General features: G+C 34.8%; 2 protein-coding genes across 7 annotated transcripts; both read left to right on the forward strand.

Annotated features, from left to right (window-relative positions):
- Positions 1-3,467: 3,467 nt before the first annotated feature.
- LOC149567130 (Tetratricopeptide repeat (TPR)-like superfamily protein) lies at positions 3,468-97,348 on the forward strand. 6 transcript variants are annotated; one of them, XM_089820324.1, is made up of 6 exons: positions 3,468-4,478; positions 20,025-20,247; positions 20,386-20,865; positions 78,227-78,433; positions 96,624-96,761; positions 96,872-97,348. In XM_089820324.1, the coding sequence occupies exons 1-6, from the start codon at positions 3,904-3,906 to the stop codon at positions 97,079-97,081; spliced, it is 1,833 nt and encodes a 610-aa protein (XP_089676450.1). In that variant the 5' UTR covers positions 3,468-3,903; the 3' UTR covers positions 97,082-97,348. The 6 variants fall into 6 exon arrangements, 4 of the variants coding, with proteins under 4 accessions (XP_089676450.1, XP_089676454.1, XP_089676452.1 ...); XR_016362347.1 differs by lacking the exon at positions 96,872-97,348 and adding an exon at positions 80,368-80,447 and having other exon boundaries at positions 3,478-4,478; positions 96,624-96,750; XR_016362348.1 differs by lacking the exons at positions 96,624-96,761; positions 96,872-97,348 and adding exons at positions 80,368-80,447; positions 84,934-85,004 and having other exon boundaries at positions 3,478-4,478.
- On the forward strand, positions 72,202-74,903 carry LOC149567131 (uncharacterized). Its single transcript, XM_089817455.1, has 3 exons — positions 72,202-73,486; positions 73,644-73,808; positions 73,931-74,903. The coding sequence occupies exons 1-3, from the start codon at positions 72,648-72,650 to the stop codon at positions 74,604-74,606; spliced, it is 1,680 nt and encodes a 559-aa protein (XP_089673581.1). The 5' UTR covers positions 72,202-72,647; the 3' UTR covers positions 74,607-74,903.
- Positions 97,349-144,179: the final 46,831 nt, after the last annotated feature.

Consider the following 144,179-nt stretch of genomic DNA (forward strand, 5'->3'; position numbering starts at 1 on the left):
AAATTTGAATACAAAATAGTGCAAGAATAAACCATTCATATATTAGGTTTCTAGATTGCTCCAAAACTAGATTACAATCAAGTGGAGGTTAAGATTATATTTGTTGGTCCCAATTGATACCGAGACAGGGGTGAATCAATACAAATTCTTCTACTAATATGTTGAACTATTATTCTAAGTAAACTAAACAACAACCACTCAATTAATACAACATTGAATAAAGGTAGTAAGGTAAGATCATATAATCTCACACAATGCATACATCAAGTGACACATAGATCTATACATGAAAACCCTTTATGAGAGGATGAAAACCACCATGGGGATAATATACCCACTAGTCTTTTACTATAGATAAAAGGTTGCTTGGTTACAGGCTATAGTTGTTTCTTTTGAGAATACATCCAGTTATGAATGTTAGTAATCTATTAGGATTACACAAGCTTGTCAAGTTTACCTTGTTAAAGAATTTAAACTCTCCTTCTCGGAGGTACTTTGTTAGAGTATTTACAATATGCTTGCTCATGAAGCATGCTTAGTCAAGAGCTTACAAATGATTACAATGGTAAGAAAACAATCAAAGATTGATCTAAAGTATGCAACACACCTTGCCTTGTAGATCTCTATTATATACCTTGAAGGTGTTTAGATCTTCACCTGTTGTGTTGGCTTCCTTCATGATATTTGTTGTATTACCTCTTTACTTCTCTATTATGCCTTGTCTGTAGTTCACCAGTTTACATTAGCTCATATGTTCTTGTTTTGTTATACTTCCACACAACACTTCTCTCAATTCCAACCTCTCTCTATTTTTCACACCCGCTCACTATAAATAGTTATGTCTCCAAACTATGTATATGATTTCAACTCTCTAGATGTCAAAACCCAGTCGATGCATTGAATATTTGAATCACATGTCTGAGATATTCATGGAAAACCTATGAAACCTACTTTGTAAGGTTTACATTGGTAGCCCTCCCAATCCTATGCTAGGATTAGGTATAGCTTCTTTGTCCTTTCTTCTTTCCACCATTCCATCTAAACTTCTATCATATCATGGTACATAGCACGCATCCCATTGTAGTGTCACATCAATGACAACTCATTATGCTAACTATAATTTGATATTATGCCTTTTCCTCATCTTCAAAGTCAATTTGTACGGTGTAGAGGTCTACCAATGGTTATGAGATGGTATGCACATTACTTCTTCCTCTATACTAGTTTCTAATAAATGACAACACCTTAGTCATGTTTCTTTATGCCATTGAGACTTTTAGGTTCAACAATATTCTCATTTTATGAGAAACAAGTACTCTTGAAAACATAGCTTGCCTTTGGGAAGAATGTAATTTTATACCAAACAAAATGATTAGTCAACTATTGGCAAGTAGATATGATTATACTGTTGGAATAATTGGTGAATTGGTTATGGAAAATAATATTACCTTTCAATATGTAATTAGGAAAAAAGATGAAGATTCAGAGATGGACAAATCACATGTACAAATATCTCCTTAACACTTTCTTTTTAGCTACTTTAATACAATGTCTCTTTTCTTTGCATTGTTTTAGCTTAATAAGGCAAATACTGACTTGCTAATAGCAAACATTTGATACAACATGTAAGTTCAACACACCATTTTACAACAATGGAGGAATAAGTACACAGAAATGAATCTCTAGTAATTAAAAAAGAAAAGAAAAGAAATAAACAAAAGTCAAACTAATATGCTTTTTATGTGGCAATCAACATTCATCTGCAAATTGACAAAAAAGACAGTATTGCAAAAAAATGAGAGACTACTATAATCAATATTTGATTTAATGGTCCAAAAAGCATCAAGTCTCAAACTTTAAAATGAGATAAAAAAATAACTTGACAATATAATAATATGCTGACAAATTTTGCAGGTTGATGAAACTCTAAGGTTTGCCAATGTGTTGTTTGATCCCTTCCATATATTTAGTCTATCTGCGAAGCTCTCCTACCTCAACTTGCTTACCTGACAACTTAGTGACTTTCCCATCTCGTCCAATATTCACCATTGATTCAGACATACACTGAATTTTAAATAAAAGAAGTTATATTATCAAAACCACCATTAGTAAAAGATTATCAACACTCATTTTTTGATGAAGGCAAGTGGGGAAAGTAACTAGGCCACATCAACCAATCCAACATGTCAGATGTCGTAAAACTAAATTTGCAATTCAAAACTAGGTAAATGGTGGTCTCAACAATGAGATAGGTTTTACATCTGCCATATGTGAGCAACCTCACAAGTAAAGCCTATCAGTTAATAAAGTATGAAAGTAGAGTTGGATCTAGTTTGATTGGTCAATTTTTTTTGGTAGGCATAAGATCAGTTCTGTTTAAAGAGAGTTTGTCATGTTAACTACACCATGTTAAAAAAATCTAACAATACAATAGAATATAATTTAGGAATTTTAACATTGGAAAATTAAAGATATCATTGCATTCTTACACTCTTTCATCCTGATGTTGGATCATGAAGTATGATCCAAAATGTTGATGTCAAAAATTTGCACACAATCTTTCTAGAAACACAAATGCACAAAATTAAAGATATTCTATATCATAATACAATAATTTTTTAACTTTTAGAAAATGAAGTTAGATAAATTGATGGCAAGATCTCCAATATTCTCATTCTTATCTTCATCCTCATCCTCTTCCAACATATGTGATATTAAAACACCACTAAAATGTCTATATATTCAATCCAAATTTCATAACTAGCTTTAGCCCAAATAAAAAAAGGTACAAAGATGTCACATTAAATGTTATCTAGTTTGTTGGAGGATGGAAGGAGTGAAATGTATGTATGGATTGGAAAACATGAATTGTGTTTTTAGTATTATAGTTTTTGTAGTAATGGAATGACAAATGAATTTGTGCAACATCAACTGCATTAGTTGCCATCTCAAATGTTATTCATACGATTTTAGCAATTATCTTCAAAATATGTTATTAGGCTAATTATACAATCAATAGAATGATTACTTATTCAACATTAGTTCATTTTCTATTGTTATAACACTTGGCATACTCTATATGTGTATTCCTACAACTATTTGCTATCATTACTACCAATTTATTAGATTTAGATAACGATTTGCATCTGACAAACATAATTATAAATTTTATATACAATGATTAAATGACTTTGTATTTTGCATGTACAAAATATATCAATATTATATTAAGACAAGATTAATCAAGTATTTGAAAAACTGTTCTTCATGTACTTATACTTTTGTTAGTTATCATTACTATAGATTTCTTACATCTAGACATTACAATAGATAAATTGTATATGAAACAATAACACGAACAATAATGACATCACCCCTACAAACATCCCTATATTTAAGTTGGTTCAGAAATAATAGAAAATAGAGACATGAAGGGTAATAAAAATAAATAAAGAGGCAATCCAAATATGAACCTATAGGGAGAAATGTTTGATCAACAATATCCTTAGCTCCTTTGTTCATGAAGACCTCGATTATACACCATTTCATTTGCTTATGCAGAGGCAAAAACAAAAACCTTTCACAACTTTTCAAGATGCGATCAGCCTTAATTTCGATCAGCCTTAATTTTTCATTTGCTGGACTTCTGATTTCCTAGAATTTTTATATTTCATGAGGAAGGTAAGTCGGGGGAGGAATTCAGCTTGAGATTGTAAGCTCACATTAATCCACGCAAAAGCAAAACCCTAGTATCTGCGTCCTTTCAATCTCATTCGGTCAGAAAGTTAGTCATGATGGGCTTTGCCATGGGTAGATAGCCATTTTTAGTTCTACAGGGGTACAGCTTGTATGGCAATTGTACATTTCTTTGCACATTTTTATCAGCGAGTGTGAATGTGAAGAATGAGAAGGATAACAAGGCAAGCAGTATTGATAGGAGCAAGGCAATGCCGTTCAATCGGCACAACATGCTGCAGGGCGCAGCAGGAGCAGGTGGAAGATGTGGAAGGCGTTTCGTCAATTCAATCTTCATCTCTTTCCTCCCCGCCACAATCGCTGATTCCTATAGGCATGCAGCGGCAGCAACAGCGCATGGTTCGAAGCGAAGTGCCATATGACCCGCGCTCGGCCAGCAAAATTCAGGTTTTTTCCCAGTCACTTAGTCTGTCCAACTTACTCGATGTTTTCGCGGACTGGACGGCGTCGCAGAGGTGGAATGAGATTAAAGATCTGTTTGAGGAGTGGCTGAGAACACTGAACGAGGTGGGGAAGCCTAATAAGCCTGATATTAATGCGTACAATCACTACCTGCGGGCGCATTTGATGACGGGCACCTCCACTGCGGAGTTGCTGGACTTGGTTGCACAAATGGAAGTGGTCTACAATGGTCTCGTCCCTAATACTGCCTCCTTCAACTTGGTGCTCAAGGCCATGTACCAGTCCCGTGAGCCTCTGGCTGCTGTCAAGTTGATCGATCGGTATGTATTTCTTGCAAGCGTTGGTCTATTTCACCCCTGCTGTGCTAAGTCCCATTGCTTCTGCTCAGAGAGAGCGGAAAGTTTCTAGTAAAGAACTGTGTGCATTGGGATTTCTGTACGTGCATCTATATACTTTTTGATAATATTCTGGTGAGAATTATGAACATTTGATTTAAATCACTAATATTTCTGATCACACACTGTGATAAGCATTTAATCTAGCTAACTTTGAAGGAGAGTTTATTTTAAGATCAACGAGGCTAAAGATAGCCTACGGGATAGACTGCCTGCAAATTGATTTCTGCTTTTTTGGCACTTTTCTTATGTAACTTGATGATGAGTGCTCCTAACTGTTCAACTGTCCTCTCACTAATAAATCAATCCAAGAATCAGCTATCAAGATATTTACATAACTGACCAAACTGTCCTTGAAGATGTCCCACTAAAGTAAAATGCTATGTTTCCATTTATAATTAAGGAACTAATTTTTAGTTTGAAATAAAAATAGCAGGAATATAAAAAAGGAACTAATTTTTAGTTTTGAAATAAAAATAAAGATTAGTATTTAGATGACAGCAGTTTAGGAAGGGCTGCGATTTGTGAAGGACTATGTACAGTTTTGAACGGACAGCAACTTCCGAACGACATCCTCCTTCATGAGGTGATTTAAGACATATAGAAAGGGCTTTGATTGGGAGAAATATGGAAGAACATCGGCAACTTCAGAACAGCAATCAGGACCAGCACTGTTAATAATCAACAAAATATAACATTTCTGTTTATTGTGGTATGAAGTACATATATTTTTAAATTTATGCCTGATGCATGCAGTGATATAATTCTTTACGTACTAATGTAGAATAATGTATAATTGGCATATAACATTATATATATTGACATATGTAATAAAAGGAATTTCAAGATAGCAACAATTGATCATGACAAGGTAAGGAGGGGAGTACAACGAGGGAAAACGGCTATAGGATACCTTACTAGGCACCACCACCATCATATGAGATGGTGAAAGGCCACATGAGGTCAAGAGGCATAGTGTATCTGCTCTTGGTCCTATTGTAGAGGGTCGCTTGGGCAACTTATTATAATTTCTCCCTTTACCTCTACATTGACCGACTGTTGGGATGTATTTAAAGGAGTCTCAAGCATTTAAGAGTGAATAAGGGTGATATGACGAAGGAGAAATGTTAGAGGATTCCTCACTATGTACACTAGTTCATATGAGATGGTGGAAGGCTACACGAGGCCAAGAGGAATGGTATATCTGCTCTTGGGCCTAGGGTAGAGGATCTCTTGGGCACCCTATCATGTCTCTTTATCCAAACTTTGTTAGGGTTGAACCCTAGTAACGAATTAGATATGTTATATGTTTAAAGTGATTATGAGTATATGTTCTTAAACCCTAAAATGACTGATCTTATGAATTGCACCTTCAATAATTGGGCTAACATGATTGAAGGATCTCAAAAAAGGTTCTATTCTGCTTCACATTCTTTGGTAAAGTTATCTAGCTACATAATATTTCATGTTTATTGAATTTATTATTCTAGGGTAAAATGTAGGGTAATCTCAAAAGGGGACATTATAATGATGATATTCATTGCAACGTGATTAAATTACCAACATAAAACAAGTGGCAAATATATAAGATTGAAATGACATTTATAGAATTGCGAAGGCATTTGCCAAGTTTAGAATGATAACACCTGTAAATCTAGCTGTAAAAGCAAACCAAAGAAGGGTCTGAGATGTTGCTTGTGATGGGGGCCCAGAAGTTTGCAATGCTTGCTTCCCACTTAAGGTATTTTTGAGGTTTGTTATGATCAATTGGAAATGTTCATTGTAGTATTGTTAAGCTACTAATAGAGAACAAGCTGCAAAATATAAAAGATCAATCTACATAAACCAAAAAGAGGAACAACCTACATATCAAAGATTTGTTCCACCTGGCATAGGAAAACGAGAAAGCTAGTGGATACACCATCGAGGAATTTCCCTCGTGCTGCACTCAATAGATAGAAACCCCAATAAACCCATGAAACCCCAAGTAACCAAAGAATAGCATAACTCAACAATAATCTTAATACTAGGGACCTATGGACAAAATACCATATTTTAAGAATTTGGATCGAGCTCTGATGCAATGTAAGTGTTTGCCCAAGGCAATGAGAATATGCTATGATCTAGACGCTTGTTAGATAACACAAAAGATAGAGGTAAATGATATGATCAAAAATTGTTTGGATTCAACAACGATCAATAATACATCATAAAGCCCATTTTCCATTAAGTACAATATAGATATGGCTGAATATATAGGCGATACATGATAACTAAGAGATATACAATGGATCATCCTCCATTATAATGAATTATGTTCAAGAATAAAAGGATGATACCGAAACTTTCATAATAAAAAGAAGGATGCTTGCTTCGCCTAAAGAAACGACAGGCCCCTTAGATTAGAATAGTAGGGCAAACAAACGAACAAACTCGATCCCAGGTTGGCCAACTATAGTTCAGCCTATCGGGCAAAAATTGGAGAAGTAGTATGGCCCCGCCTCTAAATTGGGAGATGGTAATGTGATAAGAACACTAAAAGTGAATTTTGTATATAAAGTGGAAATGAGATAACAACTATTATGACCTAGAATGGAATTTCTCTTACACTATGTATTCAAATAAGATGCAAACTGTTAATTCTGTAACTTGTAAACATATTGATCTGATAACAGATCAGTCTGATCTGATATGGCATGATAAATATTGATCTAAGTCTTTGCATTGTTCTCTTAAGGATATCAACACCAATCCTTGTGTGTTAGTTTAAAACTAACACACAAGGATTAGGCATAATAGACTTTGGAGGAGGCATGTCCTTTCTAAAGACATGTCCCTTGATTTCTATATTTATTAAGGGTATGGTTGAAGTCTAAGAGCATACAAGAACACAAAATAGTCCACTCCTTAGTCAATACTGCCAATATACAACTTGCAGAAGAAAAGATTGTTTTCAGAATTATATTTCCAATTTAATTCAAGACAATATTTGAAGTTATTCACAACAAGCTACAAGGAGAGGAAGAAGGTAGAATCTAATCTCTGATTCAGTCATAGAATTTGCAAAAACTTTACATGGTATTAGAGCTCTGGTAGTCAAACCTAGGCTCTGCAAAATTCAGTAATCAGACTTTATATATATCTAGCATCTATCTCCTATCTTCAATGGCATACACAATCAGACTCGAGGACAAGTTTGATGGGAAAGAACACTCTGATGCCTAGAAATTCAAAATCATGATGATTCTTGAAGAAAATGATGTAAAACAATTTGTTGATAAAGCATCCAAATGACCTAGTATTGAACCTCGTAAAACTATATGGAGTAAAGGAAATAGAAAAGCCATTCAGATCATATTAGATGGAGTAAAGAATGATATTGTACCTATGCTAACAAAACATCAGACAACATTTGATATGATGAATGCATTACTAAATGCATATGAGGTCAACAATTCAACTAGAGTTCTCGCATTGAAAATACAACTAAATCACATACAAATAAAGAAAGGAGAATCAATGAATTCTTACTTCCTAAGGGTTGCTAGCATTAGAGATGAACTGTCAAGTATAGAAAACATTATTAGTGACACGAAACTAACACTGATGGCTATAGATGGATTACCAGATTCGCGGGAAACTTTTGCACAAGTAATAAGTGCCAGAGATAAACTTCCTGACTTCAACATACTTAAGAGGGATTGTCTTCAAGAAGAATCCAAAAAATTAAAGAAAGGAGGGAAACTGAAAACAGAAGATGAAGAACTTCATGTTCTTAATACAAACTCCTATAAGGGCAAAAAGAAGCATTTCAAGAAGAAAAAGGGAAATCAAAAGAATGGCAAACCCAAGAAAGATCTATCCAAAATAAAGTTGTTTCAGATGTGAAAAATTCGGACACTACACATCTAATTTTTCTAAGAATTCTAAACAAGAAGTGAATTGTACAAATGTTACTAGGGAAGAAGATAACTATGATCCTGAGAATCATGTATTGTTTTCATTACTATCAAATGAAATCTCAAGTAAAGCATGGGTAGTGCTAGTGGATCTTCTAGACATATAATAGGATACAAAGAAGCACTAGACTCTATATCAGAAAAGGTTAATGGCGAAGTTACCATTGGTGATAATTCAACACATTCCGTCGAAGGAATTGGAAACTGCACCTTGAAACTAAATTCAGGAAATTCTCTTCTCCTCAAAGGAGTACTTTACGTACCAAGAATTAAAAAAAATCTAATCTCGGTTACAACACTTGAAGATGATGGGCATAATGTTGCATTCATGGACGGTAAAGTAATAACTTGGGCAAAGAACTCCTCAATTAAGAAAACAAAGTTGATTGGTCAGAGAAAGGGATATTTGTATGAATTAAATTCAGAATCTAGTCGACCTATTCAAGCCTTAATTCATGAAGCTGCAGACATAAATGAAATATGACATAGAAGATTGGGGCATTTAAATTTCAAAACCTTATCAACTATGGAGAAGATGGTTACTGGTTTACCTAAACTAAATAAAGACCACTCAAGCATATGTAAAGGGTGCGCTCTGAGTAAGAACACCAAAAGTCCATTTTGTGATAGCACTAGAAAAACAAATAATTTTTTGGAATTAATTCATTCAAATTTATGCGGACCTATGTCTGTTCCTTCTCTTTGAGGATTCTGGTACTATATTTTGTTCATAGATAACTTCTTTAGGAAAGCATGGATTTACTTATTAAAATGCAAAGAATCAGAAGAGAGCCTAAAGAGATTTAAAGAATTCAAAACATTAACTGAAAACTTATCAGGACATAAAATTAAAACTCTTAGAACTGATAATGGAGGGGAATACACCTCAGATTTGTTTAAAAGGTTTTGGAAAGAAACATGAATTAAGAGGGAGTACACTGTTCTTTATAATCTAGAACAAAATGGGGTAGCAGAAAGAAAGAATAGAACAATTATAGAAGCTGCTAGAGCTATGATATTTGATAAAAATCTAGAATATTATCTTTGGGCGGAAGCCTCTTTTACTGCTGTCTATATTCAAAATATAAACCCTCACTCTTACCTTAGAGATAAAACTCCTGAAGAAGTATTTACTAAGGTTAAACCCAATATAAATCATCTTAGGATTTTTTGGTGCCCCATATATATCCATGTTCCAAAAGAAAAGAGAACTAAGTTAGAACTCTCTGGGAGGAAAGGTATTTTTGTAGGGTATAGTGAAACATCTAAGGCATATAGGATTTTCATACCTGGATAGAAAAATATTGAACTTAGTAGGGATGTAATTTTTGAAAAAGATCTAGCATTCAAAAGAGCCCTATGTTCTGAAGAATCTTCTCCTTTACCTAGTTCTGAAAGAAATATTGAGTCTGAGTCTCAGAGGGAGAACATAGAAGAAATTGAAGATGAAATTCAAAATCTAAATCTTGGAGAAATTAAAAATTTAAAGAAAAGACCACTGTGGGCCATTAAAATAGTCGAGGAGGCACAAGACTTTGCTGCACCGTCTGGAACAGTCAGAGAAAGCAAAAGACCTAAAAGATTTTCTAGTTATACAACAAATGTGAATGATTTGTCCAAAATAGAACCAACCAATCCTTCATATGCTATTGAACGAACAACTTGGAAAGAAGTTATGACAAAAGAATACCAATCTATTATGAAGAATGATGTTTGGAAAATTGTTCCAAAACCTAAAGGAAAATCTGTCGTTTCTTCCAAACGGATATTTAAAATAAAGCATGTTGCTGACGGTAGTATTGAGAAATATGAAAAGCTATATTTGTAGCTAGAGGATTCTCTTAGAAAGAAGGGATTGATTATGAAGAAACTTTTGCTCCTGTTGCCAGATATACCTCTGTAAGAGCAGTCCTAGCAATTGCAGAATCAAAGGGATGGAAAGTACGTTAGATGGATGTAAAAACAACATTCTTAAATGGAAAGATTACAAAAGGGCTATATTTGGAGGAACGTGAAGGATTTGAAACTCATGATCCTAACATTTTTGTTTGTAGGGTCAAGAAAGCTCTTTATGGGCTTAAGCAGGCTCTAAGGGCTTGGTATGAAAGAATTGATAAGTATCTCACCGGCTTAGGATTCTCCAAAAATGAAGCCAATCCAAATTTATATTATAAAAGAGATAAAGAGGATATGGTAATTGCGATACTGTATGTTGATGATTTACTAATAATAGGTGATGATCATCTCATAGATAAATGCAAGAAAGATCTAATTAGAGAATTCGAGATGAAAGACTTGGGACTCCTTCATTACTTCCTAGGACTGGAAGTACGGCAAAATTCTGACAATATCATACTTAATCAAGGGAAGTATACATCAGACATTTTGAAGAGATTTGGAATGTGGAATTGCAAGTCTATGTCTTCTCCAATGGAGAGTAATTTACATAAACTTAAAGAAGTAGCAATAGAATCTCCTTCCATAGATTCTACTCTCTACAGACAGATGATTGGGTCCCTTATGTACTTAGTAATTACAAGATTTGATATTTGCTATGCTGTTAATGTCTTAAGCCAATTTATGTGTGAGCCAAAGGAGATTCACCTAGTTGCAGTTATACACATTATGAGATACTTACAAGGCACGCTTAATCTTGGACTCAAATATGAGAAAGTTGACTTAGATTTACATGGATTCATTGATTAAGATTGGGGTGAAAGTGTTAAAGACAGGAAAAATACTTTAGGATGCTGTTTCAGTTTAGGATCAGCAATGATATCTTGGATATGCAAAAAACAGTCTTCAGTAGTTCAAAGCTCCATAGCAGCCGAATACATTGCAACAACAATGGCCTCTCAAGAAACAATTTGGCTAAGGAAGTTACTTGTGGGATTATTTGGGCAAGCCATGAATCCTACGATTATTCATTGTGATAATCAAAGTTCCATCAAGCTTTCGGTGAATCCAGTTTTTCATGACAGGTCCAAGCATATTGAAATTCCTTACCATTATGTAAGAGATATGGTAGACAGGAATACTGTAAAATTAGAATACATTTGCATTGTAGATCAGATAGCAGACATACTCACCAAACCTCTATCTAGAGTGAAGATAGACCGCTTCAGGAGAAGACGTGGTATGGTTGAATTGTAATCCATTTGTATTCTTTAAATTATTAATAAAATAATTTTATTGTCAGGCTATTGACTATTATGGGCTCCACCATTTGTATTCATTATTTAAGAGGTGACGATCTTTGAGATAATGAACACTTGTATAAAAGACATTATGAAAGATAACAACCTCTTAGATAATGTGCTAAACAATAGAGTTCTACTGAAAAATCTAGATTAGTTCAAGATCATATTGTGATGTAGACATTGCTATGTCTATAAGTTACAATTTGGATAAAGGAAGAATTTTTTTATTCTCCGGGGTTTATCATGTGTTCTGGTTGATGTTAACTCAGGATCATGTTGTGATATAGGAAAACTAGTGTCTATGAGTCACAACTTGGATAAATGAAAAACTTAAATTATTCTTTAGATTTATCTTGTATATTGTATTCTTTGCAATACTGTTATCACTAGTAGCAGTGATTTGTCATATCACAGGTTTACTAATATGACATTGTATCATGTGTTCTATGATACCACATGCTAAGAAGATTCAGATAGATATAGAGTATCAATTCTTGCTTGTTCATCTTTATTGATGTTGCTAGATATGATATCTCTCAGTATGATTATTAAGATAAAAGAGAGTGTTAATTCTGTAACTTGTAAACATACTGATCTAATAACAAATCGGTCTGATCTAATATGGCATGATAAATATTGATCTAAGTCTTTGCATTGTTCTCTTAAGGATATTGGCACCAATCCTTGTGTGTTAGTTTAAAGCTAACTTAAACTCCTTTGTTTTGGTTTGTGTTTAAACTTACTAATTTAATGAAAAGTTGCCGACTTCTAGAGATTAGGCAGAATAGACTTTGGAAGAGACATGTCCTTTCTAAGGACATGTCCCTTGATTTCTATATTTATTAAGGGTATGGTTGAAGTCTAAGGGCACACAAGAACACAAGATAGTCTACTCCTTAGTCAATATTGCCCATATACAACTTGCAGAAGAAAAGACAGTTTTCAGAATTATATTTTCAATTTAATTCAAGACAATATTTGAAGTTATTCACAACAAGCTACAAGGAGAGGAAGAAGGTAGAATCTAATCTCTGATACAGTCATAGAATTTGCAGAAACTTTACACAAACTCCTAGTTGCCTACAATCTAAACTACTAGCAATGCATTATCCAAAGTAAGCTTAAGTAAAGTGTAATCAGAAATATTTAATTAACACCCCCCCTTAATTGCAACTTAGTGGAATGCACTTAAACTCATAATGCTAGATGACAAAGCAAGATGGGTCCTGACTACTAGGTCATGTTAGTCTACTAGGCCATGGTAGGTACTCATGTACAGTAGGTAAAAGCGAAAGTAGTGCATGAAATTTCTCATAAAGCAAAGAAAGTGATAAAACCTCATGAAAAGCTTCACCTCAAAAAGAGAGATAAAAATAAACTAGATTCATGGAAACTAGATCCATGGATGGATGAAGTACTCATGACCCCCTAAGACTACATACATTTGTATATACTATATACAATAAAAAATCCTCCCAAAGTAAGGAAACAAGGAGACATGATATCTCCCCCATAATGAACAATGTCCTCAAAAGATGGTGAGTGCTTGAAGGCAAAACATAGGTCAATGCCTCAAAATGTATGACATCTCTGGAATTTGAATTGGAATTTCCAACACATAGTCATGATCAACACGAATGAAACTCACAATGCTTGATGACAAAGAAAGATAGGTCCCAACTACTAGGCCATGTTCGGTACCCATGTATAATAGGCAAAAAGTCAATGCAATGCAATGCAATCTCTCATAAAGTAGAGAAGATGAGAAAACCTCATGGGAAACATTCCCCCCTCAAAAAGAGAGATAAAAATAAACTAGATGCATGGATGGATGGAGTACACAACTGAAGATATAATTTCATGAATGCCAATCGCCAAAGACTCAAATGCTTCCTTTGAAGATAACGAGGCTCCTCCAAATGTTGTATCAAAGGATCCACAATCATGTCAATCTTGAAAGAAGGATCAAGTGGAGAATGAAGATAGGATTCAAAGTGTTCCCTTGCAACATTTGAAGAAGGATCATCCTCATCAAAGAGAAGATGAATGTCATCAATGATTTCTCCCAAATCTTCAATGTAGGACTCCACAAAAATACCTGCAATGTTTGTCAACAAGTCATTCCATGAAATTGTGTTTGGAAGACAAGGAGTATCCGGTTGTATTGAATCACAAGAATCCGTGGTTGTAGGAATACAAACATCATAAAGAGCAACAATAAGAGTGATCTCAACTAGAGAAGTAGGAGGTTCAAGTTGAGCCAATAAATCATCATAGCTGTCAAGTTGTGCAAGATGTTCAATCTCCCTTGAGGTATGCTCATCATAGGGAATGTTATTTGCGTCATCATGTGGAATGAGACAATCTGCAAGTGGATCTTCTGGGAATAAGGAACATGTGGAACTCCAAAATGCTGCCAAATAATGGTCGAATATGTGGGTGGGAACCTTATTTCTTCAAGCTTGGGTTTGACTCTAGGAAAGGAAGATGAATTGATGCTGTAAGAAAGCGAGTCTATGATATCCAAATTCCTTTCATGCTAAACTAATTTACTCAACTCGGAAATTGACTTGGGCATGAGTCCATAAAGCTGAAACAAGAGATTTAGCCATCTAAAATATGTGATAATGCCTTTCACCCATAGCTCATAATAATCTCTAGTAGAATGTACGACAATAGGATGAATTTTATATTCCATGATTGCAGCCTTGATGCACTTCTCACATGACAAAATGAGATCGACAAACAAATAATTGCACCCTGCCCACAATGTAATAAATCAAAGAACCCTGCCAAAATAAATGATTTTCGTACTTTATATGTAGTGCATGTACAATTGCCACTTGCAAAACAAGGCAAAGTGACTTCTGATTTTGATGATTACAACTAGAAATATGAAACTATAATAGACTCAAACATGTAAGGCACATGATCACTCAAGGATCCAATTAGTTACAAGTGCCAAAAATAGGCCAAAATTGACCAAATGTTGAAAGTGTTATGTCTACTCACAGTGATTACAGACTGATAGCAATTCTGGAAAGTAGACGAAAAATCATGCACTTTACAATTAAAGGCTCCTAAAAATGTATCCATATGAGCCCGAATGGATGCCTTTGAAGTTGGGTAAAATCACCAAAAATAGAAATTTCTGTAAAATTTGTCCACCAAAACCAGAAACTAACACCAGCACTGAAAAGTTCATGGGATTCTACCCAAAAATCAAAAAAACAAATGACACTTACAAAAGAGTTTGTATAACCAAGTTATGACCCTCCAAAGTTGGTCTGCGAACAGTGATGCGTCCAAATTTTCAAACCTTGTTGATGTCAGTAGAAACAACAGATTAAATTTGACTTCCAAACCATAGGTTAAATCAATGAAGCAAAAATCATGATTAATCTTGAATTGGGGTTACTCCCGATTTTTTCCCCCCAAAATTGCCTGAAACATAGTCAATGATATTTAGGCCCAAAATATTGTTTTAATCACGATAAAATTGTGTTTAATCATAACAGGACTGCAATTAATCGTTTCAAGGTGTGCGAAAATTTGCTGTCAGGAAAACCTAAATGGCGCCAAATGAAAGTCTTCTTTTTCTATTAAATGCTACCGCAAGACCTCTGAATGACATATCTGTAGTTGTCTAATGGGTCTATTGTAGAGAAGGATTAATAATTTGTTTTCCATGGGAGCTGTTGTTTGCCAAGGATTAAATCATTTGTTTGCCGTAGGAGCCATAGAGGGATAATATCGTTTGTTCACGGTTTACGTGAGAGTCCAGTTGCTTTCAACTTCTTGTTTGCATTTGTGGTGAGAGACGAGTCCATCGACTCCAGACTCCAATTAAAGTTTTGCCAAATTGGAAATTCATTTTTTCGATTAGTTTTTTGTGTTTATTAGAGTTAATCTATAGTATATATTAGCTTAAAAAATGGCAGTTGTTGGTAGTAAATTATTTGTTTCCATTATATATATTTTGTATTTGTTTTTGTTATTATATTTTATTATGCTTTGTTTATTTTGTAAATACTCATGCCTTATGCAGTAAGCATTTATACTTTGAGTTAATAGTTTTGCAAACATCATGCGGAGTCAGTCATGATCATTTATGATTTTACACATCAACATTAAAAATATGCTAATTATAATAAATTGTAAGTTTTGTAACTATAGTTAACAAAAAGAAGATAATATTGATTATGTTAAAGCCTTTTGCCTATTGGAGTTGTAGAAATGCATTAAGCTTCTAGAAGATAATTGTAGGATAAGAGTGGATTGTTTATTGGCCAACTTAAGCTCTCATACTTCTCTTGGAATGGGCCCGAGTTAGCACGCCTAATGTTTGATGAAATCTACAAATCTTTATTTTAATTTTGCCAAAACTAGAGGTGTTAAATATCCTATTATGTGTTTGAACTTTTCTTCAAACCATTTAAGGACGTGCTTTTAGTAAGATCTCAAGAAATGCAATTAGCAAACTCGAGAAATTTGAACTTTCTACTTATAATTTTGAAGATGTGAAAGTCTCTTCTCATGTTTCCATTAGAGCTTGTGTTCCTGGATAAAATTGACTGGTTTATCACTAAGAAGTGCCAACTTTTTTCAATTTAATCAACAGGGCCTAGCATGCCATTGCCTACTTTCGAGTTTTTGGAACTTTGTACTTAGTTTATAGGTTGACTTTGTACAAAGTCACAAACTATATTGTAATTGACATTTGACAATTGTCTCCATCTAGTTATCTTCTATGCTATTGTGGTATGTTTTGTGCAATGAAATCAGTGATATTGTAATAAAATTATAAATGATGAAAATCTATTCTGTACAAACTACTAGTTGAACTCTATACTTTATTTACTCTCAATATATCTATGATGTGGAAATGCCCCTTTTAAATTTTTTTTACTAGTTTTACTTCAAGTTTTTACATTTTTTGCAAATTTGATTTTTTTCCGATTTAATCCCAAAATTTCCTGATTTTTTCAAAAAATCCTACTCTATTGGTTTGCTTATATTTTCCCAACATGATTTTCGCTTCTATGGGTTAAATTATCACAGATATATTCGAGACGAGGAACTTATTGCAAAAACTTTTGCTTGTTGAGAAACTGCGTTATTTTCATGGCAATAAAATATTGCAGAACAGTTTCATAATGTTGCAGATATTTGATGAACTTATTGGCAATAAATCGAAGTTTTATGCGATAAGTTGGAAATACACGGACTTTCAATTCAATTATGTTCTTGTTAAAACACATCAATTGTCCTGCTTGACGGTATGTAGGTGTGAAACTAGGAAATGGCAGGAAATAGGTGTCATAGAGCAAATGAGGAAAGAACGTTGGAGATAAGAATGACATGACAAGAAGATAGGGCTCCTCCTCTGCAGTAGATTAGACAATCTACAATGTGAGTAATGGTGTAGAGACAACCTACACTTTCAGATGAGCAAGCAAATCACATCCATTATTTTCTCTGTCTTTGTCCTTATGTTCTTTTTTGTTACAAGATTTCAATATGATTTATATGTTATCAGCTATAAATTAAGTTTTATTAAAAAGTTGAAAGTAAAACTACTATATTTATTAATATATTAAAATTTTCAATGATATAAATTTTACAATATAATATTTAATTAAGTAATATAGTTTTATAGTAAAAAATTGTTCAATTTTAAAACTTTAATGATATAATTTTTAAAATATAATATTTAAAGTATATTCTATATTATTATAATAGAAAATTATTTTGTCAAATTATATCATATTATTGTAATAAGTTTTTTCTTTTTTGAATTTTGTAAAAAGAATAATGCATTTCTAGTTAAATTTAAGCGATTGTTGAGTTCCTAATAACTTTTGACTTATCTCCGACATTTGTCGATAGTGTTTTTTTGCCCTTGGTGATAAGTTGCTAACAACAATATTTTGAAATATGATCCAAACACCAGTTGCAACAGAGACAAAATAGAGAGGCACAACAATCAAATAACTATCAAATTTATGCTCATGAAATGACACAAAAAATGGGTTAAAATTGATACCTAAATGGCCGTCATGACAAAATGAATAAAAAAAGATCTGATGGCCAAATGATTGTCAAATTTGGTGCCTTGAAATTTGCATTTGGAAAAAAATGCTTTCTAAGTTTTCTCGGACGAATGATAAATTGCCCACATGTCCTTGTGAGTTGGGTGTGTTTGAGGCGGTATGCCATGTTCACAGTTGTGTTGGATCCTTGGAAATGCTGTGTGCACCAATGGCAAGGCACCACATGGCACAAATATGTTTGTATGCAATGAGTTGATTGTCGTGTGGGCTATCTTTAACTCGCTTGCCTGGAGGGTTGGTTGTTGGGCTGTCAATCCCATGTGGAGTTGTACATCTTGCTCTTGAGCTGTCACTTTGGGTTGGCATGATGGTTGCATTGTGGCAACATGTGTTTGAAGCACGAGTTCTTTTCTCATATTTTTGTTCGACATTGGCAAGAACATAAAACTGCGCATCTTTTTTGTGTGTGCATCACGAATGATAAAGAAGTTAGTTATGACTGCAGTTTGGTTGGACTTGGTCTACAGATTGTGCGAAGTTAGTGCTAGAAGTTGTTTGGTAGGCGACGATTGGGGGGGGGGGTGGGTGTCCGATCCTTTGCCGCGTACAGATCTTATCTGTGTCAGCTGCCTGTGACAGCTATCACAACACAGAGATGCTAAAACCCCAATTTTTAGTTGCTGCCTACTTGAAGTTGTTTGGTAGGCAGCGACAGAGGGGGGGGAGGCAGGGGATGGGTGCCTGGTCTTCTATTGCATACGGATCTGATCTGTGTCAAGTGCTTATGATATCTATCACAACATAGAGGGGCTAAAAACCCAGCATAATAATGACAATAAAATAATGAGGTAATTGCTATTGCAAAATTTCAAATTAATTGCATATTAAAATCTTCTTTTCCCAAAATTTCTGTACCACTTGCAGATTGGGCCTTACAAGCCCCATTTGCAATTTTTTTTGCCTCAGATTTGACTTTTGTTCAAGGTAGGCAAATTTATAGTCAATTTGTCAAAAACGGCCACTTGGACGCAATGGTGAAGTTGAATGTTGCCCTAGACGCTCCCACAAGATGCTGGCACCCTGGATCTGAATCATAGCCCTCCAACACATGTACCATAAAACTCTCCAAATGCTATTCAATGAACGCTACGATGGCTTTGATACCATGTAAGGATTTGGATCAAAGACTGATACCATGTGATAATTTGCCTAAGGCAATGAGAATATGCCAAGATCTAGAAGCTCATTGAACAACACAAAAGAAACAGGCAACCGATATGATCAATTAATTAATTGGATTAATTGATGATCAGTATAAAGCCCATTATCCATTAAGTGCAATGTAGATATGCTTGGATATATATGCAATACATGATAACTAGGAGATATGCAATGGATAGCCTAACAACCACCTATAAACAATGAGAAGATGATAATGTGATAAGAGCAGGAAAGGTGGACCTCACACAAAATGGAAATGAGATAACAACTATTACTATCGAAAGTGGGATTATCCTACACCATGTGCTAAAATAAGATGCAAATTCCTAGGTGTCTACAATGCAAACTACTATGTAATGCACTATCCTAAGTAAATTTAAATAAAGTGTAATTAGGAATATTTAATTACACCAACACACGTAAATTGTCAAGGTCTAGTAAATGACATTTTCAAGAAAAGGTGTGAGTTTTCAGGAAAAAATTACTCTAGGATTTGCTTAATTGATATCTTGTAATTTTTTCCGAACAATTCGTTACTATGAATATTAAGAGCTGAGTACTGAAGTATATTTATGTTCCATGCAAATATTTTGACAATTAAATACTGATGTAGGGTCAAGCCTGCATGCACCACATGGTTTGTCCAGTTTAGTCATAAATATTTAAATAGTGAGGGAAACAATTATGATAGTGTCAGACGAAACACTGTGTCTTTATACTTTGAATGTGATGGAGTGAATAGCCCAAATACCAGAAGTGGGTATCACACAAGTAGAAGTTTGCTTCTAAATTGCTTTTCATTTTTCATTTAGTTGTAACAATTTATTCGATCAAGGATCACATACAAATTAAACTTTGATTTTAAACAATTTTATCTCATGAGCCAAAAATAGGGAAAATGTTCAAAACTTCCTTTTCTTTCTTGTGGGGATAGTTATGTACAATGTCAATCTTTAATGCTTGGAAAAGTCTTCTACTGTTGTTCAAGTCTACTGCATGTCATTTACTAAGTTTCATTTTTTGATTCAATGATATCAGGATGATTCAGACAGGACAAGATGCTGCACCCGATGAAGAATCATATGACCTTGTTATTGAGCTGCTGCTGCTGGAGAGACAAATGGATCTGGCACTAAAATACGTAGATTTATCACTGAAATCTGGTTATATGCTATCCACGAAAACATTTAGTGATTCTGTTCGAGCTTTTTTAAATTTAAGCAAACCGGACACTGTGCTGTCCATTATAGAGAGATGTAAGGTACAGGGTTATTTTTTTGTACTGTTGCTGCAGCTTGATTTGGCATTTATAATATTAATTTTTGTTCCTATCACTGTATTATTTGGCTTTAATATTTTGACTAATGCATGCTTTATTTTAACTTGTATGTTTATCCAGGCAAAGGATCAGAACAAGACTCTGTGTCCTCCTTGGAATTTGTGTACATACATTGCAGATATTGCAATTCAAGCAGACAATAGTAAATTAGCATGTTGTGGATTGGAATTCCTTGCTCGATGGATTTCTCAAGTAAGGGCTTCTGGACCACCAGTTCAACTAACAGTTGAGGAAGGCTTGGTAATTGGTGCACTTGGAACAGCTGCCAGGACTTGTAGTGCTCCTCTTTTAAAGATTTCTTGGGAGTTGCTAATGCGGTCTTTACAACAGAAAAGACCACCATGTGCTCAATCATACATTTGCAAGATACATGCATTTGCAGCATTAGGAGAACTGAAATGGGCATTTCGTGCTTTATATGAACTTGAATCTGCATATGGAAATGCTGAAAAAAAAGATTTGGAGCTATTTTCTCCATTTTCATCATTGAATCCTCTTGTTCGGGCATGTTCTAATGGTGGGTTTGCTTCATTGGATGCGGTATGTTTCTATTTTGGGCAGCAAAACCCTTGTCTCTCTCTTTTTTTTGAAGTATTGACAACTAGTCTAAGCATTTTGATTTCCATGGCTTTTTCGTACCTGTTGAACTGGTTCTGGACATTTTTGTTTGTTGATTACAAAAATATTTTATTGGTTGATAAAAAATAATTCCTTCCTTCTACTGTGTAGCCATTAATTGTTAGAGGGTGGTGTACTTTTATGTTTTTATGCTGATTGTGGCATCAAATATTAGACTTGTGAAGGTTTATGTGTGCCCTTGCTTTGTAAACATTTAAATGTGAATCTTGATAATGAGGGCGAATCGAAAATATAAAAGGAATTACTGATTGTTTATTTTAATTTTATTATAAAAGGTTGTTGAAAACTTGGCACAAGTCAGATCTGTGGGAATAAGTGAATTTGGCAAGTAATCAATGAATCACGTGTTATTAATGCGTTTTTGGTTCTATAAATCAAACACCTAAAATACTTGTAGCTGCATTCATAATTGGAAGACTTTGACTCAGCATAGACTTGGGAAAAATTTTGCAGCATAAAACATTGCTTAAATTTCTTAAGGACGTTTTTCTTTGGAAAAGTCAATGAGAAAATATATTCGATGAAATCATAAATGACAACTTTTGGCAATTAAAAATTTGATCACCACAATAGAATCAATTACTGAAATAAGCATTATGCACATGAACACAATGACTCAATATTTACGTGGAAACCTAATGCGGGAGAAAATTGCAACAAAATAATTGCTGTGATTTTGCTATCAGGATTTAACTTTGTAGTTTTTGAGGCAAACTCGAATGACCCATGAATCATGAGTAGTGATTCACACATGAATCCATCTCTCATGAGAATAAATGGAACACCTGGCACTCATTGGAACTAGGTGATGCTTACAGAGGTGAAAGCACTAGGACTTCCTGGGAAGCAAAACTACACAGTTAAATCCTGATAGCAATATCACAATTTGACTTGCTGTGGAAAATATCTCCTACTTATCAAAATAATTGCTTTATACATAAACTTATTCTTTTATAATACTTCGTAGGCATCGACCTACTAGAGGCTGCAACCTCTATGTTTATGAGAACCAACTCACTGGAAGCACCGACTCCCACTCTTCACAGGCACTAACCTACTAGAAGCACCGACTCCCCCACTTCACAGGCACTAACCTACTAGAAGCACTAACTCCTGCTGCCGTCTCCGTAAGCACCAACCCACTGCACACAAACTGTTTTTCCACCTTGTCAATATTGCTTGCTCAACTGATGATGGATACTTTTATTGCATATTTTCTCACCTTATATCTGTATGAATATATATATGCTTCTCTTTCTTTTTGAATTCAGCTTTCTTTAAAAATAAATACTATCTCTTTACTTCTTTTATACTTCACTTAGTCCAACTTCTAATCCGCTAGACACACATCTTCTATACTGTTTCTGATAAATATATAAATCAGATTATATATTTCTTTGTTTTACTCTTCTTTCTTTCTTCTTATTCCACTTACTGACCTTTTTTCGCAAAATGGTTCACTCTTTGATTGTAGAAGATATTGTGAGTTTTCAAGTCAAGAGTCATGTCTCAATGAAATTATTAATATATCCTATAGTCTCCATTGCACGTTTTGTTGTTTGCTAACAAATGCATTATTTAATCATGGCTTATTTAAATGAGCTGCTGACTTCCTTTAAAATTGCTCTCTCTTAAACAAATTAACTTTGATCGCAGCCTTTGTATTATGCTAATTAATTCTGATCACTCAAACTTCTAGTTAGGTTGATGTGGCAAGTTGGCTCACATTCCCTTTGTTCACATGGCACTTTTTAAAACAACTCATGTCTATTTTAAAATCTTCAACTCATGGATTATTGGGTTTATGTTAATTATGGTATTGTTTCCGTGACATGCTGTATGTCGACTATGTCTTCTTTAATACATTGAACACTATCTTTCCTGCATTTTACATGTCTTACTTGGTAGGATATAGGGTCAGCCTTCTTGATTGCACATTTTGACTGAAATGAATTGCATATGCACATGACTTTTGGCTGCGTAGGTGATTTTTGTTATGTCTTGAACACCTAGACTATTACGCATCTATATCCATGGTCTGCGATAAATGTTTTCCAGAACTGTACTCTTTCTATGCTACTCACATGCCTTTATGTGTTTGGTGACTGCTCAAACTGTGGTATCCTCCGCCAGAGCTGATGGTCCTCTGATTACAATCATTCTTCATTGTCGTGGACTTCTTCAGTATGTAACTTCTTTTCACATTGCTCTCATTCAACTCATTTGTAGCAACCATGTTATTTGGAGGCTCTAGTTTGTACATCTATTGCTGATGACATATATCTCAAGGTCTGCTATCATATCATTATTATATAGATACTTTTATAAATGCACCATTTAATTCAATGTTACTATCCTATGGTCAAACCCTTTATTTGCTGCGAATGGTATTCATATCTATAAGTAATACAGTGCTTGCCAAATCACATCTTTATCGAACTTTTGTTGTTATCAACCTTCTCAATTATTTTGCTGTTTTAAATACTTTATTTGCTGTTATTTTCTTCATACATCATCTTCTCCTGTATTTGTCTGTGCTTCTTTCAAATTGTTTTTCTGCAGTACATTTTCATCAGTGCAACTTTGCAAGTGTTGAGTCTATAATATATTTGCGTTAACTCATTATAGGAACTCATGATGACTTGTTGGGTTCTTGTGTCTCTCAACTAAATAGATACATCCATATTATCTTCACAGTTTGATAACACATCCTTCCGTTTGATGTTTATAATCAATCTTATATATATTCTTCATGATCTTGTGTCCCACATAGTTGAATTCTCTTGACATCAATGACAACTTTCTCATATGTACCTTTGACATCAATGACAATAATTCCATCAATTTGTCCCTTTGTAGTGATGGCAATACTTTTTCATCTTTTCTGGTTTTCTCCCTTTCAATATCTCTCCCACTTTGACATCAATGGCAAAGGGATGACTTTTAACATTCCATCTGCAAACGATTTGTCAAATGCTCCCTCTATGAAAGTTCTCTTGTACTACCCCTAAGAAGGATTTTTCAAAACTAGTGCTGCCCTTAATGCATATTTCTTATTGAATATTCCTCTTTGACATCAATTTAATCAACTTTTCAATCTTCTGAATTTAATCTTCAAAACATTACCATGTATTAATCATTTTACTCTTTTTCTCAAAGGGTTTAATGAATAGTCTCATTTTTAATCCCCCCAGAGCTCATGATCCTTCTCAAACTAGAAGGTGTATGAACTGCAAGTAGCACTTGCATTGGTTTCTCCTTCTCCTTTAGCGATCTTCTTTCTCCAAACTTTTATAGTTCTTCGTTTGTGATTATCCTATCTCTTATCATCTCTATGTATTTCTCCAACATCAAATCTGCAATGTTTTTGTAAACGCTCATAGTTATTGCACTTGCAACATACAAAGTTCAAATATAGATTATAATTTTTGTTTCTCCATTCATGAAGATTTCTCATTTGTGTTTTGCATTCTCTCGTCTTGTAGTTGCACGAGTAGCAATATCCATAAAAGCTAGGTTATGGTCTATATTTATACCCTTGCTTTGGAGGGAATGCGCTTGATTGACCTTTTAAGTTCTTCTCTTTCAATTTTGTGCAAGAATTTGTCAGATTACCTCTTTCAATGGAAAAGCATTTGGATGTACGATCTTTGATTGTTTGACTATCCTTCATAGCCTACCCCTGTCTTGCTAGTGGATGGTCTTTGACTATCGATGATATTAGTTAGAATCTCAGAGCTCTTTTCAAAATTGAGAATATTATTCAATTTACTATTGCTTTCCTCTATTTCCTTTTCAGTCTTTCAATTTCTTGATTCAATTTGGCATAATCTTCTTCCTTTTCACTTAGTTTATTTTTCACTTCATTCTCAACTTGTTTGGCTTCACTTCATTCTCAACTTGTTTGGCTTCTTTTAGTCGAGTCTTTGTGTCTTAAAGAGTTTGTGAAATTTCTTTAATCTTCATCCTATAGCTTGCAACCTTCCTTTTACTTTATTACTTTGTTTGTATGCATAATGCTACTCTTCCACGACATTTACATCAGTAGATGACTCATCAACATCTTCTTCTTCACTACATGCCTCATCAACATCTTCTTCCTCTTGCTCGCTAGTTGTGGCCAAAAGGAGAATCTCATCTTGTTCAGCACTACTCTAATATTCATCATCGCTTTCTTCTAATGAGCTGCTTTCTTTCCTTGAGTTGCTCTTTTTGTGCTTGTGGAGCTTCTTCTTTTGATTGTACTTAGCATTCTTCTTTTCCTTTTTCTTTGTGTATTCTTCCTCTTTGTCACCACTGAAGTCATAGTTGTTTAGGGGGCATTTGGAAGCACAGTGTCCTTTTCCACAATTGAAAGATTTGAAGGGAAATTTTCCTTTGTACTTTCCATTATCCTTTTCCAACTTTCTTTTGAAGTAGGCCTCTATTTCATTTGATTCACTAGTTGAGGTTTTGTTGAAACCATTCTTTTTATACTTCCCTTTCTTGAATGCTTTGAACCTAAGTTGTCAATTCGGGTTCATGGACAAGTTTGGATTCGGTATAGGTTTGTGGGTCTGGGCAAAAAAAATTCCATTTGGGTTTGTGGGGGGTCCATTAGTGTGTGTATACATATAAATCTTAGTTGGCAATTCGGAATTGGGCACATGAAGCAGATCCATGGATTCATGAATTATTTTTTCCCCTTATGATTTGTAAGGATTCATGCATACACACACATTATATGCATTATATATACCAAAAAAAAGAGAAATATACATAATTCTAAACCTAAATCATTTCATAGTATGAATCTATAATTCAAAAATACTTTTGGTCCATGGATTCTCGCAGCTATGCGCTAGATCCTCGAGGATTCGCATTGATCTAGACAAGATTCCGATCCGAGCTGGATCCGTGTTTTTACCCTATGGATTTGGCTAGATTTGTAGGCTGTGGGTGCATTTGGATCCATCCACAAAGTTAAAACACGAATCTTGCCTAGATTGACATGAATCTAGGTACAAATCCAAATGTACGAATCTGGTAACTAAGATATATATATATGCACGCACTAATCAATACAAAAAAGAAGAAGAGAAACATACGTAATTGCAAAGCTAAAGTATTTCATAGTATGAATATATGTTGCTTGATCATTAATCAATGCCATATTTCAAATATAAAAAAAAATTATTGCTCATTAATCTATGTTCATGATTCTAAAGAAAATCATACATTGAATCATTGAATTGCAAAATGAAATTTTAAAACATAGACTAGTTCATCAAATAATAAAGTTTGAAACATAATGATAACAGTGACAAGTTTTTAATAGTTTATCATTGTACCAAGCCCCTTCAATGGTCAAATTTGTCATAAAAAAATGAGGGATCAATGGGTTCATCCTTGATTGCAACTAAAGTTTTAAAGTTACTTTGTGGTCCCATGGGTCGTGGGTTTTCATAGGTCCGTGCGGGGTCTGCTCCGGTCCCTACCAAAACCCCTTGAGTCCATGGCTGGTCCGTGCAAGCTTCGCACCATAGAGTATGGGTCTGCGTGGGTTTGTGTGACATTCCATAGACCCAACTCGAATCTGAAGCCACGACAAACCTGGACTCGGCTGGCAGGGCTGAACCCTGCAACTTAGCTTTGAACGCTATTTCTTTTGTAGGTTATTTGCCTCTGATTCTCATTTCATAAGCGTTAAGGATCCCATGTAATTCATCTTTTGTAACTTTGTCCAGATCTTTCCTTTCCTCAAGTGCTTATACTTTAGAACCAAATCTCATGGGTAGGGATCTCAAGATCTTTTCCACCACAAACTGTTCCTCTACAGCTTCATCAAGGGCTTTCATTGAATTGACAAGTTCATCTACCCGATAAAGGAATGAAGCTATGTCTTCATCTTCCTTCTTTTTCAGTCTTTCAAATGTGTTTCGACGGGTTTGAAGTTTGGCTTTCTTTACGTTGTCGGCCCCTTCATAAATATTTTTAAAAACTTTTCTCATATCTCCTTTGCAGATCTACAATGCATAAGTTTTGTGAACTCTGAGTCGGCTAGATTTTATAAAATAGCATGTTTTGCTTTGACATTATTTTCACTTCTATTCTTTCTAGCTGAATTTGTTGGTGATGTATAACCATCTAGTACTGATTGCTAAACATCGAATCCAATCGCATTTAGATAAGCTTCCATCTTTAATCCTCAATGCATAATTTGTCCCATCAAAAAATGGTGTTTTATTTTGGAATACGCTCTTAAGATCTACCTTCAAGTGGCTAGACTTTATAGAAGGAACTCTGTTTGATTCCAATTGAAGAGCATACGATTATACTGAGATGGGGGCGAATCTGTATAATAACAACTTTTGCCAATTAGAACTTTAATCATCACAGTAGAATCAATTACTAAAATAAACAATTATGCACATGACCACAATGATACAATATTTACTTGGAAACTCAATGTGGGAGAAAACCAGGACAAACTAATTGCTTTATATATAAAATTTCATTTACAATGTTTCGTAGGCACCAACCGACTAAAGGCTGCAACCTCTATGTTTATGAGCACCAACTCACTAGAAGCACAAACTTGCACACTTCGCAAACATTGACCTACTGAAAGCACCAACTCCCACTGCTGTCTTTGTAAGCACTAACCCACAGCACCCAAACTATTTTTCCACCTTGTCAATGTTGCTTGCTCAACTGATGATGGAGACTTTTATTGCACATTTTTCTCATGTTATATCTGTATGATTATATATATACACTCTTCTTAGCCTTTAATAAAGATATATATTTTCTTTATTGACACTACAAACTCATATATATATATATATATATCAGATTTTCAATCTGATTGTATATATTTCCCTTTTACTCCTATTATACTTCACTTACTTCTGACTTCTTATCCGCTGCACACACGCCCTCTATTCTGTTTCTGATAATATAATAATATATAAATCAGACTAAGAAATCTGATTATATCTTTCTTTATTTTACTCTTCTTAGTGATCTTTTTTAACAAAATGGTTCACTCCTTATTTATATTTGATTATGCAAGAGAATGTGACTTTTTAAGTCAAGAGTCATGTCTCAATTAAATTATTGATATATCCTGTAGTCTTCATTGCACTTTTGTTGTTTGTTAACAAATGCATTATTTGATCCTGGCTTATGTAAATGACCTGCCAACTTTCTTTTAAAATTGCTCTCTTAAAACAAATTAATTTTGATCGCAGCCTTTGTACTATGCTAATTAATTCTGATCACTCAACCTTCCAATTAGGCCGATGTGGTAAGTTGACTCTTTCTTTTTGCTTACATGGCACTTTTTAATAGCAACTCATATCTATTTTAAAATCTTTGACTTACGAATTATTGGGATTTATATTAATTAGTGCTTGCACTGGATGAGGTGCATGGGTATAGCTGATAGTCAGCAGTCGAGAAGAGTTGAAATGTTGCTGTTACAGTAAAGCAGTAGGACATTCTTTTTGCAGCCGCTCTAAAACCTTGTTTTATGTATATTGTAAAAGGTGCAGCTAAATCAAATGTATGCCAGACCATAATGTGTTGGCAATCAGCAAGGTTTATGCCTTTGTAGTTTGAAGGTAATTGCATCAACAAAATTAATACCTCATAATTAGCACACTACATTAAATTTATTGCCGAGACACATTTTTTGTTAGTACAAAGTAGAAGCTTTCTGATTTGAAATCTTACATAGCATGAACAGCCAGGTTGATAGAGCAAAATGCTCCATCTACATCATATTTTTCCTTAGCAGAAGTTTCAAAGAAGGTAATGTTGCCTATCGAGGGAAGCTACTCTCTAGATTTCTTTTCAGAAGTTGACAAAGAAATCCATCACTACATACAATTTCTATTGAATTGCTACGGATTCCTAGAGTTGAAACTTTATCTGAAAAAAGAAAACGCCATCAACATACCACTTTGTTGCTTCCCCCGTTAACATCAACCTTGTTTCCCATAACAAAAAATTGAAACCTTCTAGAGTCCTGTAAGTATGCCTGGGAAACACACTTGTATATATATTATATATCAACTACAAAATTAAATAAAAATTTATCTTTTCTAATTTCACTTTTGCATATTTACCTTAATTTTTCTATTATATATATTTAGTCTTTGATTCATGTAAACTATTAAATTTCAAAAACTTATTTTCATAAGATAATTATTTTAATTTTATATAACTCAATTTTTAGTCTCATTTATTTAATTCAAAATGGAATTGTCCAGAACCCTCATATTAATTCAAGTGGCAAAACTTGCTCGTATCCTATGATTTGTGGAATATTATTATAAAAATGGTTTTTTAGTTTCTTATTTTTCTCATTTGCTGTATTGTTTTTTTACAGTGGTATTTTCCTTTTTTCTCTTTAAAAATTAAGAGGAAAACAAGTGCTAGAGAAGTGACAGACTGCATGCATTTCATGTGCCTAGAAGTGTCAACAATTGGCATTTCCCCTAGTTTGTCTGTGCCTCAAAAAATGTGAGCTATCAACAATTAGTCCATTGTCTTTCGACTTTCTGAGGAATGATTCAACGACTAAAATCTTGCTATGGATCAAACAGAGTCACAATGCTTAGAATATAAAGTTGGTTGAGTGGCAAGGACAAACACAAATTGAAATTGCTCACAATTTAATAACACATACATTGACTTGCCTGTTGTGTCTCTGCAAACAACTTATAAATTGCTTCTTGGGCTTTTTAAAGATTGGTATTATAAAATGAAAGCTATCCATATATGATATTTACTAAATTTATTTTCAATGAAAAACAGTTTGTTTGAGATAGATAATGGAGTATTCATTCCAGTGTTAATTTGTGACTTCGAAAATAAATTAGGAATGTGGTTTTATAACAGTTTGAAGAACTGTAGAAATTGAATACTTGTGTTACATATATGTGACACCATTTCTTATTTTGTATGATCTACGGAAAGAATCTTCAATATCATGTGTGCTTTGTTAGATTTAAGTATTGAGAGTTTCACAGGATCATGTTTGTATTGCTTTCTCATACACCAGTTCTTATTTTGTTTGAACTAAGAAAAAATCCTCATATTCCACTTTCCTTATGTGGTTCGGTAAAAATGTCTGCAATCTGATTCACTGTGCTGAATACTTTAGCTCGACCACATTCTTCTCAATCATGTCTCATATGTAGTGATATGGCATCTTAATGTGCTTTGTTCTGTTATGAAACACTGGATTTAGAGAAAGTTTGATACAACTCTGGTTATCACAATAAATAGGAGTAGGTTCTAGTGGTTTTCCAAATAATCCAACTAGAAGTTTCCTCAACTATACTGCTTCTTGAGCTCCTATAAATGCTGCAATATATTTTGCTTCACTGGAGCTCTAAGCTACTGATGACTACTTTCTGCTGAACTATGATATCTTTGCTGATCCCAAGGTAAATCAACATCCTGAAGTACCAATCAAGTGAATTTTCTGCCCAATCAGAATCTGTATAACCACTGTAGTAGGTAAATTTGCATTATGAGTAATTAAAGTAATAGTTAGGAAGTTATACTACGAGTTGTGTCGGTTGGTATTTTAATCAACACTGGCACTATATGTAGTACGCCATGGAATAGGATGGTACGGTAATTGGAACTATTCTGGCATGGTACGTAACTTGACTTGGTATATTCAATAAAAGACATATTTTACCAATTGTGCATCATTTCAATTACTTAGGTAGATGTGATGACAATGTTATGAACTATAGACATTTCATATGTTGGTAATATTCTACTATATGGGCATAAACATTTTTGGTATCGTTGCCTAAGTAGAACCTTGGGTATGTTACGACAATGGAAAAAGGATGGATGTATAATGGGTTGAACCTTCAACCAACAGACGGTAATTGCAGAAAGTGACATTGAGGAAGAGGAAGTGACGAGAGGATCAATTGACACAGGACCTTGTCCAGGTGTGGGAAGTAGCGGCTGATGAGTATGTATGACGGGAAGCAGAGTAGAGAGCTTTCCCCACTGGTATGGTACATGCTGAGCTCACAGTGAATGAGGCTATGTACGATCTTCTAGGAAGCATTCCAAGACTGCTCATACGGAGGCTCGTAGCAGTGGAAGAACGGAGAGAGGCAAACTTGAGAGAAATAAGAAGACAACAAACATTGCAACAGTTCTATCAAAGGACTCGGAGAGAGGATGAGCCCAAAGATACTAGTAGCCATAGAACACCCTTGGTGGAGACATGTAGGAACAACAGAGAAAACTACCACCTCTACATTTAATGCCCCTCCTTCCCAACAAGGATAGGAGACGTAGGAAGGACCGTTCGTTGGAAATCACTAAGGAAGACATAAGGAAGGCATTGTTAGTACACCAACAAGAAGAGAGGAGCCATAGACTACTCGACTAGGCCCAACGAGTATGAGAACTAGGGCTCACTCTTGACGAGGAAGAGGAACAAAACTTGGACAGTGAAGTAGCAAAATTGTTCGAGAGTACAGTAAGAGGAATTGGAAGATTAGCTATTTTGGAAGTACCCATTATAGGGTATACCAAACTAGAAACCCCAAGAAGGTGGGAATCCCACTACCACCCAAGCAGAGGAAGGAACGAGAAAGGGAACAAAAAAATTCTGCAAACACCAGGAGGAGAGGAATGGGAGCAAGAGACCTTGGGAGGCCAAGAGGGGGAACCCCTACAACAAAGTAACAAGAGAAAAATGCCGAACACGCCAGATAAACAAAAACTTCCTAAGTTCCAAGGGGAGGGATTAGAAGATCCCATAAGGCATTGTAAGACATGCATCACCATTTGGGAGGTAGAGGGCAAGATGATGAAGATTATTGGTTGAAAACCTTCCCTGCCACCTTGTGGGGGGCGGCAATTGATTGGTACATGGATCTGCTAGATACAGAAAAAGCCACATGGAAGGCTTTAAGAAAATCCTTTGAGGCAGAATTCAAATTGTTAAGGAACGATGATCAAGTGGTAGCCGAAATATACAACACTAGCCAAGGAAAGAATTAAAGCTTGCAAGTATACCACATGAGATTAAAGGAACTGATAGGGAAACTAGAGAAAAACCAACAGATGAACTGAAGAAAAGGTGGTTCATAGAGGGATTAATTCCCTCCATTCGGAAGAAAATGAAGGTGGTTCCTCCATCTACCTACAAAAAGGATTGTGACAGGGCTATCAATATCAAAAGAAAATGAAGGTGGTTCCTCCATCTACCTACAAAAAGGCGTATGACAGGGCTATGGATATTGAAAGCGAGGATAATACATCAAGTAAGAAGAAGAATAGTGATGCCAGCAGCAACAAAGAAAGCGATGGGGAATAAAAAACAGTTCAAGCCCTCCACAAGGACATGATGCGAATGATGAAAGAAATTAAAGGGGAAAATGAAGTCAAAAGTGGTAAGCAAGTATGGTGTACGAAATGTTGTGGGGAGGGACATACAAAGGCCACTTGCCCAAAGAACTTGTTCTGCAACATTTGTCAAGTAACATGACACTCTTTGAAGGAATGCCCGTACAACTTAAAGGTACGAAGCACACAAGTACTTCTTACAGGAGAAATCAATATCAAAAGAAAATGAAGGTGGTTCCTCCATCTACCTACAAAAAGGCGTATGACAGGGCTATGGATATTGAAAGTGAGGATAATACATCAAGTAAGAAGAAGAATAGTGATGCCAGCAGCGACAAAGAAAGCGATGGGGAATAAAAAACAGTTCAAGCCCTCCACAAGGACATGATGCGAATGATGAAAGAAATTAAAGGGGAAAATGAAGTCAAAAGTGGTAAGGAAGTATGGTGTACGAAATGTTGTGGGGAGGGACATACAAAGGCCACTTGCCCAAAGAACTTGTTCTGCAACATTTGTCAAGTAACATGACACTCTTTGAAGGAATGCCCGTACAACTTAAAGGTACGAAGCACACAAGTACTTCTTACAGGAGAACAATCTAGACCCCCCACTACTCCTCCAAGGAACAAAAATTCTGATGCCTCTGTAGGATACTAGGACACAAGATGAGGGGGAAATAACAGTACCAATACACCGTGCAGTTGTATTTAGTTTGACAAAAAGAGCCATCCAATGATTCAATGCCGAAGATGTAATGAGTGGGGGCACTTCGCTCCTAACTGCTAAAATGGTGGGGGGAGTAAACTGTGCCGATGGTGCAGGCTATGGAACCACGAAGACAAGGATTGTCCAAAGAGAAAAGCAGTCAACATGTTGGAAGTCAAGGAAATAGAAGAATAAGTTATGGTAGTGGCCTGCCTACAGGCAAAAAAGCTTCCTACCTAGATCCCCAAATAGAGAAAGAATGACTTAAGTAGGCACAAATAGCACTAGAAGAGGAACAACACTGGGCAAAGATAAATCCCTCCATTCAATCTATGCCAGAGACTAATATAATTAGATAAATGTTGCAAGCTACCGTACCTGTAAGGGTGGCCAACTTATTGGAAACCTTGTCACAGTTAAAAGTAGCAATATCCAAGGCAAGAGGAGATAACATCACACAAGCAAAGAATAACCCCTAAGAAGGGGATGGCAATATAGAACAAGTATCAAGAGGAAAAACAATTTTAGAACCCCTGCGGTTGTAGAAATTGAAATCATGGGTCACTAGCTAACTAACACTATAGTAGACAAAGGATCTAGAGTAAACGTGCTGCCTGAGGAGACTTGGAGAGCATTGTGTAAACCCACACTGTGGCCACCCACCTTCTACCTAGTGGGAGCAAACCAATAGAACATCAAACTATTGGGTATGCTTATGAGTCAAAAGGTAATTATTGGCACTCAACCACTCCTCTTAGATTTTGTGGTCATCACATTAGAAAAGAAAGGTTATGATGCCCTATTGGGTAGGGAATGGCTCATACTTTCCAAAGCGAATCACAATTGGAAGCGGAATATAGTGTCTATCGCAAGTAAAGGGAAGAAATATATAATCAACTTTCAAAACCAGGTGGTAAGTCAAGAACTAGCTTTTGATTCAAAATCTGAAAAGGAAAAAGGAGGAATGGAACCAGACGAGGAAGGCATTCTGAGACTGGGGAATTGTTCTGAAGATGAAACAAATTCACTAAGCGGATTGTTTCATTGGCAAATGGAGGAGTACGAATATTTGAGCCAAGCTACAATATGTTGGAAATTGCCCAGATGGAGGACCCCAACGAGTACAAGGAATATAAAGAAGGAACATGATGGATATATGATACACTAGCCCATCAGTTTGGGAAAGAGGAGAAGATAAGATATGAAGAGCCCAAGCTGGTAGAACTTAACCTGGGAAACCAAAAGGAACCAAAACCTATAATGATGGGAGATGACTGGGACTCAGTTCTTAATGGGGCAACACTAAAGATATTTGTAGAATACAAAGATATTTTTGCTTGAATGTATAGGGATCTTAAGGGGGTCCCACCAGAATTGCGTGTACACAAAATACCACTACTGCCAAATGCCTGACCGGTACGAAAGCGACCATATTGTATGAGCAAAAATTATGCCGCCAAGGAACAAGGGGAGATTGACAGAATGTTGGATGCCAATATTATTTTCAAGGTAAAACCAACAAATGGGTATCCCCTATAGTCATCTCATTGAAAAAGGAAGCAAATCAGATCAGAATATGCGTGGACTTCCACTATTTGAATGTAATAACAATAAAGGATACCTTTCCTATACCATTTACAGATAACATATTGGAAGAAATAGCTGGACATGAGATATACTCGTTCATGGACGAATTCTTTGGGTATAACCAGATTAGCATAGTAGAGGAGGATAAATTAAAGACTACCTTCATTGTAGAAGATGGAGTATATGTATATAATAGATTGCCATTCGGATTATGCAATGCTCCTACAACATTCCAAAGGATTATACTCCATGTATTTGACAGAATGGCAACAAGTAATTTTAAGGCATTTCTAGATGACCGATCTATCTTCAGTAGAAAGGAAACTCACTTTCCAATACTATGGGAATGTATGGAATAGTGCAGGATAGTACGATTAGCCCTGAATCCCAAGAAATGTTGTTTCATGGTACCCCAAGGAAAACTATTAGGACACATTGTATGTAAGGAGAGATTGAAGCCAGACCTTGATAAAATTAAAGTGATTGTAGAGATGGAGAACCCCTAGGATGTGATTAGCATAAAATCATTTTTGGGACACGTAGGCTATTTTAGAAGATTCATTAAAGCGTTCGCTGAAATTTCTCTGCCATTGGAGAAGTTGACACGGAAAGGAGAGCCATTTATATGGAGGGAAGAATAGAATGAGGCATTGAAGGAACTTAAGGCAATGTTGGTAGGGGCGCCCATACTAGTCCTACTCGGATTGGAGTAAGGCATTCCACATACATGTAGATGCTTCAAACTTCGCTATTGGGGCAACGTTGGCCTAGATAAGAATAGGAGGACTAGATCACCTGGTCTACTTCTCAAGCAGATTGCCCTCAAAAGCAGAAAAAAATTACAGTACAACATAACAGGAAGCACTGGGTATGGTGTAATCAGTACAAAAGTTTTGCCACTATCTCCTCGCCACACCATTCACATTCTTTGTAGATCACAACACATTTCTTTACCTGGTCAACAAACCAATAATTCAAGGAAGGGTAAGTCGATGGCTCCTCTAGGAATTCACGTTTAAGATTGTAGTACGACTAGGAAAAAGTCATATCATGACAGACCACCTTTTGAGGATAAGGTCAGGGGAGCTTGCAGGAGGAGTAAATGAGGATTTCCCGGACATACATCTCTGTCAAATTGAAGTGCTTCCAAGTTGGTATGAACAAGTAGGGTGTTACCTATCCACGACATCCTTTCCTCCTGAAATGACAGTAAGTGAAAGAAGGAAGGTCGCCTTGAAAAGTAAAACGTTTCAATTGATAAAAGGGTTCTTATATAAAATGGGTCCCGACTAAGTACTCCAAAGATGTGTAATGGAGGAAGAGATTCCAAGTGTACTGTGGGAGTCTCAAGACGGATTGGCAGGTGGGCACTTGGGGCCGGATGCCATGGCAAGGAAGGTACTTCTAGCCAGTCTACGATGGCCGACACTGTACACAGATGCCAAATAGTAGGTGACGGGATGTGACACATGCCAACGAACTAGAAAACCAATGAAGATGGACTTCATGCCACTATTCCCATGTCGACCCCTGGGATTGTTCGAGAAATGGGCACTCGACTTTGTAGGGCCACTAAGACAAGTGTAGCTAGACAATGTCGATACATCATAGTTGCCACAAAATACCTCACAAAATGGGTAGAGGCAAGGGTCCTTCCCGACAATACAACATTGAGTACAACCAAGTTTTTGTATGAACAAATTGTTACAAGGTTTGGGATACCAATATCTATCACAAGTGACAGTGGGGTACATTTTGTAAACTGGGTAATATGGAATATGATACAGGAGTTTCGCATCTTCCACAATTTGTCAAGCCCATATTACCCACGGGCCAAGGGACAGGTAGAGTCCACCAACAAAATTTTGGTGTCCATATTATACAAGACTTACAGGGTAGAGGAGGGAAATTGGGAAGAAAGGCTTCCAGCAGCCCTGTGGGCTTATCAAACTTCCTCCAAAATAACAACTGGAAGCATGTGCTTCCACATAATGTACGACCAGAAAGTAGTGGTACTAGTAGAATTTACAATACCAAGCTTGAGAGTGGTGGTAGAAAGTAGATTGGGGGAAGACGCTAGTTTAAAGGAGAGACTTGAAAAATTCACAAAGTTGGAAGAAAGAAGAATGATAGCACAGTGGGCTACAGAGGTAACACAACGCCAAAGAAAATATTGGCACGATAAACACCTCCGAAAAATCAATTTTCGGCAAGGATAGTTAGTTTTGAAATATAATGGTCGTAATGAAATCAATCCAGAAAACTTAGTGGCTAGGACTATTCAAAGTACGAGAGGTAGGCAACAATGGAGTGGTAAAATTATCAACCTTAGATGATAGACCTATCAAGGAACTAGTAAACGAGTCTAAGTTAAGACTATACCAATAGTGACATACCCAAGGCATCAATATGTTGGGCCATGCCAATAGAGGAGGATGGACATTGGGAAGATGATCCAATTATCACAAAGGAACCTTTCAGACCAGATACAGATTGGAACAAACCCCTCATAGACCTAGAGGTACGAATGGTGAAGAAGCATGTAGAAGGGGTGACAGTTCCAAGAATGCACAAACACCTCACAAATGCACTATTTGGACCTCGTGCATTATGGGTAAGAATCAATGGCTATTGGCAGATGGGGGCACCTTATGAAGGTCGGAGGGAAGGCTTTGTAGCCTATGAAATTGATGAAGATGCCGAAAAGAAAAAAGGCAGGAAAAAAAGGTGGCCATGATGAAGAGGAAAAGGACACAAGTTGGAACGATGATGACGATGCCATTGGGCCACCTCTGAGAATGATGGTAAAAACAAACCATTTATTTATATGTTTTGGGGACAACTACATCAATGAAATGATAGATAGGTGTGAGAAAACTTGAAGAAAAGAACCTTACTACATGAACTCAAATGAACTCTGGAGGGTAATTCCCAGCCCAAGGGAGGTGCCAACAGTAGATGGGGAGAAGGCCACTTGGTATCACGAGCATGGAGGAAGGTATGTAGATGGCATTTATAAAGGTATAGGGTCAGCTCCCTTGGTAGATAAAATATTTGACCTCGAATACTTAGGAACCTATTGTGAGAACAAGTGCTATTAGATGCCTCCAGGCTCTTGTGTATGGCAATACACTTTGGAAGTGGAAATGCGGGATCAAGAAGAAAAGGGGACAAGAAGAAGGGGCAAATATGACCAAGAAGTCTCAAGGAAATTGCAAAAAAAATGTCAACAGGAACAATAAGTTGCAATAAGGTCGGCAAGGGAACTTTGTTCAAAAACATGGAACATGAAAATGCCAATAAAGATGATAAGGCCCCTCTTAGTCGAAGCTTACGACTTATAAAAAGCAAAAACACGTCCAAGGGAAAAACATTATGCACACTAGCGATAAGCTGTATAAGGCGGAGAAGATTCATCATTTGTATGCTCCTATGGAGACCAAGGGAAACCGATCCTAGGGAAGAACAACAAGCGTACGAGCCGTACAACGAGGCAGTACAAGCGCTATACGGATAGGAATTCCAACTAGAAGGTCGTACGTGTATGGGCAAAGCAACTGAAAGGCCGTATGTGTACGAACTGTACAGCTCATGAATTTCACGGCCATGCTCGTATGGACCGTACGAACGACAGGTAAGGAGGCCACAACCATACGAGCAGGGGAGAGAGGGGTGCTCCGTACGTCCATACTTGTATGGCAAAGAGGGTCCCACGTACAATAGATTGGGCACATGGATACTTGAGATTGGAACAACAGTTATAAAGGGGATAGGTACAGTCATGAGGCACATATATAGACCTAACAAAGACCCATTTGATAGCGAATGTGAACAAGCAAGAAAAGGAAGGAGGAAGATTATTGACTCCATGGCCACTGCTAGCAAAAGTCACAAGAACAAAGGAAGAATGGAAGAAGTTTCAGCTGCAAACATCCACTTTAGAGGAGTTGTTGGGATGAAATGCATGAATTGGTGGTAAGGCACAGACAACCAGTATCCATTGAAGGCCACATTAAGGAAAGCTGAGGTAGATAAGATCATATTCATGCATATTTTGATCTTAAGGAGTGTGAGCCATTCTTGCGAAGCCTAGTGCATGGCTATGACAAAAGCGGCCACAAGTCTAGCACTCAATACTTGCAACAAAATGTGGCAGTATCATTTATACCACAAAATTTTACAAAGGTAATTGGGGTTCCGAGCAAAGGTTTGCAAGTGGGAAAGACTCCAAAAATGACAATAGGAGAAAGAATCCATCTGGTGGAATCAGTATGCAAGGATAATTTGACATAGAAGCAGTGGGATAACATATGGAGCAACAGTCAAGGTGTAAAGAAAACTTTTGTAAGGAATGCAAAATGGAGATGCGTAATAGACTTGATTAAGAGCAAACTGATTGGAGGAAGCCGCACATCAGACATTGCCCTATCCATGCTTCCACAGGCAAAAGGCTTGTATGAGGGTAAGATTTATAATTGGGCTTAGTTACTTTAAGATAGACTTAAAGAATTCCTTCTGTTGAAGCACAAAACTTTCTACATGCCCCATCACATTGTAGTGTTTTTTGAGATGCACTGCACACCCAGGTTGCCCTGGAACATTGGGGGACCTTTGTGCCCGCAAACCGAGTTGAGCTATATAAGCCAACAATGCTATAGTGGACGCATATGGATACAATAGGAGGTGAAGGGAGCACCAAGTCTATGGAACCATGGAGGAAGAAAGCAAGACAAGAGGACTCTGTCATGCAAAATCCTAGGATGGAAAGTAGTTCGAACAAGGGGGAAGAAACATCTACCGAAGAGGAATCTAATGGGGAAGAGTATTAGATTTCACAGCAGGCAAGGATAGATACATTAGAAGAAATTGAATTGATACATGAAGGACCGCTCTGAACTCCAACAGAAGGCATGTAGGAGGGTGACACCAACAATATGGAGATAGGCCGTATGGACTGATATGGACACTAACTTTACAACCCATACGAACGTTGGCCATACAGATGCACACCTTACAAACTAGACCCATACGAACAAGGATGGAGGCAGTTGTACATCTCAATCAACCACTCCTCAGAAGACAGAGTCAGGCACCCGAAAAGGTACAGGTATAGAGGGTGATGAGGGTACCGTTAATGGACGTACTTTTGCCGATTGGGCTACCAAGAGGATCAATTTTGTGCCTGCCAAACTATCTGAAATGGCTTATCTTGTTCCAGAGGGCAGAATGTCAAATGCTGAAGTAGTAGATTTGCAATGCACCAAGGTTGGCAGCCATAGTATGCGTCTCTCTACTCCAAAGGGAATTCAGATAGGGGACTGATAACATTACTAGTGTCCTTCACGATAGCTTCAATGGCGACACCAACACCTGTTCCTTCTACTTCTATTGCAACTTCACAGTTAGGCAGGGAGGCACAACCACAAGAATAGGAGCAACAAGACTTTGAAGAGCACCAAGATACGGATGCAAATGCCCTACTTGCTCAATATGAGTTGGGAGTAGTTGATATACCATCACCATCCCCGCATTTGCTAGAAGGAACTAGCACCCAAATACTTCATCAACAAGCGCCTATGGAAGACATGGAGATTTAGGTGACAATGACGACGGAAGAAAGGCGACTGGATGAGGACGAAGCCATATCCACATCATACGACGAACACACTTAGCATAGTTTAGCTGAATTGGATATCATCACAAAGCCACCCAAGAAATCAGGTAGAGGGCTATCCAGGCTGATATGGCTACTATTGTTTCTAAAGCTGAGTCCCTCTTGCAGTTTATAAGGACGAGGTGCTAGGAGATTTTCAAAAGACATTGGCAAACAAAGGATGGCCAGTTAAGGATATGGAGGTTCAGTCCTAGCAGTGGCAGGCAGCACAGGTGACCTAGACTAGAATACCCTTGGCTCTAGTTTTGTTTGAAATGGAGGGATCCTTTCGGGCTCTATTTTTTGACTTGCAAAAGTTCACTTGGGAAGTGGCAAAAATTGAAGGAGACCGAGCAATTCTTACGGCACAAGTGAAGAAACTAGAAGCCACCTTAAAACGGGAACAAATCAACCATGCAAAGTAGATGGTAGCAACAGATAAGGACAAAATGATTGCACTTAGGTTTCTACATGGCGCACACACTAAATCGCTGGCACCATAACGAGATTTTCAGCTACTAAAGCAGCAACTTGCCCGCCTCACTACTTCCATTGCTCCAAGAACAATAACACTTCCTACTTCAGCTCCAGGGACTTCTTTACACCCCTCTTCTTGAGCTTACTAGTTGTGTGGAAACAACTGTTTTTTTTTGGGGGGGGGGAGATAATGTAGTAGGTAAATTTGCATTATGAGTAATTAAAGTAATAGTTAGGAAGTTATACCAAGAGTTGCATCAGTTGGTCTTTTAACCAACTTCGACATTATAGGCAGTATGCCATGGAATAGGATGGTATGACAACTTTTGGAACTATTTTGGCACGATATGTAACTTGACTTGGTCTATTCAATAAAACATAAATTTTACTAATTGTGCATCAATCCAATTCTTAGATAGATGTGATGATAATGTTATGAACTATAAACATTTCATATGTTGTTGGTAATATTCTACTATATTGGCATAGACAACCACTTAGACTTAGTTCTACATTTTTGTATCTTAAGCCATATCCACTTGTTCCACGAAGATATCTTAGAATGTGTTTTGTATGAACTATAGACATTTCATATGTTGCTGGTAATATTCTACCATATTGGCATAAACAACCACTTAGACTTAGTTCTACATTTTTGTATCTTAAGCCACATCCACTTGTTCCATGAAGATATCTTAGAATGTGTTCTGCTTTTGCTAGACGAACTTGTTTGGGTTCACACATGAACTGGCTTAGTGCATTCATAACAAATATCAAGTCTTGTGTTCACTAAGTTCATTAAAGAACCAATCATTTGCCGATAGAGAGTAGGATCAACGTTTTTTGAATCTTTGGTTGCTTCTTTTAGTTTATGTAAATCTATTTCCATATGAGTCTTCATAGATTTGAGTTCCATCATTCCAAATCTTTTTAGTATATCCAATGTCTACTTCCCTTGATTGAGAATAATTTCATTAGTATTTTGCCATACTTCTAGCCCTAGGAAGTAGTGCTGTAATCCTAGATCCTTCATCTCAAATTCGGATGCCAGATCTTGTTTACGCTTAGCTATAAGGTGATCCTCTAATGTAATTAATAAGTCATCAATATAAAGTAACAAAAGCAACATATCCCCTTTTGGTATTTTAAATACAAGTTAGAGTTTGCATTTTTTTTGGAGAAACCAAGTTTGGATAAGTGATGATCTATCTGTTCATACGAAGCTCAGGGGGCTTGCTTGAATCCATAAAGAGCCTTTTTTTATTGTCATACATGTGATTTCTTATTATGTACCACAAATCCTTTAGGTTGCTATAGATAAAATTCTTCTATTACTTCATTCAAAAAAGCAGTCTTAACATCCATTAGATGCATTTTCCATCCTCTAGATGCAACAATAGCTATTGCGTCTCTAACAAAGGTATATCAGGCAACTAAAGAAAAGGTTTTTTCATAATCGATGCCTTCTTTTTCAGAGAACCCCTTGCAACAAATCTACCTTTGTGTTTGTTAATTTCTTCCATCTAAAGCTTGTTTTATTTTAAATAACCATTTGGAGGATACAATTGATTTATTTTTGGGTCTAGGAACAATATCCCAAACCTCATTTTTAAGAATGGAATTATAATCCTTAGTCATGGCATCCTTCCAAGTTTGTTGTTTCATAACTTCTACATTTGAAGGTTCAGAGCTTGAGAGTTCACTCATAAGTGCAATATAGCTAGAAAATATGTTTGGTCTTTTTCTTTCTCTAATAGATCCTGAAGGAGCTGCAATTTTTTTAGATTCTTCAATTATCTTTTTGGCCCATAAAGGTCTTTTCTTATTTTCTCTAGATATATCAGTTGTATCCATAGGTTTTGAGGAGTTGTTTTCATCTATTCAATTCTCCCTTTTGAATCTTAGGAGATGAGTCTTCTTGGGGTTCTTCATCAATTGTCTCATTTTCAACTTTGGATCTTTTGAGCGCAATATCTTCATCAAATATTATGTCTCAACTCAATTTAATGTATCTTTGGCTAGGGATATATATATATATATATGTGATGTGCTTTAGATGTTTCAATGTATCCTACAAGGATTCCTCTTTTCCCAAAAGGTTCTAGTTTATTCCTTTTCTCTTTAGGAATATGAATGTAAACAAGGTACCCAAATATTCTTAGATGACTAAGGTTAGGTTTCCTTCTGAAAAAGACTTTTTTTAGGGTTTTATGATCAAGAAGAGAGTGAGGACATCTATTCTGAATGTATACTAAAGTGTTGGAGGCTTCACCCCAAAGGCAAGTTTGTAGGTTTTGATCACGCATCATAGCTTTAGCGGCTTCAACTATAGTTCTATTTTTCCTTTTTGCTACCCCATTTTGTTGAGGTTGTGAAAAATTGATAACTCCCTCTTGATCCCAACACTTGTACAAAAGTTATGAAAGATCTCTGATGTATATTCTGTTCAATTATATGTTCTTAGGGTTTTAATTTTCTTTCCTGATATGTTTTCGACAAGAACTTTGAATTCTTTCAATTTTATGAAAATCTCTTCAGTTTCTTTACATTTTAGAAAGTAAATCCATGTTTTTCTAGAGTAGTCATCAACAAAAATAATGTAGTAAAAAATCCTCCTATGGAAGGGACAAACATTGGTCCACATAAAGATTGAATGAACAAGCTCTAAAACATCTTTGGATTTACTCACTGTTGTGGAAGGTGTTTTTAATATTCTTTCCTAAAGCACAACATTTACAAATTCCTAAATGATTAGGTAATCCTGTTACCATCTTCATTTTCTTTGGTAGATACCTGTATTAGTGTTGTAGGTGAACGTGTGTTTAATTTGAATAGACATCCATGTCTTTTTCCAAGTGGATGAGTATTTTTAATGTTTGAGTTTGTAGGCTACGCTAAGACTTTTCCTTTTCAATTGTAACCTTGTATCCTTCATCTTCAAGTGCTGATATTGAGACCCAATTTCTCTTCATACCAGGCACATAAAGTACTTTAGTAAGTTCAAGTGAGCCTCCTAATTTAAGGTTGATAGTACATGCGCCAAAATTCCTTTTATTGGATAACTGGTATCGTTTCCAATGGTTACTTCATCGTCATAGTCTTCTCTGATGAAATCTAATTGTTCTTTGAAACCTGTAATGTGTCGAGATGCTCCACTATCGATCAACCAAGTATTTGATTTGTTTGAGACTTTACTGGATTGTCATGTCCCCTTTTCAAATAATTAAAAATAATAATCTTTGCTAAGGCAGGCAGGCTCAAAAAGGTGAAGTTTCGGCAAAAGGGGCTAATCTTTGGAAACCAATTCACTAATAAATGAAAATTATTATTAAAATATGTTTTATTAACCTCTCTTGATTGTGAGTTAGGGTTATGCCATCTTTTAAAGGGATTTGGAGGCATTTTGGGCTCATTCCAGAACTTGATTTTTGCTCATTGTTTTGTTGTTCTTCAGAGGTTGCCAAACCTGTGGAGAAGGAGACCCAAGGATGGGAGTTTGCAGGTTTCTAGGAAGGCTAAGGACGGGAGTTTAAAGCCATTCCATGTGCAAGCTCATGCAGAGTTTGCCCTTGTGCTGAACAGTGCAAATTTGTGGATTTTCGGGTGTGTGTTTTGTAAGAGTTCGGTGTTTCCGGTTGAGTATTTCATATCAGTTTGGGTTATTGCTGTATTTCAGACATTTAGATGTTAAAATAGAGCTGAATATATGTATTGGGTTGTGGTTATACTTTTGTGATAGATTATTAGCGTTTTTGTGGTGTTTCTAGGCTATTTTGTGTTATTTTTGGGAGCTCGATGAGCATTGTTTTTGTCCTTCGTTTGGGAGCTGTTGTGTAAACTCTATACAGATCTAGAAATGTCATTTTGTAGGCTGTTATGTTGGTGAAATTTCTGTAAAAATGTCCACTTTCAGATTTATTAATAATATGTGAAGCTGTGAAGTTTTTGGCACTATTTCGGGCATACCCGATTTGGGTTTTATTGAGAAATTGGTGGATCTTTGAAATATTGGTTGTTTGATTTTAAAAATCTGATTAGAGGATTTAAATATCATATAAAATCAGAAAGGGGACATTTTTACAGAAATTTCACCAGCATAACGGCCTACAAAATTACATTTCCGGATCTGTATAGAGTTTACACAACAGGTCCAAAACGGAGGACAAAAACAATGCTCTGATCTGTTTGAGACTTTACTGGATAGAGCTGAATAGAAGGCACATTTCTTTGAATCTATTAGATTTGCTGACTTTGGCAAATGATGCTTGATGTTTCAGTCTATTAGGGCATTTCGTTGCAAAGTGAGCATAGTTGTCGCATCAAAAGCATTGCATTTTTACGAGTAGTTTATATGTTTCCTTTTTCCTTTGAATTTTGATTTCTTCTTTCTTTTATTAACTTGAGTTGAGAGAATTTGAATATCTTCTTTTGTTGGAATTAACACCAATTCCTCGAGAATTTGAGATATTAACATGAATTCCTCTTGTCTACAGCCAACTTTAAGTCGATCAAGTTTAGGAAACTTGGATCAAGAACATACTCCTTGTCTAAAAGCTTCCCATTATGTTGGAAGTTCTTTTAGAGCTATCATGGTTAGTTCTTTGCCATCATAGATGTGACCAATAGTAGAGATTTGGTTCCTTAGTTCTGTTATTCTCATAAAATATGAGGATATGGAGTCTCCTTTATTCATCTTTGTGTTGGAGAGTTTGTATTTTAGCGTGAGAATTTTACTGGTGTTATTTATCTCAAATATCTCTTCAAGTGCTTTGAACATGTCATATGCCGAGTCTAGTTTTGTAATGATGGGAAGTAGGTGATCCTTAACTCCGTCCACTAGCAATTTCATGGCTTTAGGTTTATCTTTTTCCCATTTACTCAATTCATCACTCTCCTTGGGTGGTTGGTCAGATTTTTCAAAAGATTGTTTTAGATAGTGCTCTTCCAGGATTAACATTATTCGCAATTTCCATGCTGCAAAATTTGAGTAACCTTCAAGTCTGTCCTCTAGTCTCTGTCCATTTACCATTTGGGTAGCTATACGGTTTAAGAATATTTGAGTGCACTGGATAGAGAAATCTGATCAGGATCGTCTCTTAGGCTTGCTTTGATACCATGTTAAATTTGGTGATCGAATTAGTTCAATTAATTCACTGAATTATATAAAAAGTTTCTTGAGCCCTTTTGACACACACACACACGTTATATATAGATGTGGGACTTTCAAGTACTTGTAATCAATATAGAAGTTGATGTTATTGACTCTTTACACTATGACAACTCTTCTCTTATCTCTGATTTAACTGACTGTACTTGATATGTAAGAGATCACAATAGATGAGTTTGACTGATAGAGGAAGTACTGTCAACAAGTAATGAATAACTTGAAGACTTTGATACTGATGTGTTCGTTGTTGTTTCCAATACCTGTTGACGGCATATTAATAAGGGGGAAGGACTGTTATTGTGGAGATCTTTGCACGAATGGACGTGTCTTTACATGGGAGGCATGCCCATTCGTTGATGTGTCTCCCTCCTTTTATTAATGCAACTGTAGTCGCAGTCAACATTAATCGCCACTATGATTTGCTTTTCAAACACACGATTATGTTGTGTCCAAATTAGATTTAATTTGAAGGTATTTTGTTAATGATTTGACATTAATAATTTATATGAATGGTTAGTAAATAAGATATATATATATATATATATATATATATATATATATATATATATATATATATATATATATATATATAATCTTAAAAATGTCAAATCATATAATTTCAAATATAATACACATAAGATTTATATCATATTTCATTTGATTTCACAATTTATGTTTATTTGATTAAACTCATTAACAGAAAGAACTAGATGGAGGATGTGTGAAGGTTAGCCCCTTCTCCTTGTCTGATCATCACCCTGTTGTAACCACCATTGATAAACCCAATCAGGTGATTAGAATAAGAGAAGCTTTTCACTTAATGTGTCATTATTGAACGATGACACTTTGACAGCAATTAATATTTTACACTGGTTTAATTATAAGGTTGTCACTCATAACAGTGTTATTAACAGGTGGAATTAGAATGTCTCTTCCTGGAAGGCAATGTTTCAAACCATTGGTAAGAAGAGAGACAAGGACTGTAGAAGGTGGAGGTTGAGTTAGTCAACTCATTGTGTATAGCAGAACATAAGGTGCAGAGAAACCCCTCTGAGCCTAGCCCGGACTAGGAATGCAGTCCATAAGGTTAAAAATAACAAAACCTAAGGAGCAGGACTAGAGCTAGAGCTAATTGGCTCAAACTGGGAGACACGGGCTTCAAATTCTTCTTTTGGATTCTTAAATGCAAAGAATGAAAGGATAGGATTGACTCTCTACGTGAAGATGGTGCCACTCTTAAAATCTCAAGAGGATATCCTCATAGTCTTTGCTCTATATTTTAAAAAATTATTTACTTCTGAAGAACTTTATCATTCTATGGAGGAAGCTTGGACTAAAATTGAGAGGATTATATCAAATAAAGTTCCTAAGGAAGATGTTGTTTCCATTGACAAACCTATTTTTGTATGAGTAGTGATAAGGCTTCTGGGCTGGACGGACTACCTGTGGAGCTTTACCAGGAGAATATCTCTTGGATTTGAGAAGAGATCCTCCAGATATATGAAGAAGCATTTCAGAAAGAATCCCTTGGATCTGATATCAACTCAGGTCTTATTTAGCTGATTCCAAAAAATGGTGATAGAATGCTTATCAAGAACTGGAGATCCATCACCCTGTTGAATGTTTCCTACAAGATCCTTGCAAAAATCCTGGCTACCAATATTGAGATCTTTCTACCTAAAAGTATTAACCTCTCAAACAAGGTTTGTTAAGGGGAGATATATTCTTGATAACCCCATTACCTGTTGGGAAGCTTTAGATTGGGCAAGAGTGTCTGGTCAGCAAGTAGGAATGCTTTTGACTGATTATGACAAGTTGTAAAATAAAATTGAGTGGAAGTTTATCAAACTGATGTTAGAAGGACTTGGCTTTCCTCCATCCTTTTGTTATGAGGTGTCTTCCCTGTTGAATGAAGCTCTGGCATTGGTTGAAATCAATGGGTCAAGGGCTGATCAGATTGAACTGATTAGATCTATCATCTATCAGACAAGGGTGTCCCCTTGCCCTTGCCCTGTTTGTTATTGCAGTTGATTCACTGAATTACCTGTTATGAGATGCTACCTTTTCTCCCAAGGTTCGTGGGACTATTCTCCCCGACAATGAGGAGTGATCCAATATTCAATTTGCTGATGGCACAACTGTAGTATTTTGGCTGAATGAAGTTGGTGCACTAAGTTCTCCATTACTTGGGGAGGTCTGAATCATGTTGTTAGATATCTCAGTATACGTTTTACTGTTGACCCAAATCTCAAAAAAAATGTGGGAATGGGTTAAAGCTTGAAAAAAGGTGGGTAAGTGGAACAACTGTTATCTTTCACTGGTAGGAAGAGTTCAGGTTTGTCAGAAGATTCTTTCATCCTACTCTACTAATTACTCTTCTACTTGGCTTTCTAACCATGGATGATTTCATTATATTCAAAATATTATTAGAGACTATCTTTGGTCTGATGGGAAAGGTACTAGGAAAAGACATATAGTTTGTTGGGTTTGGCATACGAGGAGCAAAGAGTTGGGGGACTAGGGTTAAAAGACTTAAGATTCAAGGTATTGCTCTTGCTGTTAAATGGAATGGCAAAGCTACCCAGGGGGATGAACCCTACAAGGTGTTGATCAAACACATCATTAGGAGAGCAATTCCCTCTCAAGCAAGATTTTGGTCTAGCCTTCACATTAATAACTTGCTGACCTCAGAAAGGATATTAGAGTTGAAGGTTCAAATCTGTTCAAGTCCATCTAGAAGGCCTGGGGGGCTGTGAAGCACTTTGTGATGGGGGTGAACTTGTTGAACAGAACAATAAGATTTGTGGAGTAAGGTCTATTTGGTGTGACCTGTCATATGCTAATAAACCCCTTGCCTTATTACAAGGATTTTTTACCAAAAAGTGGGCTTCCAAAGGTATCAATTGGCCTCATGATGTGATTCAGAAAGGTGATCTTATTGGATGAGAGGAGTTGGCCATGAAATTTAATATTCCTAGTTCTCAGTAGAGGACATACATTGCTTTGAGGGATGCATTCTCTTGCCTTCATCCTCCTAAAACCAGTTGTAACCCCTCTAACTGCTCTAGTCTCCTTAGGTGGCTTGACAACTCTCCCCTATATTTTGTCAAGGCTAAGTATATCTACTCCATGCCCAATCACAAATTTGACATCTTAGACCACCTCCATAGTTGATGCAATCTTAACTTGGATTATCAATCTTGGAGCAAACACCTATCTAGTCTGAGGCATAGATCCATTGAGCCCAAAATTGCTTGTTTTTTATGGCACCTCTTTCTGCATAAATTGTCCTTTTAGAAGACCAATGCTAAGCCAAATATTTGCTCTATTTGTAGATGTTATGAGTCTGTTCATCATGTTTTCTTAAATTGCATATTTGCCAGAGAGGTGTGGGGTACTTTTGGCTTGAGTTTAAATAGTAACTTCTCTATTGAACATGTGATCTCTGGAACCATTTTGAGTGGCAATAAATTTTGCCATATCATTTGGTCAAATTTTTCCTCTCTATTGCTTTGGAATATCTAGAAATTTAGGAATGATGATGTTTCAATGGGAAGAGAAGAAATTTTACTGAGTCTCTACGGAGACTGATATCTTCTAACATTGCTATGCAGGTCATTGCTATTCTCAAACTGAAAGAGGAAAAATTCCTTGAATTGTTGAGAAAGGAGAAAGTGGAAGTTGACAGGAAGGATGTTGCATATGGCTACACTACTGTAACACCCTGGTTAGATATTGTTCTCAACCCCTCAAAATGAAACCGCAAAATAATGAACAACATATGCATTTAACAGATTTTACCAGTTATTCAACCACAAACCAGTAATTTCACCAATATCATAGATTAAAACAACCTCAGATTTGTTATTGCATTATACATCAGCAATACAATAACTCTTATTACCACCCAAATCCAATCTTACAAACAGAGATACAGTCAGATTGGAAGTACTGAAAATCAGAGATACAAAACAGTACAAGTGAGACACCTGAGATGACTCCTTGACTATGATGGCTTTTCGTCCATTGTCTTGTGGTTTCGTCCTCCAAGTGGGCTGAAAGCTGAAGCTTCCAATTGACTCTCCAAGAGAGCTCAATATCCAAATCATATCCCAACAAATGTCCAAGCATAACCAAAGCGAACACCTGAATGTCCTTTTATAATAATCCCTATGTCTTTTCATTTTCCCCCTACTTGACTCTTCATATTTCTCCCCGTCTTATTATTCCACTTTAATTAATGTCTCCATGTAATAGGAAAGTGGCATAATAAATAATCTAAATGTATCTCTGGCATAAAAATGAACAACCAAATGAACTCAGAATAGCTGGTGTGATAGCTGGATGGAAAGCTCTCGATGGACCGGTCCAAGTCCAATACTGACATACCAAAATACAGACCCAATTGACTTACTATAAATAGTAGATATCTGAGAAACTTGGCTAAAACACTCTGCTTGGCCATAAATTGCAAGCATCTAGATCCAAACCCGCTTTGATACCTCAAAGATTCCTGGTTAGCCCATGATGGCATAGTGGAAAGGGCTAGAAATGTGACAATAGTAGATGTTATGAGTTTGTTCATCATGTTTTCTTAAATTGTATATTTGCCAGAGAGGTGTGAGGTACTTTTGGCTTGACTTTAAAAAGTAATTTATCTATTGAACGTGTGATCTCTGGAAGTATTTTGAGTGGCGATAAATTCTGCCATATCTTTTGGTCAAATTTTTCCTCTCTATTGTTTTGGAATATCTAGAAATTTTGGAATGATGAGGTTTCAATGGGAAGACAAGAAATCTTATTGATTCTCTGCGGAGTCTGGTATCTCCTAACATTGCTATGCAGGTCATTGCTATTCTCAAACTAAAAGAGCAAAAGTTTCTTGAACTGTTGAGAAAGGAGAAAGCGGAAGTTGACAGGAAGGATGTTGCATATGGCTATAATACTGACAAATCAAGAGATGAGTTTGACATAATGCTTGCAATGTTCATCTAGCAATTGAAGAATTAGGGTAGGTGGAGTAGTTCAGGCGCTAGAGGAAGTGGTAATGGATGTTAGGACAAGATTGAGATTGGTAGGATAGTTCAAAAGGAACCCATAGGAGGGTATAGATCTAGTGTTGAGATCAGAGATAGTATCCCTGCTGCTCACCATTCAGGGTTTACAGTGCTTCCTTTCGTAAGGTTCACCTATGATCTCCCCATTGGACCAAGTCACCCAAGATTGTTCCCAATGCGACACCAATTGAGGACCCAAAAGTAGGCATTTTCAATCTTCTAGTTGTTGGCATGCCACCATCCACAAACATAGGATGGTCTATCATCTTTTAAGTTGCTGGTCATATTTATCTTTGTATATGTGTTTTGTAAGTCTTGATGTTGATCCTGATATCTTGATATTGTGTATGGTTGTAATGCTCTGGATACTATATTTTGGTTGGTACTGTATCTTGATACTCTAGCGTCTTGGAGCTCTATTTTGGTTTTAAGGCTTTGAATGTTTTTAAACTATATTCAATAGAAAAAAACACAATATATAAATTTAACAATAGAGTTGCATGCAAAGATTTCCAATTCATTCAACAATTACTAATATCTAGCTGAAAATATATACAATCTAGAAATTTATATTGTTTCATAACCGCTCAACAAAACAATGCAATTACAAAATTTAAACACATAAATACAGTCAAATTGGTAACACGAAAAGAAAGATTTAAGCACAAGTGTGATACTTGTGTGATAACTCCAACTAGACAATGGGTTTCCATCCAATGCCTCCAAGCTCGAGGGTTTCGTCCTCAAACTAGCTGAAAGCTGAAGCTTTCCAAAACTCTCCAAGAGAAAAAAGAAGTCCAAAATCATAAACCAAGTATGCTGCAAATGAGCCCTCCTTTGTGACCCTTCACATTCCTTTCTTTGTTTCTTTATTTCCTATTCAAAAATATCTTTTTTCTCATTGAATAAAATATAATTCTCATATAATAATAGTCACATTAATAATGCGACTTATGTTATAAAGTCACTTTGATAATAAATCACTTAAATCTTCAAGCATTAAAATTACTGATGAGATGGACTCTGATGAGCATGTGTGGTAGTTTGCTGGAAATGTCTGGACGAGCCACTCGTAGTCCAACACTGAAATTCCAAGAATGGGGAGTCTACTGACTTACTAGAAATAAAAAGTATTTGAAAACCTCTTCAAAACAACTTCGATTGGCAAATAATTGAAACTGCCTAGGCCAAACATTGTTCTGATCCTTAAGAAACCCTGGTTAGCCCATAGGACCAAGGCAAAACAGGCTAAGGATGGAACAAATGTACAGGAAGGGTATATGATAGTCCTCTCCGAAGATAGCTTTCCTTCAAGCAATCACCATGTATCTGCTGCAGCCAAATGCCTGGATCCCAGATCTGTCCCATGACTGATACTCTGCCCATTTGCTGTGCTACATTGGTGTAAACACTTCCAACCCCAAAATTATGAAGCGACTCAACATGAACCAAAACACCAAACGACTGAATGTTAAGATCCCAAAACATCTCATGTGAGTACTTAGTCTGGACAACCTACTATGCATTACTGCCATAAAAGAAAACTTTCTCTATCCATTTGAGTACCTCACTCCAACTACAACCACATACACCTCTAATTTTAAGAGATGGTGGAAGCTCAACAGTATTCCAACCTTCATCAATAAGGAAATACAACAAATCACTCCTCCCAATCCCTGATCCATAGCCACCCATGTGAATGCTCCACCTAGGTCCCAAGTGAAGACTTGTGTGTTGCTCATGATATCGCCAACAAACTCTTGTAATACATGCGCTAATGAAGATGATAATACCTTCCAAACTTACACAAGCACCATGGTGGAAATGGTGGAGTAAGCCAAAAATAGGTGTGTAAGAGCAAACATCTCAGAAGAGAGCAACTCAAAAAGCCAACCTGTCTTGTCTCCCTCAACTATGCAAGGACATACATCATACCAACTATCCACTTCTTGTGCACAAGACAAATTAAAACAAGTCCAAGCAGATTGTCAAATTAACTCTAACTTCATCTTTACTATGCCAGAAGTGGTGAAGCTCATTAGTGAAACTCATCCAAAAGTACAATGCTAACTCTATCAATACTTGAGTTCCAAGGAAAACTTTTCTAACATCCCTCAGCTATGAGGAAATACAACTCACTAAAGGTTGCGTCCCACCTTTGCAATCCTGCTTGTAGCAATTGACACCATAATCACCTAATAAGAGGTCTCTGTGATATAAAAGAAACTAAACCTCTTAGATAAATATCAGTATGATGGAAAACTGATTGGTGTTCTTGCAAGTAATCTACCATAATCACCTAAGTCAGACACTTATAGCCTCTAGTCCCATCTTTTGAAGACGATAAACCTCCATCCCACAATGGATGATACAATCTTTGAGCCAATCCATACCTACGCTTCATCAAGTCCTCCATGTGCGGATGAAAAGAAAAATGATGAGCACTCATTGTATAACCTCAATAAATAACTCCAACCTCTATCAATGGCTTTTCACTAAGTACAGTTTGCCCATTGAATGTTGATGAATCATGCTCATCCTGTTTAACTATCATACTTTCATCATTGACAACCTCCTCAACTCTCACATTTGAATGTTGAGCTAATGTAGATCGTGCCAAATTTAATTTCTGATTAAGATCAACAATCTGATATTCTGCTTCTTGAAATGCTATTAAGGCAGCCTCTAGGATGTGCTTAGTATTTGAGAGCTCGCAAGTAAGGGTGTCCACTTCTCCTTTCTTCCTTAATGTTTCAGAATAGATCTCTGTGAGCTTGAGAAGATGATCATGATTTGATGGATGATGTAGATAATCTGATTTCATTCTTTTCATCCATTCCTGAATCAACTGTATATGTGAGAACACTTCTTTGAATCCTTTTTGTTTTCTCTGAAATTGTTTCCTCCAAAAAATGCTTGTCAACCATCTCGTATATATTATCAAATTGCAACAGAGGTGCAACAATTCTATCTTCTGTTACTTTCATTTGACCTTCCAAATAAGGTGAACTAGTAGGTGTTTGAGAGCATTTAACTGCATAAGATGTAGGGGAGTACATTTCGTCATACATATGAGTGTCATCTTTTGTGCCCAATTGTGTAGGAATTATGGACAACACAATGCTCAAAAACAAATTCATCACAAGAAGAATCAATAGCTTATGTAGAGACCATTAAGTTTGGAACAATATAAACATCAACAATCACAAAAGGTGTGGAGTCATCATCGTTGGCTGATTGGACAATCTTCTCTCATGAGCTATCAACTTGCCTATCAAGAGCACTAGTGTAGGTAGCCCTGCAAGATACCTCTACCTCCATACTATGTATCAATAAACCTATGTCATATTTAACATCTTTTATATGATCACGAGAATGCTGCAAATCACTGGTTGTTGGTTGCACTTTTTGTTTCAAGACCACTTGCAACTTGTGTAGTACATTTCTCTTCATTGCCTTTTTAAATCTTGTTTAAAATTTGGTCCACCTGTAGGCCGAGTTCTGACTGCTGAAAACTCCTCATGCAACGCTTTGCAAGCTCCTTGCGCCAAAAGTGCATAAGCTATCTCATGGTATTGTTTCTTTGCCACATTATTCTTGTTCTCTAGCTTTGGATGAAAATCCATGTAATCAATGAGGATAAATCTTTCTGAACTTGTAGAGGGAGTTTGTTATACTCATTATACATGTCGATTATTTCTGTTATTTTATCGAGTTGTGAGTTCTAGGCTAATTGATGTCCTAACTAAAACAAGATCTTTCTTGACTTTTTCCATCGCGTGCATCTTTCCCATTGTGAGATTCCTTTAATTTTTTTACCTTAACTAATCAAGATAACAACTCTTCCAAAATTGATGTTTGGGACCTTCAATGGCGCTGTTCAAATCTGACTAACTGTATAAACCAGAAAAAACATTTCACTTAAAGTTTCCACTCAAACTAAAACCAATAGTTAAGATCTGATTTTGAAGGTTTGCATTCAATTGATTTTCAAGTGTTCCCCTGTAACATCTTGTTGGCAATTTGGCTAAGAAGATGACTTAGGATTGTTATTTATCTTGTATGAAGAGGGCAAAAGATATTATGAAGTTTTGTAAACTAAGACTTAGAAAATTGTCTTAGTGTCATGAAGGGAAACGATGAATAGTCAGAAAGATTGTTTTTGTGCGCTTCACTTGAGGCACTTGAGCATGTGCGCTCTTAGATGGAGACAATACAGATAGTATAGAACATGTGTCAGGAAGTGCTTAAGAAGATTTGTCATACAACTCGAGTTATAGCCATTTTACTAGGTACAAGTTAGACAAACAGATTAATGTAAAATGAGAATAGAGGCATTTTGGTTAAGTGATTGTTTTGGCTTACTAAAACAATGACTTAACAATGTTGGGACGACATCGTAGATGTTAACTTACACATGGCAAAAGATAATTCAAAAGATGTAGCAAAGTATCAAGTAGCGAGGCCTCCAAGATGAAAGATTTTTGTTAAAGGAAGAACTTTTATTTTGTAATAAAGTGTGGCATTAGAATGTAATGCTATAATGTTATTTGGTGCAATATGATATAAAGAATGCAAAATTGATGCTATAGCAGACAAGAGATAGTGCATGTACAATTTTGCAAAGTGGAACTCAAAGGACAAATCAGATGTTGCAGATATCAGCACAGCCACTAAGGTTTTTGTATACACACCTTTGCTTACAGATTAAATTGTTGTATATGCATGTTTGGGTAGTGGGCCTAGCTTGCTTTTTGTATTGTAATACCAACTCCCAATAGGGTTGAAGCTTCTAACAAGGACAAATACACTATATAGAAGCAATATACACCTAACAAGGTCAATATCTTTCACAAGATACTTTTGATTAGTGGATCATTTTGTGGATATCATCCCCATAGGAGTTTTCCCTTGTCTAGGGTTTCCCTAGTTAACAATAATGGTGTTATGAGTTGTATTGTGTTATGGTTATGTTTACTTTTCAATTTGATCATATATGCAAGTTTAAAGATTCTTAATAATATCCATAGTTGGGGCAAAATTTTGTGAAACTCTGATTCACCCACCCCTCTCAGTATTCTCTATTTCTAACAATTGGTATTAGCGCACAATTACTCAAAGGAGACCTATTAGCTTGAGTAAGATCTCTATGGATATGGATCAATTGCAAAAGATTCTTGAGGAAGCTCTTGAGGAACTTGATATAGTTACAGAGGAAAGAAATGAATTGAGGATCAAACTTAAAGATGCACAAGACTTCATTCAAAAATTGAAAGAGTAAATTGAATCTAGATTGAAGATGAAAGGGTCACATGATCAGATCAAGGACAATGAAGTAGATTCAAAGCTAAAGAGGGAGAATGAAATTCTGAAACATGAGCTTGAGATTACAAACTTGAAGATGATCATGATGGAAGATGAAAATAAAAGTCAATCAGATTTGAGATATGAGAATGCAGATCTGAAATCCAAACTTACCAGGGTGACATTTGAACTTGAGACTACAAAGTAACAATATACATAACCTGTGAAGTACACCACCATAGTTAAAAGAGAACTTACACAAACAAAGCAACATCTTGAGAAGTTATATTCAAGCATTGAGAAGCTTGATGAGCAGATTATGGTACAAAGACCTATTGGAGACAAAACAAGGTTTGGATATGCTAAAAGAGAATCATCCAAAGGATCTGAAGCTACCAAGGAACAAAATCTAGTGAATCAACAGTCTAATCAGCAAGAAGATCTAAACAAAGAAGTATCTAATTAACCTGAACAACCTGAAGAAGTAAAGAAAAAATTTAATGGAAGATGCTTTGCATGTAATCACCCTGGACACGTGAAGAATGACTGCACAAGTAAGTATACTAAACCTTTTTTTGGTTATTGTTATAATTGCTTTGCTTATGGGCATAAATCTAATCAATGTAGCAAATCTAGATATAATAATAATGATAGAATGTATGGAAGTACTAACCCTACAACTAATAGACCTTTGGGAACAACAAATGTCATAAGAAATGAAATTATGTATTATAAGTGCAACAACTTTGGGCATATTGCTAGGAATTGTAGATTACAAACTAATCAATTTGGACCTAGATATGGAAACAATGTTATAGCATGTCAGATTTTCAACAATTTGGGACATACAACAAGGTTTTGTAGAATGAACAACATGAGAACAACTAATATGAGATCACATAATATAAATTTTAGAAGGAATGTGAACAAAAATGTAAGACAGAATGCAAATGTAAAAGGAAAACAAGTTGAAAGTCTTGATAAAACATTTGTTAAAGAAGGAACACCTACAAGGAATAAGTTATGGGTAGAGAAGACTAAAGACACATCAGAGAAAAAATTGAAATCAATAGTTGTAGCTGAGAAACCTTTGTCAGTTTGAGAAATCAATTCATTAGAGAAATAGGGTATAATGCACTTGAAAATTCATTAGACCCTTGATGGTAACATAAAGTTTTGTGCACTTTGGGAAAGCTTGTAAATGATATCAAAAAGTTATGTTTAAGAGTGCATAAAGGAATATGATTGTACGTGACTGCGAGAAATAAATTTTTCCTACTAGATACAATATCGGCTTTTTGAGTTTTGCGTACATGAACAATTAATGCAGATGAGAATTAAGGTAGATCTAAGGGTTAAAATCAGATTTATGATCACAATTTGATCATTTGGAGTTTAGAGAAACTTGTGAGAGCGATTTGGAGCAATTTGGAAGTGAATGCAAACAGATTTTTGTCGAGCCTTAATTTCAGGATATCAAGGCATTTAATCTATCGTTAAGGTTAATTTCTGAAGTCAATGTGAGGTTCAAAATAGATTGTTCATTGTTGCATGATATTATGGAAAGACCATGGTATAAATTCGAAAGGAACCCTATTGCATATTTGGAAGATGATCTTGCTAGGGCATTTTCGCAAATACCAGATGGAGTCTTAATTATGGAAGACTATAAGGCATACACCCACTGTAATTTTGAGACCATAGGAGATTATGATATTATGAGTGAATTTGAAAATGTGTATAAGCAAGATATGACCTTTAAGGAAGGATTTGAGCATTTGGGGCAACATAAAGTTGCACAGTTTATATTTCACCATGAATTTGAGAATGAGGAATGGACACCAATGATGCACCAGATGAACAAGATGAAAATATGGTGATAGGGGGAGCACCAATCAGAATTGATACCAGTAAGGACCTCTTTGCTAGCACATCAGAGAATCCATTTGTAAATCATCAAGATTCCAATGTTGGCAATTTGGTTACTGACAACATTAAAGACTACTCCAACATTGATGATGAGGATGAGGAAGATGGTAAGGAAGAGAAAATTGAACTTAAGAAAAATATTCAGCACATTGATCAGCCGATTCAAGGACTATTCCTGAATTGACCACAACCAAATTTGACAACAATGGCACCAACTACTGAGAACACAGAAACCAGCTCCACACCACAAGCAAAGAAGGAAGAAGAAAAAGAGAGAAAATAAGCAAGCAAGGCAAGATTAGATGGATACACAACCATCACAGTCACTAGTTGAACAAAGACCTCAATAGGAGGATGGAACCAATAAGGAAAAGCAGATAGCAATATTGCACACCCCAATATTGCACACCCCCTCTAAGGCAGCAGAGACTACACCTGAAAGTACTCCAAATTCACCCTTTGAAGCCTTTTTCTCAGATTTGCCACATGACATAACAAGTATGTTTGAAGGAAGTACAAACATACAAAATTAAATTCAGTTTTTCAGCATTCTTAATTGGAAGATTGCCGAAGAATCAAGAAAGTTGAGCAAGGATGCACAAACGCTATTAGAACTTTCTATTGAGAATTGCGGAGCAAAATATAGGAAAATTATAAAATATAAAGAGAAATTTGCATATATACATTACATTCATATGAAGACATGGATAAGCCATGTTATTCAAACATCATAGAACCTTAACATACAACTCAATAATCAAACTCAATGCTTAATATACTATAATGCATTCATAATTTGGAATTATTGTCAATGTGCATGTCATATTGGAATAGTAACATAAAAATTTGAAGTATACTCAAGAACATAATTTAGAATTCATTTTGAATAGCAACAAGAACAATAACCCACCTTCCAAATTGAAACACACTATTATCATGTAATTCTGAAACTACACTTCCAATTCATTGTAAGTGGACTGATATTAATACAAAAAGGTCCTCTATACAACTTGATCATGATATAGGTTTGTTACTGTAAGACGATATCTTGATGCAACTTCCAATATTCACCATATCTTCCACAAAAGACCCAGATCAACCCAAGACCAACCAAGGATTGATGTATTTGCTAGAAAATGATACAAGGATGCATGTTCTAGGTCTATGATGAACTTTTCACACTTTCCCAACACTTTTCAAATAGTTTGCTATATAATTTAGAGCATGTAGCGTGATTGTAACAACAATATTAATTCCATGATTCTTAACGTAATGTTGTCAAATACTAATCAGAGGGCCCCAAATAGCAGGAATTAACAACCAAACAATAATAAGCATGTTAGGGTGAACTTGGAAGGAGGGGCCCACTTTAAAATTTAAAAGGAAAATGTTTTATGAAAGAAAAATATTTTGGAAGTGCTAATGTTGTTTATAAAATTGGGGACGCCCATCCATCCTAGGGACTTCCAAGGTGTCCCCAATCATCCTTGGGACATACGGATGTCCCCCCAAAAAGTTCTTGAAGTCGCCAGGTTTCAAAGACGTTTCTTGGGGATTTTTAGAAAAGGGGGATGGGGTGGGGATGCCCCCTATCTGTTCCCCTGTCTTGGGGACGTGCCGATTTTCGAAACTTGGCCTTTTGGGTGGGGATGTGTCCTCGGGGAACGTAGCAAAAAAAGTCCCACGTACTCTGATAGACTTGCAATCGCAAGAGTGGAGACCATGTGTCTAATACAATTTAACAACAAACTTAGAATCATCTTCATATTACACTATGAGGCCATCAGTGTCTTTGAATAATTGTAGCAAGCTTGTGCTAGTCATCTTGATGTGCACTAGAGATGTTATACAGGTTAAATTTTGACTTCTACAATATTGTTTCCCATACCCATTTACAACAACCAGAAACTATTGCACCAAATGTTATTTATGACCTTGTGTAGTTGAGTGGCTCTTGAGAAGGGGTTATCATTCCTTCCCAGAGACATTCTAATGCAGGACATCACTCACAAACTCACAAACTCAACAATATCAAGTCTTTTGTATCCTGTGTGGTAGCTCTGTGCGGCTTTGTTTGGCTTCCTTGTGAACTAAGATACTTGCTTAGTTGTTTATATAGACACACTAATTCGCCATTGGAAGCACACCCATGAATGTCATAGTTTTCAAATCCGAACAATTTGAATGTTTTGATCTCCCTTTCCTGATGTGGGCTAAATTATTAACAATCAATCACAAGATTTCAGTAATGACAGGCATAAAATATGGTCTGCTCATACATACTTCTTTTGAACCATATTATTTGTCAAGTCTTGATAATAGATTAAAGTCCTGATAACATTGCACGCAATTAAAACAAACTTCTCCAAAACTTGAAAAAGACCTTCAAATGTTTTAAACCATATGATTAGGAGTAATTTATCGCATCAATTAATTGGGGTCCACAGGCTATAATGCTGCAATAGTCTATATGATCAAATATTAACTGAAGACCATGATAAAGGTGTGCTCTGCTCAACAAATATTATTATAAGCTCATGTATTTTGGTGTGGCACATAACTTTATCACTGTGATATTACGATTAATATAGTTGTGTAATGCTTCCAACAAAGCATTAAGAAGCTTCTCACACTAATGATTTTGTTTCAGTGAAAGAGATTTATCAAACTTTTTCAACAATATACAAGACTAAGAATCTTAATCTTCCCATTTATCATCTCCATTATTGAAATAGGGAATTGTAATCTCCAGTAGCTCAATATTCATAATATGAATCTAGGAATCGAAGTCGATAAAATTTTTCAGAACTGCAAATAACTCTGTTTCTGTTATTTATGAAGCCTCTGACTGTAACCAATAGGATGGCAGGTTTGATGCTTTGATGCCATTCTAATATCCCTAATTGGATATTTTCCCCATTTTTTCTTGAAAATGCAATATAGAAATTTAACAACAATTTGCATGACATAGTAGCCTAGATGGATATTTGCTCAGTTCTATCTCAAAATAATTTTCAGAACATAAATAGATGAATGATGCATTATAAACCAACAATATAAACTAGTAGATTCTCATAAAATGCCTTAGGATATGTTATTGCATTATACATCAGTAATACAATAAGCAAATGTCACGTCCAATCTTAAACACATAAATATAGTTAGATTGGAATTATAGGAAAGAACTTGTAAGCACATGTGTGACACCTGGTGTAATGTCTCCATGAATAATGGGGTTGCGTCCACTGTCTACCGACACCAGGGTTTTCGTCCTCAAGTTGGATGAAAGATAAAGCTTTCTAAATAACTCTCCAAGAGAGAAACTAAAATTTGAATCATAAACCAAGCATGCTCAAATGAATGAAACTTTCCTCTTTTATGCTCAAAATGGTGACCCTTCAATTCCTTTTTCTTTTCCTTTTGTCTTTTTCTTCTTTGTCACCTTTAAGTCACTTATTATTATGAGGTAATTGGTAAATACTTGCTTGTTATTAACAGAGACCGAGAGGTCAATTTATTCAAAAGAATGAAAGAAAAGAATAAAAACATTCTATTCTAGAGAAAGCAAAAAACGAAAAAAAAACTAAAGCTTAAGATATTTACAAGATATCCATTAACTAATAATAGACGACTTATCTATTATTGTAATACCCTCCCTTAATGGTTAATCTATCAAACACACCAAGCTGTCTTTTGAATTTGACAAACTTATCAGGACCAAGAGGCTTGGTGAGAATGTTTGCAGTCTGATTTGTGGTAGGAACATACTGCAGATCTATAGTCCCGTCTTCAACCAACTGTCGTATGTAATGACAATGAACATCCACATGCTTGGTTCGTTCATAGAAGACTGGATTTCGTGCTCACTTGATAACGCCTTCGTTATTAACAAATAGAGGAGTCAGTCCTGTTGGTGACATCTGCATATCCCCAAGCATTCGACGAAGCCAAACAGCTTCACATCCTGCCTTAACAGTCCCTCTATATTCAGCCTTTGTAGAAGAGAGAGAAACTGCCTGTTGCTTCTTGTTGGTCAATGTCACTGCACCAGATCCCAAACTGAACACATATCCAGATATTGACTTTTTATCATCAACAGAGCCTGCCCAATTTGAATCTGTGAACCGACTGAGTTTAGGATTAGAACTCTGAGAGTAGAGAAGTCCATAATCTGAAGTGCCCTTTACATAACGAAGCACACGCTTTGCTGCCATCCAATGATCAGCCTTAGGAGCTGTCATAAAGTGTGAAATATAGCTGACTACGAAGCTGATATCAAGCCTAGTAGCAGAGAGGCAGATGAGGCTGCCTACTAGTTGCTTATATGTAGTATCATCAACTGAAGGAGAATCTGACTTTGTTGATAACTTGAGACCTTTCTCCATAGGTGTAGATGCAGGTTTGCAATCCTGCATTCGGAATTTGTCTAACAAGGCCCTAGCATATTTGGACTGAGAGATGAATATACCAATAGACTGTTGCCAAACTTCAACACCTAGGCAATAATGCATGAGCCCAAGGTCAGTCATATTAAAAGACTGGCATAAGTTCTGTTTGATTCTTTGAATCAAAGATGCCGAACTGTCAGTGATGATCAAATCATCCACATAGATAACCAGAAGGATGATGTCACTGCCAGTAGTCTTGATGTACAGATTTGAGTCTAAAGAACTCCTCTTGAAGCCTTGATCACTAAGGTACTTATCAATCTTGATGTACCATGCCGAGGGGCTTGCTTCAAACCATAGAGAGCTTTTACCAATCTGAGAACCTGATGGTCTTTACCAGTGATCTTGAAACCAGGAGGCTACGTCATGTAGACCTCTTCATGGAGATCACCATTCAGGAAAGCACTCATTACGTCCATCTGATGGACCTTCCAGTGCTTCCATGGCTAGGACTAATCTGATGGTGCTCATCTTTTTAGTACGAGCAAAGGTCTCCTCATAATCATTGCCCTGACATTGAGAAAAACCCTTTGCCACTAAACGAGCTTTGTACTTATCCAAAGTACCATCTGATTTGTATTTGATTTTGTAGACCCATTTGCAGCCAATAGGTTTCTTCCTCAGTGGAAGATTAGAAAGGACCCAAGTGTTGTTCTTCAACAGGCTCTGGTGTTCAAATGTCATGGCCTGTTCCCATTCGGGAATTCCTTTAGCCTTGGAATATGTTTGAGTTTCAAACACACTGTGAATGTTGGCCATAAGAGCAAAGTTAATAGAATCTAGAGTTTTGCTCTTTTTCCGAGTAGTTCTCCCATCAATGAGCTCATCATCATGAAGATCAGCAAGTGTCTTAGCCCACCACTTAGGCCGGATGGGAGAATGACCAATAGTAGTACTAGGAGATGCTTGATCAGCAAGATCCTCATCAGAAGAAGTTGGATCAAACTCAGGTGAAACATCTACAAAGCGAGGTGATCCTACAGGAGAAGTTGGAGGTGTCTGTACAGGTATCACTGGAATAACTGGAGTTGCAGGAGCTACTGGAGCCCTCCCATCAGGGGAACCTAATGGATGTCGAACTCCCAAATCATGAGCTTGCATAGGCTGGTCTGCTAGATCAGGAACAGGAGAAATAGGCATGAATAGTCCTCGCTGCTCATCAAAGACTACATCATGGTTGTATATGAGACGAGATGTCTCAACATCAATTAGGTGGCAGGCTTTGTGAAGACTGCTATATCTAGCAAGCATTAGTTTCTAACTCTTGGTATCCAACTTGGTGCGTGAAGCATCAGGGATCCAAACAAAAGCAAGAGAGCCAAAAACCTTCAGGTGACTGATTCTGGGCTTGCGACCTGACCAAGCCTCTTCTGGAGTTTTACCTTTGACTGCCACTGTGGATGACCGGTTCAATAGATAAATTGCAGTGCTAACTGCTTCTGCCCAAAAGTGTTTCGGAACATGTCTGTGTTCGAGCATGAAACGAGCCATCTCGGTGATTGTCCTGTTCCGACGTTCAACTACACTATTTTGTTGTGGCGTGTGGGGTGTGGTGAACTGGCGTTGGATGCCATGTGTATCCATGAAGCTGGAGAAAACATTAGAACAAAAGTCCCCCCCATTGTTTGATCTAAGAGTAATAATAGATTTCCCAGACTCTTTTTCAACTAAGGGTTTAAACTTCTGAAATACAGTAAATGCATTTGATTTCTTTTTAAGGAAATACACTTACATTTTTCTAGTGAAATCATCTACAAACAATAGAAAATACCTGGACCCAAGAACACGAGTGGCCATAGGGCCGCAGATATTGGCATGAACAAGTTGAAGTACCTGAGAAGCTTGCCAAGAATTGCCATTGGGGAAAGGTGTGCGATGTTGCTTCCCAGCTTGACATGCATCACAAAGTCCAAGGTGTTGAGTTTGAATCTCTGGCAAACCAAGAACAAGCTCATTCTGAGCAAGCTATGAGAGATAATGCACATTTAAGTGCCCATATTGCTGATGCCAAAGTGTGCTAATAGAAGATCGCCGAGCAGACATAGCTAAGTCCTGAGAATCACCAAAATCAGTAAGTCTGAAAAGACCATGATCCTCAAGACCCATTGCAACAATAGACTTAGTCGCCCGATTAGTAATGGTGAATTGAAGGTGACTGCCAAGTGTGGAGAATGTCGCAGCAACTGACTAACTAAGAGTAGATTTAGTTCCATCTTTGGAACGTAGTACACATCAAGGAATATAAGATTCCTCCCAACAGACTGAATTTGAATGTTGCCTTTACCAACAACCGTGTACTCTTCTTCGCCACCAAAAATAACAGAATTTGAATAAGGTTGATAGTCAGTAAACCAGTCTCTGCGGTGAGTGAAATGGTGAGAGGCACCTGAATCAATGTACCAGGTAGAGGACTTCACATGATCTGTAGGTCTTTTAGCCATAAAGGCGTAAAAGGCAGATTTCGCCTACTCAGTGTACTCTGCACTGTTCGCTTTGGGTTGCGTACCTGATTGCTTAGACTGGGCAACTAAGCGTTTCCGACATTCAACCTTCATGTGACCAAACTTGTGGCAGTAGTTGCATTGAATGTTCTTCTTTCTCGTACCATCGGACGCTGGAGCAGAAGACTTCTGCTGAGATGGTTGTTGAAACTTGCCCTTATCCTTCTGAAAGGATTTCGCAACAAAGGCTTGCTCAATGGAGGTGGAACTGGAGTTGCTACCAAACTGTTGTTACCACTGATCTTGTTGAAGTAGCAGGGTGCAGAGATAAGTGAACTTCAGATCAACACCAGTAGATGTGATGTTGAAAGTCTCGATAAAATGCTCATAGGATTTTGGTAAACTCTGAAGAGTGATTACCACAATATCCTCTTCCTCCATCTTGCGACCGATGGCTAGTAGCCGATCACGGATTTCTTGAATCCGATTCAAGTGTGCCTGGAGTGTGGTGCGCTCATCCATGACAATAGAAAACAAAGTGTTTTTCAAAAAGAAGGCTCTGCTCTTGTCGGAAGTCTCATGAAGACCTTTGAGGTGAGTCCAGATTTCAGTAACTGTCTTGCCAGATGGAAATCCCGAGAAAGCTAATCATTAGCCACGGATAATTTGAGAAGCATTACTGCCTTTCAATTATTCAGATCCCATGTATTTTGATTAGGACTCGGAGAAGTCGGACGGTTTGTAACACCTAGAACAAGTTGATCGGTGTTCCGATATTCAAAGATTGTGATGATGCATTGCTTCCAGGTTCCATAATTGCGACCATTGAATTTGGAATTATGCTCGAGCAAAATATTCTTCAGAGATGCCATGACACGTTTTTCAACAAAAAACTAAAAAAATTTGTGAAGACATGTTTTTTGAGGAAAAAATACAGAAGACCCAGAAGAATCGGAGAGTGACCCAGAGTAGAGCTTGAAAAACCCAAAAGAAATTTGTTGTCGCTTTTTGGATCTGTTGGCTCAAAAATCGAGGCACAAAAAATGGGGCACTCAAAAAAATCGGACGACAACCTAGTTGAGCTCTCGAAAAACCCACCAAGAATCTGCAAACAAAAAAAATTTCTAACCCCAAAAATCAGGGTTTCGGGCAAAACCTAGCCAGTAGTAATGAAGGTCGATTTTGTAAAAAATGGTGGTTTTTTTATAGTCGACTGAAGTCCAGATGCAGGCTGACCATGCACAAATCTCCAGTCATGCTTAATGTTCTAGATTTTACCTTCCAAAAACAGGCAGATTTAGGAAATTGCAGAGACGTGACACAAAGTTGTTTTTAAAAAAAAAAAACGTTAGAAAGAAAACACGACTTCTGAGGATGTCACGAGCTGAAGTGAGGATGACAAATCGCGAGTTTATCCAACAAATTGCGGGTTTTAGAGTTTATCCCAAAAAAAATCGCATGTTGTAGAGTTCGGCCACGATTTCTAGAAAAATTACACAGGTTTCCAAAAAATGCGCAAACAAATCCGCGATTTGGAGAGTATAAAACTTGCAAATTTTTCAACACTTGATTTGCACAGAGGGGTCAAACCCTAGCTTGAGTTTTAGTCAGAGTCGAATTTCTCCAGGTAGAAAACCCTAGGTGGGTTTTTGAGAAATTTGACTGAAAATGTTTTCAAAAAAATTAAACAAATAATTTCCAAAAGAAATTATAATTTTTTTCAAAAAATTTGAAGTATTAGCTCTGATACCATATTACGAGGTAATTGGTAAATACTTGCTTGTTATTAACAGAGACCAAGAGGTCAATTTATACAAAAGAATGAAAGAAAAGAAGAGACATTCTATTCTAGAGAAAGCAAAAAACGAAAGAAAACTAAAGCTTAAGATATTTACAAGATAACCATTAACTAATAATAGACGACTTATCTATTATTGTAATACTTATTAATATTAATTTGACACAATCCCTAAGTCAACCCTGTAATATCCTGATCCTGGATATTTGCTGATTTCTTTTTAAAATAGAATAACTAGAACTAAAACCTTGCAGATGTATTCTATCACAAACGAATACAGTACGATAGCTGACAGATGTTTAACAAGCTTCTTCTTAATAATAATATTCAAACTCAGAAATAGGAAAATAGAATACAATATGATGTTTAAACTAGAAAATTCTTCACCAATTAATAGCCTGTTCCTTTCAGAATAATATTCAGAATTCCAAGCATAGGCAGATATAATACAAACAGCAATAAGAAACCAGTATTTTCCCAAATAAATCCGTCTGCCTCGGAATGTTATGAAAGATTCAAGCATATGAAAATGTATTACAAATCAGTAGGATAAAACCAGTAGTCCTTCAACACTCCTAAACACGTTATTGCATTATACAACAACAATACAATAACTAATACAAAACCCCAATCCTAAATACAGATTTAACAGTCAGATTGGAACACTAAGATAAGAATCTGTAAGCGCTACTGAAACGAACACTAAGATAAGAATCTGTAAGCGCTACTGAAACACTTGAAATGATGCTTCCTGGGACAATGGATTTGTGTCCATTGTCTGCTAGCACGAGGGGCTACGTCCTCCAACTAGCTGAAAGCTAAAGCTTTTTGATACTCTTACAAGAGAGGAAATTGGATTGAATAATAAAACCAAGCATGCAAAGGGAGGAGCCTCATCTCCTTTTATTCTCGCAACGATGACCCTTCGACTTCCTTTTTGGGTTTCGTCTTATCTCTTCTCGTCCCCTTGTGACCACAGAGAATATTAATTTGACCTTTAATAATAAACCTCTGGCTTACATAGTCAAATTTAATATTATAAATTCGTTCCTTCTTAATATTTCTAATGTCCCCAAAGAAGGGACATTACAAACCCATACCTGCGCGTCATCAATTCCTCTACATGTGGATCAAACAAAAAGTGATGAGCACTCCTCATTGTATAGTCACAATAAATAACTCCAACCTTTGTTAATGGCTCATCATACAATGCAATTCGCCCCCTGCAAGTGGATGAATCTTGTACAACTTGATCAACCTTCCCACTGCCATCACTAACAACCTCTTCAACTATCATTTTTGAATGTTGGGCTGAATTAGAGCATGTTAAGCTTAATTTCTGATTTAACTCAGCAATCTAATTTTCAACTTCATGAAATGCCACTACAGTAGCCTCAAGGGTGTCCTTGGCATTCATGAGTTCATATGTACATATGTCTACTTTTGCTTCCTTCTTCTTCAGTGCTTCTGAGTAAATATATGCAGGGTCAAAGAGATGATCACGATCTGGAAGAAAGTGTAGGTAATCTGATTTCATTATTCTCATCCCTTCCTTAATTACCTGCAAATGTGAGAACTCCTCTTTGAGTCCTTTTTGTCTTCTCTCTAATTGTTCCCTCCAAAAGTGTTTTTCAACCATCTCATAAATGTTATGAAAGTGTAGTAGAGCTGCAATAATTTTATGTTTTGTTACTTTTATTTGACTTTCCAAATAAGGTGAACTAGTAGGTGTATGAGATGAATCAAATGCGTAGGAGGTGGGAGAAAGTGTTTCAGCATATGTATCCATAGCATCAATGCTATCATTTATACTCAATTGTGAAAACAAATGAGGGCAATTGTGAAAAAGAATAAGGGGCAGCGTTGTATTCTGAAATAAATGCATCACAAGGAGAATCCATACCAAAGTCAGAGACCCACAAGTCTGAATCAAAATCAGCATCAGCACTCACAAAAGATGTTGAGTCCTTATCATTGGTTGATTGGACAATCTCCTCCAAAGTTTTATCAACACACTTATCAAGAGCACTAGTGTCTTCAGCCCCGCAAGAGACATCTACTTCCATACTACCAATTAATAAACCTGTACCACTTTTAACATCTCCTACATGATCATGAGAAGGTGTTGTAGTTGGTTGGTCTTCTTTTTCAAGATCACCAATAGACTGATTATTGTCTTTCTTGTACAAATATCTGCACTTATCTTTTGTAAAAAGATCCTGGGCCAATTCATAATATTTCGTTTTTGCCATATCAGTCTTGTTTTGCAGCTTTGGATGAAAGTCAACATAATCCATGAATGGTAATTTTTTCTGAATCTGTGAAGGAAGTCTGTTATCCTCATCATACATATCAAGTACTTCTGCTCTGATATCAGATTGGAAATTCAAGGCTAATTGTTGCTGTAGTTTGACAATATCTTTCCTAATTTTTTCCAAACTGTTTATTTTTCCCATTGCTAAAAATTGTTGGTTGACAGAACTAATCACGAAGAGAAAATTAAGGGCAGCCAAAGTTCTAGTTCAATATTTCCAACCCCTTGAATCACTGCCTTACAAGCAAAATAAGAGCATATCCTCTAGTTTTGAAACATGACAAATGATGGCAAATATTGCTCAGCAAAAATAATATTTAGAAATATTCATGACCAATCCCTTTTCACGTCTTTATCAAAAAAAATTGTTTTCAAATTCGGACATTTCATCAAAGAATAGCGGTATTGTCATTTTCTCTCTATGTTCTTTTTAATGGATTTGCATTCAGGTTGTTTGTCCAACTGCTATAGACTTGATGTATGCATCCAAACTACTCTGTACCCTTAGTTAATTTCCCAGCTATATTCGAATCTGGTCTCTAGCATATAAAAATTGCCACACTGTTGAGTCTACCAAATAGAAACTGTTACAACCTTTTAGGGACAGTTGATTGTCTTCCACCACTCAGAACACAGTGCATAGGTGACAGTTCTTCTGTAATGATTTCAACTGACGTATCTACCTTGCAGACCCATACTAGCAGCAACCGCAACCCTGCAGTAACCTGTGATGACCGATGATTCTTGTTCTGTATGTGCACTTGAACTGAAATTGATATCCTCCAGTCCAGAATGACGTTACTTACGCAAAACTGGCAATTCTTTCTGATTGACATCGAATATTAAACTCCTAACAACTTTGCACCCTACAAATGGATACTTCAGAAATGTTGGTGTAAATGCCTGCACAATATTCTCCTCATGCTATTATTACATTCATCCTCGGTTCAAATGAGAAGTCTACACATGCATGAAACTGTTCCAAACTTGACGACTGATAATATTCCCGCAGGAGGAATCCTGGAATTATTATTTGCAACCCGATAGCACATAACAACAGCTATGTTTAAAATAATAACACCTCACACAGTATAACTCCCGACCTGCCACTCTTGCACATGCTATGCTGGCGTAGAACTCTACACTTTTTTTTCTCAAAATAGCAATTGCCGATGTTGACTTCGCCTGAAAATCTGTCTCAGGACGGTGCTATGCTTGTAACAAATCTTTCACAACCTCAATAGTTCTGTGCAATAAAAATGTTAAGCCTGTCGCTTACATTTAAGAAATATTTGTGACCATCGCCACTATCTCTCTTCCCGCAAGACAGCCTCCAAGTCGGGCATCATTCAGAATAGCCTGATAATAGTAAACTTTAATATTCGCTTGTGAGTTCTGATGTTCCAACTATAAGCACGGCCGGATGATCCCTTGCAAAAACTTCCAATACTCCGATTTTTTTATATACCAGACACAGCTAATATCTGTCGCTGCAATGGACTGTCTAAGAGAAGCTATGTTTTGCCCAGAGATTGCATCAGAAACAGACAGACTTCCAAGGAAGATTAGTGAAGCAATGTTTTTAAAATTGTGAGAGAGAGATGTAATTTGTAAGAATCTGAAAAATATTAATTGGTACATCCAAAATTGAAAAAAAAAATAAAAGAGCAATTTGTGAAAGCATCTACCATATTTTCAAAATAATCTCATGAGTACATTGTTCCTAGAATATTGTTTAGAAATTGGGACATTACAAAATCCACGTATTTTCAAAGAAATCATGATTTGTTGGGAACATACCTTTCTTAAGATCAATAACAAATGTGTGTGTATATATATATATATATATATATATATAGACACACACACAATAGGGTTTTCTCTTTTATGGTGTCATGTTAAAGGCTTAAGCATCTTATAGAAACCAGCTCAACAATAGAATTAGACCATTTGCAGGAGATTGAATTTACTAAAGGAGCACTTCAGAGTTGAGAATTCTTTTATAGTCAAGAAATAAGGGGAATTGCTTCTCATGGATTTTCATTTAACGGTTAGAATCTCAATTCACTAGAAAATTGAGTTGGGATCTTTGCTTGTAATTGCAGATCATCTTGAGGGATTTTTTTCTTTCTTCAAATATGCTGCCTTTTTTAGGTGTGAAATGAAATACATATCATAGATGGATGAGTGATTTATCATGACAATAGATTGTGTTAATCATATTTTTTTACTTTGTTATTTGGTTTGCTTGAAACACTGGGCAAACATGAGCCAGTTTCTAATTCAGATCGATGTTGGATCTGGGATTAGCCCTAGCTTTTGGCCATTTGGCCCATGCACATCTCAGATTTACTTGGGCTGAATGGCTAGGCTGAGACCAATGCTGGACCTTGGACAAACCTGGGGAGAACTTGCAGGGTTCAATGAAAATAGCTATGTTCCCCGGGGACGCGTACCCGACCTAAAACCCCCCGTTTCGAGGACGGGGGGACAGGTATGGGATGTCCCCCAGTCGTCCCCAAATTCCTTTTTTTTGCAGGGAACGTCCCCGAAACTTGGGGACGTGGGGGGGACAAAAGGGGGACGGCCAGCCGGTCCCGGTACGGAAAGGGGATGTCTAGCTGTCCCCCGACCATACCGAGTACGGCAGGCCGTCCCCCTTTTTTGCAAGCTCAAAACATTTTTAAAAAAAAACATAAAAAAAAATTTGTTGTCTTTTTTGGTCGGCTAGTGGGCCCTACTCCTCCAAAAACACTAAAATGTATATAACTCAACACATTTAAATTGTTTTAACCATTCTTTGGTTTTCATTTTATGTTGCAGCCGGCTGAAGTTTTCATTTTGCAAGTGTAGAGGAGATAATAGTTTTGCTTCCAAGAGCTTGACCAAGGGTTTGATCTTCTATTTTGTCCACCAAGTAAGTATAAAACTCTTTGTACTTTCATCTATCATTTTTTTAATAAATTTGTAGCTTGCAAAGTCTGATTTTTTTTTATTTTTTCATTGTTTCAGCTCATATATCTATTCAATTGCATATTTAAACACAATGAGCAGTAGTGGGAGTACAATTAGTAGTAGTGAAGAAGAAAATGTAGAGGTTGATGTTGTTAGTAGTGACACTAGGCAAAAACCCAATCCTAAAGCTGATTTGTTTAAATGCCCTTCCGATATTATGAAGAATTTTGCAAAAGGTCCTTTCAATAGGAAAAAACCTCTTCTCCAATATGTCACACCTAGGCCAAAAGATAAAAAGAATTCGGGAGGGACTAGGGTGTGTGATTGTCATGTTTGTCTTGATGATTTTAGGGGCGGCTATACAAGAGTGAAGTCACATTTTTTAGTTGTTACATGCTAAGGAGTCAAAGCTTGTCCTAACCTAACCGATGAACAAAAATTAGAATGTCAAAGATTGCACTTAGAGGTTGAAATGGAGGGGCAAAATTTAACAGTGACATTACCATCCATTTCTTCACAATCATCTAGGCATATTTCATCTGCCATTGGTACTAGTGGCAGCCCTAGTGGGTCTAGAGGGAAGAGAAAGATAAGTAGTAGTGAGAAGGGCTCGGTGGAAAGTATGTTTAATGCACAGGCAAAGGAGAAGTGTGAGGCATCCATTGGTAGATTTTTTGTTGCTAATGGTATCCCATATAATGTAGCCCGTTCCACTTATTATAAACAAATGGTGAAAGATATTATGAGCATGAATTCCTCATTTGTGCCCCCCGGTGAGCATAAGCTACGAACCACTATCATAGATGAAGAGTACTCAAAGGTTGCTTTATTATTTGAGGATATGAGACGCACTTGGGCTAGGACAGGCTGCTCTATTGTGATGGATGGGTGGACCGATGTTAGACATTGGCCACTTATCAATATCATTGTCACATCCCCTGCTGGCTCTTATTTTTTGAGAGCCATAGATTGCTCAGGAAAGAAGAAGGATGCAGATTTTCAGTTCACCATTTTGCGAGATGCCATAGAGGAGATTGGGCCCTCTAATGTTGTACAGGTTATCACAGATTCTGCACCTGTGTGCAAATCAACAGGTTTGATGATAGAGGGTGCTTATAGGCACATATTTTGGACCCCTTGTTGTGTTCATTCCTTGAACAATGCATTGAAGGACATAAGGAAGATTGAATGGGTGAAGCAAGCGGTGCTAGAAGCTAGAGAAGTGCAAATGTTTATTTGCAACCACCACACTTCACTTGCTCTATTCAGGTCCTTCTCTAAGAAGGAGTTCCTCAAACCAGCCGAGACAAGGTATGTCAATTATAATTATAGTTTACTTTTAGTTTGTTTTAACTTTAAGTTATTTAAAAAAATTATTTATAAGTTTACTTACATGTGATGCTTTTTGTTTTAAATTTTAATCATTAATGTTTAAGTTTAAATTTTAAATTTTTAATTGTTGCTATAGGTATTGCACATATTTCATCTTGATGGAGAGGATGATTGAGGTGTATGAGGCCCTTCAATTGATGGTGGTGAATCCAAAGTGGGGACAATGGTCTCATTCTAAGTCCACTGAAGGAAAAGCGGTGAGGCAAAGGATCCTTGATGAGAGTTGGTGGTCCACAATGAAGTAAGTTGTTGGTTTTTAAATTTACTATTAGTATTTTGCTTGCTGATTTTCCTACTAATAATCTTAAAATTCTTAAAATTCTAATTTTGATTTTTCTTTTTGTTGGCATTTTGATCTTGCAGATACATTTGCTCTATCATAGCACCCATTGTTGATGTCATTAAATATGTTGATATTGATGCTCCTAGTTTAGGAGAGATCGATGAGACTATTGACAGAATGTTGGGCAAGATGAAGAGAATTGTTGCGGCAAAGGATCTTACATTGGGCTTTTATGAGGAGCATATTAGGCCTATTGTGACGCGGAGGTGGAACATAATGAATACCCCGCTTCATATGGCAGCATTTGCTCTAAATCCCAAATGGTATGCACAGTTGGGTGGAAGGGGCCTCCCATGTGATGATCCTGAGGTTTTGGATGGCTTCTCAAAAGCAATTGATAAGATGTATTCAGCTCAAGATGCCTCTACTCTTCGTGCACAGTTCCTTGACTTCACCAACCTTCATGACCCAAACTTGGGTAAACCACAAGCAAGGTTGGATAGAGTTGTTTTGGCACAGAGGGATCCTATTGGATGGTGGACTTGGCATGGGAGAGATACACCTGAGTTAAAGATACTTGCGGGTCGCCTCCTTTCACAGGTCGCTAGTTCTTCAGCTGCAAAGAGGAATTGGTCCACATATTCATATATCCACTCTATCAAGAGGAATAGACTTACCTCTAAAAGAGCGGAGAAGCTAGTGACAGTGCATCATGCTCTTCAACTTGCCGATCGCCAGACTCCAGAGTATAGGTAGACACTAGCTTTGCGATGGGATGTTGAGCCTGAGGATGTGGCCTAGAGAGATGAGGAGGACATAGCACCAGGACTGGTTGGGGTTCCATTAGATGAGACTACGCTTCCTGTGGAGGATGATAGTGAGGAGGATTCTGATTTTGATGCCATGGATTAGTAGAGGCAAAATAGGAGTAGCAGTCTGCTTCATTTTCTATGTTTTGCTTTTTATGTTGAACATGAACATGATTATGATATATTGATTATATGATACTTATTACTTTATGGCAGCCTATAGCTTTGGGCATATTTTGATTTTGATTTTCAGATTTATGATTTATCATGCTTATCATTATGAGTCTTATGATATTGACAATGGTTAATAACTTAATGTTCATTGTTTAGTGTTCTCTGATATTGTATTGATATGCATTTTGAGAATTGGATACTAAAATACTAAAATCGGATATTATTTCATAGATGGCATTCAAATGTTGTATGTTATGGTTCTATAATATTTAAATGACATACTTTGTGCTTAGTTTCATATGAATGACATGTATATTTACAAATTTCAATGTATATACTATATTTTAAAATTTTCCTATATATATAGCCGTCCCCGTCCCCCCCCCCCGTCCCCAAAATCGCCAAAAAAATTTGCCATCCCGGAAACCCATCCCGCCGTCCCCGTACCGGAAACTTGGGGGAACATAGGAAAATAGGATACACTTGAAGAGCCCCAAAAATTATTGAAAAAGCTAAGAAACCCTAAAAGTGCATTGTACAAAGGATCTGCAGGTCTCCAATAAATAAAGAGGGCATTTTAAATGATCCCACTGCACACCCCACCACCTCCCACCACAAATTAACAAAATCTAATAAACCCTATTAGTACATTGTTTGAACTTTGAAGGGTCTGCAGCTAAGAAAAGAGGGAAAATAATGAAAATTGCCATATGCAATGGAGTTCCCTATGGCCTTAAAGGGATTAATTGTGCTTATCTTAAAAAGGAAATATTAAAATTGGTTTGTGCTATGTCAAAGGAAGAGAAAAAATTTCACTTTATTTGGCTTGAAATATCAGAAACAGCAATTTCTTCATTAGCTTTATTACTTCTTATCTTTGTTTTACTTCCTGAGCATTCCACAATTAAATGTTAACAAAATAATCTAAACCATTTTGATTCATCTTTTAACATCTATGGTTTGACAATGAATTATCATTTTCAGTTGTGTTCTTGATTCTGTATTTAATTTTGTACATCAATCATGGATGGAATTCCAAAAATTGGTTGTCAGGGTGAACATCATTGGAAAAGGAGTTACTGAGGTTCTACTTGTTAAAACTGTTGTATTAAACAAGTACAACTGTAGAAGGCATATTCTCCATGTCAAATTCACTATGTTAAGGACCTAGAAGAGCCTGTCAGCTTCAATATGTTAAAATTTTCCTGAATTAGAGTTACATAGTGGTGGTTGTACTATTATATGTATCTCTGTATTTCCTCATGGATGGCCAAACCCATCCCAAAGCCATCCATGCTGAAACTGGGGGAAGAAAAATGAGTGAACTGCCAAGCCCAAAACAGAGACTTGTACTTTGATGCATTGGTGTGTATTATTATTATTATTATGTTTGATCAGTAAAAGTCTGAAGCCCTATAGATTATATTAACAATACAAATACAAAGTCTATGTTCAAACAAGCATTGATAGGAAAGAACGGAGAAAGAAAATCTCCAGTCTTGCCAGGGACCAAGGGGTCCTATATTATACAGAGAGTAAAAGTGGCATACCCTAGTTGCTCAAAACTACTTGAGAGAGTATCCATCTTTACAAATAGTTATGTTATTACATCTTTGCCTCTATTTTCCATTTAGATGCTTCTGTTCTTATAACATCCTTGCTTGTTTTTATTTGATAGTTTTGAACTGCTTTGCCTTTGATCCGATACGAGTCTGATATCTCCATTAGTCACCTTGGATAGGTAAAAATCTGCAAAAGGAATGACTTTCTTGGCCAAGATATTTGTTAGCATCTTCCATATCAAGAGAAAATTAGCAGAATAAGTTCTTCATCTAATCCTGAGTTCAGATCATCTGATAAGTACAGAGTTTTACAAGGAGAGTCAATTTAAAACACTATTGGATTGCGAATTTTCATTAGACTTGTTTTAGATTTTATTGAAGATCATTACAAATTTTTAAATGATGCAGACATTTTATTTGATTATTATTTATTAGTTAGAATTTGAATTTATGCCTCAATTATATAGTTCTGAAAATTGAGGACTGATAAGCCTTTGAATTAATTTTGAGATTTAATATCTTAGGATTTCATAATTTTGAGATTTTGAAAGCCTTAGATTATGTCTTGAGTTTAAAATTTAGGAATATCATTTTACTTAGTCTGCATTATATAATTATTCTTTGCTTTATTATCTCTTCTTTAATGGAGGTTTTGAAAAGTATTAAACTATTTAAGAGTGTTAAAATCCATGTCATTTAAAGTTGTTATAGTATGGGAGAGTTTGAACTTAGATATACTTTGTTTAATCCAAATTTGAAAATTTGAAATTGCTAATTGTGTTTCATGAGATCCATTTTCCTCATTTGAGAAACAGGCTAACAAGACAGACCAGATAGTAACATGGGTTTATTGATTGAGGTTAGAAGAGGAAGCCAAGGATAATCATAAGGATAAGAGAGGAAAAATCAACAATATTGTATTAATAAGGGGAGCCATAATGGATATAAGGGAAAAACAGAGCAGAGAAAAAATGGACTGAAATACCTGCTCTCCCATATAATGGAAGCTTGAGTATACAATTTGCCAACTGAAGATGCCTATATCAGGACCAGCAAAATAAAGTTTTATTTTAATCTTATCAGTTTCTTAGCTTTATTAATGTCCTGCCAGTTTTGGCCTTGAACTATGTGAGTTCAATATTCTTTTAATGTTGTTAATCTGAGTATGTCTTTGAATGAATCTTGGGAGCATAAAATTGACAACTCCTACTGTTTTGTCAGTATTTAAAAGGTCTTTACTTCACAGACATGAAGTTATTTTAGATTATTCTGTTGTTAGGAGTTATTATTAATAATTATAAAAATTGAGCAAATGAAATTTTCTGTAGTTAGATATTGTTTTAGGTATGCAATTCACAACTAAATGTGTTCAATAATCTGGGCAAATTCCATACCTTCCCAAGATAAGACAGTCTCAAAATTTAATTACCAAACTTCTTTAAAAGTTTGAATTTGCATATAGAATCTTAATTGGTTTTTCAAGTACCTGCCATTTAACTGAAATTGGTGACTTACTTTCTTTGCTAATTAGTAATATAGCTGCCTGACAGTAAAGATCCTGATAAAGACAAAATGCTAAGTGTCATAAAAACAAACAGAAATAAATTCAGAGAGCCTTGAATCTAGGATATCATAACCCAGTGGTAACAATAATGTCCGGGATTTATATTTATAAGTGGTTTAGAACATTCTTAAACATTGGTGATGTATTATTGATTTGGTGAAGGCTTAACATTTTTTAATCTCTTTCGAGAAAGAGTTTATATATGTTTGGTCATTTATATGTGTGATTGGATCATTTTGTTCTGAATATATATTTTCTTGCCTTCAGGTTTATTTCCAGTTAGAGAATTTAAGCACTGCAGATCCTCTGTACAAATCAGTGGCTGCACTCAACTGTGTAATCTTAGGCTGTGCATACATATGGGATCTTGACAGAGCATTTCAAACATTTGAGGCAATCGAAAAAAAGTTTGACCTTTCTGCTGATGTTCACTCATATAATGCTTTGATGAGTGCATTTGGAAGAATGAAGCAGGTATGTGCTGATAAAGTAATTACAACAACACAATTATGACTTAATATTTTGCCTGTTTTGGTAGTGTCTGCAAACATTCGAGTATTTCTTGTAAGCAAGAGCAAGAGCCCTTTTGAACTTAAAGCATGTGCTTTGATTAATAAACAGTTTAATTCATAGGTTTTACTTTGTTATGTTCAAGGGAAAGAAGAGAAATCTCTGTTCCTACTTATGGGAAGTTCTAAGCAACAACGTTATTGCAAATCTGTTAGTGTCGTGACTTTCTGCCGTTGTTCCTTAAGTTTATGCCATAAGTCAATTCAACACTTCTGGTGCATATGAGTTACCAAGAAGAATGCTTTTAATGCAAGTGTTAACAAAGACGGATGATATTTACAATTATTCTCATGTTCATTATTTAATTTGCTCATTTAAATTCATGTTTTAACTTACAATTTAACTTGCATATACATGGTTGGGCAGCAGATGTAATTATTGTCAACATAGTTTCTGCCAACGGAAATTTTACTATATCACGAGTAAGGACAGCAATTGCCAATTGGAAATTTGTAAGCTGATAGCATTATATTGTGGATGTTTGTTGAAAAGATTGTTTATTAATTTTCTTCCTTACCGTTGAAAATTTGAGAGGAGGATAGTGGTTGCTGGATGGAGGCTGCCTATAGGCAGCTTGTGACTGCCTAATTTTTAAGTATCATTAAAATAAAACCCAGAGGAAATGTGATTGATGGAGTGAGTATGCGATGGAACAATGAAAAATAAAAAAAGATCAAGGTTCTGTGAACTTGCTCACAAACTTGAAGACCAAACGGATAATGTGATCTGCAGGGAGATTTGAGTAACAGGCTATGTTACAGAAGAAGATAATCCAATTTTAGACGGATGTGACAAAGCTTGCACTTTGACAGTGAAAAGAAAATCACACTTAAATATCATGATTTCTAGTGTGTATGTATATATGTTAAGCATCATTTGAACCATCCTTAAAGAGGAGAGGAGATGTCTCTAAAATTATCTGAGAATGATGTACTTAAATTGTTTGATAAATGCTTATATGGAGGTGCTTTATGTTTAGATGGACCTTCATTGGAGCAACTTGTATCAAGGATGTTGATATGCATATAAGTATCTATTATCTTTTGAACATTACGTTTATTTGCTTATAGTAGTCACTCTTTTATATGTGTCTACTATAAGAGCTATTTGCCTTAATCTTTTCCTTTGTCTCCAAAGATGTTCTTATAGGAAAAGAAGAATGGTGCGTAGGTATGCTACCAAGACATTGTAGAGGACTAAATCTTAGGACTGTAGCTCCAAAGTGGTTTTGGATCTTAATCATATGTTGATCATGCTAGAAGATGCGAGTTTGTTGAAGAAAATTATCTTCTATGACTGGAATTATGTAAGAAGGATATCTTTATATGACAAGAGGGAGCAGCTAGAGGATCTACATTTGTTGACATCCAATGATACTGATTCAAAGGGAGTAGGCCATGTTGAGATGGTTTCTCTAAGTTTCAGTTGAGGTACATTATCACCGAAGAACAAACGATCGACATTCTCGCCAAGCATCATGTTAAAGAGAAGACCTGTGTTACATCCCAAAATTTTGACCTATTTAAATAAATTTATAGCCTTTGAGATGATTAGTTAAAGCCTTAATTTTCTTTTCATCATGTGAAAAGGGAAGATATAGTTAGTCATTTATCTCATGTGAACTTGGTCATTAACCGTTAGTTTGAATAATTACTTGATGATGGTAGTTAGCCGTTGCTTGTTATATTTACTTGATGATGGAAGTTAATCGTTGCTTGTTATATTTTAACTTGATGATGGTAGTTAGCTGTTGTTACAGTTATCTGTGTTATATTCTAATATTGATTTAAAAGGAAGAACTTGGTATTATTGTGGAAATGTTGCATGGGTGATTGCAGGAGTAGATGAAGGGGAGAAAGCATTGCTAAATGGGATTCAAGGGATGGGGCACTATTCTAGTCCATTTGTCTATCGCCAGGTATGACCTCTAACTACCTTGATAAGGATTTAGCAACTTCAATAGAGTACATCACTGGACAGACATGAGCTACTTGGAGAAACATCTATATCTATCAGTAACAAAAATTCATATTTAGAACCATTACCTTTGTTTTCCTATGATGGCGTCTCTATTTTTTCTTTCATCATCACCTATATATATACACAAATATATGTATATAAATGTATAGTGCCACCATGATATTAAAATAGTTTCTATAGTTCGTCCCTATTAATATACGTATAAATATATACATGCGTATATATCAAGGGGATATGAGGTTAAAATAAATCGTAATTCTGCAAACTACACTTGTATATAGCTGTACGTAAATTGATAGATGCGACTTAAGATATAATGATAACATGATGGAATCAATTAAAATTTATATATATATATATATATATATATATGATTTAAATATAGAATCTTTTATTAATCCAACTTATAGTTTTTCTCCATGTGAAACGACCAAATACACTTGGCGCCACCTCTCTCTTCTTTTTAATCTCGGTAGCTTGAAACCGATGATCTTGTAGCAATTACCTTGAACGAACAAGAAAAGGCCGTGGCTCATTGAGCTGCAAGGTATCATATATATTACATCATAGCATGATTTGGGGGAGGAACCACTCTCACATTCAAGCGTTGGCTTCTATCTCATTTCATACCTTTGCCATAATACAAGAGTCTTTCCAAGTCGTGCAGTTGGAGCACCACCTAAGCTAGCAAGCAAACATCGTCTAGGTTATGAGCTCTGTGTTTTAGCACCCAATAGTGCACTCCCTATCAATGCATTTGATTTATATGATTTTGTATTATGCTCCAGTTATAGTTCCATATTTGATGTAGGAGCATCCTAGGCTTGTTGGCAATCCTGCATATTGGTGTGTTTTGGCCTTGGAATTAGGGGACTTGGTTAAAGAAAGATGGTGGCTCGGTCATTATTGAGTAGTTTTTGGATGCAATGTTAACCGAGGTGCTTGGTTAGAGTTAGCATTATTGGTTATCTTCTGGTGGTACTCGGTAGTTGAAGGAACTTGACACACACTAGGAGCTCGGTTTATACTACATGGCTTGGTTATGCTTGGTTGCAATGTTGACTGCGTAGCTCGGTCAATAAGGGTACTTGGTTAATGAAGGGATTTGGTTACTTGGCAGTTGGTGGAGCTCGATTGTGCCTGTGGTTTGTTGATGCTCGGAGGTTGTTTCTGACACTCAGTTTCTATGTTGCCTGGAGTTGTTTGGGAGTCGATTACTATTGGGAGTCGACCTTGGCATTTAATTTTGTTATATGTATTTAATTTCTGTTGTAAGCCGACTTGTGGCATAAATGTGCATTTAATGCAAGGGTTTATTTAATTTGTAATGTATTAGGCCGACCTGTGGCTTAGTTGGGTATAAGTAGTGGGTCTTGTGGAGTCTTTTGTCAGAATCATCCAACTTGGAGAAGAGGATGTGGCAGAGGAGCGAACTTTGAAGAGCTAGTAGCTGAGACTTGGGAAACAAGGAGATTGCTTGGTGGGCTTGCGAGCACAAATTTAGATCTTCCTTGGAGGTTTCTACCAGTGTGTGGATTTGGACTAGCTAGTGTTTGGATTGGATCTTGAGGGATCTTGCAGAATTGTTTTTGTAATTGCTTTTGTATTCGGCCAAAACCTGAAAGGCCTTATAGCTAGACACATTGCATGTGAACAATTATTTTATAAATCAAGTATTGTGAATTGGTATCAGAACTTGTACTTTTGTATTGTTTCTGTTTTGTGGTTATTTACTGGGGGCTTGGACATCTCCTTTGGGGATTCTCCTGCCTTGTACTGCATCAATATCCATGCTCTACAACAATCTGATTTCAATATTATGAATTTTGTCTATGTACCCGAAGACATGTTCTTTAATAATGCATTGGGTTTTATGATAGCATACAACATCAATGTGTGTCTAAGTCAGGTTCACTTGACATTTATGATTTTCGAGTTCTCTAAACTGACTACTGTTCAAATAAGGAAGAGTTGTTAGATGCGTAATTGCTTAGGAGCTATGCACTTCTTTGAGTTACCTTTGTTGTGAAAGTTGTTCTAGCATTTCAAAATTGTAAGGACTGAATTTACTAGTGTCCATTATAGTACTCACATGATTTGAGATCAAGATGATCTATTTTCAAAGGGGAGTTATTTTCTTCAAGGGCTCACCTGAATGAAGTTGCCAATGAAAAGGGTGAACAGGAAGAAAACCTTGCAAAGAAAAGAAACATAATCATAACCTTAATATCTGAGGTCAATATAAGTTGATGACACATTCGAGTAAGCTAATGATTGTCCATTTGTACTTTGTTGTCAAGTTGAGCGGTGGTGATCAAGTGCTAGAACCCATCTAAATCCTTGGCCAAGGTTGTTTTAGAGGCATGCTTGCCTATTTTTTATTACAAGATGTCGGTGGTGCCAGTTAATTAGTCTTGCTCGCCTATTACTGAGCGAACATTCTAAACACTGGTATGTTCAGATGGTTAGACTAAAGTGCCCCAACCCAACCTCGAGGTAGGGAGGGCCTTTCTTCATAAAAGATTGTGTGGGGATTAATAAGGTCCGTGGTTGGGAGGTTAAGCCTAAGTCAATGCTTTTCCTCTTACCAAAAAGCCAAGGCTTGCACAACATCAATAGATACCTCAGCCAGGACTGTATGTTTTCTTTTCAAATGTTTATCATGCAATATTTTTTTCTTGTAATTAAGAAATAATCCATGAAATGAATGGAAATGATTTAGTTTATGTTGTATAGATCAGTTAGTTCAGTTTTTTAGTTATTTTCACATGAAATGGATTGGAAGGTGTTAAAAAATGTTTACTTCGGTAATATGATCATGTGTGCTTCTTTCTTAACTGCTTTTATTCAGTATTTAGTAATTTATTTCAGCCGATAAAATTCATATGTTACAACTTGTGTACTTTTGGGACAAGCTTGATGCGTTGGAGAATGAAGCCTTAGCGGAAAGGGAACTTCAACATCAATGATCTATTATTTTTATCCTTTCATATTCTTTCTTTTGAGAGAGAAGTTTGAGGTGAAAGCCATTGTTTTCACCCTATGGATTGAGCCATAGTGTATCCACCCTCTGATATGGTTCATGGTGGATGTCATGCCTGTGATGCCATGACAACACCATGTGAGAGAATCCATTGTGACTTTGTGTAAAATCTTTGATTGTCATGTGTGTGACTCCATGACTTAATGGGCCCCCTTGTGTACATTATTGAAAGGTGACGATCTTTTAAATAATGTACACTTGTATCTAACATTGTAAGCTGAAGACTTTATAATGATGAGTTCTTTATCATGATGAATATCATGTGACTTGATATTCGTGGACATGTTATGATAGTTAAGTATCTCTTGAACATATTCATAGATGTCATGAGACTTGATATCAGTTGAAGATCATTATGTTCCTTATGAGATAAATCATGGCGGATTTTGGTGCATATGCCATGATTGGTTATGGTAAACATCATGAGACTTGATGTTAGTGCACATACCATAATTTGGATACATATAAGAAGAATGTCATGTAACGATATTCTTGAGCTTATTATATCATTCAGATATCACGAGATAGGTGATATCTCTTCTCACAATAGATGAGCCTATTGTGATATATATACTTGGTTGGATTCTTTATCTTCCCTAGCTAAGAGGGAGCGTTGATATAATAACTTTGTTCAGATAAAGCTAGATGATAATATAACTATTTGATCTGTATTTAACATGCATGCATACATACCATTATACTTTGCTTATGTTAATACATACATATTGGAATCCAAATAATTATATTATCATCCACTAAATCTGATCTTTATCTCTATGTATAAATCTGATTCTTCAATTTATTTTATTGATTATAGGTATCGATTACTAATCGATATGAGAGAAAATATTGCTTATTTATGACAGACCTGAGTCTATTTATATCACCAATCATATTTGCCTTGATTAAGGTTTGTTATTGCCTAATTAAATAGGCAGTGTTAAAGGTAATATAATACATTTGCTAAATGGAAAGGTATGCCATGCCAATGAATGCACATGTCTCCACTCATGTAGAGGCATGTCTATTCATTGACATGCCTCTACAATCTGAATTTATATCCATACCCGATCAGTCTAGAGAGAAATCATTGTAATCAATTAATGCTCTCCTCTTCTAGATTGAATATCATTCAGACCTGAAATTCATAATCAGTATTTCAAAATATTGATTAGACTTCACCTTCAACTCATATTTCTAAATATTGATTAGACTTCACCTTCAACTCATATTAAGATCAATACTCTGACTTTAGTCTGCATTAACACCCCCAAACCCTAAAACGGCTCAATATGAGGCCATTCATTGTTAAAACATTTTGTTTTGTTCACTTCTTCATACTTTTCTCATTTGGTCTCCATTTCTGCATTTTGAAGGGCAGGTGATTATTTTCAAAGGGGATCGTTTCTAGGATGCCAGATAGATTCCACAAAGAAGATCTAAGCATTTACTGTTAAGTATTTGACCCTATTGTTGATTCTTTTAATGATTTGTTTTTTCATTTGATGAGTTTTTCAAGTAGTTTTTTTCATTTGTTTTAAGAAGTAAAGAAACAAGTTTAGCTCTTTGTTATAATATGTTATTATCTTTATTTTGAACTTGCACGCTCGTGTTTTTTTTTTTTTTTTTTCCTATTTAAATTTATTTAATTTTTGATAATAGCAAGAAATCAGATTGCAAGAATAGTCAGTAAAAGTTCAAGCGTTAGGGAAGCATATGACAAATTCAAACCTGATAAAGGATCTCCTTTATGGAGACATAACACAAAAATTTTACAAGTTTTTGGAGGTGGGGATATATTTGGAGATGTAATTGTTGTAGACAGCCAAAGAATAGCTAATATTCTTGAGTGAAACTTCACTTTATGGGCCCTGCTGATAAAAGGGATGGGAATGTGTCCAGCCCCAGATAAGCAAGGGTTATAGCAACGTTTGGAAAAGAAAGAGGCTGATCGATTGGATCATCAATGAAAACAAAGTGCTTATACTAGCGGAGCCACAAAGAAAATAAAATGAATTTGCCCACTAATTCAGTTGCAGTCTCTAAACATCCCTTCTTACCTACATAGAAGATGAAGAAGTGCTGATCACAAAAAATTGCATGTTTCCCTAAGCTGTAAAGTTTCTGCAAAATTCTGTTATGAAATAGACTTAGATTGTACCTTTTCTGTGCTTGTTGTAGATAATCTTCAATATACAGTCTTAAATGAATGGAGAAATATAATTTTGGAAATGCTTTTAACTTCTGCAAGTCATCTTAGGGCAGTATTGATTTAAGGAGCAGACTTCTATTAATTGTGTGTCCTTAACCTTCAACCACACCCTACATAAATAAGGTAACCAAAGGGCATGTCCCTCCAAGGGACATGACCCTATCTAGGTCGGCCTTTGCTTGACTTCTCATAATCGGCACCAAAAGAAGATGATTATGTTTGTTAACAAACTAACTAATGTTAAGTTCAGTTTCATACTTAAACATCATTACCCAAGGGAGACGCCAATCATGTCTTTATACAAGGAGCAAGTATTAATAGGCCTTTAATGCAAGAAAAGATCTGAATGATCTTGTGCACTACCTCTTCACTTGACAATAATACTGAGAGATAACATATCTAGCATCATCAATTATGATGAATAAGCATAGTATGATACTTTATATCTATTTGAATCTTCTTAGCATGTGGTATCATTGAACTCATGATACTATGTCATATTACTATACTTGTGATATGTCATGTCACTGATACTAGTGATAACAATATCGAAAAGAATACAATGTACAGGATAATCATCCAGAGAATAATTAAATTCTTCATCTATCCAAGTTATGACTCATAGGCATAACAATGTCTACATCACAATGTGATCTTAAACTCATCTAGATTTGACGGTAGATCTCTACTATCTAGCACATTATCTAAGAGATCGTCATCTCTCATAATGTCTTTCATACAAGTGTTCATTATCTCAAAGATAGTCACTTCTAAAATAATGAATGCAAATGGTGGAGCCCATAACAGTTAATAGCTTGACAATAAAATTATTTTATTAATAATTTAAAGAATAAAAATGAATTACAATTCAATCATACTGGGTATTTCCTGAAGTGATCTATCTTTACTCAAGAAAGAGGTTTGGTGAGAATATTTGCTGTTTGATTTGTAGTGCAGATGTATTCTAATTTTCCAGTATTCCTGTCTACCATATCTCTTACATAACAGTAAGGAATTTTGATATATTTAGACTTGTCATGAAAAAATGGATTCACAGAAAGCTTGATTGAACTCTGATTATCACAATGAATAATTGTAGGATTAATGGCTTGACCAAATAATCCCACAAGTAACTTTCTAAGCCAAATTGCTTCCTGAGAGGCCATCACTGCTGCAATGTATTCGGCTTCTGTGGAACTTTGTGCTACTGAAAACTGCTTTCTTCATATCCATGATATCATTGCTGAGCCTTAACTGAAACAACATCCTAAACTGTTTTTCCTGTCAATAACACTTCTAGCCCAATCCGAATCTGTGTATCCATGTACATCTAATTCAACTTTCTCATACTTGAGCCCAAGGTTAAGAGTGCCTTGTAAGTATCTCATGATGTGTTTGACTACAACTAGGTGAATCTCCTTTAGCTCACACATAAACTGACTTAATGCATTAACAACATAGAAAATGTCAGATCTTGTATTTACCAAGTACATAAGGGACCCAATTCTCTGTTTGTAAAGAGTAGAATCTATGGAAGGTGATTCTATTGCTGCTTCCTTAAGTTTATGTAAATTAGTCTCCATGGGGGAAGACATAGGCCTGAAGTTCCACATTCCAAATCTCTTCAAGATGTCTAATGTATACTTTCCTTGATTGAGTATGATGCTTTCAGAATTTTGCCATACTTCCAGTCCTAGGAAGTAATGAAGGAGTCCTAAATATTTCATCTCAAATTCTCTGATTAGATTTTTCTTGCATTGATCTATGAGATGATCATCACCTGTTATTAGTAAATCATCAACATACAGTATCAAAATTACCATATCATCTTTATCCCTTTTATAATATAGATTTGGATCAGCTTCATTCTTAGAGAATCCTAAGCCAGTGAGATACTTATCAATTCTTTCATACCATGCCCTTGGAGCCTGTTTAAGCCCATTTAGAGCTTTTTTGAGCCTGCAAACAAAAAATTTAGGGTTATGAGATTCAAATCCTTCAAGTTGCTCCAAATATACCTCTTCTGTAATCTTTCCATTTAGAAATGTTGTTTTTACATCCATTTGATGTACTTTCCATCCTTTCGATGCTGCAATAGCTAGGACTGTTCTTACGAAGGTGTATTTGGCAACAGGAGTAAAGGTTTCTTCATAATCAATCCCTTCTTTTTGGGAGAATCCTCTGGCTACAAATCTGGCTTTATATTTTTCAATGCTTGATTTTAAATATCCACTTGGAAGAAACAATAGATTTTCCTTCAGGTCTTGAACAATTTCCTAAACATCATTCTTCATAATGGATTGGTATTCTTCTGTCATGGCATCCTTCCAAACTATATGTTTAGCAGCATCTGAAACATTGGTTGGTTTTGATTTAGAGAAATCATTCATGTTTGCTGCATAACTAGAAAATATATTGGGTCTTTTGCTTTCTCTAAAGGTTCTAGATGGTGCAGCGAAGTCTTGTGCTTCCTTTACTATCTTAATGGCCCAAAGTGATCTTTTCTTAGAATTTTTGGTTTCTTCAAGATTGAGGTTTTGAATTTCATCTTCAATTTCTTCAATGTTCTCTCTCTGAGACTCAAATTCAATATTTCCTTCAGAACTAGGTAAGGGAGAGGGTTCTTCAGAACTTAGAACTCTTTTGAATGCAAAATCTTCTTCAAAAATTACATCCCTACTAAGTTCAATATTTTTCTGACCAGGTATGAAAATCCTATATGCTTTAGATGTTTCACTATACCCAACAAAAATATCTTTCCTCCCAGAAGGGTCTAACTTAGTTCTCTTTTCTTTTGGAACATGTATATATACCGGACACCCAAAAATCCTAAGATGACTTATATTAAGTTTAACCTTCGTAAAGACTTCTTTAGGAGTTTTATCTCTAAGGCAGGAGTGGAGATTTCTATTTTGAATATAGACAATAGTACAAGAGGCTTCTGCCCCAAGATAATATTTTAGATTTTGATCAAATATCATAGCTCTTACAACTTCTATAATTGTCTTATTCTTCCTTTCTGCTACCTCGTTTTGTTGTGGGTTATAGGAACGGTATACTTCCTCTTAATTCTTGTTTCTTTACAAAACTCTTTAAACAAATCTGAGGTGTATTCCCCTCCATTATCAGTCCTAAGAGTTTTAATTTTAGTCCTGATAAGTTTTCAGTTGAGGTTTTAAATTCTTCAAATCTCTCAAGGATTTCTTCTTATTTCTTTACATTTTAAGAAGTAAATCCAAGTTTTCCTAGAGAAGTCATCTGTAAAAAGTATATAGTACCAGAATCCTCCAAGAGAAGGAACATACATAGTTTGACATAAATCTGAGTGGATTAATTCCAAAACATTTTAAATTTTTCTAGTGCTATCATGAAATGGACTTTTGGTGTTCTTACCCAGAGTGCATCCTTTGCATATGCTTGAATGATCTTTATTTAAGTTAGGTAAACTAGTAACCATCTTCTCCATAGTAGATAAGGTTTTGAAATTTAGATGTCCTAATCTTCTGTGCCATAGTTTGTTTATATTAGCAGCTTCATGAATTAAGGCTTAAATGGGTTGACTAGGTTCTGAATTTAATTCATACAAGTACCCCTTTCTTTGACCACTCAGTTTTGCTTTCTTAAATGAGGAGTTCTTAGCCCAGGTTATTACTTTACCGTCCATAAATGCAACATTATGTCCATCATCTTCAAGTGTTGTAACCGAGATTAGATTCGTTTTTATTCTTGGTACATAGAGTACTCCTTTGAGAAGAAGAGAACTACTTGACTTTAGTTTCAAGATGCAATTTCCAATTCTTTTGACGAAATATGTTGAATTATCACTAATGGTGACTTCGCCATTGATTTTTTCTGATATAGAGTCCAGTCTATTGAAGTCTATTGAAGTCAGGAAGATTGTCTCTTGCACTTACTCCTTGTGCGAGTGTTTCCCATGAATTTGGTAGTCCATCTATAGCCATCAGTGTTAGTTCTGTGTCATTAATGATGGTTACTATACTTGCAAGTTCATCTCTTAGACTAGCAACCCTTAGGAAGTAAGAATTCATCGATTCTTCCTTCTTTATTTGTACATGATTTAGTTGCCTTTTTAGTGCGAGAACTCTAGTTGCATTGTTAACCTCATATGCATCTAATAATACATTCATCATATCAAATGTTGTTTGATGTTTTGTTAGCATGGGTACTATTTCATTTTTCACTCCATCTAATATGATCTGTATGGCTTTCCTATTTCTTTTACTCCAGATAGTTTTATGAGGTTCAATAGCAAGTTGTCTGGATGCTGAATAAACAAATTTTTTTACATCATTTTTTTTAAGAATCATGATTCTGAATTTCCAAGCATCAAAGTGTTCTTTCCCATCAAGCCCGTCCTTGGGTCTGATTGTGTGTGGCATTGAGGATAGGAGAATGATGCTAGATATATATCAAATCTGATTATTTAATTTGCAGAGCCTAGGTTCGACTACTAGAGCTTTGATACCATATAAAGTTTTTGTGAATTTTTTTTATGAATCAGACTTAGATTGTACCTTTTCTATGCTTGTTGTAGATAATCTTCAATATACAGTCTTGAATGAATGGAGAAATATAATTCTAGAAATGCTTTTAACTTCTGCAAGTTGTCTTAGGGCAGTATTGATTAAGAAGCATACTTCTATTAATTGTGTCCTTAACCTTCAACCACACCCTACATAAATAAGGTGACCAAAGGGCATGTCCCTCCAAGAGACATGACACTATCTAGGTCGGCCTTTGCTTGACTTCTCATAAATGGTGCCATAGGAAGATGATTATGTTTGTTAACAAACTAACTAATGTTAAGTTTAGTTTCATACTTAAACATCATTACCCAAGGGAGACGCCGATCATGTCTTTATACAAGGAGCAAGTATCAATAGGCCTTTTATGCAAGAATAGATTTGAATGATCTTGTGCAATCAGATCAGTATAATATCGAAGTTACAGATTTAACATAAGTGAACGGTCTTCCTTTCAGCTTGGTGAGATCACTGTATTGGTAGGAAATGGTGTCTACAATCAATAGTTTTCTTGCCAGTTTCATGAGTCTTGGGTATAAAAGGTGTGTTTTGCTTTATTGCAAAGAGAGATGGATACTATAGAGACCTCCCTTCAACCAATTAGAGATTCTTGGATTGAATTAAGCCTTTCTATTACTTTTGAGTGATGTAAAGATACTAGATTATCCGTTGATAAATATTATTATAGTGTACCCCAGAGGGGCAATGTTTTTGAGGGCAATTGATTGGAAAGAGGAAGTGAAAGATGCAAACTTCATTTCCAGAATTCCCATCAAGTCCTTAGAGAATGGTGGGTAATGATAATGTGGTCCAAATAATTGTAGACAATGCAAAAAATTGTAGGGCTGTAGGTGCATTGGTTGAGTCATGGTATGAGCACATTTTTCGGACAACATGCATTGTACACTCTCAATTTGGTGATGCAACAAATTGGCACTCACATAGAGTGGGTGAGACAATTATACGAAGAGGGTGGGGAGATACAAATGTTTGTTAGGAATTATCAAATGTCACAAGCAATGTTTAGATCCCTCTCAAGGTTGGAGTTGTTGAAGGTAAATTTAATTTATTACTTCAATCCTATTTATTATGTTCAATCTCAATTTGTATATCAATTTACACATTTTTAAAAAAAATATGTTATTTACCAAAATGTATTGACTAATTTTTAACATGATCATAGGTTGCTGAGACCTGATTTGGATCTCATAGAATTGTTATGTGATGACTTTTTGTTATTTTTAGGTCAGATATAATAGTAAGCAGAGAAATACATACATAACAGTGAACACAAAGATGTTTTATCATGGGAAAACCCCTCTCCTCAACGGAGAAAAACCCAGCAATTCTTTTCTAATATATCAGATGCCATGGTACATAAATTGCACTTGAGAAATACGCCAAGAAGGCATAACACAATTAGTTGAGCTGTGAATCTGCTGAATAGTCATTCTCTTGAAATTATCCCTTGGTTGAGGAGAGTTTCTCTCCTCTTATACAAATCCTAGAATAACTATTTTATAGCCAACCCAATAATTTTAATTTTTTTTGGTTTATAATTAATCTAGCTCTTCATTTGGCCAATTGGGGTAATACCTCTTGATGCTAAAAGATCAATGCTCCCTCTTAGCTTGGGAGGCATAGCATGGTTGTCTTTGAGTCGCACTCAAGGGTATCATGTCTCATCATGGATTTCTCTCAACATGATGTCTAGTGGCCATACTCAATTGTGGAAAACACAACTCAATCTTAGAGATGTAAGCTATACAAGGGGTTTCATCTCATATTTCTTTGTCTTAGAGAAATATACACTACAAGGGCCTTCACGTCACATTTCTCTGTCTTAGAGAAATATACACTATAAGGGCTTTCATACATTAAGATGAGAATTTTGACACATCTATGACCTCAAATATAATAAATTCTTATCTTTTGATGTACTCTAGTTATTCTCATACTCTTGATTATCCAAAAAAGGAACAAACATGGAACATACAAGGTTCACGCCTGATTGCATGAAGACATAGAGCATAAACAAAGTATATGTGTGAATACACAAAGCATGTCATTACTTGACCTATTAAAATATTTTGTTTTGGAATTGGTCTATTTTGAAATTTTAACATTGTAACTATCTGAGGTGCTCCTCCACAAAACTACCCTTCATCTTTTGATTGGATTTCTTAATATCTTTGTCTTTTTTCATGATTTCTCCTGTTTTTGTGTCAAGTATCACCTCCATTTTGTGAGCTTGGCTTCTCTTTCCACACATATGTTCCAACACCCACTTCTTTTTGCACGTATAACACAAATTCTTCTTTCTATTATCCTTGCAGCCCATTAATCTTTGCACCTAAAACTTCTTTTTTTCCTCATAGCCTTCCTTTTGCGTACATATATGCCTTGGCTCCTAACTTTCCTTACAATCATACCATTGGTGTTGTCTTCAGAGTTTCAATCGATCATCTTCGAAAGTAATTGTTCTTAGTTATCCTTTCCAAAGAAGTGCTTATTTTTTGATGATATCTTGCTAGAGTGATCCTTTTCCTTTATTTAAGCAACATCAAGTTGAGTGGCATAAAGGTTTTGAATGTAGGAGGATCCAAGGTTCCAAGGTCCTATAAATAGGTAAGTGGATCTCTTGGATATTTTGGGGTTCATAATAGCTAGCTTTTAGAATTTTATGTTGTCCCCAAGGGTTTGCCTTTGCCTTATTCTTGTTAGTTCCTCAAAATGTTTTCTGGGGTGAGTTTGGTCTTTGATGATGTTCCTTGCTTTAGATGCTTTAATTTATTTGCCAATATCAGCTTTCTCTTCAATGCTTTTTCTTCTCTTTAGTTGATGCCTTCCCTTAATTGACCTTGTACCTTATATAGCCGTTGTGAGAAGACAATGAGTTGCGACCCAAAAGTATTGTGTTTTCCAACTCAACCATGGTCTCTGCAAGACCACCACACGTCTTTTCATTTGTATTGTGGCAGTTTGCTTAGCAATTTGTTGAAGGCCAAAGATTGTAGAGTTTATCTATAAGCTATGAAGTTAGGTCTCCCTATTATGAGCCTTTTAATTGGTGTGGATGGGTGTGACCTCAAGTCTCAGATTGCTTTTTTGGCCTAGGTTTGGGTAGGGCACAACTTAGACTGCTTGGGTATGATGTACTTGGGCCATACCTCCAGCCTTGTAGGGACTTGCAAAGGATTTAAAAAGAAAAAAACACTTTTTTCAGTACTAAACCTACATAAAGTGATCTTTAAAACCCTAGTCAATCTGAAGTGACTCAAAAACCTTCATTTCATTTACACAAAAGACAAAAGCAATATGTTTTCACTCATTGTATCATTTTTCATTCTTAAAACATGCTAATTTTTTGGGGGGCAAAATACTGCAATGTTATGAAGTGTGCTTCGTGCAATGAAAACAACCAACTTGCACCAAGGAGATTCTTCAATCAAGGTAAATGTATTTTTAGTGTTTGCCAGTTTTTAAGATTTATCCAAGCTTTATTATTTATTTGAAAAACATTTTTTTTTTATAGAATTTTACTCATTTTTATTACATTTAAATGTATTGGAGTGTATGTTTTTAATAAATTTCTAGAATGCCCTAAAGTTACATATCAAATATATAAAATTGATGTTAATCTATAGAAAATTGATGCTAGCTCTAGTTTAGTGGACATAGGAACAGATAGGACATTCAAATTTGACCAGCTAAAATATCCTCTTTTATCAAAATAAATAAATAACGAGTTCTTACATGTTCTAACTTTTGATAGCTTTAAATGGGTACATTTAATGCTTTTTAGGACAAAATGATAATGATAATTGAATATTTATAGGACATACCATTTCAAATGCCTAGAGAACGGATGAAAAAGTCAAGTAGATGCAGTGTTAGTGAAGTCAATAAATCATATTATTATGTAATGATCAATGCAAAGCCCATGTGTAGTTTTTTGACATTCTTTTCAAGGGGCGGTTGTTTCCATATTTTTCAGAATAATGAATCTATACAAAGATTGACATATTTCTATACAAAACTACATTTTTGGATTGATAAACATTTTTTAAATTTTGTTTGTGCTGTATTTGAAGCTGATCTTGAACTGGCTCACTCAACTTTTGACTATAATGAATGCTGTATGATTGTTTTGCCCATGCTAAAGTTTTGTTTGGCTATGTAATAAATCCCATTGATTCATGTCTGCCATTGCTTATTTTTATTTTTTATTTTGTCTTTGTTCATTAAATAAACATTGAATGACGTGTCAGTATTACACTTCAGGCCATTGCTACTTTTCAGGTCCAGCAAGACATTAGATATAATTACATTTTGGAAAAGGGCGATAAACTAGTGAATCAGAACAGAGAAGAGTGTGAAGAGGCAAGTGTTTATGTGAATGTTTTGGTGACTGTCCTTTATTCTAGCCTATATGGTTATTTAATCAGCATTTTGCAGGTCTCTTTGAAATTAGTATTGTTCTGTTGTGTGTATGCATTGTGAAGGGGAACAATTTGTAATGCCAGGAGATATATTTATTTGTTTTTTCCTTTTTAATTTGTCTCGTGTAGGAGGCTGGGTGCATGACTCTGCTAAGATGTTGACCTAATACTGTTAGTGAGATGGCCAACACTCTTGTGGGCAGGTATATGCATTAGTAAGCTGGAAAGATGAATTCTGAAGCATGTTCATGGGAGAGTTATATCCGGGTTCATCTCATATAAACATCCACTTATCTAAACAATATGGAGCTAGTAATATGCTAAAAAAAGGTTTGTTTGGTTAATGACTGATTATGTTATAGGGTCTAAGAAGTGTAAATATTGGTGTTGGGTTACATCACTTCATATGATATGAAGGTCCAACAAATTGTTGGGTTCCCTTGTCGGTAAAATCTATAGTGTAGCTGATGGGTAGAATAGTATCCAAACGGGCGCGTGACGCTTGAGTCACCCCTTTGGGAAGGTATATGTACATTGTCCGAAATGGACTTGAAATCATCATTGTAATCATTGTATTCGGATTGTAAGCATTGAGTGCATATAGCATATATGAATAAAGTATCTGTTTTGCATTATATCTTACTATACTACATGTGTTAAGTATTCTTATACCCTGTACGGTAAACATCCCTAGCAGTTGATGTATGAATGCATGCTATAAGATCATTATTAAAAGCTTACTGGTTATGCATATGTGGATGGACCCATGGAATTTGTCTAGCAGTGAAAAAAATCGAGTTAGTATGCTGGTTGCTGGGAACAAGACACTGTTTCTAAAGGTTTGTGTCTTGCTATAAAAGGTTGAGTCTACTATTATTTGCATTGGAACATGGCTTAGCCCAAATCAAATGATTTCCTATTGCAAGTGACTGAATTCAATTACTTGAATTTTATGTGTACATATTATCGAAAATTTAAACTGATGCTTCACCTAATATTTCAAGAAATTTTCATCCTCCTAAAACTGTTCAAAATTTTTGTTACAGTTGTGCATGATGAGTTTTTAAGTCTCAGCAGTGTACCCTCTTAATTGTACCCTCTTAATTTCTATTTTACTGGCCCTTTTTGGCTTTGGCAGGCTGCAGACTTCAATCACGTGTCTGCAAAGCAGTTTTTTTTTTTTGCCCTCGTTCTATGCTTTCCTAGCTAATATATATGTTTTTTACTATGGATGCTTGTATGTTTCTTTATAAAAAAAACTAAATTTCTAGTGCAAAGACATGCTCTTGATTTGTGTCTGGATACTTCTTTTATTCTAAAAACCTAAAACATTTACAAATGTTCTTCAATACTTTCTACATTTCATTTTGGAGATAATACAAAACTAATAATAGAAGCATATCATTCTGCAATTTCAACACTCTAAGCCAATTGCTGTTGTTGGAAAATCCAATTTCAAAGAAAACCATAAAAAGAAGAAATTGAGTAGTTAATAAAACATTATTAGCCATTTGAATTACGGGAATAATTTTTGTGTTTAGCTGCTGGCATTACCTTGTTTTTCTTGCAATATATTTACAATGAAACTAGTTAGTAAGGTTTGGTTTTGCAAATAAAAAAGAATATGCTGTATATTCTTACATTTGATCATAAATGTTTAAAATCATAACAAAGAGGGAAGTTTATATTTACTTTGTAACATTAAATGGTTGATGTGTTTTTGGGACAGCAGCGTGCAGTGTATGCCTTAATATTGTCGCTTCTCAGCTTTAGCAAATGCAGTAATCTAGATCAAGTGCATTCTGATTAATCTATTTTGTTTTCAAATGTACTTTAAATTGTACTTTAAATTTTTATTATTGCCATGATGTAGACTTTTGAAGCGACAAATGTATTTGCACACATGACAAGCTTGGGTGTCAAGCCAAATGAGAAGTCATATTCCCTAGTGGTTGATGCTCATGTTTTAAATCGCGATACAAAATCGGCTTTGGCAGTGGTCAATGACATGGTACATTGTGTAGCTTAACGCGTAACATATCCAAGCTATTTTTTAATTTACTTTGATCAGTTATTGTAGTATGATATATATCTAATGCAAGCTTTTGAAATGCTGCGTAGATGACTGCTGGTTACACACCATCAAAAGATACTCTTCGGAAAATCAGAAGGCGCTGTGTTCGTGAATTTGATGTTGAGGGGGACAAGCAAGTTCAATCTTTGTGTGAAAGACTGAATTATCGGATGATTGGTGAAAGGAGGAGAGAAATGCTGTTTGGAATTAACTATAGTACTAGTACTGAATTCTTTAGTGGCTTACCAAGTGTATGAGCAATAGATTTACAGTTTTAGGCTACAGAAGTGATGCTGGAAGTTAAAATGGGCAGGGTAGAATGGATTTTTTTTCTTGCATAGCTAGATATATTTCCTTCCAGTGCTTTTGTTTAATAGATGAGGCCATATCAAATATTCTTTCGTCTCTGTGAGCTGTTTTGCAAAAGATTGCTCAGCTTCAGTATATCTTCTACAACAACTCTTGATGATGGAATTGCAATTTTTTTGCATTTGTGAATTAAATGTGGAGTCCATTTTGAGGTATCTTTGCATGTCTTAGAATGTTGAGAGGTATATGGAAATTTATCTGCTTTGAATGTCAAGGTATGCATTTTATTTGACTTTTTCTATATGTTTGTGTGTTTTTTCAAATACAAAGATAAAAGCCTGATAATTTATTCTTGATCCGACTATGCTTTTATTTTTGACTTCTGCTATTTGTGTGTGTTTTTTCAAATACAAAGATAAAAGCGTGACAAATAATTCTTGGTTTAATATAAGGCGAAAATCATGCTCAGCGTTCAACCAAAAAAACCTTAATATTAAAGGGTGATTCCAGCATACAAAAAGTTATCCTTTATATGAGATTAGAGGGTGGGTAAACATGCAATTACTGAAAAAGGTGGACACCCAGGATATCTTGAGTGCGTAATAGCACTACAAAGTATTGACAACATTTTTGGATCACAGAGCAGTAGAATAAAATTAGTTACACAAGATTGTGAGTTCATATGGTGAGATATTGTCTCCTCTACATGGTTTGGCAATATTCTCCCATTTGTCTCCTCCACGAATTTGCTTGTTTCATTGCTACTATGAGTTGATTTGCAAGCTGAAGAAGATGCCTTTGCATGAGGGTACTTGTTTCCCGCTGTGGTGAAAGCGATGTTATTTCCTGGCTGCTTCCTTTGTTGGCTTATTGTGCTGCCATGTTTTTTTTCTACATATTAAGATTGACTCAATTACCTTGGTACAGTTGATAAAAGTTGCAATGGCTAAAGAAGAGAACTTACACAAACTCAAACTCTATATTATTTTTATGAATTAGATAAATACACTCGATTGCTTATGGAGTAGACTTGCTATGTTTTCATAAAACTTTGTTTCATCTTCATGTTTGTCTAGATTTCTACAAATTTTTTAGTTGTGAGAATGAGTCTGCTGATTAACAGTGTGGATGGCTTCGGAAATTTTCTAATGAAGGATCAACAGAATTATGTATACTTTTAGTTGGGGAGTAACCAGGGAACCTCTAGAATTGAGATGATGGTTTGCAGTAGAAGTAGAGGAATGTAGAGACAGTGACACAGAAAGAATACAGGAATTAATTTGGTACAGAAGGTAGGAGGGAAATGTGCAGGGGCATTGTGGAAGAAGGCAGAGTTAGGCCCGAGTGAGTAGATGATTTATGAAGGGAAATAACTAGGGAAGTTGTTTTGGATGGATTCAACATGAACAGACTAATGTGTTGATAATGATGGGACAGTTTGTAAACATATATGTGTAACTTGATTAGCCCACAAATCAGTTTTCACTATCTAATAATGCTCATCTATTGCTATATGCGCTCAAATTTGTTTAAATGTATTTTAGATTGATTACAAAGCTAAAATGCCTTGTACTCAAGGCATCCACAATTATGTCTTGTTCCCTTTAATGTACTTGACTATGAAATCACTGTTAACATGAAGAAACTCTGGCCATCTACTTCGTCAAGGATTTATATTGGGTTGTTTGAAAACATATTTCAGGATTTCCCAACAAAAAATGATGCCATTTAAAATGCATTAACTATTGTATAACTGCCTCTCCTTTATTAAGGTATAGCCCATCTTATAATTCTTAAGTTTTTATGACTTGGATTCCATTTCTCCACCAAGAGTGGTTGTCAAACCATCACTAGCTATGGTAAAACTACGATTCAGGTATGGTATGCAAACAAGTAAAGTTGTAGCCAGTTTTTTTCAAGAAATTGAAAATCCTCCAAACACTTTCCAAATCATTGAACTGCTCACACTTATTCTTACTTATCAACCTTTCCTTCTAGGATTATTAGTACCTATTGTCAGAGCTTTCTTCATTTATATCTAAATAGGATAGTCTCTAGCATGATGATCATCTTGATACAGGTACAATCCATTTTGGAAGAACTTTGTGTGTCCCTTGATCACAATTGCCACTATCGAAGCATCTTAGTGGATAGAATATCTTTGTCAACCTATCTTCGAGATAGAATATCTTTGTATTATCCAAAGTTTCTTCTTTCGACTCAAATTAAGAGAAATTGTCACATTTAACACCCCAATCATGAAAATATGGTGAATTTGTATCCTTATTAATGATTGCAAACATTTTGAGGACCTCTTCAAAACAAAGCCTTTGACATTTTCCTTGGGGTGTGAGTCTCCATATCCGTTGAAATTCCTAGTAATCATCAACCTTATTTATTTCAATAGGAAGAACAAGGACTCATTCTTCCTACCATGAAATTTATGACTGGCCTCAATCTAAGTTAATCACTGGTTTGTTTTTGCTTTGCCTTGGGCACTGAAAATACATCATACAAACAAAGTAGTATTTTATGGGGCCCTCCATTTCCACTTTTGGCAGCCAAATCACAACTACTGACGTGATCTATGTCTAGGGTTAATAGGCTTTAGCAAGATCAAGATATTTACATGCAAAAATCAAATATACATGCTCGCCTAATATCTATGGAAACTAAACTAACTTTGATGAATGAACCCAATTTTTTTCCATATTGGTAAGGGTTAGTTTATTCTAGTATTGTCCTCGGAAACTAATTCAGGTTGGCATTGCGATATATAACATGACATACTTAAATGAATCAAAGAATCATTTTAACTCATACACTTTCTTGGTAGTTATCTTTGGGCCTTTATGTTCTTCCTACTAATGTTATAGCTTAAGTCGGATTTATTTGATCATAAAGTATGTTAATCAATCATCATGATTACCAAGTTGTTCATCATTGTCCTTGACTAAAAAAATTAGATAATATTATATATATATATACATACATATACATATATACACAGGTACATGCACACGCATATGCATGTACTCACATATATGCATATATGTATATGTATGTGTTGTGTATATACATGTGTGTGTGTGTGTACAGATATATACACACACACATATATGTTCAATGAATAATTATAATATATCTAATGATTCTTGTCAAGGAAATTAATAATCAAAATTATGATCAATATTCTTAAATTGATTGATAACATATCCAAAGGTGTTCCCTAAAATCGATTATAACAAAGTGAAGATTGAGTGTTTTGGCTGTGATTATTATTTGTAACAACTGCTATTATTGATAAAGCATGTCCCATATAGGGACATGACCCTACGTGGCTTAAGCCACATTAGAGTCATGCCCCCATAGGGAACATGACTCCAATATAATAATTATCAAGAGATGATCATTTTCCTTCGGAACATACAAACATTACAGACAATACTAGTACATTGGGCAACAATTCTATATTGTACACATATATTAGTATTGCATTGGCAGTGATTCTAAATTGAGCAAGATATATATATAATTTAGATCAGAATATACTTACTATTACTATAGTTAGTATAAATATATAAAACTACAAGAAAAGAAGAAATAAGCTTGTGAATACATTCATAAGGGATTTATAAATGAAGATTGAAAGGTATTATGTCATATGTTACTTCCTTATCACTTTCGCCTAGGACTATATAGCCTTCCCATTACAGGCCAAGCATTTGCCCACTTAATGGAGAACATTGTTATAAATTCTAGCTTGTTCGTCCCAAATTCATTTCTTGTGATAGTTAGAGTGTGCTAGGTTGTATTTTTTCTTGGATGTTTGAGTAGGATTGCATTTGCACTAGTAGCCATAGGTTGCCACCAGTTTTTCTTTTCAATTTCCACCTTGTGTAGGATTCTAGCTATTTCTATCAGTCATGGCTTATGAATTGGTGGAAATTGTCAAGAGTTAGTGTATCTATCTTAAACCTATATATTCCTACTGTAAACACCCCTAATATATTGAATGCCTTCCTTTGTCTTCTTGATGCATTATTGTCATGACATCAATAACATTGTTTCTATCTTGGATGCATAGCTCACTTTCATATATTAACTCACAATATTACTCCTCTATGGGAATTTCATTCAAAACCAATTGTGGGTTTGCAACAATCCAGATCATTTTACCAATTCATCTCTTTATTTTACCACAACTCATTGAAAAACTCAACCTTGGATCCTCCTAAATTTTGCTCAAGGTCCATTTTATAGTTTATTTGCACAATATGGTTGGGAACACTTATGTCATTTGAAGTTTCCAAATATATTAATTTTTTCGTATTGGTAGGTTGTGAACTCCTCTAAAGAAACCTTTCTCATATTTGTCCAAACTATGGTTGTGTGCACTTCACTCATTTGAGTTTTCCCAAATACCTTCATTTCTTCATATAGTTACATTGCAAGAATCTCTAAAGAAACGTCTCTTATTTTTGTCCAATTTCATGTGGCTTACTTTTGCTAGCAGAAAATCAAAAGTACAAGGGCCAACTTCACATAGAGAAAGTCTATAAAATGAGTAACTTCATACATAAAGATTATGTCATTAAATTAATAATATCGACATATGATCAATGCCTGCCAATTAAAGAAGAAAGGTATATAATAATTTCAAAGACAACATTATAGTCACTAGATGAGTATATGACAATATTTATGAATAGGGTGCAATATGTTTTTATAAATCTTATAGTATTAAGAATTATTATACATGTATTATCTTATGATTTAAAATAATCACATACAATTTAAGTGTCAGAGTAGGAATACATGTAGACATGAAATGCTATATTGTATATCAAAATGTATATTTCATCATGGTAAATATATATTAAAAATTGCTATAAATTCCAACTCAACATTTTTATAGAAAATTCACATATATAACAAACATATCACTAATTATTCTGCCCCAATGATGTTTTCTCCAATTACTATTTCCACCTTTGTGCATTTAAACTCTACGAAGATTCTTTCAGTGAATGAGTTTTCTATGTGTGGGGGATGACTTGTAGTTGGGGGCCTCCATATTGTTGTCTACTGTAGTGTTGCCCTAAACTCTCTTCTTCATCTCTTCATGGGCTAGAGTTGACTTCACACCTCATTGTTAGTGGTTTGAGGGATGTTATTGCTACTAGGGGAAGGGTCTTCCACCCACCCCAAATGCTCATATTGGTGGACGAAGCTATGCTCATGCTGTACTATTCCTCCAAAGGTGAAAGCTCGACCCATGTCTTATGCCAAAGCCTTGCCTATGATGGTGTGCGACCCAAATATGGTGAAAATTGTGAAGTGCCATCAACATCATGGGTTGCTTTATAGATTTACTAGTCTCCAACCTTCTTTTCTAGGATCTAACATAATTGGATAAAAAGATCTTGGCAACCCTTAGTTCCTAGTAACATTGAACATTTCCCTTGCGCAAAGGGGAATTATTTATTTATTTATTTTTTAGTATTTTCTTTCTCTAAAGACCATGATTTGGTGTTGACAAAGTTGTGAGTTTGGGAGAATCACTCTCTTTCTGTCAAACATTGGACAATCTCCTTCAACACCCTCACTGAACTGCTCAATGTGTGCTCTATGTGAGTTCATCTTCTCAATCTCACACTCCATTTTTGGGAGATTTCTTAATTTTAAGGCCATTGCAAACTCTATTGGCCTTTGTTTTGAAGGTAGATGATACTGCAAATTTGCTAGGCCACACTACAATTTCTTACATTTTGGTTGACATAGATATCTCTACACCATTGTTGGGGATGTGATGCTCATGGTTGGGGATAGGCCTTGGACTCAAATCATGAGATAATGAGGGCCTCCCTTTTCAATGTTAACAATGCTTCTCTACTAGACATCTAGCTACAAATTGTTCTATTTTGCATTGTAAAGGTTCTGTCACGTAGTGGAATGATACAAATGATGATCATTTGATTGTTCAATCTTTTGATTCTCTCTAATTCTACCTTTGAGGACTCCTCATAGGCCGGCAATGACAATGAGACTCTTACTTCAAATTTGGGTAATGCTCCTATGAAAATTTGAGTCATGCTCCTACTAAAAATTTGAGTGATGCTACCTATACAAACCTAAGTGATATTTCATTGTAAACCACAAGGATGCCACTCCCGCTTCTATTAGTGCAACCCTCTCTATTCATGTGGACCGTTCTTCCCTTCAACTCCTACTCTAGTCCAAGCTTCAACGAGCAATGCATACATTTCTTAACACTTTGACCACTTGCTAATAAAAGTTCAAATGAAGTTTCATTAGTTTCTTCCCCTTGTAGTGGGGATCCTAAGGACAACATTGCCTAGAAATTTGTCCATTGACATAGGAAAAATAGTTCTTTAACTCACTCTCTTCTCCAGGGGTGGTGAATGAGTGACTCTCACATTCTTGAGGAGAGCTAGTAGCCTTCATGATAGTCTATTTTTTTTTTTGGGTAACACTTGTTCTGTCTGTGTAAGTTGTTGATGGTATTTAAAATCCAACACCTTTGTTCTAGTGTTGTTCTCTTTGACACCTTCAAGTTGTTGTGTGAGGGTGTGCCGCCTTATTAGGCTACTAATTATAAAATAAAATAAAAATGCAGACACATAAACAAACAAATTAATGGTTTGCTCGACTCTTCCCTTGTGGCGAATCTAAAACTTGTGATTGATTTATTGATTTTAATGCACCACTTGTGTGTGCTTGAAGGGTTGGTAGACTATGATGGACTCTTAGTCTATGATTGTTTCTAAATAAAAGTGGTCTCTTGCTACCCAAAACCTTCTACTACAATATTAAACAATACAATAAAGAACTCAGAGATGTGAAATCAGAGTGGATATAATGAATTCATTAAGGATATAATAACATCTAAGGTCTACCCATAATGGTGCCAAGGTTCCTACCACACCTGGTTCTTCCTTGGTAGTTTCTTAGACATGGGTGCGGGTGTTAAAGGTCCAACATGCCCTAATATTGGCATTTTCATCCCTATTTTTCTTGGTTTGGGTGTGTCGTCTGGTGGTAGAACTAAAAAGAAACTAAAAAGATGATGAAGGATATGAAGGAGTTTCTTCATTGATTGTTTTAAATGGCTTTGTAACCATTCACATATGTTATTATACTATAGAAGAAACTCACCTCTACCTTCCTATTATATCAAGCCTCTTTGTGATAACGAAAACATAAGAAAAAATGCCCCTGCCTTCCTTTATATCATATCGGGCCTCTTTGGGATTATGAGAAAATAAGACAAAATGCTTCTTCCTTCCTTAATATCGTATAAAGTTCTTTATAATTGTGAGAAATAAAGACAAAACTACTTAAAATCTAATTTCACCCTTTTTTTACTTTGAGATTCAATTTCATGATTTTGGGTGGTTGTGACAAACTTTTCCAGTTCCTACATGGTTTTGACAATCTTGTTAGGTTTGAACATGTCTTCAAAACCATTGAAATCTCTCTATGGCCCATTATCTAGTGGAGATGAGTTCTTATAGGGCCCCATCTCTTCTTTTGTACCTGGTTCTAAATCTACAATTTTGCAACACAAGGATACTTTACCTATTAGCAAAAATATTACATTTGAGCTTTCTTTGAAGATTGAAAAGGTCATTCAAAACACTTGTATTTTTACCTCTCATGAAGTTATTTGTCGATTTAGGGGCTTTTAGTTGAGCCTCCCTCAATTGCATGAATGGATTTCCCAAAATTGGAATTCAATCTTATTTGCTACAATCCATATTTTCCCTATGACAAAAGGGTTATTATATTGCTAAATTTGATATCACCGAGGATAGAACTAAGGCCTTATGTGATCACTTCTTTAGTTGGGATGATAAATATATGTTGATTTATACTTTTGCATTGTGGTTTTAATCTTACTTCCGAATTATTAGCAAGATCTTGATTTGGATTTAACTCCCCAACCCTCCCCTTCATCTTTGGAAAGATTCTCTATTGGAGGAAGTGGGCGAGTCTTTGGGGGATTTTTTGATGTTGAATGAATATTCTTTTGATATCTTTCATTCTACTTTTTCTTATGTTTTGTTTGACCTGGATGTTTCTAAGGGTCTCCTTGCTAAGATGAAGATAGATTCCTTCATTAGATCATGCATTCAGCCACTTGACTATGAGGGTACCTCCTTTAGATGTCGATGATGTTTCAAGGCTTGTCATGGTTCTTCTTAATGCATATTAGAGAAACAGAACAAATACTCTTCTTGGTGGAAGAGTGTTTTCTTAGAGCATTACACAATTCGAAAGAAAAGCTTTTCCTAGGTGGTTGCACAAGATTCTTTGATTGCTAATTCCAGTCTACCTCCGATTATTGATGTGGTTCAATGTGTTATTTTTCTTCTACCTCTATTGGGAGTCAAGATGGTGGTAGTTTTGTTGGTGCCACTATTGGAAGTCCTCTTGGTAGTGTTGCTCTTGATCGGGTGGTGTCTAATCATCCTTCTTTGATTGTCTCTAATTCTGGATCTCACACTCCTGTTTGACCTACTTTGCCTTCTCAGATTTTTGTTAGCGCTGCTACTTTTGATGGTCTAGTTAGTTCTTCACGATGTGTCTTTCCTTCTACAATTTATGGCATCCCTGCTACTTTTATTGGTCCTTCCTAGGGTGTGGGTACTAATTTTGTATTGGATTTGACTACATGCAAGATGTTACTACTAGGGTGGAAGAGGACCAAATTAAAGTTATAAGAAAGAAATCAAAATCTTCTTAGTCCTCATTTGAAATGATCCTTTATTCCCATAAGGGAAAGTAAAAAGGTAAATCTTAGTTGTGTTTGGTTGGTTTGAGTTTCCCTTGGACATTTATGCTTTCATGCAACTTCTTGTCTTGGTGGGGTAAGCTTGTTGGCTTTCTCCCTATTATTGGTTTTTCCCCATTTCTCTTTGTCCCACTTTATCTTGTGAGTAGTCTTGAATATCTTTAGTTGTGGGATTTCAAGTCCCTCTCAAACCTTTTTTTTATATAGGGTTTCAGGGCCCCTTCAAAAGGCTTTTTCATTCAATCAAAAGCTACGAATTGTAAAACTGTAAACTATTAATTAAAGAATAATGTAAGTGATTTGATTTGATTCGTATTTGATGTTCAAATAGTCATTTAATGAATGAAACTCTTAATGGATGATGAAGTGTTTGCCTTGATCATGTATCATGTTGATTGGGGTGGGTCGTCACCCACATTTGGAATGAAATTTAGACACATTGGTATTGATATAAAGTACTTATAATAATTAACTAAAAGGGGAAATGCATATAATAGAAAATGGTTTATGTGCACTAAAAGATTTTAAACCATCAAACCCTAAGCTAAATGGAATGGTAAAAATTATACCCAAAAAACTTTGACAATCTCCTCTATCATTAACTATTCCTCCATTTGATATAATATTTTAGTATTTGTCAATATTAAATTGAAATGAATGACCAAAGAGGGAATGAACGTGATGCTACTCCTCTTATTGAGACCCTTGATGTTCAAAGAGTTTCTTCCATGGACACATGGGGTATCCCCACTCACATTGTTTATAATGATTCTAGTGCTCTTGTTGCTCAGTACCTCGATCCTCGGTATGGATGGAATTAATCCATGTTTCTTTGTTTTTGATAGAAGGACTACTGTTTTGTAACATGTAATTTTTTGTAATATACAAGAAAGACTATACATGTACAATGACCTAATTGTGACAAATCCACTTTGACATAACTATGCTAGCTTCTCCGCTCTCCCCCATTTTGTAATTATAGATATTTTTGGGGATTGATATGCCTATAGTGGTTAATTTTTTGCTTAGTCTTTGAAACCACATGTGACAATTTTCTATTGTAATATGTTTTAAACTATCTTAATCAAAAAAATATTAAATTCAAATGGAAATATCTTGATATAACTTCAAATTTTACCCCAAAGATAGATTACCCTGACTATTCATTTGATTTGGTGTCTCACTATCTTAGGTTGTATAGAAACAAACATGGAATCCTATTCTAATGGGATCAACAAATGATCTATCATTTGTTCAACAAGACCTGATCACAATTCCTTATCTATATTGCAATGTTGAGGCATAAAGATGTGTGTTGATGAAGAGGGTTTGTAATGTGAAATAGTCCAATGCAATCATTTACTTCATGTGATTGTGCCATTTGAGAAGTTTGGTTAATCAAATTCTCTACCAAAGAGCATATGGTAGAAAGGCTTTGCAATATCACATATCTAATAATAGATAGTATTAAATAAAAGATTTAAGGACATTATGAGTGGGGGAAAAATGAACCTTGCATGTGCATTATTAATTTGGGTCTACCTTGAGGCATTCCTCAATGCATTTCCTAGAATTCTCCAAAATCGATATATTTCACATGATGACCTAATATAAATTTCACATATAGCATACAAATAAAATATAAAAGTACATAAAGATTGTTGTTGGATATTTTCAAAAACCTTTCCTTGATGATCCCTAAACTATCAACCATACTTGATGGGTGTATCACTAGATTTTAAAATATGTTTATGTGTTATTAAAATTTTTGGTTTTGGAGTAGACTCTGAGCTACCAAAATGGGTTTGTCTTAATGAAGATATTTTTCTTTATGAATATTAGTTAATTTTTAGCTCTATCACCCAATAGAAAAAGGAAAATGCTACTAATAGTTGGGGATGATATAATTTTTTTTCAAGGGTATGCTTTTGATTAGAAAGTGCCAAATATACTAACATTTTTACATAACCGTGACACAAACATGATGGTAAATTTAGGGTGAAGAGAATGAATAAAATGACACATAGATCACCCATTTATAACACACGACTAATAATTGAAAGAATAAAGAAGGATTATTTTCAAATAATACAACATATCAAGACTTGTTGATCACATCATAATCTAATTTAAGAGAGGAGACATCAATGATTAATTGAGAAAAACACCAAAAAAAATGACAATCAATAGGTAATCCAATTAGACACATAAATTCAAAGAATATCCTTTATTTTCTTGATGCAAAATAACACCCATAGAATTTGTACCCATGCACAAAGGATTGGGATTGAAAAGAAAATACACTATTGTAGCCTCCTTTCCCAAAATTGAATATCTTAATTTCATTAAGAATTCACTATAAATATGCCCTCAAGTAAACCTTTTAGTTCTTGTAAACAACTTATTAAAAATGGTCAATTACAAATAATAATCAAATAAAGGGACTTCACATTTTTACAAACATAATATTAACTCATTAATGAGCTCAAAAATTAATGTAAATGACAATTCTCTTATCCTAAAAGTAGCTCCAAACATTGTTTAGGAAGACAACTCAAATGTTGGTTACAATGACAGCTAGTTGGCAGATCTTCATCAAAGACTTTAATTATAGCTCCTCTCTTATCATCTATGCCATCATGTAGAGAATTTAGAAGAATTTGTTGAAATTGACTTGTTATTCCATCTATTGCATTAGTTTTCTCATCCTTATCCTATAGATTTCAAAATTAAGATTGGTAGTAACAAGTTCTTCGTTGATTATTTTTAATGACTTTTGAACCATTCACATATGTTACCATCCTTTAGAAGAAAATCGCCTCTAGGTTCCTTTATATCATATCAAGCCTCTTTCTGATTATGAAAAAGAAAGACAAAATGCCTCTGACTTCCTTTATATCATATCAAGCCTCTTTTTTATTATATAAAATAAAGACAAAACTACTTAAAACTCTAATTTCACTCTTTCTTTTTTCTTTCCTTTTTGCTATGAGATTTAATTTCATGATTTTGGGTGTTTTTGACCACCTTTTCTAGTTCCTACATGGTTTTCGCAACCTTGTTAGGTTTGAATATGTCTTCAAAATCACTAAGATTTCAAACACTTTAATTACTCTTTTGAAGCCACATACAAGAGTTTCAACAAGAAAATAATATTATTGAAATTTTGATTGAATCATGCGAAATAACTTTGAATAACAACCCATAATTCATTTTAGCTATATGCCTCTAAATTTAATTCTTTTGGCTCTAACCATAGATTTGTTGATGAAAACTTGAAACATAGTATTTCTCAAATAGTGAGGTATTTTCTCAAGAAATTTGGTCATATGATGTAAAATGAAGAAAACACAAACACATGAAATAATTTTGTTTCAATTATCATAGATTCATAAAATTAGATGTCTTGAAATTGGGTAGGTTTAAAATTTTTGAATTTGGCTAGTTTCAAATGTAGGGTTAGTTGTCTCTAATCAGAAATGATAATTATGAAGAACAAAAAAATGAGTGCAAGATCATCTATAAGATCAATGTGTTAAATACATTGGGCTATAGAGTTAGAGAGTAGGGCAGGGAAAATATTACAGATCTTGACAAAGCCTAAGGATATGATGGTATAAGTGAGCAAGCAAAAAAATAGGAGTCAAGTATAAGAAAATTTCTCTAACCAAGAGCATCGAAGAATTCTCATGTAAAGTGACTTACAAACTCATAAAAGTAGATCCATTGCAAAAAAAAAGGAATGCACACTTATATAACACATGAAAGGGAGATTCACTACATAGAAGAAAACTTTGTGTACATCTTCATGACCAAAATCCCATTTTCATCATATACTTCTATGAATTATTGAATGTAACCATGGATAAAATTGGTCATGCCTCCAAAAGTTTCTTCCAAAAATCAAATGGCTTGAATGATTTCCACTAATGGGAATCAAAAATAAATCAAGCAATTGTATGTAATGCAAGGTCGGTTTTAATTCAACTTTGCTTGAAGATAATTCAAAACTTACACCATCACCTCTAACCTTAGGGAACACAACACCATTATAGCTAATTTAACTTTAGTAAACTCTAAAATAATCAATTCAACTATTTCATCATCTTTAATTAATGATAATCTTGCATTCTCAACTTATTCTCTAGTTTTATATGGAGAGAAATTACCATGTTAGATGCTCCCAAACACTAACTTGGGATATGAGGAACATGAGGATAGTACCTTCTTGCTTATAGAGGTCAAAACCATCTAATTTATGTTTGTTGATATTCCTTTTATTATCAATTTGTGTCTCATATTTGTGCTATTTCCATCTATCCAAAGAAACTTGTAAGAGAACTCATCTTGTTCATAATGTATATAATGTACTTCTAAATTTATTTTAAAATTAACTAAAAAATAGAATGTTCTATTTTGTATATATTGTACTTCTCAATTTATCTAAAATTAATTAATTTATAATTATAATTTTAAAACACTTTGCATGTAAAAAGAAAATAAGAATAGAAATATTGGTTACATATGTAAGAGGAAAATAGAAAGGCTCTATATATGATATGTGAGATTTTAGTTTTAGATTTATTCTAAAATTGATGATACATTCAAAATTTAAAAAAGTAGATTTTTTTTTTCAATTTAAACTTTTCAATTCATTTTAAATTTTAGAATTGTAAATTCTACAATAGAATTCATTTTAAATTTTAAATGTTTATTTAACTAACTAAGAAAATTTAATTAGTTTAGAATTTGAAATGATGACATCTACAAAAAAAAAAGAATAATAAAATAAGTTTTTGGATTATATATCTATAAATCAATAGAAGTGTCCTATTTTGTATATATTAGTCAATTGAACTAGACAATTAACTTTAAAAATAATTTCATGAAAAAAACAAAAATGTTGCTTATATATGTAGAAAATAATAGAAACTTTATATATATTTTAAATCTGAATTTTAAAATTCATTTAATAATTTAAAAGTAGAATAAAATTTAAATTGATTTGCATGATAAAGAAAATAGGGTAGAATATAAATATTACTATAAATCTATTTTTTTAATAAAAAATTCACAACTAAATATACTAAATTTACATTATAATCTAAATAAAGTAGTGTTAAGTAATTTGGACAAGTTATAACTTAAATAATAATAAAAGATATTGATACTTTAATAAAATTGGAGTCATTATCAAAGAGATTATTTTCATCATCAAACTCTAAGTTATATTGTATAACTATTATAATAATAGTATATTCTTCTAAATAGCGATTTAAAAATGACGTATTTAAGAAATATTTTAATTTATCCCTTTATTTTTTTAATTCTTCAAAAACATCAGTTTATTTCCTCTTCTATTTGATAAATTAAAAAGAAGAAGATTTTTTTCTATATTTATATAATAAGAAACATATATTTACTAAGAATTCAATGACTACAAAAATTATCTTGAAGAAAGACTTGTCTTCTAAATAAAGAATTGTTTGATTTAATTATTAATTTCTAACCATTATAACTACAAATAACTCATATTTTTGCAAGTATGATTTGGTCCTACTCTATAATATGCAACATTGTATCTATTACTAATGATTTGCACATAAAAGTTTGTCACATGAATTTATATAATAATAGCTTATGTGAACCTCGAAGTTGCTTGAGATAAATAGAAATGGTAAACAATGACTAAAATAATTATTTATTAAAAGATCCAACCTTAACCTTGACTCTACTCATGATGTAAACCCTAATTTTAACTCTAAATCATAATTAAAACTCTAATCATAAATCAAGCCCTAACACTAACCCTTAATAAATGGTATTTAAATGCTATCATATTTAAATGATATGACATTTAAGTAATACCATATCAAAATATATATAATTATAAACCAAACTCTAACAATAATCCTAAAACTCTAAACCTTTACATATCCTAGCTGTTACCTAAATATCCAAATTAGAAAAATGGTCAAAACCCTAAATCTCATCATAGTTTTAACCATAACCTTAAAATCAAGCGCTAACCCTAACTATCATATAAACCTTAATAAAATAAAGACCATATTGCTAAACTCTAACCATAAAAAGATGATGAAAACCCTAAACCTAAACATAAGTATATCATATTTCATAACTACAAATTATATAGACGGATTATTTTTCCTAGAAAAAAGTCATTTATCTTCTTATAGTAGAAATGATTTATAACCTATGTTATGGTGTGCACTTACAGTGGCTTTTGATGTATGTTAATATTTATTTGATATATATTGTTATTTATTTTAAAAAACATATACAGGAAAAATACTTATTTGAAAGTTGAATTTGAACTAATCCTATCCTTAATCCTAATCATGATCTTAATTTTGACAATAACTATAACCCAAATGTAAAACCTAACCCTAACTATACTTTTAAGACACAACCCTAATCATGATCTTAACCCTAACCCAAAGCACTACATCAAATCATTAAATAAACCCTAATTACAACCATAATATTTATCCTAACCCTAAATCCTAACCATAGACCTAATACTAACCTTAACTATAGTTCTAAATACAATGCTAGACCTAAATTGTAAGACCCCTCCTCTTATGTACTTATTATATATGAATTTCTCTGTTAAATTTATTATACGAGATTTGAATGGATATGAAGTAACATTTTATGGTTTAGGTGTCCTTATGGAAATTGAGATCAGTTGATACATTCATGTTTGTTAGTCTATGATTCAAGACTTACTATATTAATTGTACTAGTGATGATAGGAGGTGTTTCACCTTATGATGATGATGTTGATTTTGGTACCTTAATGATTAGGTTATATGCATTCAGATAGTGCAGTATGCCTTATTGCTGATGTTATGATGTTTGAGTATACATATGCATTATGATGATTATTTTAGTATTTTAATTCGAATCGATGAATATGTTATGATGATTCAATTATGAGATTAGTGATGATCAAATATGTATGCAAAAATGAGATAGAGGTTATTTAAATGAAATTTGATGTTTTCATCAATGTGATGTGCAAATTGAGTGTGCAGGATTATTAGCCTTGGAATTTATTAGAGAATCGATAATTGACCCTATGTGCAAATTGTAAGACTAAGGTTGAACCTAATAAAGTGATTCAAACCTCGTTGTCTCATATTTTATTTGTATTGTAATCTAAATGTTTGTAGCATTTTGTATTTTGTAAGGTGTTGAATGTTACGTAGTAGTGAATTTTATGGTGTCACTTGAAACTCGTAATATGCATATGTGTATTTTATGGTGTCACTTGAATTTTATGGTGTAGTCCTTGTAGCATTTGAAATCCTTCTTGCCTTTGTATTTCTCATTTTTATTTTCTTCTTTGTCTTCTCTATTTGGACACCTTGCAACAATGTGACCAACTTCTTCACAAGAAAAGTAGATCAAAGGAATTTTTCCTTTGTACTTCCCTTTGCCCTTGGGAAATCTTCCTGCAAGTAATGCTTCAATAACACCAAGATATTCATTAGAACCATCTTCATCTTCACTGCCAAATTGCCTTCTAGATTTTTAGCTTTCTTCTTGAGTGATAGCTTGGCTTGAAATTCAGACTTAAGGTTGCTAGAGCTAGGAACATAGTTATCATAGTTATCTAGCTCAAATTTTGTCAACCTTCCCACTAGTACATCCAGTGTTATATCATTCTTGGGATCACATCTCACCTCTTCAATTGCTAAAACTCTAATTGCATAAATAGGAAGAAGGGTTCTAAGAACCTTGCTTACCACTGTTTCATCATCTATCTTTCCTTTTGAGGCTCTGATTGCATACACACTGGCTTTGATTCTTTCATTGTATTTTGAAATGTTCTCATCCTCTCTCATCTTCATTTAATCATATTGACCTCTAAGACTTTCTACCTTAGCTCTCCTTACTTGTCATCTCCTCTATAGATGGCTTTCATCTTGATCCACATCTCATAAGCAATACCATAGTCTTTGACTTCATCAAATTTAGCATAGTTGAGAGTTGAGGCAATATCAATCATCCTAATTTCATGATTCTTCTTTCTATAATTTTTCAACACTCATAGTTCTAGTAGGTTCCACATACTTGGTGTCCAGGTACATTAGACCCGAGTCTCCAATGGTTTCCAAATGCAATCTCATGACTTTCTTCCATTCCTTGAAGTTATCTATGTTCATCTTAGGGATCTCCCTTCTATAAGACATCTTGATCTTTAGCTTAGGTACTTGAAAACTACTCTACAAGAACCAAAAAATTTGATACCAATTGTTGGAAATATAAGAGGAGTAAATGAGAGGGGACAGGTGAAATAGTTACCACAAAAAAAAATCCCAGATCCCTTAGATGTCAATACAAATCAAAATCAAAACTCTATTGAAAGTGAAATACTACTGTAACTTGGTTAGCACTGGAATCACTTGGTGAACACTAAGAATCTCTAACACTCAGAAATTACTGAAATATTTACTTCTTAAGATGTTTAGTGTTATTAACCACAATTAACTTAGTTGTAGAAACACAAAGCAAATAACATAAACACATATGACACTAGGATTTAACATGGAAATCCAATTTCGGAAAACTATCAATTGCAACTACTTACCATTTTTCACTCTTTTGAAGTGAGTCCTATTAGGAGCTGACCCTATTAAAGGTTAGCAAACACATTGTTAGGTGTGACCCTGTTAAAGGATTTAAATCACCCTATTAGGAGTGGCCTTGTTAGAGGTCTTTAGACACTTTAATCTAGAAATGCCACCTTGTTAAAGGATTTGGAAAATAGTTGTTAAGCTAACTCTATTAAGAGATTTGATACACTACTACAATTATTTGAGAGTAACAATGATATGACCTGATTGCTAATGCAACTGTAGTGCTGATTTCAGATCTCTATTCTGGCTTGAATACTTGATCCTCCTTAATTAGATAAAACTCTTTAGCTCGGTCAACTTAGGATACTCTGCTATCCTTCCAATTTTCTTCCTTGGTTTATATTTTCCATCCCATGCTTCTCTCTTTTAATCCCACAAATTGACCTTATACTTATATCTTTTGCCTAGTCAAGCTGGCTTAAATACACTAACAAATATTCAATATTCATCCCTTAAGTCGGCTAGACTTAACAAATAAATCTATCAAACTAAATATGTTGATTAAAGAAAATTCTCCATTAGTTGACCCAGCTTGGTCAGCACTAACTCAAAAAAGACTTTCTTCAGACTTCCTTTGTTAACTGAGTGAACTCGGTTAATACTACATCTTGAACTTAATTCCCTTTGGTAACTGAGCAATCTTGGTTAAAACTTGTTCCATGCCAACTTCTCTTTGGTGCCTAAGTGAACTTGGTAGACACTATCTTCTTGCAAATTTCCTTTGGTGCTTGAGTGAACTCAAAAATTGCTAACTCTAAACTTGATTCTGACCGGAACGCTCGACAGATATTGGAAATTTTCTTCATTGCCCAAGCGAACTTGGCAGGCATTGAATGTTAAAGACTTGACATTTTGTGTAACGTCAAATATAATATACAATTAAACAATTATTTTCAACATATGTGCTATATGATATATAACACACTCCAAGACAACAACTAAATGTAGTCTTTTAGATAACAATCATGATCTCTTGGACAACAACTTAATGTAGTCCATGATGACAAGTATCATGATCTTTAAGACAACAACTTAAAGTAGTCCATCATGAAATATTGGTTATCATGGTCTCCAAGACATCAAATTAATGTAGTCCATCATCATAACATGTCAAACCATTGTTAATATCATCACCATACACTAGTGATCTCACAAACACATCAATGAAAAGTGGTCACCTTTCATGACACTATCCATATATGCTAACTCACGTGATATCCACCATGAACCATGTTAGAGGGTGGAACCACCATAGATTCTCCTAGAGCATGGAGCAAGGGCTTTCACCTCAACTTTATTTCTCATAGAGAAAAATCTGTTACAAGGGATTGCACTTGAAACTACTTCTTTGCGAAGAACTACTAACCTTTTGATCCTTGTCAAGGTCACTTCCTCTGAATCTGATATCAAATTTTGAGCTCTTGTTAAAAATTACCTCTGATGAAGTTTCAAATTTCATATTCCCTCATATCCTCTATATTCTCCCTCTCTTTTTCTAAGGTTTCCTATTATAAACTTTCATGCTCCCTCTTGATATAGAATGATATTAATAATCTCAATCATTGAAGATATTCACTTCAAGAGTATCACGCTATCTAGCATGATCATTAGATGAATAATGAATTATATATCAAATTTTTTTTGGAGATAATATCATAATATTGAGATTTGCATAATATTTGGTAGCATGTATAAAACACCAACCTTCTTTTCTTGCAAGAACATCCACAACCATAAAGGGAAAAAAATCAAGACAAATAACTTTTATAGTATGTATAGAATTTAAAATAAGAAAGAGACTACAATAAGTAGATAAATGTAATACTCAAGGATAATAAATACTTATATGAACATCATCATTCTTGATACAAGTTTCTCCAATGCATCAAATTAGAAAATCCCTCCATAAAAGCATTTGTCAAACAATTTGAGGTCATCATATATGCTCCCATTTGTCATTATGAAGGTTTCTTTAAAAAAATTTATTTGTGAAGTAGACACACTGGATGGTTCAAATGGGAATGGAACATTGGTTATTATTCCCATCTATAATGTAACATTCCCACTTAAATTCCTTTTATAGAGTCAAAACATTTCTTTGAAAAAAAATTAGGAGTTAGCCTGTAATCCATTTGTGATCTCACTGTATATTTGTACAAACATTGATCATTGTTATCCCTCATGTTACCACAATTGAATGAATGAACTATAAGTTTTCACAGAGGAATAAAAACCTTTTCCCTCCATGCTATTCAAAACCTCTAAAATAATTTTTCTTAAGAATTTTGTATAACATCTCATCCAGTAAATTGTATGTATCATCAATTTTGTTAACTTGGAATATTAGGAAAACTACATTATTTCAATGGTTATTATCGATAGACTTTTCTTATGGTGATTGGTATTTGACGTAGTTAAATTGTTATGGCATGTTTTCTCAATCTTTTCCCTTATTTATATTCCCCAATATTTTTATATAATCTTCAAACTCACTTCTTATTCTTAAGTCAATCCCATAATCATCTTCTGTTTAGTTGAGCCTTGTCTCAAATTCTCTTCGTAGAAAAAGTTGAGCTTTCTAAGAAGTTCTTGTTGTAGCTTTAGGAATGGAATGTTGCCCAAACCTTAGTTGTCTTTCTAGTTGGTTAAGCCACATGTATGATTCACATCGCTTTGTCCATCTATAATAATGGAATCCTATGAATTTATTATTTTGTTTGGTAACCCTATCGTTGCAATGGATTTTTCCATTCATATATATTTTTATCTTCATGCTATGAATAAACCCTAGTGCCATTTTTTTTCAAACTTGTGTTGTCTCTATCTTAATGATTCTTTTGCTGCAAGATTTTCTTAGGATTGTGATTTATTTTTTAATACAAATCTTGAAGGATTTTCAACTATATCATTTTTTTGTATAAATAATAATGGAGTACAAGTGGTATGTTCAACTTTAGATGTTCAATTCCATACCACAGAGAAATTTGTCAATGGAAGATAGAGGTTGCTCACATGGGTGATCAAAAGGGTTATTGAAAGTGACAATAGTAAATAAATAACATCTGATAAGATAAGAACCATGGCCTTCATCATTAACTCCATAGCTAGAGCCATTAGACATTATTATATGTACACACACACACACACACACACACACACACACACACACACACACACACACACAATGATTAATCAATTCAATCTGATTGAAGATACAAAATTAACAATCTCAACATATTTTATATACAAGTTATATATTTTCTAGTTCATCCATATGAGATTTGAGTGTAGTGTTGCTTGCTTCATGATCTTGAAATTTCCCTTCACCAAAAATCATAAGATAAGAATATTCAACCATGCAAGGTAAAAGATCTACACTCTTTTATTTCTTAGAGTGGCTATTTATAGAGTTCTTGCATAAAATTTATGTAATATAATTTTGATCACACCATCCAAATAATTAAAAATAAAATTATATTTAACAACTTATTTTTTGATATTTTACATGATTATAAATCAAAGTGGGGTGATGACAAGTCGAAGCAGTGGACATTCATATATTAGGATTTTCAAATGTTGTAGTGGAGATTCTAAGAGAGCATCCAATGAGGATGATTCAAATGGAGAGATAGATGGATTTGCGAAGGATGTAGAGAAAATTGTGGGAGAGTTTGAAGGCATCAATGATGGGTAGGGTTGGAGGGAATTCTTTGATATGTTGATTGTGTAAGTTCAATGTTCTTTGGAGGTGACTTTGAGGTGTTCATAGTTTGTTGGGTACTTTGTAATATTTTTATCTTTCTTATGGATTTTTCTCAGATTGTGACATGGAGGTAGCAGTTGGTAGGGAGAGTGGAGCTACCATGATGGAGATTAGGGTTCGACATTTTTTGGATATCCTATTTTTGGTTGTATTTGTGTTGGTTTTCATTATTGGGGCTATGTGAGCTCCCTATTTTAGGGACTAGGTTCATGGAAGGAGTGTTTTGGGAATTTGTGATTTGGATTCTTCTTATTTTCCAACGTACCCTTATTTTGTAGGATCTAACATCTCTCAAGTTTGGTGTTTCTCTAGGGGGAGTGTAGTGAGGCTTATTAGGACATTTGGAGAGCTTTGTACCTTTTTGAGTCATATTTTATGGTTGTAACTACTTGGGTGGCTCATACAAAAGATAATTGTGGATCCTTTAGAAAGTGCCTTTATCCCTAGGTTTACTTTTTTAATCTCTAAACTTAAGCAAGGTTTCTTCCTGGAGTGATTCTAGTCCTTCTAATATCTTCAACCTACTTTAGTTAAGTTGTCTACTATTAGTGCTATTTGAAGTTCTTGATAAGTATAGGTATTGAAGATTATGATTGGATCCCTATTTGTTGGAGACACGATTGTAATGATATTTGACATTTCAAAAGGTGATTTTTTTGGGTGAAAAATACAAGGTTTTGGGTTCTTTTTGGCATGTTGCAGTGTTTTTCTCAATCACATTTTGTGGTTGTAGCTCCCATGTTAGATTTTTTGAAAGAATGTTTCACATTGTTTCTTTTGGAGACACCTATGTCATCAAATAAGTTTGGTTTTACAATGTTTACCGATGTGGCTTCTAGCTTGTCTCTTTCTTTTTCTAGCTTCTTGGTTTCTTTAGAGGTTGTGGGCTTAACCTAGGTCTTGTGGTGGATGGAATTTTTCTCTTTCTTTGGTTGATTGGTTTTTGTGGTTATGGCCAGTTAAATGCTAAAAAAATTTATGGGCCCATTCTAGCCTCTCTTTTTTTGGCTAAGGGGGCTTTTAGGCTTTGGGATCACTTAGACCCTAAGTGGAGTCTAATGCTTCTTTGTTCCTATGCTTTTTTGGTATTTTATGAGCACACTTTCATCTCTTCCTTTTGAGGTTTCGATAGAGATGAAACATTCCCTTTATTTTATGAGATTCCTTCTTGTGATCTACTGGAGAGTTTGGATTTTTTGTTATTTTCTTCTTTACTCTCATTTCCTACTGAGGTGGTTTTGTCTTCTATAGAGGAGGTGATGTATATTGTGGATAAGGATGAATATGGCATAGAGTGTATTTCATTTATTGTTGGTTTTTGGGGTGTGGAGTGGTTTTTCAATGTGGCTTTTGAGAAGGATTACTCTTCATTCAAACATTTATATAGAGGTGGGGATCCCCTTCTATTGATGTGGAGGGGAGTTATGTTGTGTGAAAAAAAATCTTATGAGAAATCCAAGCTACTCATAAATGAATGATTTTCAATTCCAGGTTAAAATCTATTCTTTTATCTTTCTTTTTCATTTTCTTAACTATGGATGCTACCACTGAAGATTTGGAGAGATATTCAAATCCCTATATAATGGTTTTGGGAGCCAATTTAAAACCCAAGGTGGTTATGGGAGCTATTTTTTAAACACCATAGCTTTAATTGGATTTTTGATGATCAATCCTATAAGATAGTTTTTTATGATGGTTTTGGGAGCCATGTTAAGGTTTGGAAGCCTTCAAAAACCCATGTATCTCCTTCCTTTTGCCTTTTGTGTTGTGTTTTTTCTTGGGAAGCTAGAGCCTTATATTCCATTTTTTTCTAGTTTATACTTGTTTGCTAGTTTTGGGTGGTTGTTTTGCAATTCTCTAACTATTGCATGTTTTATTATAAGTAGGGTTCTAGACAACCCTCAAAATATGCTCATAAAGGGTTTTAACACCCTTTCAAAACCTAATTTTGTCTTAATAAAAAATAAATTATTTTGTGATTTTTTCAAGATCACATAACTTAAGATTTCTCAAATGAAAGTGGGATTTAGGATGTGGTGTGGTGTTGCTACAAAAATGTACAACATATTTTGTTGATTGGGTACATTGGCATGTGGAGTTCATCTCAAACATTGGTTGAAATATTCTAAAGAAAAAATCACGCATTATTTTTCTTTTAATTTGGAGTGACATACCTATGTAATTGCATTAATTATTGGCTTGAATCTGGCTAAAATCTTGTCTCTCAATATACTATAGTTTTCAATACATCAATCTTTAGAATGTTTGAATGAATCTGTAATAGTTGCATTTAGGGATTCAAAAAATAAACAAACAAAAATCCTTAGAAATCCTTGGAATTCCAAATGAAACATTCTTAAATGTATCTTTCTAGATCTTGAGTATTTTCTTCAAAATTCTTAGGATTTTTTTTTTCTTAATCTTGAAAGAAAGGTTGTGGATTGAAGCAAAGAGAGAGAGAGAGAGGCCCAAACTGAATTAGCCAAAGCTAGGGTGCAATCAAGGACATAATATAAAATTGAAAATTTTCCACCAAAAATATTTAATAAGTAGCATATAGAATACATAACCATCAACCTCCATTATGTGAAAGGTACATTTAAGAATCCATGTATAAAAAGAACCACCATTTCATTTACCAATAGAGTTTATTAGTAAAAGAGTTTGTCTTTATGATGATTTTTTTTTGAATCTATTCACTTGATTGACAAAAACTTATTCTGCTAATTTTTGGAAATATCATATTTGAATTGTTCACCTTCCTCTATATTTGAAGGGGACCCTCTCTCATATGATAATATTAGTTTTTAGAGGTATGTGTTTGAATATAAAGTAGGAAAGGAAAAGCTAAGATGTGTACATAGCCATGCCATACATACAATTAAAAATTTAGAGTGAAGAGATTGGAGAAAATGAGATATAGATCATCAAATTTGAACTCACCAATGATAATTGAGAGAATAAGAGTAATTATTTTCCAGTAATATGACATTTTAGGGCTTACAAATCACATAAAAAATATGTTTGTGAGCTAATGTGAAAGATGAGATAGTATAGAGAAATTGTAAAAAAATACACAAGAGAATGGAAACCAAAAGAGAATATAGATAAACTCAAATATGTAAAGAATCATATTTATTTATATGTAAAATTGAAACTCACAAACTTCACTCTCTAGTAAAAAAGATTAGGCTTGAAAAATGTAATATACCTAGAATTGAATATTCCTCATTTCATGGAAGACTTTACAACAAATATATCACCCATTTATTTCTTATAATCGACTTATGAAAAATAATCAAATTACAAAATAAAAAAATGATGAGGCCCTTCACATTGTTTAAAAAAAATATTTTATTACATTTGTTAGTTCAAATATTATGTAAGTGATCGGATTAATTCATTGTCGTTGTGATTATCGGATATCATACATATAATTTTATTGTTACCTAATTATTACCAAGTTGCAATAACATGGAAATATCATTAAAAATAACTTGCAACATAACAACATTCACACATTTGACACCAAGATTTTTAATGTGTAAACCTTGTAAAGGGAAAAAAACACCTAGGACTAACAACCCAAAAATTCCACTCTTCTAAAGTGAGCTCTACTAAGAGCCAACCTTGTTAAAATTTTACATACAAATTGTTAATGTGACCTAGTTAGAGAATTTTAACATAAATATCATCTAGATCTTATCACTCCTTGATCTTCTTGAAAGAGTTACCTACTCTTAAGGACTTACAAATTTTACTAATCGATGTTACCATTTAAGATTTCATAGACTTGTTAGGTCCACTTGAGTAAGAAATTTTTCTACTACAATTATTAGAAATTAATGATTCAAATGATCTTTTAGGTTTAGCACTACCTTTCTAGTTTAGATCTCTATTCTTCTTAGTTTCTTTCTTTTTGATCTCTTACTAGTTGATTCACGCCTTCTCACTTTCACTTTTCACTTAACTCTAATTTATCTTCCTTCTACTCTTCTTGACTCTCCTTGCTTCTTTCAGCTTCAACAACTTTTCACTTTGATACGCTTTCTTCAACTATTCCACCATTGATCAACAACTTAATCAATAACTTCATTGGCAACAAAAACTCACTTCACCTTCTCCCTAAATAGTTATCTCTTTGTTTCCAAATTATTCCAAAATTTTCCACTTAAACATAATTGTTGATATTAGATTCATACCACATACAATGTATCTAGACACTCAAAAAATAGAACTTTCATATAACTTTTTTCTCATCATTATCCTTCTTCAATCTCCATCATCAAATCTTTGTTGTATTTTTCCATCCCTAGATCTTGTTACAAACTTTGACTCATGCCTTTCAAATTCTCAAACATTTTTTATTTTCACCAAAATTTGGCCTCAGATTCCATATTTGTAAACTTGTTCTTCCTATTATTACTCGGTGAATATAACATTTCACTTGGGCACTACATCACTTGGTCAATATTAAACTTGTTTAGTTAAAACTAAAATTTTTAATCTTTTTCAACTAGTTGGTGACAACTATAGCTACTTGGTGAATATTTTCTTATTTCACCTTTTCACTTAGTGTAGCTTGTATATCTCATATATTAGAAGATTACATGATTGTAAAACAATCAAACCAATTAAATACTATACAACTCAATACACTGTCATCAATATACTTTCTTCAAATCCTCTTCATCAATCAAATGATATGTCACTCTTTTGAATTAGCATAATATCTAATCAACTAAGACTTGACATCAATGATAACATAACAACTCATATGACTCTTTTACATACATTTATAGCATTCTCAATTACATCATTAGTTGGGGTTAACAATCTTTCCCTTTAGCACCAATGCAAAAATATAACATATGATTTTTACATTACATAAGGTAATCAAATGTATACATTGACAATAATACAACTATTTGGCTCACAACTCTTCATTCAAGTTTTCTAGAAAAGTAAATTACCACGTGGTGTACTCAATCTGTATCTTTAGCAATAGTAAACTTCTTTAACATTTCTCCCCCTTAGGATATGATCTTCTTCTATTCAGTAGCATATTATCTTCCTCTTTACTTGTTCTTCTCTTCCTTCAAGCATACTCTTCCTTAATTCATGTTCATCCTTACAAATTCTCATCACATATTTTCTCCCTTATCTATTGATACTTTATTTGACTTAATATTCCTTACTGATTCTCTCCCTCAATGCACTTCTCTATGTTAGCTTAGATTTTCCTTGTACCTTGCATGTACTATTTACATTAGTTTCATCACAACTTCAAGAAACTCCTAAAGAGTGAACTCTTGCATCAATTCCACAAAGATATATATGTTCATCCATAAATTGATACAACATGCATCTTTACTTAGTGAATTTTGGATAGGGGAAGGACCCCCAGTTTACCTCTTAGATACTCAAAAGCATCCATAGGCAATGGGTTGGTAAATATATCTACAATTTAGTCGTTATCCTTCATATATCCAAACCTAACTTGGTTCTTTTGTACTTGCTTCCTCAAATAGTGATATTTGATTGATATTTATGTTTTCTTTGCATGCATCACTAGATTATTTGATATATTTATTGCACTAGTTTTATCACAATAAATAGTAATAGGCTTGATTATCTCTTCTTGCATACCTTTTAATAGTTTCTTAATCTAAATAATTTTTGAACAATTGATTACAATAACATACTCGACTTCAATAGTAGATTGTGAAATACAACTCTATTTCTTACTGTGTTATCAATATTTCTCCTAAAAGGAAAGCTCCATCACTTCTATTTTTTCTATCATCCACATTACCAACCCAATCAGCATCAGTATAGAACTTAAGTGTAAATTCATCCTCTTGTTTATACCATAATCCAAAATCTTTGATTTCTTAAAGATATTTGAATATCCTTTTCACAACAGTCATGTGTGTTTCCTTTGGATTAGATGAAAACCTTGGGACAATTCCAACAATAGGTGTAATATCTAATCTATTGTGCAAAAAATACTATAATTTACCAATAATTGATCTATATTTTATTTCATTTACCTTATCAATAGTATCCTCCTCTGATAATTTCACCCTAGTCACCATAGGTATGCCGACTAGTCTAGACTCATCCATTCCAAATGTCTTAAAGAATTCCTTTACATACTTAGACTGAGTCACATTGATACCATTCTTTGTTTGATGAACTTGTAAGCCAATGAAAAATTTGACCTCACCAAACATATAAATCTCAAATTCTTTACTCATTTGATCAGAAAATGTCTAACATAACATTTCATTTCTTCCAAATATAATAGCATCCATGAATATTTCAGCAATAAACACCAATTAATAATATCAGATTTCTACAGTCCCTTACTAATGATTTGATTTTTCTTCTAGATTTGATTGTGCATTTTTTTTTTATCATCAACATTTTGGATCACACTCTATGATCCATCATTAGGATGAAAGAAGGATGCAAGATGTATGCAGACTAGCCAAGCCAACTAGAATAAAAAGGTGAGAAGGGAGAAGGAGCATGCAACATGAAGAAAGGAAAGAAAGAGATGAAAAGAAATATTAATAAAAAACTTCTAAACTAGTAACTAGAAACAGTCTGGTTACTAGTTTAGAGGCTTTTATTAATATTAGTTTTCATCTCTTCTTTCTCTTCTTCGTTTTGCATGCTTCTTCTCCCTTCTCACATTTTTATTCCAGTTGGCTTGGCTAGTCTGCATACATCTTGCATCCTTCTTTCATCCTGATGATGGATCACAAAGTGTTATATGAAATGTTGATGATAAGAAAATATACATAATCAAATCCAGAAGCAAAATCAAATCATTAATCAACACCATACTTTCAAACTCACATTTCAAATACATATTATTATTCTCACTTGTTCTATCAAATCTAATATTAATCAAATATAAAAAAATCATTTTATACCATTCTCTTGGTGCTTGTTTTAGTCCATACAATGCCTTATTCAATTTTCAAAACATGTTTCTCTTATCAAGTTCAATGAATCCTTTTGGTTTTTCTATGTAGGCTTCTTCAAGTATTCCATTCAAAAATGTAGATTTAACATCCATTTTATATATTTTGAACTTTGTGTGGGTAGCATAGGCCAGCAATGTTCTTACACCTTCCAATCTTACCACATGTGCAAATTTCTCACCATAGTATATTCCTTCTTGTGCATATCTTTGCAAACCAATCTTTCCTTATTTCTCGTCATTTCTCCATTTTCATTCAGCTTTATTTTTATAAATCCATTTTGTTCCTATCACATTATTATATGTAGGTCTCAATACTAGCATCCATGTGTTACTCTTCTATATCTGATCAATTTCTTCATTCATACCATTTATCCAGTCTTCATGTTCAAGTGCAGCCTTAACTGTTAATGTTTCAAAATCAATTATCAAACATGTATTGTCTCTTAATCTACTTCTTCTCAATATTCTAGTGCTTCTATTTCCAATAATTTCTTCAAGTGAATAATTATTTCTCACTATTTTTCAATACAGGTTTAGTTCTTTGATTCTCAATATTTTCTTCACTCGATTGAGGTTCGACTTCATGCTTGGGTTGTACAGTCTAGTGCTTGGGTGAGGTAGATTGTAACTTGGTTAATACTATCTGATGCTCAATATCTCTTTGTCGTAACTCAAATAGTGTATCTAGTTCCTTTTCAGACACATACAATTTTTTTTTGTAATCTTCAAGTTTCTTCTTACTTTCCACATTGCTCTTTTCTGCGAACTCATCAATTCTCGCATTTTCACTTCAATCGTTTTGTTTGTAGCATCGTTCAAATGTTTATAAGCTTTGATCTTAGGTGAGTAGCCAAGGAATAAACCTACATCTCCTTTTTAATAAAATTTACCATTCCTTGCATCCTTATGAATGTGACACATATTTCTAAATATCTTGAAATAACTTACATTAGGTGTGTGACCATACCAGAGTTCATAGGGTGTCTTGCTTGTTCCTTTCTTCAACTGAACTCAGATGAGAATATAAACAACAATGTTAATATCTTCTCTCTAGAATATCTATGAAATGTCTTTTTCAATCATCAACATCCTTGCACAATCCACAATTGATCTATTTTTTCTCTTAGTAATTCCATTTTGTTGTAGTGTCCTTAGTGCACATAAATTTCTCTTAATACCATTCTCAGTACAAAAGGTGATGAATTCAATAGATATAAACTCACCACCTCTATCATATCTCAAACATTTCAATGATTTACTAGTTTCTTTCTCAACTCTAGTGTTATACCTGATGGGGCTAATTATTGCCTCTATTTCATTATAGTTTTAAACACTTTGTTAATACTCTATTTCATTTTCATCAAAAAAAATTGTGAACTTATGTTTACCTAAACCAATTATTAACCTATGGGTAGATAGTATGTCATATTTTGCCAATATCATATATATGATGCACTATTTCATATAATTATCAAAATGTGTGTTCTTATATTTGAATTTAATTTGATAATGCTTATTTGCAAATATCTCTACATTATAACTAACCTGTTAGCAATGAAGCTGAAGATGATTGGAAGAATTTAGAGAAGAATGTTGAAGACAACCAATAGCATTCAAGGAGAAGGACATTGAGGTTTAGCCATAGTGGAAAAGTCATAATAGTACCGAAGGACATGGCTGCAAATATGGAGGAACCATGAAGACTTGTTATATTCTCTACGTTTATTGCTATGTCAAACTGGTTATCCTGACTTTATTATTCCTGCCTTAAGCCGTTATCTTTTATTCCTGCCTTGAGCTATTATTTTCCTTCTTTCTCTCCTATAGATTTATAGCTAGGTTGTTTACTTTTTTGTTTTAGAATAAATGTCAATCTTCTATTTATAGGGATCAGACCATGTGTGTTAGTTTAGTTAGAAGGAGAAAGTTTATGAAAACAAATTGTTAACTTTTGCAATGAGTTGTTTTTACAGTTCTATGTATTGTTCCCATGTAATGAATTTCTAAAATGTAATGAAATAGTTTTTGGCTTCTATCTTGCGTTAGTAGATTAGTAGAAGCCAACCAAGGGGGCCCACTTGGGAGGTGGATTAGATTAGAGTAGTATAGATTTATTTTCAAGCATTTCTAGTAATGTAAGTAGAAGTTGTGAGTTCCTTCCTGTAGTATCATACTTTGTGAATGTTCCTACAACATCTGTGAGAACAGTTACAGTAGATGAACTAAGTTGGATTAGATGTTAACATTTCATTACATTTCTAGTATTTGATCCAATTAAGTGTGTTAGTTTCCTGCAGCAATAGTGTAGGTTCTTTTCCTTGCATTTTACTTTCCTATAACATAAGCATAATGACTCATTAAGAGATCTAGTGCACATACTGTGCTGACCATTTCAAGTATATGTCCCTAGGTTGAAAAGATTAAATGCACCTCATAGTAGGAAAAATAATCCTTAGATTGAATACACAATTCCTAAGCATGGCCTAGAGCATGATTATTATACACCTATTGTGAGTTGGATCAATACAATTTGAACATCTCAAAAGCATGTGATTTCAATTTCATGAACATGTCAATCATCATTCTAGAATAGTAATGAAATATATGTCACAATAATAACTTTCCATACCCATAGGTCCATATAAGTCAATATACACTAGTTTTAAAATGTCATTAGAATTGTATGTCTTGCTTAATGAAAACTTGACGTTGTCATCTTATCGCACTAACATTCTTTACACATAGTATTCTTAGGTTTTTGCAAATTTGGTAAGCCTCTCACTCTTTTCTATCTACTATTCTTCACCATGTTTTCAAAATTTACATGACACAACCTTTTATGCATGTTGGTAAACATATTTATCACTTGTAAATTATGAAATTTAGCCTAATTAGATGTATGTGGCAAACTATTCCCAATAGTTGGATATGCCCTTTATTGATGATTTGGTAGCTTTAGTAGTATAAACCTATAAGATCATATATATATATATATATATATATATATATATATATATATATATATATATATATATATATAATTAAGATTTTCATTATATTAATTATAAATGAATAGACATGTCCCATGAAAGGACATGTCTCTTCTCCATTTATTCCTCATACAAATAAGAGATTGCTACAATTTGCAAAACACATACTGAAAACAAGGTAATGCTTAGTACATTTGTAGCAGTGCGTAGACCTTTATTCCCCTTCAACATTGTGGTCTTCACAATCATTGATGATACTTTTTAGTTTCTTTATTTCCAAACATATTATCATGAGCAAAACTTTTAATTTGCTGAAAGACTAAAATAATCTAAGTTTGAGACTAAGCCTAGTGATTGAGAAATTAATCATCAAAGATTGAGTTCAGCTACTTCATTAGATAAAGCCTAAACTTCATCTATGTAATCATTCTTATAGATGACTAATTGACTTGTATAGCGATTTCATGAGAAAATTTGAGTGAGGATGCTGATGATAGCATTGGGCTTCATTATCAAGTAAACCATAGCAGAGGTAGATAACTATAGATAATAATCTAGAAGGATTCCAAAAATTAGATGAGAGGAATGGAACATTATTACCATCAAATAAAATAACCTATATTCAAACAACAATCATGGAATGGAATACATGGCCGATTATCAAGGGGACATAACAAATATCAAAGAAAAACATCATTTTATAATCTTAGGTTTTAGCGTGAATAATTATTGAACACCATTACTACTTCATACAAAGAAACAAATCAAAGGTTTATATCATATGCAATAATCGCATCAAAGGTTGTGCTTGGAAATGATGTGGACATTTCGTTAACCATGAAACCAGATAGTGGATGTGATGTGGTCTATGACTAGGAGGAAAAAATATTTTAAAATATGTAGTATGCCATGTATGATTTGTGTGACCACACACTAGTGAAGGGAGATTTTAACAAGAAGGAAAACATATAAAGAGGGTAATACCAAAAGTGAACCCATTAATTGGGATGAATGTATAAAGGTAGGAATGGTCAACAGATGCAACCCAACATAGAAACCATACTACCATGCTCATAGGCTTGGATAATACACATTACAATATGATCTATGGCAAAGACCTTGATTCAACACCGAGTAAGAGGTTGTACCAAATAATGAAGACAACTTCTTAAGGAAACTTAATAGTATGTCAAGTGGGGTAAGGACTTGGATACTGATTCCTTAAGGTGAGTAATGGTATATAAATAAAATTTGCACATTCTTATGAAAAATATTATTATATGCGACATTAATAAGTTGTGTTGAAAATATAGATCATTATTGTCTATATTATATTAAAATAATGGGATAATTATCAAAATAAGATAAGAGGGAATGAGGTTAGTTTATAATTATTTATATTCATTGAAATAGTCATATTTTGAGTATTAGATTAGTCTATCTCTTAGTTATATGTACTATAAGAGCTATTTTTCTTGATCTTGTCCTCCGAGAATATTATTGTAGGAAGAGGGAGATTGAGATTCAAAAGGAGCCTGAGATTTCATTAGAGAAAACCTTGAAAGAGAGGGAGTCAATAGAGGATATGATTTAGTAAACTTGCATTGATCTCTATCATATTGATTTAGAGGGAGTAAACCATTTTGAGATAGATTCTCCAATAATCAATACATTGTAGCAGTCAAGAGGATTGTGATTCATGAATATACCTCCTAACTATAATGGACCTACCCTCTATGTACATCATGAGGAATTGATGACTTCCAAATGATGTCACTTGTATTTGTAGAAGTTATTGTAAGGTGACAATCTTACAATAACTTGTATTATAAGATCTAATTTTGAGTAAATGGTGAATGTCTTGCATATCAACATTATGGGAGGTAATTACTCAAAGTGTAATTGGTGGATATCATTGATATTTTGGGAGGCCAATACTTTTGATATTAGATGTGATATGAAAACCTTTTGAGTAATTGGTGAATATCATTGATATTTTGGGAGGCCAATACTCTTGATATTAGATGTGATATCAAGCCTTATTTGGGTACTTGATGAATATAATTGATATTTTGGGAGGCCAATACTCATGATATCATATGTGATATCAAAACATTTTGAGTACTTGGTGCATATTGAATGTTGATATTCTGGGAGACCAAGACTCATGATATCAAATGTGATATCAAAATAGTGAATATCTTGTGATCAAAGATATCTTTAAATTTTCCATATCTAATATTACCAATGGTGTAATCCATGTCATGTGGTTATCCTCCTAGCTAAGAGGGAGTGTTGATGATTTGGTAGCTTTAGTAGGATAAACCTATGAGATCAAAGATATATATATATATAAGAATTTCATTATATTGATTATACATAAATAGACATGTCCCATGAAAGGGCATGTGTATATATATATATATATATATATATATATATATATATATATATATATATATATATATATATATATATATATATATATATATATATATATATATATATATATATAAAATTAAGAATTTCATTATATTGATTATACATAAATAGACATGTCCTATGAAAGGGCATGTCCTTCTCCATCTGTTCCTTATACAAATACAAGACTTCTACAAATTGGAAAATGCATACCGAAAATAAGGCAGTGCTTAGTACATTTGTAGCAGATCATCTAAAATTAACACCCTTGATATGTGATATTCTTCTACGTTTTGAGGAATAGCTACCTCATAATATTTTATTTTTATTTTTAAACTTGAATTATATGAACTTGGAAAGATTAAAAGAAATCCATTGGCAATGAATGCACAAATGAGTTCAACACTTCCATGACTTCACTTGAGTGACTAATAGGAACAATCAAGACCTACACTTGAAATCTAGTACCAACATAAAATATGATTCAACTATCTATGATCATTATCATAATACTATGAAAATACAAACTACAATCAGAACCAAAGCCTTGGATATTCAAATTTATGAAAAAAATAGTCCCAAATGTGCTTCTATTCATATTCTTATACTAGGAATACAAGAGAAATTCTTTATTACAAAGACAATAGTTTTAATTACTTTCCAAATGTTGTCTTGCAAGAAAACCTAAGAATAAGTGTTCCTTCACTGAAATCCAAAAAGTTCTTTTTATAGGTGTTATTCATGAATTTATAAGCCATTCTAGCATAACCAACTTCTCAGGTTCGTAACCACTCGAAAAGTTAGAGTTTATAAATTTCTAAGGATGGTTCATAACTGATTTTAACTCTTTACAAACTCCAACTTTGAACACTTAACCATAACTAAGAAAAAGTTAAGGCATTGACTAAAACCAAAATTTGTCTTGAAGTTGACCATTCGCAAAATATACAAATAAAACATTGAAAATGACTTTAGACATTCTTGATTCTAACTTCAAGTGTGACCATTGGTATCTCCTGCATCTTCTCTTTGATCTAGAGGTGATATGTGTAGTTATGCCAAATTATTCCTTGTATGATATGAATGATTTGATTATCTCTGCTGAAGTCCTATTTTTTATGATGAACAAACTCTAAATTTTCAGCTTGCATAGATCATGGTCTTTTTTTATTTGAACCAGTGTAACCTAGTAATTTTTTAATGCAAGAATCCAATTCCACTACGAGGGTTCTCAATCTTACCATAGTGTTTGCATCTTAACACTATTTACTACCAAGTTCAAGGCTGGTCTTAAATTCTATGCATTCCAAAATGAAAGACATGTCTTGCTCTTGAGTAAGTTCACTGATAAGAATACCCTCTATAATTATTGGTATACTTCACAAGGTTTTTTTTTTCAACTGCCTATAAACATCCAGGAACATGTCTTCTTCATCTATTTGTTGATCCATATTAATATATTTCCATTTGATGTTCTCCATCCACATATTAATTTTTTCTTCTTCTCCACTCATGACTAATTTCAAATAACTAACTATATCGTTATCCACTCCTTTAATTTCTATCAAATTATTATCAATTTCTCTCCAAAATAGTTGTTGCTCTTTAAGAGTCCCCAATTCCTTTTGAATTCTTTTCTTTATGTGATTTTCCTTAGCATACATGACTTTTACTTCTTGAAATAAGCTTGAGGCTCATTCCCTCATGTGTTTTATATTTTTTTGTACATATAAAAGAAGGTTGATATGATCTCTCAGGATGAAAATTTGGTGGAATTATCAGCGATATTTTTTTTAGGTAACCTGAAACTGACTAAAATGTTTTTCTAAATGAAATTACATACCACCTCCAAATTTGGTTGCTTGACCAAAATAGTCTCCACCAATTTTCTAAAACAGTTAGTCACCATCAAGATATGGGTGTGTCTAGTGCTTGATTGAAGGTTGATTGGACCAATAAAATAAAAACCCCTTTGTTGAAAAGGTTCTTCAATCACAACTAGTTTTAGTGGAAATGCTACTAATTTAAATCTTCCTTTGAATTATTGACATGATTCACATTTCTTAACCCATTCTTCTGTATCTTTGAACATCCTGGGCCAATAGAAGTAGTTTCTCAGAATTTTTGAGTTGTCATTTTGGATTATTCTTAATAGTAGGAATACTTTCAAACTTCTCTCTTGAAAAGCTAATCTAGGATCAACTCCAAGGTTCTAGGCAATCTTGCAACCTACTAAAATCCACTCAATTGAAGATAAATGTGTTTGTTTACAGGGAGGCTTTTACTAGTTCTGACCGATTTTAGATAAGATGCTCAATCTACTTGTTGTTTCAAAAAGTAATCATAAAAGAGATATATCTTTATATTTTCTATTTTATGATGAATGCAATCTAATCAATGCAACTATATGAATTCCTAATTTAACCAATGTTAGCAAAGAAAATAACAAAGATAAGGTAACAAGATATTAAAGAAAATAAATTGAAAGGGAAATCCTAATGGATATAAACCACAGTAACAACATGTCTATGAGTTAAATCATAAAAAATATTAGGTAGGAAACCAATGAAAATAGAAGCAGTGCTTCCTTAAATCCGTTGATGCAATCATCGATGGAAACTTAGCATAAATTGAAAGATGTTTCACTTCTCATTGAATCACAAGGCCACAGAAAGAGCACTCATGCGAGATAAGAATCTATGTAAGAACAATAGGTTGATCTCTTCTCCAACTAGGTACGTCAACACAAAAAAAAACACTAGAACTAAAAGATCACACAATCAAATCAAATCAACACAACAAAACCATTGGCTCCATTATTATTCATGAACAAAAATTCATGAAAATAATACACTCTAGCAAGAACAACTAATGAGAACATCAATAACATTTATTATTGCATCAAAATAATGACCTAGAATACATGTTACATTCCTAAATATAGAATAAATCATCTCCTCAGTTTGTGTTGAGAGTGAGAGATCTCTAAATAAAAACATATGCTTCTAAACTAATAAAACAAATCTAATTATATACAAACTAACTCTCTAAATGGTGCTAAGTAGTACTCCACCCTTACTTTTATCAATTAATGGGTACATGAGCCTTTACATATCTTAAAACAAATAATGAAGGAGTAGGTAAGAAGAAGGAAGTTGCAAGAGGATTCGAGAGTCACTATAAGCTCTAAAGATAGAAGCTTAGCCTTCTCTAGGTGTTTCTAGGAGTTGAACTATTGTCAGCATGTGTTTTTGGTGCATGGGAAGCTCTAAATTAGCAACTGGCAGTTAACTCTCAAAACACCTCTATGAAAAGTTCACCTTGTGCACCTTGGTGGCAAGTTCAAAAAATCCAAAATTTTCCCCCAAGTGTCAAAACAAAAATTCTAGCTTCTGAGTTTTCTTCCCCTTTATACCAAAGTGATGTTTAGATTTTTGCTCTTGAATTTTTCTATAATCTCTATCACTTAGGTAGCATCTATAAATCCAAAGTGTTATACTTATCTTTTACTATTTTCTGGTAATTGCTAACCTCCATACAAATATCCATAAAATCCTTAAGGTTAGTGTCCAACTCCAACAATGCCTCTTCAATCCTGAATGCTTGTTTGATATCTTCTTCTGTGGAAGCATCTTTGAAGGTTTTTCGAAACTATTGGACAATTTTTTGCACTAGAATGAGTTTATTCTTTGACTCATCTTCAAAGATATGAAGGCAGATATTGATATAATACTTCTTAGCTTCCAAAATCTGCTCTTGTGTTTGATCTCTCAACTTCTATACACCCTCATGTAATGCCTCCATTACTTGATTACTAGTCATTATCTTCTCGATCCAATCCTCCAACTAATCCTCAATTAGCCAAGTACACCTCCATAAGTGTACGATACATTTGACTCTTTATTGCTTGAAGTATTTGGAGGTCCTTTCCCTAGGTATGTACCTCATCCAATAGCCCAAAATCTTGGTTCAATATAGACACCATCTTTTCCAAACTACACTAAACATGGTTCAATAGGTTCAAATTAGCATGTATAATTTGTACACCTTTATCCTCAAAATTGTCATGCCATTTTTGACATGCATCTAAAAATGAATCTATGTGTACAATCCCATTTCTCTCCTTTCTAATGTTGCAATGAGGGTAATTTATGGATTGTCCAAGTCAGTGGGACCCACTACTCCATGTAAATAGCCTCTCCGAAGCTGGTTTTGTCTCCTCAACATTATCAACTCCAACTCATTCTATCTATCTATTTGAACACTTCTTTTATGCTTGTAGTGATCAAAACTTTGGTAGTATCTACTATGGGCTTTCCTAATAGGACCTCCTTGATCTGGTAATCACTAGAAGTCAAATCATTGATGTCAACATGTGGAGGAGGGATGGCTATATGTGCAAGCAAGTCCTGATCTTGATTCTTCATTACGAAGGCCAATGTTTGTGCATCACCCATAGGTGGGTCAAGCTTCTTGATGGCTTTCACTAGATCATCCATTCCCTCCTCTACACATGCATTTAGCTACCTATTTGTCTAGACCATAACCTCCCTCTTTAGCTAGGCTAGTATAGTGCCCGTGGGAGACATGTATTTGGCTAAAGAGGAGGTTTGCACTGCTAGCCCTTTTCCCTTATCACTCCTTTCTAGAGTCTTTTCCTTCTGAGAGAGATCTACATTGGGAGTACCTGTATCTATTGTAGCCAAATTACTTGCCTCTATATCCTAAGAAATTTTTTTAGGTTCTTCAAGTATTTGTCCCTCCTCTAATACTTCATTGACTGGCATCTATTCAGGCTCTTCTTCATCCATGGCCTATTCTTCTTCATTAGTGACAAGAGGGAGAAGAGTGGTTGAGCCTTTGTCCAAGAAAGATAAGTCCTAATATGGTGGTGGTGTACCTGAAGACCCTTATGGTAGATGTGGCATTTGGTTCCAATCCTCTCCCAAAGGTTGGTTCATAGGTGTATCTTGTATCCTATCACCCACCATTTTAGTGCCCATAGGCATAAAATGAAAATTAGAAATGTTAAAGACATTTGTTTCTTGCCCTTATTGTTCTTCAACCCACTATTGTTGCTCATCTTCTAAAGTTGTAACCTAAATAGGTTTCCTAGGAATAGATGGCATCATTACAATGGAGCTCCTTCTTTTCTTTTCTTCTATAGCCAAGGGGATATTATCTTCTTTTTCTTCATCTTCTTCTACATTTTCCTCAGGGATGGTCTCTAGAATTTGAGGGATGGGAATGTCTTTCTTCTTAAACTTCCCTCTTCTTGTCCTTTACATGGTAGGCTCAACCCTAGCCTTCTTGGAAACTAAAGGGGAGACTTCTTCCTCTAGACTAGCTAGTGGTGCTTCTTGTGCTTCTTCTTCCAATACCTATTTTTGTTCTTGTCTAGATGGGGGCACTTGTTCAGTATCTTGGGCTTGAATTGCCTCTTCATCTTGAGGCTCTTCATTTTTAGGCTTAACTTGCTTTGGGGAATCTCTTTTCCTTGTATTCTTCTCTTTATCTTCCCTAAAGTACCCAACATCCCTCTCATTTTGATATACCATTTCTGACCAAACTGTAGATTGAGCAGGGAAAGTTGGCATTGTAACTTTTGCACCTTTACCCTTAATCGGGTGTGTTGTGGCTTGAAAGCTAACAACCTATGGAACTAGGTCGAGGTTAAAAGGCTTCTTGATCCATTTCATCATTAACTAAATTATGTGCCTTGCCCTATGATTTATATCTGCATTCTCATCTCTATATATTATTCATGATTGGCTTATCATAGATTTTGTCATAGTTTTACAATGGATCCAAGACATCTTGAGTGTCTTTTTGAATAGCCTTGAATGGGATCTTTATTTTAAGGAATTTTCTACTAGATATAAAGTCATCCTACAATAATTCCTTATTTAGATATCATAGTCATCTATTTCATTCATTCAATGGTCTTCTATAGCATCTTCGTGCACAAAATGCTTCCTGAACTTTTCCAATATTATCAAAATAAGGGCAAGGGGAGTTGTAATCTTCCAAGGGATATTGATCCCACTCTAAATCAAAGGTCATAATATCTTGTTTCTACTTTACCTCAAATACACCTATAGTAATAGGCCATCCCCATGTCTTCTTATGTTGTTTTCTCACTGTGTCATATGTAGATGTGAGTTGTCTTGCAATCTCCAATAAGATGAGCCTATCCAATGGATACCTCAAGAGTTTCTTTGGATTCACCACAGTATCAACTACTATTAAGTAAGTGTAGTAGGCACTAATCTCAGCAATCATTGTTGTTGCCTCTACTGACATGTTTTTAGCATAATCACCCTCTATAAATTGGATGGTTGCAAATATAAAAGCATCATTCACAATTCAATACTCCTTGCTCCAATCTGAGAGCTTCTTGTTTACCAATTAAGGATATAACTCATAGGGCCAAGTGTTGGCATCTTGCATGCTTTCCTCCTTATAAAATCATGGGTAGTTAGTTGTCCTTGCCACCAATAAGTATACCAAATATGATGTCATTTAAAACTTGGGGTCAACTTTAACTCCTACCAGTTATTCATCTAAGTTTTCACTCAGCATTGTGACTTAATCAATTGACATTTTAGTTGTTATAGTGGTCTCTATGAAATGGATCATCTAGATATGAAGATGCCCAACTACCGGTAGACCCATAATTCTTTTCAAAATTACAATGGCATATCCAATGTTTTCCTTCATATATTACGTAGTCATGTCTACCTTTCTGGCTCTATGTCCTACCGATTTTCTATCAATCAAAAATGATGATTGTATAATCTTTGTGGGCTTCTTGTCATTCTCCCTATACCATCTTTCTATTTGATGATAAGTTATCTTCACATACTAATTAGTTCTAGGGAGATAGAATACTTTCTCAGTATTCCTAGGTCTAAGGTCCAGGACTATCTCCCCTATGACACTTTTAACAACTCTTTCTTTTGACTCATAGTTTTCTACCAATGTCATGATGAGCTCAAAAGACTGCATTGATTTAGGATGAGATGTTGCATTGACCAACCTGAATTGGATAAGTGTAGATACCATTGCATAACTCTTTTTATGTTTATTATAGAGTACAAGGAATGTGTTCCAATCTATGTGTCCCAAATCAGTATCTCTAATTTCTAAATGTCCATCTTGAAAACGTGATGTCTTTGGTGCACCTTGAAACTTGAAGACAATGGATTTTGTAGCAATCTTTTCAACAAGTGAGGATGACGAGGAAGCCATTTTATCTTCATAAAATATAAAATCATTAGCTTGAAAAGCTGAAAATCAAATGCTAAACAAATTGTAATCGCTAAAAATTCAAACCCAGAACATCAAAACCTCAAAACTAGTTGAAATCCCCCCTTAGTGCTCTAAAATGAAAATGCATGCACCTTGTGTACCTTCACAAGTGTGCTAGGTGCACTTAGTAAGCAATCTAAGAGTCTTTTAGCACAATTTCACACGTGTGCACGTGCGCACCTTAGTGAGGTGTGCAAATGCGCTAGTGCAAGTGCATATGTAGAAGGGGAACTCAGTTTTAAAAAATGGTGTGAAGATTTTCACCTTGACAAGGTGTTCATATACACACCATTATCTTAGGTGTTTTTTCCTTAGATTTAGTTCTTGAAAGGTGCACATTTGTGTACCTTGAATAGGTGCATAGATGTGCACCTTTTCACTTAGGTTCATTTGTTATTTTTTTTATTTTTAGGCTTTTGTGGACAAAAAGGTACACACATGTGCACCTTGAGGAGGTGTGCATGTGTGCACCTTTGGAATTTTGACTTTTTTATTTTTTTTTGCAAGATTGTGCACCTTGAAGGGTGTGGACATGCAATTTTGGAGGCATCATTGAGAATAACAAAGAAGGGGGGAGGGGGACCCGATATTTATAGGCACGAGTAGAGTGCACCCTTTGGAGGTACACACCTATGCATGTGTGCATCTCCAAAGGGAGATAGAAGTGTACTTGCACATATAGCACACTTGTGCACCTAGGTTAGGTGTGCATGTGTGCTAATGTGCACTTTAGCATAAAATTCACCCTTTCTTCTCAAATTAGCTAGCTTTGACACCTAGGTTTCTTAGTTAGAGGACTAGGGCTTGAACCAAACTCAAGGTGGAGCTCCAAAAATGATCCTAGGCCCTAGACTAGGGATCTAGGAGATTAAAAAATAATAGGGGGTCCCCATTTCTAGGAAAAATGGGGCGTGCACTGTAAAACCACGACATGAATTTTATAAGCTATCATTGAAGTTGATAAATGTCCTCCATATGCTTCATTATTAAATGATTGAATTAGTTCTTTTATTTTCTCAAAATCCACACATCTCAAAAAAGTGTCACCTATTCCTCTTTTGTACAATGCATCACCCCATATAGTATATTTGTAGATTTCAATTTTAGGTTCCTCTTTTCCTTAGGAGAAAGATGATTCAAGCACTTGCCATATGTCAAGAAATATACAATATTCAAAAACCAATCATCAAAATTGCTAACGAATAAGACCAATGGAAATATTTCTCAAACCTCTTCAACATGTTCAAGAGCTCCTTTTGCTATAGGTTTTCACAAACCTCTTCCTCTAACAAACACCTTAGCTATCAAAGAGGCTTTCTTGTTCAAAAAAATATCTTTTTGTGTGAGGATATTTTTATCCATTGTGTCAAGACCAAATAGCTTGGAATGAGAATTTAAAATGTAAAACCTAAACTTTTTAATAGCCCTAACCACAACATATGCATTATTTTTAGTCAAGGAGTATTTTAGTTCATGTTTTTAAAGTGGAATACCATGAACACAATTGGAGTCTTGACTTTATTTTCATTTATCTGGGTTAATATGGCTATCAAGGTATTCTCAAACACATAACAATATAAATAGAAAACTTTGGAAAATTTTGGACAAGAAAGAGTTGGGGCATCAGCAATGGAAGACTTAATTTGTTTAAAGGAAATCTTACCTTCATTTTTCCAGTTAAAATTTGCATCCCCTTTCATCATATCCATGGTTAATCTTGTGGTCTATGAGAAATTTGAAAGAAATTTACTTGACCAAAGAAAGATCTGACCCTTGGCTTGCTAGTTGACAAGGTTAATTGTTTGGTATATTTTACCTTTCATGGTCTATTTGGGTGTCTCCTTTTGAGCCAATATGTCCCAACATCTTTCCTTAAGTCACTCAAAATATAGACTTCTTGAGATTCAAAGAGATCTCTTGTGTTATGCATCTGTGAAGAATGCATTACACATGATATACATGGTCTCCTCTCTTCTTGGAAAAAATCATAATATTTTCAAGATAGATAAATACATGGTCTCCTCTCTTCTTGGAAAAATTCATAATATTTTCAAGATAGATAATGATAATCTTATTATTGAGATCAAAAAATGAATGATCCATTGCACGTTGAATGGTTGCTCAAGCATTTATCAAACCAAATGGCATCCAATTATAGGAAAATGTACCCCATGGGGTAGTGAAGGTCATTTTATGTTGATCTTCATAGGCTACACTAATATGATTGTATTCTAAGATGTCATCAAGCATCTACATTAACTCATAACTAGATACCAATTGCATAATATGATCCATTGTAGGAAGCTCGTAATTTTTTTTGAGTGAAGCCTGATTTAGGTTGCAAAAATAAACACATATTCTTATTTATCTGTTCTTTTTCCTAGATAGGCACAATATAAGGAACCCATGTGGAATGATGAATAGGGTAAATCATTATTTCTTTAAGAATGTTATCCACTTAATCATGTTGAAGTTGATGAAAGCCAACTCTGAAGACACCCAAGATCACCTGCATGTGAATAACCTGTCAAAGAGAAGCCAAGGAAGGAAGAGCGTGAAGCAAGGGAAAACCCTAAATGAACATGAGAGACAATATGCAAACACAAGAAAAAATATGTATTTACAATTAGAAGTGATATGAAAATACAATGAGGGAACCTGAATATAAAGAGCTCTAGGAATCTCCTAGAACAAGCTAGAAGACACTAGGAGATAAGTGTGACAACTAAGCATACATCCACATAAGGTGGAAAGTCCTCAAACAATGTGAGAGGATAAGTATGACTTAGGAGAGAACAAACTCCCGTGTTGTCAACAACTTATAACGAACTCCTAGACTACAACTAATAAATAAAATGCATTTACCTAAGTAAGCTTAAGTAAATAGAATAAATAATTATTAAATTAATTATTTACTCTAACACCCCCCCTTAAGTGAAACTTAGGGAAATGTCTTAAGCTCACAAAACTAAGAAATGCAGAATGGATCCTAGCAACGAGGCCATGTTAGGTACCCATGTACAAATGCAACAAAATGCAACCTCTGAAAATGGGGAAAGAGAGAAAACCACGTGGGAAAAACCCTCCCCCAAAAAGAGGTGAGAACCTAGTGAAGAACTGAAGAAGCCTCCAACTAGGGAAATGTTCCCTAAAATAGGAACAAGGAGTGATCATGAAGAGCATCACTAAAGCATGTAGAAGCCGGTAAAATGCCATCTGAAAGAAAAAGAACTGTTGATATGAAGAACCTCCATGGAAGAAGAAGGCACGAACTAAGCATTTCTATATGGCAGATGATCCATCTCACTGAAATGCATAGGTAGCCAGCCACTGCAATCACCTTGTACATAGGATCAACCAATGAATACATAGTTCACACTATTGAACCATCAAACCACGGATGCATTAGAACATCATAACCCTCCCTTAATGTAGACGGAGTTAGACGACAGGCAACTGAAAAGGTAGGCCAAAATCTCCTACAGATGAACCAAGAATGATGAGAGAGGGAAAGAGGTACAAACACCCATAAAGACAAGGTCAAACTGACTCTACATGGGGCTAATGTCATGGAAGGGACACTCACTTGACAAAAGAGAGAATGCTTAAAACAGCAAACAACTATCCCCCCCATGGTGCTTTATAAAAATAGTGCATGTACAACTGACTCAAAACAATGTTCATGACCCCTGAAATGCAAGAGTGATACTTTATCTCAGTGTAATACAAAAAGTGCTCCAAAATGATAGCTACAATGATCAAAATTGAAAACAAGCTGCAACAAAACATAATACAGCCTAAAACAAAGGAAACCATGCTAGGAAAATGATCCTCAGGCCTAAAACACTCAAGATATCCACCATATAGAAAAAATGCTAAAAATATGATAGAAAGAGCATTGCCCAAAAACTAAGAAAAAAAACACATTTTTGAAAAGGTGAGAAAATCAGCTTTCCAAAAATATAAAGTTTTCAAAAAATGGGCAATGGGATGCAAAAGATATGATTGCCAGAGTCAAAAATAGAACTTTGGACTTTAACTAAAAAAAGGGCAATAAAAATGCATCAAAACCTAAAAATACTTGCACCAATGTCTTTGTCTCGGAACCATCTTTTCGACACTTCTTTCAGATCGAAAAATACCTCCATATGCTCAAGTTATGGCCAAAAAACCAACAGTAGGTCAAAAATTGACCCTGGAGATGTGCAATCAAGGTGTGTTGATGCAGTGCTGACATCATGCTGATGTCAATATTTCATGGAATAAAATTTGATGGCCACAAGGTCTCACCACAAAAAAGAAGGCCATGTGGCAACCACTTGGAGAACACATGGCTAGTACGGATGATGTGGCACACGTGCCACGTGTCACACGTGCCACATGTCACACCTACACTCGTGCTGACTATGCTACACGAATTGATGAGCTGTCAAAAGCTAACGAGGTAGAAGATTCGCAGGGACACTGAGCTATCAACAATGACTATGCAAAAAAATTGATTGTACGTGTTGACTGGCTATAGAGTTGGCGAGTAACAGGCTACCATGCAGGAGGGTGGCACAGAGTGTCCATGAGCAGAGTGAAGTGGCAGGATTCGAGTGCAGGCACTACAGAAGTGGAGTGGAGCTATCAGCGGGTGGCAGGATCAGGGAGGAGCCACCGGCTGCAGTGACAACAGGGTGGCAGCTGCAGAGATGGTGGCCACGGTGCCATGACGGTGGCCGCTGGGTGGCATGGTGGTGGCCGCTCGACGGTGCACCTGAAAATAATTTTTTTTTAAATTCTTTCTCCAAAAATTGTCCGTACAGTCATACGAAAAGCCCTAGAACTAAAAAAAATTTCCCTCCCGAAGCCCTATCTCCAAAATTGACAAGTTTTATATGAATCCTAATTGCAAACGACCTTTTGGATCCAATGGAAACATTTGTTTGGGCTTAAAGTGCTCCAAAAAAATTTTGTTCCCTCGATGTGAAGAAAAAATGCACAAACAAACTAGGGTTTGTGACTTCAAATCATGGCTTCAAAAATTCTTCAACAAAGCAGTAGTAGGAGTCTCTGATACCATATTGGAGTTGATGAAAGACAACTCCGAAGATGCCCAAGATCACCTGCATGCAAATAACTTGTCAAAGAGAAGCGAAGGAAGGAAGAGCGTGGAGCAAGGAAAAAACCCTAAACAAACATGAGAGACAATATGCAAACACAAGAAAAAATATGTATTTACAATGAGAAGTGATATGAAAATACAATGAGGGAGCTCAAATACAAGGAGCTCTGAGAATCTCCTAGAACAAGCTAGAAGATGCTAGGAGATAAGTGTGACAACTAAGCATACATCCACATAAAGTGGAAAGTCCTCGAACAATGTGCGAGGATAAGTATGACTTAGAAGAGAACAAACTCCTGTGTTGTCAACAACTTATGACAAGCTCCTAGACTACAACTAATAAATAAAATGCATTTACCTAAGTAAGCTTAAGTAAATAGAATAAATAATTAGTAAATTAATTATTTACTCTAACAAATCAAATATGTCATCATTCACATTTGAGTAAAAATATCTCATTTTTTTCCCAAAAGGATTGGAGCCCATATTTAGAGGGATATAGTGTCAAAATTTACCACCCATGAAATATTTCAAGTCTTCATAATCCCAGGAAAAGATGTCCTTGTATTCCTTTAGTAGGCTCACAATCTTTTCTATCTCCTTTAGTGACAACTCTTCACCAATAAGGACCATCTTTGGATCTTCCTCTAAACTAATGTTCATCTTTTCATGATCTGAGGAGGTTGAGGGTTTAGGATCTTTGACCTTTATCTTCCCTTTGTCTTTTTATTAAAAATATTTTCCAAAGTGACCAGTTCATTCAGGATAGTGTTAACTTTTAATTGTATGTGGTCAATATTATCCACTATAATCCTTTCTTAATTTCCTACTTCAATAACATTTGATCCTTCAAAATATAGATTTAAAAGGGGTTTTTCCTTCAAGTAATGTAATAATTCAATTGTCAACATCAAACACATGCCAATATTGATCATTAGCATGTACATTGGGTTGGTAAATCATCTCCACCATA

Source organism: Cupressus sempervirens, chromosome 3 (genome assembly GCF_028749045.1).
Source record: "Cupressus sempervirens isolate cs-2001-9-10 chromosome 3, ASM2874904v1, whole genome shotgun sequence".
In the NCBI taxonomy this organism is placed as follows: Eukaryota; Viridiplantae; Streptophyta; class Pinopsida; order Cupressales; family Cupressaceae; genus Cupressus; species Cupressus sempervirens.

Excerpts from the sequence above, each read along its gene's own strand:
- LOC149567130 (XM_089820324.1), top strand. The coding sequence starts at position 3,904 with ATGAGAAGGATAACAAGGCAAGCAGTATTGATAGGAGCAAGGCAATGC. Across the intron at positions 4,479-20,024 it reads GCTGTCAAGTTGATCGATCG|GATGATTCAGACAGGACAAG; the intron begins GTATGTATTTCT and ends CAATGATATCAG. Across the intron at positions 78,434-96,623 it reads CATTTGGAAGAATGAAGCAG|ACTTTTGAAGCGACAAATGT; the intron begins GTATGTGCTGAT and ends GCCATGATGTAG.
- LOC149567131 (XM_089817455.1), top strand. The coding sequence starts at position 72,648 with ATGGAGGGGCAAAATTTAACAGTGACATTACCATCCATTTCTTCACAA. Across the intron at positions 73,487-73,643 it reads CTCAAACCAGCCGAGACAAG|GTATTGCACATATTTCATCT; the intron begins GTATGTCAATTA and ends TTGTTGCTATAG. Across the intron at positions 73,809-73,930 it reads AGTTGGTGGTCCACAATGAA|ATACATTTGCTCTATCATAG; the intron begins GTAAGTTGTTGG and ends TTGATCTTGCAG.